The sequence below is a fragment of the Lutra lutra genome, chromosome 4 (assembly GCF_902655055.1).
Source record: "Lutra lutra chromosome 4, mLutLut1.2, whole genome shotgun sequence".
Classification (NCBI taxonomy): domain Eukaryota; kingdom Metazoa; phylum Chordata; class Mammalia; order Carnivora; family Mustelidae; genus Lutra; species Lutra lutra.
This window is the reverse complement of record NC_062281.1, coordinates 114,668,633-114,812,811: the sequence shown is the minus strand read 5'-3', so window position 1 is coordinate 114,812,811 and position 144,179 is coordinate 114,668,633. Positions and strand designations below refer to the sequence as shown.

General features: G+C 36.2%; 1 protein-coding gene and 1 long non-coding RNA gene across 3 annotated transcripts; both read right to left on the bottom strand.

The window, feature by feature from the left end:
* Positions 1 to 36,746: 36,746 nt before the first annotated feature.
* Positions 36,747 to 142,971, bottom strand: LOC125098726 (uncharacterized). Of its 2 annotated transcripts, none has more exons than XR_007126934.1 (3): positions 142,759 to 142,971; positions 59,448 to 59,518; positions 36,747 to 36,878 (listed from the first exon to the last, which is right to left on the bottom strand). It is a non-coding gene; the product is annotated as an uncharacterized LOC125098726 (long non-coding RNA). The 2 variants fall into 2 exon arrangements; XR_007126933.1 differs by lacking the exon at positions 142,759 to 142,971 and adding an exon at positions 85,609 to 85,693.
* On the bottom strand, positions 106,902 to 109,320 carry LOC125098725 (glutamine synthetase-like). The gene is given in 2 exon segments (XM_047727790.1): positions 106,902 to 108,948; positions 108,951 to 109,320. Coding segments are annotated over 2 exon segments (1,119 nt in total). The 5' UTR covers positions 109,198 to 109,320; the 3' UTR covers positions 106,902 to 108,076.
* Positions 142,972 to 144,179: the final 1,208 nt, after the last annotated feature.

The following is a 144,179-nucleotide window of genomic DNA, read 5'->3' as shown; positions in this document are numbered from 1 at the left end:
ATGAAGAAAGGAAGGTTTTGAAATGTGCACAGGAGCTGGATTGCTTTAGTTGCTGAGCTGGGGAGAGTTCACAATACTTCTGACGGAGGATAACCAGACACCAAATTTCTTCCTCCCCAGGGAATAGCAAGTTCTTCAGTCTCTTAGAGTGCACTGTGATTGATAACACAGCTCTTCCTTCCAAAGCACCAAGTCAGTGAACTGGTAATTTTGACATTGTAGAATATTTAAAATTTGGTATATTAAAAATTAACCCAGTCCTTGTCATATCTAAGTTGCTGAAGTGCTAGGTGAAAATACTGTCAGCATTGTTATCATTACCTCTATATGCCTCAGTCTTTTACAGTGAACTAGTGAACAGTGAGGTATTCTTATGACTTAGCTACTTGTTAATAGGCCTTACCTTGAATAGTTAGTTTTTTTTTTATGACTGTGGTAGAAAACCTGGTTTTTTGACATTAAGATTTATTTGGAAATGGGTTTCAAAGCATCTACTTAAGGAATGGATTCATATGTATTTATATCTAACGTTAGAAATGTAATTTAGCATTTGAAAGCCACTAAGAATACCTTGGCTTAACCAGGAAGGGTAACAAATCATTCTTTTCATTATGTTAGGCATATGTTTTGAGGCAGTTTAAGATTTAAAATTAGTCTAACCAAATTACAGTAAACTTAATTTGTTCCTGTAGTTCTGTTTGGATCACCATATAGTTTCTAGGCAAAGGACAAGTCACTTTTCTAAGCCTCAGTAACCTTCATCTATAAAATGGAGGCAATAAATTCTGCTCTGCCCACGTCACAGAATTATTGTGAAGCTCAAACAGGATAAATGCAGAAACGCCGTGTAAGAGAAAGTGTAACAATGCCAAAGTTCTAGGACTGCTAGATTAGCCTGTAGAAAACTTACAACGATAAATTATATCCTACTGTCTTTTTTGCTACAAGGAAGTATTTTTTAATGGCCTAAAATTATTTTTTAAGTGTCAGTCCGGTAAAGCAAAAAGATGGAGAATGCAAATATATAATGCATCCCAAAACCAAATGAAAGGAGACTAGATTTATTATTCTTAAATTTTCTGTTTGAACTATTTGATAGCCCGATAATTGAACATAGATATGTATTTAATTATAGGCTCTACTTATAAATAGGATATATATACACACACGTGTGTGTGTGTGTGTGTGTGTGTATATACACAAAAAAACTTCAAAGGTTCTGTGAAACTTGGACGTAATTCTAACACTTAAAGACTTTGAAGGCTATGAGAAGAAGAAAAGATATTCTTATGACTAGTTGGAACTAAGTTTCCTCACTGACATATTTTAAAACGAATCTGAGTTGTTCATTCAGGAAAAAAGGGTACAATATTTAGTGAACTTGAGCATACATAGTTTTCTTTTGTAGCTATATGTTTCTAGAAAAATATTTTAAGACACAGTATTAGAATTTGTGTACTTACCAAAAATCTTAATTTTATAGTTATTTTCTGTTCTAAATACACAGCGTTTAAGTTTTTTTTTTCACTTTAGGTTTTGCAAATGAAAGTATACATGTTGAAATATCAGATTATTCACATTAAGGACAAGAAGTGTTCAGATATGCAGAAGAATACAGAGAAAATCAAATGAACGCTATGCACTTAGCACTTGTTTCACACGTAACATTTTCCATACTTTATAATTTTAATACATAACTTAAATAAAACATTACAGATTGAACTGACATCCCTGTGTACTTCCTGATTTAGTCCCTACGCCATACCTCCCCAGAGGTAATCATAAACTTGAATTGTTTGTTTTTGTTTTTTGATTTTTTTTTTTAATTCAGCGGTTGCTCTTGTTTTATATTTGTTCTGTATTCTGTAGCCTAAATTTTTTAGTATTGAGATATTTGGACATCTATACTCCTCTCATTAAATCTCATGACATTTAACCACTTTTAAGGCTTTTAAATCATTTTTTAACAAATATTGAATAAGTTGTTGGAGTATCAAGTTTCTCCTAATGTAAAGATGTGAAAAGCAAGGAATTGCTGATAGTATCTTAAAAGCTGAAATTATGTGTAAGATTCTTAAAAATACATCCTTTCTTGATAGCCATTAAAGCCATCCTTCTTCCACCTTCTTCCCACCCTCCCCATTTCAATGGAAAGGTGCTTCACATCTTTGTTTTCATCCCTTTAATTGGTGTTAAATTGGTTTGTATTTAAATTGGTTGTATAGGATTTTTTAGTGAAGGCATGTTACTTTTTGTTATGAAACATTTCAAATATTTAAACGAAGACTATAACCCGTCATTCAGCTTCATTTACCAACTTGTTCCTCTATCCACTTCGCATCTCCCATATTAACACAAATTCCAAATATATTTCATCATCAGACTTTTTGGTATATTTTCCTTGCATTTCTGGTCATAGTCACTATTGTATAGTAATGTCTGGGATAGCCTCACTTGTCAGCATTACAATTTCTTCAGATCCTAGAAGCTTGCTACTAAAAATGCAGTCCCCACATCAGCAGCAATTAATATCACCTGGGAGCTTATTAGAAACTCAATCTCCGGCCCTGACTCTGACCTGCTGAATACATTTTGACAAGATTGGCAGGTCAGATCCACTTGGACATTAAAGTTTGAGAAGGACTCTAGTAGAATATACTTTTTTCCAGTTTCATGAAATTTTTTTCTGAGTGAAAATTTGTTAGTGATTTTAAGTTACTCAGTACTATTAATAACATTAAGGAATAACTAGAACTGAAAAGTACGCTATATGTGTTATTATTTCAAATCTCATTTTAAATACTTCTAGAAAAGTCAAAAGAATTGTTTCACAACCTATTTCTGTTGACTGACCTGTAATTAGAATACAGGTCCTTGGGTTCCCAGGCCCTTCCTCCAGTGTGTTTTACCAGTTAAAGGAAATACAGTCCTGCTATTTCTCAAAACTAATTTAGTTTTACAAGTCAAAAAGTAAACAGCAAATAGTAGAAGTCAGTATGGTTTTTTTATTTAGTCCTAAACCTCAAATTTAGCTTGACAAGGAAAGAAATTCCATGTGAATTGATTTTAAACAATTAGAAATTAACAATCTTATAAGTGCTGACTCAAAGTATGGTATAATAAAGTTATCCCCATGGGTCATTTTAGTAAATTTAATAAATTTAGTAAATAGGCAGCTTCTATTCTTTTCTATTTTATATTCACCAATGCCTCTTCAATCCATTTCCTGACTCCAACTGGATAGTAGTTTTGTAGGTGAAATACCTAAGCTTTGCTGAGTGATATACTCATAGTTAGAGCTGAGTACAGATTTAGCTTTGCCATAGCATGCCTTTAGGGACTCTTAATATACTCTTAGCGTAGTTCTTAATGATTTTGTGGCTAGCAGTTTCTTCCAGTGTCCTGTCCTGCTTGATTTTTTTCCTGCTTTCCACCATTATTGCTGTCCCTAAACCTTGCTGCTTTAGCTGTCATTTACACTGTTTCTTCATTTTTCATCCATTCTTTGCGATTAAGTTTCTTGCTCATGTGACTTTTTGTTTTTATAACCATAACTGATTACATTATCCCTTTTTACTTCTGGTTAATGAACTGACAAATGATACTGTGTTCTATATAATATTCAGATGTTTCCCTGTTTTTGTCTGGTTCAGCTTAAAATCCTTTTGCCTTTATTTTTCTTTTTAAATTTTGGGATTGTTACAATTCCAGATGGTTCAAATAACTAGAAGTCTTTTAAAAACCTGTAGCATTCATATATTTATCACTATGTTCAATTCTAGTGGAGGGGAATCTGTCAAAGAATTGTGGTTAAAAGAGCTCCTTGAAGGAAACTCGTAAACTTCTAAAAGATAATTCTAATTCATTTAGTCATGATTCCAAGAAAGTAAAGCATACATGATCAAAGCAGTAATATTTTCTAAAGATGTAAATTGAAAGAGCCCCAGAGGGAAATAATAACATTACAATAGGTCTCTCTTCCCTACCTTTGGAATTTTATAATGTGAGATACTGGGTGGTGGGTTTTTTTTTTTTTTTTGGATAAATCATAGACATGGATGCAAACTGTATTCAAGCCTCATTCTGCTACCTAGTATCTGTGAGACGTTTACAAGCCTTAACTTTCCCATCTGTAAAATGGAGATAACATGTGCCTCAAATATGCACTATGCAGATTTGTGTGAAATACAATGTGAAATCCCATTGATAGTTTTTTTTTACCCTTGTTTGGGGAAGATTTTTGCAGTCCATTTATGGAAGATTTTTTTTTTTCTTCTTTGTAAGTATTAGATCTCTTATTCAAAAGGCATTGGACACTTGCTACATGCATTGTAGGGAATTAAATAGAACCACAATATAGCTTTATAACATTTGGAAAAGGCAAACTTGTTCCAACATATTTGATAAAAGGGAATAATTTAAGCATTACATGAGTTTTACTCATCATGGGAAACATTGATAAAAGCAAAAAACTGCATCCAGCTAAAGCAGCTGTATAGAACTATCTAGAAATTTAATGTGCTCATGTATACTCCTCAGACATCTGTTGTCTACCTCAGTTCTCCACAGGTGCCACAGTTAACACCAGATGTGATGTTAACTTTTGGTCTAGTTTCAGGTAACTTAACCACTTTACAGTAATAACTAATAAGCTCTAACACCACTTCCCATTCTGTCTTCCACAAAAGCAACTTAAGACCTTTTTCAAGATGAAGTCCTATTTATAGCAGTATTTATATATTCTTTAACCACTTAACATGTATAAAACTGCTGCCATTTTTTACTGTTTACTTTTATGTTCCTGGTAAAGTTTTTGAATTGTGCCCCAACCCCATTTTTTTTTTCATGTGTGATTTTGCATAATGGGGAAGTTTCTGGAAATGTTTATGCTATGTTTTAGTAGAACTGTCTACTTTCAAGGAGCTTCTAGTCTAATTCACATGACAAGACAATAAATATATGGCAAAATACTGGACATGAGACATCAGGAAACAGGATTTGATGTTGGACATCACCATTTACTAATCATGGTAACTAGAGCAAGGCCAGCTAGTTTTCTGAGCCCCTTTTTTCATCCATATCCTTTCTATTATTTTTTAGTTTCTGTTATTTTTAGTTTCAGCCAAGATAATTTCTGCAAGCACTGTATAAAATATCAACACCTATAGAAATGATAGCTTTGGGAATGTCTATAGTATATAAAAATTGCCTCTTGGGCCAATTTTAAGGGGGGCAATTATAAAAATTTTTGAGCTAATGGAGGTATTTTTTAATCTCAAAGCTTTACTTAATACCACGGTATATATAAGTTACTTGTGGTTAATTTATTCCCTTACCACTTTTTTTTAAAAAATAGTTGAATTTATCTTTAAAATTAACTACAGGAGAGCACCTTAAAGAGGTAGATTCTAGCTTTAAAGATGTTCGGTATAAAAAATCCAAGTGTGCTTTCAAATGAAATATTAACCCCTAAAACTATGATTTCTACCAACTAGAGAGATACAAATCAATTTTAAAAGTATTTTATACTTTATCTGGTAACATCTTTTAGCCTCTTGAGAATTCATTCATTCTTTCATTCAACAAATACTACCTGTTAGCCATGTGCCACACCTAAAATGCTGTGAAATGGCACATAAAACACAGTTCCTTTTTATCATGGGGCTTTCAGTCTGCTCTAAGTTAAGTAAACAAGCACTTAGATAGATTGATATGTTTTATGGAGAAACTACTGGGTGCTATTATATCATACTTAACCTTTATCAGGTAAGGATTCTTATAAAGATTTTATTTATTTGACAGAGATTACAAACAGGCAGAGGGACAGGCAGAGAGAGGGGAGGGAAGCAGGCTCCTTGCTGAGCAGCGAGCCCAATGTGGGACTTGATCCCAGGACCCTGGGATCATGACCTGAGCCAAAGGCAGAGGCTTTAACCCACTGAGCCACCCAGGCACCCCTATCAGGTAAGGATTCTTGAAGGTAATTATACTTTAGAGCTGGGTTGGAGGGAGGAATGAGGAAGGGAACTGTTGAAGACCAAAATAGTGTGTTTAAAAAATGAAGAGATACCCAAATCAAGCTTATGGCACCCTAGAGAAACTAAAAGTTAACATGGCTAGGTTGTAGATTATGAAACAGAGAAGCAGTAGAGAAAATGTGACTTGATAGGAAAAGGTCAGATGATATGCCAAGCTAAAGAATTTGGACTCTTAAGAGCAATGTTTTTTTTTTTTTTTTTTTTTTTTTTTTTTTAGATTTTATTTATTGATTTGACAGAGATCACAAGCAGACAGAGAGGCAGGCAGAGAGAGAGAGAGGGAAGCAGGCTTCCTGCCGAGCAGAGAGCCCGATGCGGGACTCGATCCCAGGACCCTGAGATCATGACCTGAGCCGAAGGCAGCGGCTTAACCCACTGAGCCACCCAGGCGCCCCTGTTTTTTGTTTTTTAAAGAATTATTTTTTAAAGATTTTTTTAAAATTTATTTGACAGACCACAAGTAGGCAGAGAGGCAGGCAAAGAGAGACAGGAGGAGGAGGCAGGCTCCCTGCTGAATAGAGAGCCCGATGCGGGACCCAATCCCAGGACCCCGAGACCACGACCCGAGCCGAAGGCAGAGGCCTTAACCACTGAGCCACCCAGGCACCCAGATCAGTGGTTTTTAAACAATTACTGGTAACATGGATTTAAGAGAGGTAACATGGATGATATGACAACACTGGTAAATTTACCCTGCTTATTAAAAAATGTCCCTTCTAAATACGAAGTTTTTCTACTTCTAAGAAAACCACATAAAATTTATTTAAACTTACTCATCTAAGACTCAAAATTCAATATTAAATTATTTTAAAGAATACAAAGTTAAGACTTCCAGAATTTTTTTTGTCAAATGCCTTTAAAAGGAAGACATTTACTCTAATGCATTATCCTGACAATCTAAACCCCATGACCATGCTTCTCTAATTATGTAAGGATTAGACAAAGCCATGGAATGCCGTGTGTTTTTGAATTGTCTTCTTAATGGTAATTAAAACTATTTTCCTATTAAAACCAACATGGGTATATCATTGGAAGAATGCAAAACATAAAGCCTGTGAGTTACAACATAAGACTTAAAATGAAATTTCAAAGCCATTTTAGCCACCATGCTTTAAGGACCATTTTAGACTGTGATAACCCAGGAACACTGGTTCACATTCCTATGCTGTTCAGGCTGCTGTTTGGCTTTAGAATTCTGAGAATCCTTACTTAATACAGAAGTTTTTTTTAAATCTGAAATGTCAATTTTGTTGACTCAAAAGAGTTGGTGTATATAAGCAAATATCCCTTTAAAAAACATTTTAACCATTAAAAAGGAAGTCTCTTAAATGTTATTTGCTAATAAGATAGAAAAGAAAGACTATGTTAACCATAATTTATCTTTTAGTTCAAGTACAACTATATTTGCAACATATTGAGTTTAAAACCACACTCAAAACAAGTTTAATGATTGAATGAATTGGACTCTGCTCTCAGCAGGGAGGCTGCTTCCCCCCCCCCCCCCCCCCCCCCCCGCTCTCTGCCTTTCTTCCTACTTGTGATCTTTCTCTGTCAAATAAATAAAATCTTAAAAAAGAAAACTGCTGTTTCCCTGTGCTTAAAAACAGTATTTGGCACATAGTAAGTGTTTAATAATTACCTATTGGATCCACAAATTAAAACGTTTGGCTTTTTAAAGATTTTATTTATTTGAGGGAGTGAGGGGGAGAGAATCTCAAGCAGACTCTGTGCTGAGCACAGAGGTCAATGGGGGACTCAATCCCATGACCCTGAGATCACGACATGAGCCGAAATCAAGAGTCAGATGCTTAACCAACTGAGCCAACTGAGTTGGTTAAGCATCTGACTCTTGATTTCGGCTCATGTCGTGCCCCAGCAAACTACAACTTTAATTTCTTGATCCCAATATATGGGACTTTTGGAAACAGCCTGTGTCTCTTGATTCTTCCAGTTTTGATACCTCATCTGAACTACCTCACTACAATCTTCATTTCCCTTATAGTTGTCTATTTATGCCATACCTGCCCAGTAAATCTCAAGTTAGATTGATATCAAAATCTAAATCCTTTGTTCTATTTACTGGTGAAAGATTTAGGCAGAGGAATGGGAAGACATACTATTTTTAGCTCATATGATAGCACAGTATTGATGAAATGTAGTACAGGAGATGGGGAGTGGTGAAAGGTAAGTCTAGAAAAGTTGGTTAGTTTCCTCTTTTATACTGAGGATTTTAGTCTTCTTTATAGACAAAAATTACGAATATTTAAATTCGGGCTCTGTGGCCTCAGGAATCTCCACCATCAGCTGTCCTGCGAGGTTACTTTCTTCACAGAAAACCCTAGGAGACCTCCAGCCCATGCCTTCCCTAAACTTCAGCTGTACTGGTAAAACCCCCTCTGTATGGAGAGCAACAGGACCTGCCAGCTCATACTCAATTCAGCTTCAGCTGTCCTGTCAGTATGCCCCCTGCATGGAGAGCACAGGGACTATCCCAGCCTGTGCCTACTTCAGCTCCAGCCATTCCACCAGGGAGACCCCAACACAGAGTACTCTAGGACTCCCAGCCTATGCAGCTACATCTCCAGCTAGCCAGCCAAAGTCACCAGGCACACACAGTCTACTCAAGGGATGACAACACACAAGATCATTCAAGTTTAAGAGGTAGCTCTTCCACCTAACTTACAGAAACAAACACAAATGCAAGCAAAATGGGGAAACAAATATGCTCCAAATGAAAGAAAGGAAAGAACTCAGGGAAAAAAAAAAAAAATATGAAACTAAGACAAGCAATCTACATGATAATGAGTTCAAAGTAATGGTCATGAAGCTGCTCACCAGACTGGAAAGAAAAGTGGATGAACTCAATGAGAACTTCAACAAAAAGATAGAAAATAAAAAAACCAAAAACTATCAGAATTGAAGAATACAATAACCAGAATGAAAAATACACTAGAGGGAATTTACAATAGACGAGGGAATGTGGGAAAAATGGATTAATGATCTGGAAAACAAGGTAATGGAAAGCATCCAATCTGAACAGCAAAAAGAAAATTTTTAAAATGAGGATAGATAGGGGCGCCTGGGTGGCTCAGTGGGTTAAGCCGCTGCCTTCGGCTCAGGTCATCTCAGGTCCTGGTATCGAGTCCCACATCGGGCTCTCTGCTCAGCAAGAAGCCTGCTTCCCTCTCTCTCTCTCTCTGCCTGCCTCTCTGTCTACTTGTGATCTCTCTCTGTCAAATAAATAAAATCTTTAAAAAAAAAAATAAAATGAGGATAGATAAAATAAGGGATCTCTTGGACAACATCAAGCAAACATTCACATTATAGAGATCCCAGAAGGAGAAAAGAGAAAGGGGCAGAAAACTTAACTAGAAGAAATAACTAAAAACTTCTCTAATCTGTGGAAAGAAACAGATATCTAGGTTCAAGAATCACAGAGAGCTTCAAACATGAACCTAACAAGGTCCACACACCATGTAAAATTTAAAATATCAAAGATTAAAGAGAGAGTTTTTAAAGAAACAAGAGAGAAGCAACTAGTTATATAGAAGGGAAATCCTATTAGGCGATCAGCTGATCTTTCAACAGAAACTGCAGCCCAGCATCCCTAAAGTGCTGCAAGAAAAAAAAAAAAAGAAAAGAAAAGCAAAAATAGTCTACCCGGTAAAGTTATTCAGAATTAAAGATGAGTTAAAGAGTTTCCCAGATTAAAAAAAAAAGAAAGATTTTATCATTACTAAACCAACATTGTGAGAAATGCCTAAGGGACTTCTTTTTTTTTTTTATTAAAGATTTTATTTATTTATTTGAGAGAGAATAAATGAGAGAGAGCATGAGAGAGGAGAAGGTCAGAGGGAGAAGCAGACTCCCCAAGGAGCCGGGAGCCCGATGTGGGACTCGGTCCTGGAAGTCCGGGATCATGACCTGAGCCAAAGGCAGCTGCTCAACCGACTGAGCCACCCAGGTGCCCAGCTTAAGGGACTTCTTAAAGTGGAAAAGAAGTGCTATAATTACAAGCACGAAAATTAGGAAAGGAAAAAATGTCATGGGTAAAAGCAAACACACAGGAAAGGTAGTATAGCAATCACTTATAAAGCTATTATGCAGGTTAAAAAAAAGTAGTAAAATTAGTTTTATCTAAAAAATTAGTTAAGGGGACTCAAAAAATAAAAAGATGTAAAATATGACAATACATACATAAATTGTGGAGGGGAAGTTAAAAAAGAAATCTTTTTAGAATGTGTTTGAAATTCAGAGACCATCAACTTAATACAGACAGCTATGTACTTAGGATGTCATATATGAACCTAATGGTGACCACAATACAAAAATCTATAATAGATACACAAACAATAGAGAGAAAGGAATCCAAGTATAACACTAAAAAAGAAAGAAAGAAATGCCATTAAATGACATTTAATGAGAAGAGCACCAGAAAGAAAGGAATAGAAATATAAAACAACAACAATAAAAGCAGAAAATAATGACAAAAATGGAAGTAAGTACATACCTTTCAATAATTACTTTAAATGTATATGGTCTAAATGTTCCAATCAAAATATGTAGGGTGATAGACTGGATTAAAACAAAACAAAACAAAACAAAAACAAGACCCATTTATATGCTCCCTGTAAGAAAATTACTTCAGACCTAAAGATACATGCAGACTGATATGTCATTTGCCAATATCTTCTCTCATTCTGTCAGTTGTCTTTGGCTTTGTAGACTATTTCCTTTGCTGTGCAAAAGCTTTTATATTGATGGAGTCCCAATAGTGCATTTTTGCTTTTGTTTCCCTTGCCTTTGGAGACCTGTCTAGCAAGAGGTTGTTGCCTGTGTTCTCTAAGATTTTGATGGATTCCTGTCTCAACATTTAGGTCTTTTTTTTTTTTTTAAGATTTTATTTATTTATTTGACAGAGAGAGATCACAAGTAGACAGAAAGGCAGGCAGAGAGAGAGAGAGAGAGGGAAGCAGGCTCCCTGCTGAGCAGAGAGCCCGATGCGGGACTCGATCCCAGGACCCTGAGATCATGACCTGAGCCTGAAGGCAGCGGCTTAACCCACTGAGCCACCCAGGCGCCCCTCAACATTTAGGTCTTACATCCATTTTGAGTCTATCTTTGTGTATGATGTAAGGAAATGGTCCAGTTTCATTCTTCTGCATGTGGCTATCCAATTTTCCCAGCACCAGTTATTGAAGAGACTATCTTTTTCCATTGGACATTCTTTCCTGCCTTGTTGAAGATTAGTTGACCATAGAGTTGAGGGTCCATTTCTGGGTTCTCTATTCTGTTTCATTGAACTATGTGTCTGTTTTTATGCCAGTACCATACTGTCTTGATGATTACAGCTTTGTAATAGAGCTTGAAGTCTGGAACTGTGATGCCACCAGGTCAGATAATGGGCTAGTATCCAAAATATATAAGGAACTTATGAAACTCAACACCAAAAAACAACTAATCTAATCAAGAAATAGGAAGAAAACATAAACAGACATTTCTCCAAAGAAGACATACAAATGGCCAACAGACACATGAAAAAATGCTCTGCATCCCTTGGCCTCAGGGAAACATACAATGAGATACCATCTCACACCAGTCAGAATGGCTAAAATTAACAAGTCAGGAAATGACAGATGCTGGTGAGGATACAGAGAAAAGGGAACCCTCTCACTGTTGGTGGAAATACAAGCTGGTACAGCCACTCTGGAAATGGCATGGAAATTCCTCAAAAAGTTAGAAATAGAGTTACCCTATGACCCAGCATTTGCACTACAGGGTATTTACACCAAAGATATAAATGTAATATGAAGGGGCACCTATACCCCAGTGTTTATAGCAGCAATGTCCACAATAGCCACACTATGGATAGAGCCCAGATGTCCATCAACAGATGAATAGACAAAGAAGATGTGATATTCATATACAATAGAATACTAGCCATCAAAAAAAAAAAAAAATCTTGTCATTTGCAACGATATGATGGAACTAGAATGTATTATGCTAAGTGAAATAAGTCAGTCAGAAAAAGACAGAGTATTTCACTCATATGTGGAATTTAAGAAACAAAACAGAGGGCTATAGGGTAAGAGAGGGAAAAATAAAATCAGAGAGGTTGACAAACCAGAAAAGACTCTTAATCACAGGAAAAAAACTGAAGGTTGCTGGAGGGAGGTAGGGGATTGGGATAACTGGGTAATGGGTACATGATATAATAACACTGTGCATTATATAAGACTGATGAATCACTGACCTCCATCTCTGAAAACAATAATACATTATATGTTAATTGAATTTGAAAAAAAAGACATGTACAGACTGAAACTGAAGAGACAGAAAAAGATAGTCTATGTAAATAGAAACAAAAAAAAGCCAGAGTTACTTGTGTCAACCAAATACTTGTGTCAGACAAAATAGACTTTAAAACAAAGACTGTAAAAAGAGACAAAGAATGGCACTACAAAATGATAAAGGGATCACTGCAACAAGATAAAAGAACTATATGTATGTTTGCACCCAACACTGAAGCACCTAAATACGTAAAGCAAATTTAACAGATAAGTGGAGAAGTGGAGAATAGTATTAATAGTATTAACACCCCACTTATATCAATGGATAAGTCATCCAGGCGAAAAATCAATAAGGAAATAGTATCTTTGAATGATGCACTGGACAAGTGGATCTAAGAGAAATATACAGAACATTCCATCCAAAAACAACAGAATACATGTTATTATCAAGTGTAAAGGGAACATTCTCCAGGATAGATCACATGTTAAGCCACACTGCAAACACAATCTCAACAAATTTAAGATAGAAACCATTTCAAATATCTTTTTGACCACAATGATACAAACCTAGAAATCAATTATAAGGAAAAAAAAAAAACTGGAAAAAACACACAGCATGCTAAACAATATGCTGCTAAACAACCAATGGATCAAGCAATACATCAAAGAAAAAATTTTAAAAAAGTACATGGGAGACAAATGAAAATGAAGCACAAAGGTCCAAAATCTTGGGACCCAGCAAAATTAGTTCTAAGAGGGAAATTTATAGCAATACGTCCTATCTCAAGAAACAAGAAAAATCTTGATAAAAGAAACTAATATTACTCTTAAAGAAACTGGAAAAAGAAAACAAAGACAACCCAAAGTTAATATAAAGAAGGAAATAGTGAATATTAAGGCAGAAATAAATGATGTAGAGAATAAAAAAATAGAAAAGATTAATGAAGCTGAGATCTGGTTCTCTGGGGAGAAGTGCAGGGGGAAGGTTGCTAAAACTTTAGCCAGACATATCATAGCCAGAAAAAAAAAAAAAAAAACAAAAAAAAACAAAATCAGAAAGGAAAGAGGAGAAGTAAAAATCAACACCACAGAAATACAAAGGTGTATAAGACATTACTATGAAAAATTATATGCTAACTAATTGGACAACCTAGAAGAAATGGATAAATTTCTAGGAACATCAAGTCTCCAAAACTGAGTCAAGAAGAAATAGAAAATCAACCAGAATGATTACTAGTAACAGAATTGAGTCAGTAATAAAATAATCCACAAAAAAACAAAATTCTAGGACCAGGTGGCTTCACAAGTGAATTCTAACAAATATTTAAAGAAGAGTTAAGACTTCCTCTCATCAAAGTATTCAAACAATGAAAACAAAACAAAACAAAAAGTCAAAAAACTGAAGAGGAAGGAAAATTTCCATATATATATATTCTACAAGGACAGAATTACCCTATTACCAAACCCAGAGGAAGATACTACAAAAAAAGAAAATTACAGGCCACTATCCCTGATAAACAGATTCTGAGATCAGCAACAAAATATAAACAAACCAAATTCAACAATACATTAAAAAGATCATTCAGCACAACCAAGTGGGATTATTCTGAAGATGCAAGGACAGTTCAGTAGTTGCACTTCAATCAACAGAACACATTAAATAAAATGAAGTATTAAAAATGAGATGATCATCTCAGTAGATGCAGAAAAAGCATTTCATCAGGAACAAGACCAGGATGTCCACTCTCACCACTTTTATTCTACATAGTACTTGAAGTCCTAGCCACAACAGTCAGAAAATAAAAATAAGTATCATTAAACTTGACAAGGAAAAAGTAAAACTGTCACTATATGCAGATGACATGATAATATACATAGAAAGCCCCAAAGACTGCATCGAAAAACTTGATAGAATAATTAAATTCAGTACATTTGCCAGATATTAAGTTAATATTCAGAAATGTTTTTCTATACACTAACAACAAAGTAACATAAGGAAAAACTCAGAAAACAATCTCATTTACAATTGCATCGAGAAGAATAAAATATCTAGGAATAAACTTAACCAAGAAGGTTAGAGACCTGTATTCTGAAAACTATAAAACACTGATGAAAAAAATTGAAAAAACTAACAAATGGAAGGATATACCATGCTCTTGGAAGTATTCATATTATTAAAAATGTACACATCACCCAAAGCAATCTATAGATTCAATGCAATCCCATTCAAAATACCAAGAGCATTTTTTTAAAAAGATTACTTATTTATTTATTTGACAAAGAGACATACACACACAGTGAGTGAAGGAACTCAAGCAGGGGAGTAGGAGAGGGAGAAGCAGGCCTCCCACTGAGCAGGGAGCCCAATATGCCCAATCTCATGACCTGAGCTGAAGGCAGTTGCCTAACCAACTGAGCCACTCAGGTGCCCCCCCAACAGCATTTTTTTAAAGAGATTGAGAGCATGTGCATAGGAGGGAGGGGCAGAGGGAGGGAGAAGGAATCCCAAGCAGGCTTCATGCCCTCGTGGAGCCCAATGTCCTGAGATCATGACCTGAGCTAAAATCATGAGTTGGCCACCCAAGTGACTGAGCCATCCAGGTACCACCCCAATGGCATCTTTGCACAAAACCAGAAAAATTAACCCTAAAATTTGTATGGAACTACAAAAGACTTCAAATAGCCAAAGTAATCTTGAAAAGAACAAAGCTGGTGTCACAATTTCAGAATTCAAGATATGCTACAAAGCTATAGGAATCAAAACAGTGTGATACACAAAAACAGACACATAGATCAATAGAAAAGAATGGAGAGCTCAAAAAACTAATGCATATATTGTTAGTTACAACAAATAAGCAAGAATATACAATGGGTAAAAGACAGTCTTTTGAAGAAATAGTGCTGGAAAAACTGGACAGCAACATGAAAAGAATGAAACTGGACCACTTACTCCATCACAAAAATAAACTCAAAATGGATTAAAGATTAAATGTGAAAACTGAAACCATAAAATTCCTAAGGGAAAATAACAGATAATAATCTCTTTGACATCAGCCTTAGCAACATTTTTCTAGATGTCTTCCTTAGGCAATGGAAATAAAAACTAAAACTATTAAGACTATGTCAAAATAAAAAGTTTTGATTACTAAAGGAAACCATCAACAAAATGAAAAGGCCACCTGCTGAATGCAGAAGATATCTGTAAATGATATATGTGATAAGCGATTAATATCCAAAATGTATAAAGAACTCCTACAACTCAAACTAAAAAACAAACAAACAAAAAAACAATTCAATTGAGGAAAAAGGCAGAGACATGAATAGACATTTTTCTTCAGAAGACATACATACAGTTGGCCAACAGACACATAAAAAGATGTCGACATCACTAATCATCAGGGAAATGCAAATCAAAACCACAATGAGATATCATCTTATACCTGTCAGAATGGCTAGTATCAAAAAGACAAGAAATAACAAGTGTTGGTGAAGAACTGGAGAGAAAAGAATCCTCATGCATTGCTGGTGGGAATGAAAACCGGTGCAGGCACTATGGAAAACAGTATGGAGGTGTCCCCAAAAAATAAACATAGAAAAATATGATCCAGTAATTCTGCTACTGGATATTTAATCAAAGGATATACAAACACTTGTATGAGAAGATATATGCACCCCTATGTTTAGTGCAGCATTATTTATACTATAATAATATTGAAGGAACACAAGTATCCACAGAGACATGAATGAATAAAAAAGATAAACACACACACACTGGAATATTTCTCAGACATAAAAAAAAGAATGAGATCTTGCCATTTGCGTCAACATGGGTGGACCTAGAGGGTATTATGCTAAGTGAAATGAGACATACACAGAAAGACAAATACCATATGATTTTACTTTTATATGGAATCTAACAACAAAAGAATAAAAAATTTTTTTAGAAAAATTTTAAGAAACAGATAAATACAGAGAACTGATGGTGCCAGAGGAGAAGGGGATGGGCAAAACAGGTGACAGAAGTGGGAAATACTGGGTTCTAGTAATGGAATGAGGAAGTCATGGAGATATAAATACAGCCTAGGGAATATAGTAAATAGTATTGTAATAGCGTCATATGGTGACAAACAGTACCTATACTTGTGGTGAGACTACCATAACATACAGAGCTGTAGAATCACTGTGTTGTACATTTAAAACTGATACAACATTATGTGTCAACTATATTTCAATAAATTATTTTTTAAATTAAAAATAATTTCCAAGGGGCGCCTGGGTGGCTCTATGTGGTTAGATTTGTATTAGATACTGGTAGGAAGGATGGGGACAGATTGCAGTGAAGAGAGCCTGGAGTAATTGAGATCAGTTGGGAAAACTCTTGGAACAGTATAGGCCAAAGATCACGCTGTGAACTTAGGCAGTGGAAATGGAAAGAATTTGGAACAATTTTCAGAGATGGGTTGGGGAACCAATTAAATGAAAGGATGTGAAGGAAAAGGAAGAGTTAATAATCAGAGTGTTATGCTATTATTTATATTAACAAAGTAGGAAAAGAATTAGCTCTTGTAGTGTGATTTTATACCATCAGTTAAAAGAACTGTCAAAATACCCATTTATGTTGTAAAAGCATATATGAAGCACAGAAAAGAGGTAGGAGTTGAGATAATATCCCGGAAGTCTTTTGGCCATACACTTTATATAACAGTTTAAGCAATAAGAGTGGATAAGATCATCTATAGAGAGTTGGAAGAGATTTTTATTTTTATCTGTTCTATTGGTCCTCTGTCCAAATAAATCATGTCCCATTAAGAGCTGAAATTGAGTCAAATTTCATAGGCTTCTAAGAGCCCTGCAGAAGAAAATAGTATGAGTATTCGCTCAAGAACTTTTCCCCTCTCTTTGCTCTCTTTCCTTGAAGGATTTTTCTTTCTTTGCTTATGCAATCTTCAATTTAGCACAGAGAGTAATTTGGAAAGTAATTTCTGGCAAGGTGTATAATGTAATGAAATTCCACCACAGGGAAAAATTTGAATGCTCCGTGGAACTTACTATATAATGTCAGACACAGTTTCACCTTAGAGGCTTTTCAAGAATGTAGAAAAGTTACTATTTTGGCGGGGGGGCGGGGGGAGTAATGTTAATGCTGCTTTGTTACTTCTATTGTTTGGCTTTGAAACTTAAATAAATCCGCATCAGAAAGGCCACAAAATACAAACAGGTCTATGTACTATGTGGATTGTACCAAGTATATGAAAAAGGGCTTAGACTACCAGTGTTTACTCTGTAGTGATATAAATTACTTACAGATATATTATCATAGAGAAATTATACAATTCTATACCTACATCTACATTCTAGGGAGATAGGCTGAATCTATATTTGTTGATACTTAAAATTCTATTCATTAAGATTTGGCCTTTTTTTCTTTGTATTTTCCTTTTATTTGGTTTAGTGGGGTTTTTGCCTTCTTTCATTTTTTTCTTCACACTCTCCTTGTTCCCTTAAAATCTCAGAGTTAAATAAGCAATTTTCTAAGATGTCCTTGTCAGGAGACATTATGGAAATTATTTGAATATCATTGCTAAGCCAGGTGAGCCATTTAAAAATGTAAATAATTTGCAATACCATGAATCTAGCTGATGAAGAGCAAGCTTAATGCTGATTGATTTATTAGAATCTTTTCCTGATTAGTAATTACTTCAAAATGTCTTTTCTATGGTTCAGTTTATCATTTTTGTGCCAGTTCTTAATACATATCTGTGTAACTGTCAAGTTTGTAATAAGCATTTCACAACATTAGTTACTCCATAGTTTTCAAACCAGTAAGAAGGACCAGTAACTGTTTATTTCTTACAGTTATTGACAAATTGCAGTACTTAGTTGATATTACTAGTGATCTGATTTATAAAATGTTTGGAAACTTTGGAGTTGTCCTACTCAGCATTTTGTTTTTCCCAGGGTATTATATTTTAAAATATATATTATGGCATCAAAACAGCATTCAGATTACAGACTCTTAGGCTTTCATTCAATCTTTAAAACTACTTTAAAGGAAAAGATATAGTCACGACCTTGAGGCATTTTCAACATGAGCTTTATCTGAAATTCACAAACATGACTATAATTTCAAGAAGTGCTGTCTTAAAGTTGTCTTATTGCTAAAATGAAGCTGCTAGAAAAGTTTATTCTCAAGTTAAATCTCAGGAAATCTATTTTATCATAGGAAATCATTCAGTGCTAAAATCCTACTTTAACTCTGGGGTTCAGATTTATTCATATAACTCTTGGGGAATGCCTATCAGTCAATCACAGAAGTTTTATTGTCTATTATATTTATGTCTTAATATAAATTTCATTTTAACATTCTCTGAGGGTAAGTACTTGGAGTATTGCTACTTTTATCATATGTGTATCTTCATTTACTTAACTGTGGATACATCAGGAAGTTTGCTATATCCTACATATCACACATTTTAGTTGTGTAGTGATCATAAAAAAGATTTGAACACAATACATATTAACTCAAAGATCTTTGATTATGGATGATTTTCAGCCATTTATTTAACAACGGTGAGAGATAATATTAGGTTCAGTATAAAAATGTTTTCCAGTTTGGAATTAACTTGATTGTGAAGTTATTTTGGCAGTTGTGATTATTATAACAACCATGATTTACTGATGCCAAGTCTAATACTTGATATATCCATGAAAATGTTAGGAGAAATCACTTATTAAAATAAGAACAAATGCATATCTCTTTTAAAACTGTTCACCAGTAGCTCAAAATCTTATATACTGTTTTGTCTCCAAAAAAATATCCTTCTGTGAACACAGTCTCTTTATTTCTATTAATTTCTCAAATGGAAACTACTTTAAAAAAGCATAATTTAATAAACAATTTGTGTGCTGGTACCTATTACTTTTAAAGTACTTTTTCTTAAACAGTGGAATCTAATGTTTCAAAAGTCAGAAGATGTACACCAAAACATTGAAAATAAAATAGGATTTCTGTTTGTTCATCTAAATTTTTTTTTAAGATTTTTTTTTTTAAAGATTTTATTTATTTATTTGAGAGAGAGACAGTGAGAGAGAGCATGAGCTAGGAGAAGGTCAGAGAGAGAAGCAGACTCCCCGTGGAGCTGGGAGCCCGATGCGGGACTCGATCCCAGGACTCCAGGATCATGACCTGAGCCGAAGGCAGTCATCCAACCAACTGAGCCACCCAGGCGTCCCTAAATTTTTTTTTTTTTAACCTAGAGGCACATGCCAGTTCTTTTGTCAAATTCTAAACCTTTTCTTTTGAAGTATAGCTTAGTTCCATTACATTTATATTTGATGTAGTAAAAATCTGTGAGGCCTAAAAAGACTACTGAAATAACAGAATTTAAAATAAACATATAATTTCTAAGATCAGTGGGGAAGAAAGGACAAACTGGAAGGATTTTTTTTTTTAAGATTTTTTTATTTATTTGACAGAGAGAGACACAGCGAGAGAGGGAACACAAGCAAGGGGAGTGGGAGAAGGAAAAGCAGACTTCCCACAGAGCAATGAGCCTAATGTGGGGCTCGATCCCAGGACTCTGGGATCATGACCTGAGTCGAAGGCAGACGCCTAATGACTGAGCCACCCAGGTGCCCTCAAACTGGAAGGATTTTTAACTAAAAATGCCCTTGTAGATAATTGTATTAAATGAAAATCTCTTTTTCCTTTCAGCTGATTAAATAAGATATAGTTCAAAAATGATTAATTGAACTTAAAAGTAAATACTTACAAATGAAAAATTTATTTATTTAGACTTATAATTTTATACTGAAGTTATTTATATAAACTAAAGACTTTGTGGTCTCTATTTTACCACATTTATTTAATTCAATATTTTTTCCATCTAGAAAATGTTTATTGTATCATAAAAAAATTCTTATATTTTTTTAAAAGGAGTTTATTTATATATTTGAGAAAGAGAGAGAGAGAGCACAAGCAGAGGGAGGGCAGGGGGAGGGCAGAGGGAGAGGGAGAAGCAGACTCTCCACTGAGCAAGAAGCCCCACACAGGGCTCAATCTCAGGACCCAGGAACATGACCTGAACCAAAGTCAGATGCTTAAACTACTGAGCCACACAGGTGCCCTGAAAAATTCTTAGATTTAAAACTGAAACTTAATATGTAAAAACACAAACATTTAAAGATCCTCAAGAGTGATCCAATATTGCCACTGATTTAAGTCTGGCTTTGAATAAATCAGTTAACCATTCAGGAGATAAAATTTCTTATGAATATAATTACTATAATTAATGCAGTTGCCAAGAAACTAAAATATCATTCTATCTTGGAAACATAGGAAATGCTGCATAGTTTTAAAAACATTCTGACAACAAATAATGCTTGTAATTATTCGGAGATTTAATCTCTAGGAAAAAAAGCACTAAAAAGATTCAGTGAATAGAAGCAAACAAGTACTGATTTATATTGGAAGAATTGAATTCCTAAAACAGATGCTACACTTAACTACCTTAAGGACTCTCAGTGCTGATGCTTTTATCTTGAAAATCACAATTGGCCTAAAAAATGTCTATAGGAATTTTAAGTTCTAAATTCTATGACTTAATTCATCAGAGGTATAGAATAATACAAAATGATGAAACACTACTATCATTGCTTTAGAGAGATGGGATGCTTTAAAGAGTAGACAGAATCTAAATGGCAAGTCTCTCCAAACCTTACTGGAAAGATCAGTTGTTTAGTAGTATGTGTTTTCCTACAGTGTTAATAAAGTCTCATTAATCAGATTTCTCTACTCACCTAGTGGGGCCAAGGATCTAAAACTGAAGACAGGCTCACACCTATTAGATTGAGGCCTTCACAAATTTGGGCTTTCTAGACTCACTTGGTCCTCAATGCTCCCTATCAGTCATTTCAATTGACCTTGATGAACTCCTGCTCCCCTTGTCCTCAACACATGTTACTCAAGCCCCCACTCCCACTTAATAAATGTATGCATACACAGCCTTAATACATATATACATGAGCTAGTTGACTCAATATGTGATTCTGTGATATCCTACTCATCCTACTCATCCATACTATCCAACTTTATAGTCAGAATGAAAATCATCAACTGAAAACTCTCAATTCCCTGAATACATAATCATCATATATGTCCTTCTCCACAGCCTCAAAGAAGTCCATCTTACTCAAGGATAATTCCTCTCCATGCTTTTTTCCCCCCTGCTCTTTTAGAAACTTATTTATGAAATCTTTTCTTTCCTATCTCTTAATTTTCCATTTGGATTTCAAACTCTTAGGAAAAATACAAGATGAGGAATACTTCCAAGCTTATTTTATGAGGCCAGCATTACCTAATACCAAAACCTGACAGGACACTACAAGAAAAGAAAATTACAGGCCCTGACAAATATGTATGCAAAAATCTTCAACAAAATATTAGCAAATTATATTCATTAAAAGAATCATACACCATGATCAAGTGGGATTTATCCCAAGATGGAAGAATGATTCAACATTTGCAAACCAATATGACACACATTAACAAAATGAAGGATACAAATGATAAAATTTCAATAGAGGCAGGAAAAGCATTTGACAATATCAATATCCAACTATGATATATACTCTCAATAAATTGGGTATAGAGGGAATACACTTCAATATGGAAAGGCCATATATGACAAACACACAGCTAATACTTGACAGTATTGACTATTGCTCAATACTAATCTTCTAAGATTAGGAACTAGATAAGGATGCCCACTCTCACCAATTTTATTCAACATCATATTGGAAGTCCTAGCTAAAGCAATTAGGCAAGAAAAAGAAACAGAAGTCATTCAAATTGGAAAGAAAGAAGTAAATGATCTATATTTGCAGATGGCATGATAGTATATAAATAGAAACCCAAAGACTCCCTCTCCCCAAAATTGTTAGAAATAATATATATGTAATATATATATTACATATATATAATACATATATAATATATGTATAATAATATGTTTTATCAATGTATAAAAATCAGTTATGTCTCTATAGGATAACAATGAACTATGAGAAAGAGAAATTTAAATAGCACTTACAATTTCATCAAAAAGGATAAAGTACATGGAGTACCTGGCTGGCTCAGTTAGTAGAGCATAAGTACAACTCTCAATCTTGGAGTAGTTAAGTTCAAGCCCCACACTGGGTGTAGAGATTACCTAAAAATAAAACCTTCAAAAAGAAAAAAATAATTTTAACCAATGAGGTAAGAAAATTGTACACTGAAAAGTATAAGACATTAATGAAAAAATTAAAAATAACACAAATAAATGGAGAGCTATCATGCTTATGGATTGAAAGAATTAGTATTATTAAAATATCCATAGTATCCAAAGCAGTCTATAGATCCAATGCAATCCCTATCAAAATTCCTATGGCATTTTTTTATAGAAACAGAAAAAAACAATTCTGAAATTTGTGTGGTACCACAAAGAACCCTGAATAACCAAAGCAATCTTTTTTTTTTTTTTTTAAGATTTTATTTATTTATTTGTCAGAGAGAGAGAGAGAGAGCAAGCACAGGCAGACAGAATGGCAGGCAGAGGCAGAGGGAGAAGCAGGCTCCCTGATGAGCAAGGAGCCCGATGTGGGACTCGATCCCAGGACGCTGGGATCATGACCTGAGCAGAAGGCAGCTGCTTAACCAACTGAGCCACCCAGGCGTCCCTAACCAAAGCAATCTTGAGAAAGAACAAAGCTGGAAGAATCACACATCCTAATTTCATACTATGTTACAAAGCTGTAGTAATCAACACTGTGGTAGTGGCATAAAAACCAGAAACACAGATCAATGGATCAGAATAAAAAGCCTAGAAATAAACTCATATGAATATAGCTAATTAATTGATGACAATGGAGCCAAGAATATACAGTGGGGAAAGATAGTTTCTTCAATAAATGGTGCTGGAAAAACTTAACAGCCACAGGCCAAAGAATGAAACTACATCCCTGTCTTAACATCATGTACAAAATCAATTAAAGAGTTAATTTTAAGAACTGAAAACATAATTTGCTGGATTTGATTCCAGCAAAGACAATAAAAGCAAAAATCAACAAGTACAACTACATCAAAATTAAAAGTTTATGAACAGAAAGGAAACCATCAACAAAATGAAGAGGCAACATACAAAATGGGAGGAAATATTTGCTAATCATATATCTGGTAAGAGGTTAATATCCAAAATGTATAAAGAACTGGTACAAGTCAAGAACAAAAACCGAAACAATCCAATTAAAAATTGGGCAGAGCTGAATAGGCATTTTCCTAAAGAAGACATACAAATGTCCAACAGGTATGTGGAAATGTGCTAAACATCTCTACTCATCAGGGAAATACAAATCAAAACCATACTGAAATACCACCTCACTTTTCTGAGGTATTATAAAAAAGACAAGAGATAACAAATGTTGATGAGAATGTGGGGAAAAAGGGAAAACTAGTGCATTGTTGATGGAAATGTAAATTCGTGCAACAACTATGGAAAACAGTATGGAGGTCCTCAAATTATTAAAAATAGAAATTCCACATGATCAGCAATTTCACTTTGGTGTATATATCCAAAGAAAATAAAAATAAGATATTGAAGAGATAACTGCACTCTCATGTTCAACATTACTCACAATAGCCAAGGTGCAAAAACAACCTAAGTATCTTGTCATTCTACTTATGCATACATACAAGTGTGTGTATGGTAAAATGATACAAAATTTCAGCTGCAAGATGAATAAGGTCTGAGGATCTAATGTAGAACATGGTTAATTGAGAATACTGTATTGTATAATGAAATTTGCAAAGAAAATAGAACTTAAATGTTCTCACCAGAAGGAGTAAGAGAAGAAGGTGGGGGAGGAGGAGGCAGGGCAGGAAAGGAGAAGGAGAGAAGGAGGAGACAGGGAGGATGAGGAAAAAAAGAAAAAGAAAACAGTGAGGTGATGGATGTATTAACTAGGTGGGGACAATTCTGTCACAATGTGTAAATATATCAAATCACCACAAGGTACATTTTAAATATCTTACAATTTTAAAATTATACTTTAATAAAGCTTAAATTAAAAATATTTTTAAATAAAAATGCTTATTGAATTAGAGGGAAAAATGATCCTGTGTACCCCACCCCCTTCCCAATACAATTTTATAATCAAAGTGCTAGTTGTCAAGTGAAAAAACTCAACCTCCCCCCTGACAACATAACAATCACATATACCCTTCTCCTCAGTCTCAGAGCATGAGTCTATCCTAATCAAGAATAATCCCTCTCAATATCCTTCTTCCTGCCCTTGTAGAAATTCCTCTATGAATTACTCTTTTCTCTATCTTTATTTTATTTTTAAAGATTTTATTTATTTATTTGACAGAGATCACAAGTAGGCAGAGAGGCAGGCAGAGAGAGAGAAGAGGAAGCAGGCTCCCTGCCAAGCAGAGAGCCTGATGCAGACCTCGATCCCAGGACCCTGAGATCATGATCTGAGCCGAAGGCAGAAGCTTAACCCACTGAGCCACCTAGGTGCCCCTCTTTTCTCTATCTTTAAATTGTGACTTTGGATTCTGTATCAACCTATAAACACATGCAAATTGTATAAATAATCACTAGTACACACACATGCACACACCTTCTATCTGATGTTTTCTTCTGATCTAATCTCCTCTTTACATTCACACTGCAGGCAGATGCAGTCTATATCCACTATTTCACATGACCTATTCTTTTTTAGTCAAAAAGTCTGACTTCTGCCACCAAGATTCCATAGAAACTTCTCTTACTAAAACACTAATGGTCATTAATGACCTTCTAACTGCCAGATTTATTTTATATATATCATTGCATTTAATCTGCTAACATCCTACTAAATGTATATTCTTAGTCCAGTTTTGCAGACAAGGAATTTCACTTCCTGGTAATTCCTCAAGTGTCAGAAGTTAGCCTGATAAAATCAGTTTGTGTCACTTGCCAATTCATGAGCTAATCATTATGACCAGAGTATAGAATCCCTTTGACTGGGCTAATTGAGGTGGTGTGCCTTCCTCTGAAATAATCACAGTAGATGGGAATTTGATGCTTTGATTGGCCAAGATTTAATCAGTTCCTCTATCCCTGGAGTCCTCAGCATATAAACAAAGCATAGTGAAAGGTGCTTTCCCAAAGGAAATTCTACCACCTTTATATGTTATGATTTTTTTTTAATGCTGTAGACTTTTTTCTACCAAATGTTATTTTATGCCCCTTTTTACAGTAGGAGATTTTCTGTAAAAATAATCTTCCTTAATTCTGAAAACTTTATGAAACTTGTGCTATGTCTTAGGCTTTACACTAAATCCTAGAGGTATAGCATAGAAATAAGAGATACATAGCCCTTATTATAAAAGATCTTAATGTATTTAACTGTAGTTCATTATTTTTTGCTCATGTACTTCCAAAAACAATTTTGAAAAAACACGAATGCCTGAGTATAATTTAAATTGACATCAAGACTTTTTGTTGTAAGTTTGAATAATTACATGATTTAATTCTAGAATATTATCAGTGGTGTTTTAAGGAAAAAACCTGTATAACTTTTAAATAAAACTAATGGAATTTATTTTATTTTATTTTTAAATTTCAAGCTTCTTTTTTTTCTTTTTAAGATTTCATTTATTTATTTATTTATTTATTTGACAGATCACAAGTAGGCAGAGAGGCAGGCAGAGAGAGAGAGGAGGAAGCAGGCTCCCCGCTGAGCAGAGAGCCCAATGTGGGGCTCGATCCCAGGACCCCGGGATCATGACCAGAGCCAAATGCAGAGGTTTTAACCCACTGAGCCACCCAGGTGCCCCCAAAACTAATGGAATTTAAATCATTAATTGTTTGATATACACCATCTTCATTCTAAAACCTATTTGTAAAACTTTTTCTTTGACATTCAAAATTTTATGTATTTCCTTTTAGTCCCTCACTTTGTATTTTCTTTTTTTTCCCCAAAACATTTGTATTCTTTTTATTGATTACACTTACATCATCTTATGTAACCAAAATCTTTATAAAAATTAAAATATCAACTGTATTCATTTTCTATTTTATACAAAATTTCCACAAGCAAGGAGGAAAGAAGATGGCAGAGAATAGGATACGGAGTTCACCCTGTCCCACAGACACAGTGAGATAACAGCTACATCTATACCACTAACTCTGAAAATAACCTAAAGACTGGCAGAATAGACCTTTCACAGTTAATCATAGAGAGAAGCCCACATTTAACCAAAAAACAAAACAAAACAACAACAAAAATAAACAAACAAAAACAACAAAGTATGAAGGCAGAGTTGTGGCTGGGAACTAAACTCCTGGCAGGAATAACCACAAAAGGGAGGAACACCACATGCATGAGGAATAAGAGGATCAGACCCCAATCAGGCACCCCAGCACTGAGGACTTACACAGAGATGAGAAGTTCTCATATCTTACCTGAAGTTCTCATATCACTTTGAAACCAGTGGGGTTTACATTTGAGAACCCTAAAAATCAACAGACCTAACACTAGGAGAGCCAGAGGGTGATATGAAACTGAATTCCCACCCTTAAAGACCCAGTATCATAATTCAGCCTAAGACACAACACTGAAGCACCGGTTTGAAAAGCATCTGGGATATAAATGAAGGAGATTTACTGGCTAACCGTAGACTACATGCTGGTGGGGCAAAGATCTTTAGATTTCTCTGGGAACAAAAGTGATGGTGGATGCCATTTCTCTTCCACTCCCTCAGCCTAGATAGCCAGATATTTATGGGAGCCAGCACTAACACTTTTACCTAGCTTACTATTACCATGTATCCCACCTCAGAGTTCCCCTAAGAACCCAGCCCATACAACACCTGCCTCAGCAAGTGTTCCTCCAAAGCAACTCCTGCCCTGCTATACCCTGCAGGCAGCTGCTGAAGGGACCAGCCCCACTCCAAGGTGACTCCTGCTCTAGGGTGGGTGTATGTAACCACATACACCATTGCACCTGCAGTTCCAGAAGCCCAGTATTTTAGCTGGCTGTGCAAGAACCAATACCTGCCTTTTGGTGTGCCTGAAGCTGTGGCAGAGAGGCTAATTGCAGACACCAAGGCTGACTACTGATCACGTCCACCAATAAACCTACTATGGTCTTAGGCCTCTCAACAGCATGAAGACAAAACCATGTCCATTGCACCCATAGCAGGTAAAGCAGGTACTGCATTCAGCTGGACTGAAGACAACATGGCTCAACTACACAGTAGGAACTTCAGCTCATACAGGAGATGCTCCTGGAGATCCTGATCCTAAAGACCAGAGAAGATTGTGCTACAGAACACCACGGGACCTCTTCTACACAAAACCATTACTTTTAAGACCAGAAGACATGTGGACCTACCTGATATATAGAAAGAAATACAGACAGCTAGACAAAATGAAGAGGCAGGAAAATGTGTCCCAAATAAAATATCAAAATCACAGTAAAAGAGTTAAATGAAATGGAGATAAGCAAAGTACTTGATGAAGAATTCAAAGTAATACTCATAAAAATACTCACTGGACTAGAGAAGAGTGAATGATCTCAGTGAGATCTTTAACAAAGAGATAGAAAATATTAAAAAGAACTATTTACAGTTGAAGAATTCAATAACAAATGAAAAATATACTAGAGGACTCAACAACAGATTAGAGAATGCAAAAGAATGGTTTAGTGATATGGATAAGATTATGGATAATGGAAAGCAACCAAGCTGAAAGGAGAAAAAAGAATACAAAATTAAAATATGTTAAGGGATCTCTGATATTCTCAAGTGTAATATATTCACATTATAAGGGGCCCAGAAGAAGTGAGAGAGAAAAGGGGAGAACATTTATTTGAAGAAATAGTAGCTAAAAACTTCCCTAAATTGGGGAATAAAGCTGACATCTCAATCCATGAAGCACAGAGCTCCCCTAACAAAATGATTGAAAGGAGGTCCACAATATGACACATGATAATTAAAGTGGTAAAAATAATAAGGAAATAATTTTAAAAGCAGCAGGAGAAAAGAAAACAGCTATGTACAAGAGGAACTCCATAAGGCTATCAAGTAATTTTTCAGCAGAAACTTTGTGGGCCAAACAGGAGTGGCATGATACAGTCAAAGTGATGAAAGAAAAAGACCCAGCACCAATATTACTCTACCCAGAAAGATTGTCATTGAGAATAGATGTAGTGATAAAATTTCTGAGACAAAAATTAAAGGAGTTCATCCCCACTAAACCATTCTACAAGAAATGTAAAGGGAATTTTCTAAGTTCAAAGGCCATAGCTAGAAGTAAGAAAATTATGAAAAAAAATCTGTTACTAGAAGAGCTACATTAAAAGCAGTAGATTAATTACTTGGAAAGCCAGAATGGAGGGTTAAAACCCCTAAGTAAAATCATTTGTAATCATTTATAACCTATAAAAATTAGTCAAAGAACATACAAAATAAAAAAGTGTAAAATATATCATATGCATAAAATGTGGAAGAGTGAGTAAAAATTTACTGCTTTTAAAATGCCTTTGAACATAAGTGACCATAAATTTAATACAGACTTCTATACACATCAGATGTTGTATGTGAACACAATGGTAACCCCAAACAAAAACTTCTGATACACAAAAAATAAAGAGAAAGGAATATAAGCATGACACTAAAAACAGCCATCAAATGACAAGAACACAAGAGAAGAAAGAATAGAGAAGAACTACAAAAACAAGCAGAAAACAATTAACAAAGTGGCAATAGAGACATGCCTATCAATATTTACTTTAAATATAAATGAACTAAATGCTCCAATCAAAAGAATATGGTGATTGAATGGACTGAAAAGCAAGACCCATCTATATGCTGCTTACAAGAGACTCACTTTAGACCTAAAGATGCATATAGACTGAAAGTGAAGGAATGGAAAACGTACCATGTAAATGGAAACAAAACAAACAAAACAAACAAACAAAACAAAACAAAAACAAACAAAGAATGAAAGAAAGAAAGGAGAAGAAAAAGTCAGTGTAGCAATATTTATATTGGACAAAACAGACTTTAAAACAAAGATTATAACAATAGACAAAGAAGGGCATTACATAATGATAAAGGCTCAATCCAACAAGAGGATATAGCAATTATAAATATCTATACCCCCAACTTTGGACCGTCTGAATATATAAAGTAAATATTAGCAGACATAAAGAAGGAAATGGACAGTAATATAATAATAATAATAGGGGACTTTAACACCCCACTTACATCAATGGATAGATCATTCAGACAGAAAATCAAGAAACAGTGGCTTTGAATGATGCACTAGACCAGATCCACCTAACAGATATATACAGAACATTCCATCCAAAAAGAGCAGAATACAAATTCAAGTGCATATGGAATATTCTCCTGGATAAACCATATATTAGGACACAAAATAAGTGTTAATACATTTAAGAAGACTGAAATGATCTTAAGCATTTTTTTCTTACCACAGTGGTATAAAGCGAGAAATCAGTTACAAGGAAAAATCTGGAAAGAACACAAGCACCATCCTACGAAACTACCAATGGGTCAATCAAGAAATCATAAGGAAGTGGGACACCTGGATGGCTTGTTGGTTAAATGTCTGCCTTTGGCTCAGGTCATGATCCCAGCATCCTGGGACTGAGTCACACATTGGGTTCCTTGCTCAGCGGGGATCCTGCTCCTCCCTTGGCCTGCCACTCCCATGCTTGTGCTCTCTCTCTCTCTCTCTGAAAATAAATAAAACCTTAAAGAAAAAAAAAAAGAAATCAAGAGAAAAAAAACAAAAAAACCCCACCCAAAACCAAAAAACATGGAGACAAATGAAAATAAAAAGGCCATGGTCCAAATCTTTAGGATGCAACAAAAGAAGTTCTAAGAGGGAAGTTTCTAGAAATATAGTCCTATCTCAAAAAAACAAGAAAAATCTCAAATAAAAAACCTAACCTTACATATAAAGGTGTTGAAAACAAACAAAAAAAAAAAGAAAAAGAAAGAAAAGAAAAAAGAAACAAACAATGCCCAAAGCTAGAAGAAAATAAGTAACAAAAATTAGAGCACAAATAAATAAAATGGAGACTAAAACACAATAGAAAAGATCAATGAAAACATGAGATACTTGTTTGAAAAGATAAAAAAAATTGACAAAGCCTTTAGCCAGACTCATCAAGAAAACAAGAAGGACTCAAGTACAATAAGAAATGACAAAGGAGAATAATGACTGACACCACAGAAATGTAAAAGATTATAAGAGAATATTATGAAAAAGTATATGGCAACAAACTGGACAACAGAGAAGTGGATAAATTCTTAGAAACATACAATTTCCCAAAACTGAATATATAGAAATATACAATTTCTATATATAGAATTATATAGAATATAGAATATATAATTCCTATATATATGTAAATAGAATATATAGAAATATACAATTTCCCAAAACTGAATATATAGAAATAAATAGAATATTGGAACAGACCTATTACTAGTAATGCAATTTAATCAGTAAAACAAAAAACAAACAAATAAAAAAAACCCTTACAGATGTGGCTGGGTGGCTCTGTCAGTTAAGAGTCTGAGTCTCAGTTTCTGCTTGGAACATGATCTCAGGGTCATGGGATTAAAATGTGTCAGTCTCTGTGCTCAGCAGTCTGCTTGTCTCTCTCCCTCTGCTCCTCCCCTTTCTCTCTATTAAATTAATAAAATATTGGGGCACCTCGGTGGCTCAGTGAGTTAAGCCTCTGCCTTCGGGTCAGGTCATGATCCCAGGGTGCTGGGAGCAAACCCCACATCGGGCTCTCAGCTCAGCAGGGCGCCTGCTTCCTCCTCTCTCTCTCTCTACCTGCCTCTCTGCCTGCTTGTGATCTCTCTCTGTCAAATAAATAAATAAAATCTTTAAAAAAAAATATTTAAAAAATTAAAGAAAACTTCCAACAAACAAAAGTCCAGGACTAGATGGCTTCACATGTGCACTCTAACAAATATTTAAGGAAGAATTAATACCTATTCTCTTGAAACCATTGAAAAAAATAGAATGGAAGGAAAACTTCCAAATACCTTCTGTGAGCATTACTCTAATACTAAACCACAAGAATGTTCTACAGAAAAGGAAAACTATAGGCCAATATTTCTAATGGATATAAAAAATCCTCAATAAAATATTAACAAACCAAATTAATAATAAATTAAAAATATCATTTGCTGGGGACTTCCAGGGAAAATGGCAGAGTAGGTGGGTCTTATCTCTTCCTTTGAATACACCTAGATAACACCCATATCAGTGTAAATAACCCAGAAAATGACCCCAAACTGGCAGAACAGACTTACCACAGCTTAATGTAGGGAAGAAGCCATATCAAAGAGGATAGGAAGAGTAGATATATGTTTGGGAGCTAAACAGCCTCATGGGACTGTCCACAGGAGAAAGGAATATACTCACAGAGAAGAGAGAGAAATAGACCCTCAAACTAAGCATCCCAGGAATGAGGAACTCCCACAGGGAAGACAAATACCCATAACATGTGGGTTTGAATACCAAAGGGGCCTAATTTGTAGAGTTCTTATAATTAGTAGAACCTAACACCTGGAACTTTAAAAATTAGCAGGATCAGTGTTAGGAATGCTGGAGAGTGAGAGGAAACTGAGTCCCTACCCTTAAACAGACACTACAACAGACAGTCCCACATAGATACAGAATAGAAATATCCGTTTGAAAAATGCCTGGGGTTATAGAGGAAGATTTATTTACTAATCTCAGAGCATATGCTAGGTAAGTAGAAATCCTTTGGAGATTTCACCAGGAACAAAGGAGCTGGCAGGCGCCATTTCCCAACCTTGTTCCCCAGCTCACACACACACTGACATTGCAAGAACCAGAACAGTGCCAACACTCTCCACCTAACTTGCTAACAGTGCACCCTTCCCTCACATTCTCTTGTGGACATGCCCCTTCCAGCCAAGCCTCAGCTCCAGGTGTCCTCCCACAGCAGACCTCTGCAAACTTTGCTAACACATGCCCCCACCCTCACATTATTCTGTGGATTTGCCCTCTCCAGGCTTGCTGCAGTTTCTAAAACAACTCCAGTTCTCTTCCCAAAATAGACCTTGCAAAACCTTGCAACACACATGCCTCATCCCAACATTCTCCTATAGACATCTCTTTCCAATATGCCCTGGCAGGAACCCAAGTGGAGTCATAAGCCTGTCAGTGTGCAAGCAGCCATAACAAGGACCTATACCACTTCTGGGGAGAGGGGAAATAATAACACATACCAGTCCAACTGTGGCCCCAGGAGGGGCTGGAGCAGATACCTAATCTGACTGCAGGTCCTGTATGCCAATGAAAGCTTCTCAGGGGACAACATAGGGAAAGTGCCCAGAAGTTTGGTAGTAGTCTCTCTCTGACAAATGCCTTATCTGACTCAACTGAGGTCCAAGGTGGCCTCAGACTGGCCCACTAACAACACAGGAAAATCCTGCCCACAATAGGCAAAGAGAGCCATTACAGATGACTGGACTAAAAGTAAACACAGCTCAGCTGCAACAGTAAGGTGAACACAATACACAGAAAAGACATCCCTGACACACCATGAAACACACAGAAAAAGACACGGAGAGGTAGACTAAATGAGGAGACAAAGGAACATGTCCCAAAGGAACAACTAGAATAAAATCATAGAAAGAGAGCTAAACAAAACAGGGATAAGTAATATAACTGGGAGAATATTTAAAGTAATGATGGTCAGGACCTCCATGAGAGCAAGGTTATCATGGACAATAGGAAAAATAAAGAGTTTCCCAGACAAACAAAAGTTAAAGGAATTAATGACCACTAAACCAGCCTTAAAAGAAATGTTAATGGGGACTTTTTAAGTAGGTTCCACACCCAGTGTGGAGTCCATTGTGGGGCCTGAACTCATGATACTGAGAAAAAGCCCTGAGCTGAGCTGACGTCAAGAGTCAGGCACTTAACTGACTGAGCCACCCAGGTGCTCCTAAAGGGGACTTTTTGGGTGGAAATGAAAAATGATAAGTAAGAAGCACAAAAGAAGTAAAATTAAATATATCTATAAACATCAGTTAAGGGATTCACAAAATGATGTAAAGTATGACACCTTATAACTAAAAGGTGAGTGGAGGGGAGTAAAGAATGGGTTCAAACTTAAGAGAAAATCAACTTAATATAGATTTCTCTATGTATTAGATGATGTATATAAACCTAATGGTAATCATGAATCAAAAGACAGTAACAAATATGTAAAAAATAAAAAGAAATCCAAGTATATCTCTAACCAGTGAACCATGAGAAAAGAGAGCAAGAGAACAGAGAACTACAAAAACAAGTGCAAAACAAGTAACAAAATGTCAGTAAGTACATACCTATCAATAAATAATTTGAAAGTAAATCAAAAGACAGGGCAACAGAATAGATTAAAAAAAAAAAAAAAAAGGAAACCCATCTATAAGCTACTTAAAAGAGACTCATTGCAGACCTAAGGACAGATGCAGATTGAAAGTGAAGGGATAGAAAAGCATTTATCATGCAAATGGAAATGAAAAGAAAGCAAGGGTACCAATTCTTATATTGAACCAAATAAACTTTAAAACAAAGACCATAACAAAAGACAAAGAAGGAACTTCTTTGTATAAATATTTATTCACCCAACACGGGAACACCCCAGTATATAAAGCAATTAAAAACACACATAAAGGAAGTAATCAGTAAAGAAAGTAATCAATAGTAATATAACAATGGTAGGTGACTTTAGCACCCCACTTACATCAATGGATAAATTATCCAAACAAAAATCAACAAGGAAACCATAGCTTTGAATGACACATTGGGCCAGAGGAACCTAACAGATACATTCAGAACCTCCACCCAAAACCAACAGAATACACATTCTTTTCAAGTGCACATGGAGCATTCTCCAGAAGCAATCACATATTAGGCCACAAAAAAAGCCTCTACAAAAAGACTAAAGTCATTCATCTTTTCTGATCACAATGCTATGAAACTAGAAATCAACCACCAAAAAAAAGGAGGCGGGGAGAACAATACATAGAGGTAAAATAACATGCTACTAAACAATGAATATGTTGACCAAGAAATCAAAGAGGAAATAAAAAGATACAGGGAGACAAATGAAAATGAAAACACAAGGTCAAAAATCTTCGGGATGTAGGAAAAACTGTTCTTAGAGGGAAGTTTACAGTAATACAGGTCTACCTCAAGAAACAAGAAAAATCTCAAACAACATAACCTTACACCCAGAGCCTAGAGGAGGTTAAAAAAAAAATAGAATAAACCCAAAACCAGTAGAAGGAAGGAAATAATAAAGATCAGAGCAAAAATAAATGAAATAGAAACTAAAAAGATACCATAGAACAGATCAATGAAACCAGGAGCCAGTTCTTTGAAAAGATTAACAAACTGGACAAACCTTTAGCCAAATGCATCAGAAAGAGAGAGACAGGATTCAAATCAATAAAATCATAAATGAAAGAAGAGAAATAATTGACACCACAGAAATACAAAGAAGTAGAAGAGAATATTATAAGAAATTATATGCCGGGGAGCCTAGGTGGCTCAATTGATTAAGTGTCTGACTCTTGATTCTGGCTCAGGTCATGGTCTCAGGGTTGTGGGATTGAGCCCTGAGTTGGCCTTTGCCTTCAGTGTGGAGTCTGCTTGAGATTGTCTCCCTCACCATCTCCCACCCCCACTGCCTCTCCCCCTGTCGTTCTATTCTAAAATAAATAAATAAAATCTTTTAGAGCTCATACCTGGTCCTTTTTCCAGATACCACCCCTCAGAAAGAGTCAAATTTCTCTTCTGGTCTAAAGCTCACACCTAAAGGCTTTCTTTAGTTTGAATGGCAGGAAACATTTCTGTTGGTTCCAACCAGATTGAGGTAGTGAGAAAAAGGCCTGCCACATCATGGCTCACTTTCATCCCATGTGAAGCAGAGTCCCTAGTGGACCTTCAGTGCTGTCACAGTGCATCCCCCCCACTGTCCCACTGATGCACTGCCCGAGTTCTCATCCCTTTTTCTTCTACTCTTCTCCCCAGGAATCATGTTATGATAAAATGCCAATGATATTTTGAAATATTAGTTGATATTTCCTCCTGGAATATGCTATTGTTATGCTTTTATACTCTCCCAGTATACTCTCTTCTTCCTGAAGGGCAATAGATAAGAGGGTCAAATACTTGACATTTCTTAAAGCTGAGGTACAAAGATAAAATAATAGATTTGGAAGAGAAAGTCATCTGTCAAAGCCAGGATTCTCTTGTCCCCAAGACTTGGGACAAAGAAATGATTAAAGGAAAAGTAAAGAGATTAGAAAGTTAGAAGGGCACAGTAAGAGTTTTATATCCTGCCCCTAAAAGTAAATTGAGATTTGGGGGTAGGAGAGCAAACCTCTATAGATTTGTGGATTTAAGAATAGAGAAGTTCTGTCTTTTAATCCCTAGGAAAACAAAAGGCAGAGTCTGCAGACTGCCCCACAAGCCAGTTGTCTGTTTTATAAATATATACCCATTCATTTATATATTACCTATTGTTGCTTTTATGTTAAAATGGCAGAGTTGAATAGTTGCAACAGAGACCTTATAGCTTACATATAGCTTGCATAGCCTAAAATATTTACTACATAGCTGTTCACAGAAAACCTTTGCCAACCCTTGGCCCAGGGCATTGGCAGATTCCAGTTACCAAGTAGAAGTGCAAAGTATTTTATGGGAATAGAATAAATGGTTAGTGCACTTAGTTGAATGGGCTTAAAACAGCTAGCATGGTACATAACAGTCAAAAGATTTACCATGACTAATATCATTACAGGTGTCAGTCTGGACTGAGAAGTTGTACCACAGACCAGATGCCACTTCATAAACTTCCTTTAACAAATTGCAGGGACAGGAGGGTGGAGGCCTACATCCAACAAAATAATGTTGATTTTCCCCAAAATATCACCAGGCATCCTGTTAGTAAAGCAGAGATAAGTTTGTTAGAACTTACTGCAGTAAGGGAGCAAACTAACTTGATGGAGTTTTTAAGAGTGTCTCAATAAAGAGAAGTCAAACTAAAAAGGTATTAAGACTTTGGGGTCTGAACTCGAGTAGTTTAAGTAGGCCTTTCAAAGTGGTGAATGGAATGGAATTTAACAGAGATTGTGTTACAATCTTTCAGGATTGCCTATCACAGAGAAGTCCAGTCTTAAAGCAAGTCTTGCTAAGTAAGCCATCATTGATGAGTAAACTGTTTGTCCAGGTGAGCAGGCCATTGTCTTTGATAAATTGTTCTGAGGGAATTTTCTGAAGTAAACCTTAAAGTTATTTATTGGCTTATAGCCTTGGCTTTTCTGGGCAAAGTTTTTCAGTAAAAAAACAACTAAGTCATGCTGACATATATGGTCTACTGTCATCTAAGTTGTACTGCCACAGGTGGTCTTGATTCTCAACACAATCTTCATGAGGCTTCAATTCTAGTGGGGGAAGATAAAAAAAAGTTATATAGAGGTATATCAAGTAGTACTAATGCAATGGAGAAAAAAATAAAGCAGAACAACATAGAAGGAGATTGGAATAGGGTTGAGGCTGATATTTTATATAGTGTGATTAGGAAAGGCTTCATCGATAAGGCAGCATTTGGGAAATCCCTGCAGTGTGTGTGTGAGAAAGCCACAAAGACTGGAATAGGAACTACTTGAGGGTATCTCTACCACTTTTAAACTAGGGACTTAATAGTTCAGTGAGAGAAAATACAGTTGCGTTTCTTTTTCACCTGAGTTGGTGGTGAAATTTTTACCAATAAAAGAGGTAACCTGCTATTTCTTTTTCCTTCCCTTCCTATGTCACATTCCCCATCCTGCCTCAACTGTTGATCTTTTTCTGAGTATATCACAACCCTCCCAGGTCTACTGCTGGAAAAGCAACTCTGGCATTGCAGATTCCCATGTTTGTCTTCTACATTTCACCATGTTTCACTCTCTTCTTCCACTTCTTGAACTTCTTGCAGGCATTCTGTACAGATAACACTCCTATTCCCTTGGGAACAAGTAGCCTCCTTGCCTATACAGATCACTGGATGAGGCAGCTAAAGCCATGATACTATTGAAAGAAGAGGAGACTGAAGCATAGATTGGTGAAAGAACTTTCCTATCACACAATATTAGAGCTGAATAAGCAGATGGGCTTTCCTGATATCTAGCTCCCACCTTCTGAAAGAAGACGACTCTTCCAAGCCATGTGTGGAGTGTGGTACCTCTCTCTGAGAGCTACTTATTATGGTTCTACATAGTCTGGGATATCTCAGACTCTCAGATCTGGACTTTTTATTAAAAGTAATTATAACTTACATTCATGTAGTTCTTTGCAGTTTGGAATGAATTTCTATACTCATTTGTGCTTTACACAAAACTCTCAGGGATAGTCTGGAAGATAATGATAAATATCTGAAAGATATTTGGTTAGATAAAGCTAACCTTTGATGGACCACTAACTATAGACCCCCATCAGTTCTAAGTGATTTATATATATAATCACTTCATCCCCACAGCATTCCCTATGATTATTACATTCCTGCTCTATTGGCTAGAAAATAGAAGTCACTCATGCCAGTTATATTAGCTGTATGTGATTCAGCCAGGAATCATAGAAGGTTTCATCTGAAGCCTGCAAATTCTTGATTCTATTGTAGGCCTCTATAGTGTCCCTGTTTCACAGTTTGGAAACAGATTCCACCATGCTTTTCAATGATGTAGATAGAAATATAATCCTAGTTTTGTACTCTTTCGACTTCCTTCAACTTCCTGTTTAAAACCTAGTTTGGGGGGGGGGTTAAGTTCAGAATGGAAGCCCTAGGAAACTGCTTTGTTTAACCTGCAAGAGCAGATACATGTGAACTTAGAATAAATGTAGTTTTTCACTATTATAGACAGTGGAAGGAACTGTAAAACTTCACTATCTAGTGCCTTTCATCTTCCCATAGCTTTTGGTAATGAGTCTTTGCTCATGTAAACTACTGCATTTTATGAGCTTGGTGTAAGGGCTGAAATCCCCTGAAGGAGGACCAATATCCCTGAGGTAAAGTCAAGATACTTAAAAACACTGGGGAAGGGAGGGTCCAAGATAGTGACATAGGAAGTTACTGAATTCATCTCCTCCATGGAGGAGATCTACCCCTACTTATAAAGCAAATCCTCCTGAAGAACTCAGGGCTGACCGAACAGTTTCTGCACAACAACAGATAGAAAGACCACATAAAGAATGCTAAGAGAGATAGAGACATGGTTTAAAAAAAAAAGGGAACCCTGCCCTGGGGGGCCCACTCCTGGCTCATAGCTCTTTGGCTCCAGATGACTTGTCAGGAACCCTAGATGCACAGTGCCCCTGACATCCTGACCTGAGCCTACCTAGGTTCTTGTAGCCCCATCAACATGCCCACTGTGCAAAGTGTCTAAGATACTCAGAGTTGCATCCACTTCAGCTACAGCTGTCTTACCAGGGTACCTTTTTCTGGAAAGCCCAGTACTCCCAGAGTTGCACCTAGTTCAGATTCAACTGTCCTGCCAGGGTGCCCTCTGTGCTAAGAGCCACAGGAACACCCTGACCCACTTATAATTTAGCTCTGGCCCAGCACTGGATGCCCTGCGACTCTCAGCCAGCCAGCCAGCCAAAGTCACCAGGTACTCACAGTCTACATGGGGGATGAGCATACACAAAACCATTCCTTTAAGTTTAGGAGAAGTAGGTGTTCAGCCTCATTCATAGAAACAAACCCAGAAAGTCAAGCAAAATGAGACAGGAATATTCTGAAAATGAAAGAATAAGACAAAATGAGAAAAAGGACTAAATGGAACAGCAATCTACCAGATAAAGAGTTCAAAGTAATGGCTATAAAGATGCTCATCAGACTGGATAGAAAAATGAATGAGTTCAGTGAGAACTTCAGAGATATAGAATATATAATATATTTTTGAAAAAAGCAACCAGAGTTGAAGAATATAATAACTGAAATGAAAAATACACTGGAGGGAATAAACAATAGATTAGAGGATGCAGACAAATGGATCAGTGATCTAGAAAACAGAATAATGGAAAGTGCATAGCTGAATATAAAATAGAAAAAAATTAATTAAAAAAGAGGATAAGTTAAGAGATTTTTTGGACAATATCAAGCAAACAAACATTCACGTTATAGGAATCCCAGAAGAGAAAAGAGAGAAAGGGGCAGAAAATTAACTTGAAAAAATAATAGCTGAAAAATTCCCCATTATTGGGAAAATAATAGATATCCAGTCTCAGGAAGCACAGAGAACTCCAAACAAGATGAACCTAGGGAGATCTACACCATGAAATATAATAATTAAAATGTCAAAGATAAAAAGAATTTTAAATACAGCAAGAGAAAAGAAAACAGCTATATATATACAAGGGAAATCCCCTAAGGCTTTCAGCCAACTTTTCAGCAGAAACTTTGTGGGCCAGAAGGGAGTGGCCACATTATATATAATATTCCACCCAAAAGCAATATCCTTTTTCAAGTGCACATGGAATATTCTCCAGGATAGATCACATGTTAGGAGACAAAAGAAATCCCAGTAAATTTAAGTAGACTGAAATAATATCAAGCATCCTTTCTAATCACAAACGGTATAAAACAGGAAACCAATTATAAGATAAGAACAGGAAAAAACACAAACATGTGGAGGTTAATCAAATGCTACTAAACCGCCAATAGGTCAACTAAGAAATCAAAGGGGAAATAAAATAAAATACATGGAGACAAATAAAAAGGAAAACACAATGGTCTAAAATCTTTGGGATACAACAAAAGAGAGAAATTTATAACAATATAGGCCTAGCTCAAGAAACAAGAAAAACATCAAATACAAAAATCTAATCTGACACCTAAAGGAACTAGAAAAAGAGAATAAACAAAGCCCAAAGTTAATAGATAGAAGGAAACAATAAAGATTAGCATGAAAATGAATGAAATAGAGACAAAAGCACAATACAAAAGATCAAAGAAATCAAAAGTTGGTTCTTTGAAAAGATTAATAAAATTGATAAACTTTAGCCAGACCCATCCAAAGGAGAGAGGACTCAAATAAACCAAGTCAGGAGTGAAAGAGGAGAAGTAATCACCACCACCACAGAAATACAAAGGTTTATATGAGACCACAATGACAAATCATATGCCAACAACCTAGAAGAAATGGATAAATTCCTAGAAACATACAATCTTCCAAAACTTAACCTGGAGGAGGTAGAACATCTGAACAGATCAATTACTAGTAATGAAATTGAAGCAGTAATAAAAAATTCCCAAGAAGCAGAAGCCCAGGACCAGATGAATTCACAGATGAAGTCTCCCAAACATTTAAAGAATAGTTCATATCTGTTCTCCTCAAACTATTAAAAAGAAGAAGAAGAAGAAGAAGAGGAGGAGGAGGAAGGAAAGCTGCCAGATACATTTTATGAGGCCAGCATTATCCCGACAGCAAAAGCAGACAAAAATATTATAAAAAACAAATTAAAAAAAAAAAACAACACCTACAAATCAATATCCCTAATGAACAGAGAACCAAAAATCCTCAACAAAGTAAGCAAACTGCATTCAAAAACACATTAAAGGATCATTTACCATTATCAAGTGGGATTTATTCCAGGGATAAAAGGGTGGTTCAATATCCACAATTTAATCAAGGTGCTATACTGCATAAACAAAATGAAGAATAATCATACGATCATCTCAATAGATGCAGAAAAAGTATTTGACAAAATTCAACATCTATTTAACAAAGTGGGTTTAGAGGAAACATACCTCAACATATTAGTCCCAGAATGACAATCCCACAGCCAATGCCATATTCAATGGTGAGAAACAGTTTTTCCTCAAAGATCAAGAACATGACAAGGATGTCTGCATCAGTCATTTTCATTCATCTTGGTATTAGAAGTCCTAGACATAGCAATCAGACAAGAAAAAGAAACAGAAAGCATCCAAATTGATAAGGAAGAAGTAAAACTGTCAGTATTTGTAGATTATATGAAGTAGCAGAAAGGGAAATTAAGAAAACAATCTCATTTATAATTCCACCAAAAAGAATAAATTACCTAGGAATAAACTTAACCAAGTTGGTAAAAGATCTGTACTCTGCAAACTATAAAATAGTTAATGAAAGAAATTGAAGATAGCCCTAATAATAGAAAGACATAACATGCTTATACTACCCAAAGTAATCAGCAGATCCAATCCAATGCATACCAATAGCACCTTTCACAGGAGAAGAATTAGTCCTAAAATTCACACGCAACCACAGAAGACTTTGAATAGCCAAGACAATCCTAAGAAAGAACAAAGCAGAGGTATCACATCCCAGATTTCAAACTATACTATAAAGCTATAATAATCAAAACACATATAGCACAAAAACAGACACATAGATCAATGGAACAGGATAGAAAGCCCAGAAGTAAACCCATGCACATATGGTCAATTAATCTATGACAAAAAGAGGCAAATATATATAATGAGGAAACTAAAGTCTCCTCAATAAATGGTGCCAGGAAAACTGGACAGCTTCGTGCACAAGAATGAAACTGTGCCACTTCCTCCAGCCATATGCAAAAATAAAACCAAAATGGATTAAACACTAAATGTGAGTCCTGAAACCATAAAACCCCTAGAAGAAAACATAGGCAGTAATCTTTTTAGCATTGGCTTTAGCAACATTTTTCTAGGTATGTCTCCTCAGGCAAGGGAGACAAAAGCAAAAACAAACTATTGTTAACTATACCAAAATCAAAAGCTTTTGCATAGCAAAGGAAATCATCAATAAAATGCAAAGGTAACCTAATGAATGGGAGAAGATATTTGCAAATGATACATTTGTTAAAGGGCCAATATCCAAAATACACAAACACCTTATCCAACTCAATGCCAAAGAAAAACAATCCAATTAAAAAATGGACCCGAATAGACACTTTTCCAAAGAAGACATGTACGTGGCCAAGAGACACATGAAAAGATGCTCAACATCACTCATCATGAGGAAAATGCAAATCAAACCACAATGAGACAGTTTACACCTACCTGTCAGAATTGGTAGTATCAAAATAACAGTGAAATAACAAGTGTTGGTGAGGATGTGAGAAAAAGGAAGCCTTGAGTACTCTTGGTAGGAATACAAATTGGTACAGTCATTGTGAAAACCAGTTTGGATGTTCCTCAAAAAATTAAAAATAGAAATACTGCATGGTCCAATATTACCAGTACTTGGTATTTACCCAAAGAAAACAAAAACACTAACTCAAAAAGACTTACGCACTCTTATATTTTATTGCAGCATTATTAATGATAGTCAAGACATTGAAACAACTAAGTGTCTGTTGTTAGATGAATAGATAAAACAGATGGGGTATACACACACACACACACAATGAGATATTACTCAGCCATAAAAAAGAATGTGCTCTTGCCATTTGTTACAACATGGATGGATCTAGAGGGTATTATACTAAGTGAAATTCAGTCCAACATGCAATTTCACTTATATCTGGGATTTTTAAAAAACGGCAAAGATAAAAAGCAGAAACAGACTCACAATACAGAGAACATACTGGTACTTGCTAGAGAGGAGGAGGTTAGGGTGGGGATAAGCAAAATGGGTGAAGGGGAGGCAGGAACAATCTTACAGTTATGAATAAGTCACATATAGGGAATATAGTCAATGGTATTGTATGGTGACAAATGGTATGTACAGTTGTGGTGAGCATAGTACAAAAGAGTTGTCAAATCACTATGTTATACACCTGAAACTAATGTAACAATGTGTGTCAATTCTTCAATAAAAAGAAAAAAGAAAAATCAACAATGAAAATATAAAATATTTGCCTAGTTGAAAGAAGAGGCAATGGTTGACTAATATAAATTTTCTGGTTTTGTCATTGTACTCTATCAAAGATTAAAAAAGTAAATACTCTGTTCTCATAGACTGAACATGAACCATGCTCCTCCCTGAGGACTGCTTACTCTATCACTATTGGAATTCTAATGTCTGTCATTTGTGTTTTCTTGCCATATGAATAGTTTGAATTTAGAAGTTAAAGCAAAAAGGTTGGGAGATAGATATATGGAATAAATTTATCTGGGCATTAGCTTCAGTTTGAAATAAATAGCTTGTCAGTGTAAGTCAGAGTAAGCGGCTTTATTATCTTGAGTTTTCTTTTGCTCTCCTGGTCTATGAATGCATGTACTTCAGACATAGCACCCTGAGCTGCTAGAATGGAATGAACACTGTCTTTACGTAATTCCACTTGTTCATGTTCTCCCTCTGTGCAGTCCTTTTGCTCACAGGTGGAAGTGTTGCATTGCCCATTTTTGTCTTCAAATAACTTTTCTGGATAGTTAATGACTAATCCTTAAAACCCTTAGAACTCTTTTAATTCTCTCTCTTTCATGGGTAAAGAAACGGAAGTAGATAAGTTAGGAAATTAAGACATTTGCCAAAAGCTAAAGAGGGTGTTTTAATGAGAGTTGAGATTAAGATGAGGCCAGATCTTGGTCTCAAGTTCTGTGGTTATAGTTCTCCTGCTCCATGAAAAATACATGCCATTTAAATATTTACATTTTGCTAACAGTAGCAGAAATAATGCCAACAAATGTTAATTAAGCAGCCACAAGATGATTAAAACACTGGTACTGGCCTCCCCAGTGAGAGGAAATCTATTAGCATTTTCTTATTGACTTTCAGAAGCCTCACTGTGATCTGTCTCCATGAGCTGAAACAAAACAAAATTTCTGATCAAAGAGATTGGTCTCAAGGGGGATCAACTTTGCCAGAAGATACTGATCGGGAGACTGGTAGGGAGTGGATGTTTATCTGATGGCAGTCAGAAATAGCAGCATGACTCTTAGAAGGATTTGTAGTCAAGAACAGCAACCCTCTGGGGGTCAGGCGACAGCTAGGGCCCCCCCAGCTTCTGCCATTATTTATTTCTACTGTTTTTCAAAAAGGGGCGATTTTTGTTTCTTGCTTTCATAGATGAAAATACAAATACAAGTAGTCTTATGTTCCTTACCTGGGGCCACAAGATACCAGGTGAGGACTATGCACGTGTGTGTGTGTGTGTGTGTGTGTGTGTTGGGGTGGGGGTCAGCTTTATCTCTCTTCCTTTGTCCAGTTCTTTATCTAGTCCCCAGCCAAGTTGGAGACTGGCTTCATTGCCCCCACTAAACATAGAGGCTAACTGCCTGCATTCTGTTTCCTGTCCAGAGATTTTCCCCAGACCTTTTTCTTTGCATTCCCACATGTTAATACTGCATCTTTGCTTTCCTGCTCCCTCCTGCCCACACTGGCAAAGACACCATGGGGAGTCTTTGTTTCCTCTTTAAGGCAACCCTGTGAACATTGTCGGATGAAGACCCCCTTTATGGCCTGGAGTCTCTTTGCAGTCTTACACTGAGAATTCAGGGGTGTGCTTGGTAGATAGGCAGCCCCTGGTTTGCATGCCAGGAGTTCATTCACAGGCTGGCATTCTAGCATTGCCTAAGGTCACAGACTCTTGTTATTAAAGGAAAGGGAGCTTTTCTAACAGAAAAGATTTCAGTTACAAGCAAGAATCTATAGGAAGAAGAATCTTAAAACAAGAAACACCTCATTTATTCAGTCTGAAAGTATTCTCACAGATGTTGGGACTAAAAATGCCACAATGCCTACACTAAACAAACTCATAAGAGACATAGGTAACCCATGCTCACAGTGCAGACGGTGGGTGTCCTGACAGATGGATCCATAAAGGGCACCAAAATAAAACTATTGGGTTAGGGAAGCCTGCCTGGAGGAAGTGATGCTCCAAATGAGTTTTGAAAGATGAAGGGTAACTATAGATAAGATTGTACTTAGGAGGTCTTTACACTTATCAGGTGAAACAATAATCTAAGTGGGCTGATTGTAGTTATAAAAAACCTGTATCTTATGGCTCACTGCCTTGGAGAGGAAGTGGGGTCGGTAGTGAGAGAGATGGGGACATTAGGAATGGCTGTTGGATTTTCTCTTTTGAGTATCTTGCTGGTGAAGGTACCAGTCATTGAGGTGACAATGCAGGAAGGGTACTGAGCTAGTCAGAAGGAAAGGAATTTGGCTTTGGATGTGTTTTCTTTGAGGCACTTGATGGTCATCAAGAGAAGACATTCTACTCACCTGTGTGTTTCACAGACCCAGGTGCAGACTCAAAGTAAGGGACATATTGCCAGCTCCTAGCAAGGAAGCTTCCCATTAGCAGGAAGTCTTAGCATTTCTCGAGCAGTAGAAAAGTTTTCAAGTTCTTATGGATGTGTAGACTTTCAGAAATGGAAATATCCTTAGAGAACAACATCTAGCCTCATTTTGTAGATTTGTCTAACCTTAGCTGCCAACTTTGGGGCAACATTAGAAGAAAGAATGACTGCTCTAGGAAGGATGAAAAAGATCAAACAAATATTTCTGCTGCCCATAACACAGAATGCTAGGGATTAGGAGGTCTTTCTGTGCACCAATTCTGAGCTTTTTATTCATACATGAATAAGAATCCAGAAAACACATATTTACTAAAACCTGTCATGAATAAATGACTTTGAGGAAAAGAGACCATTCTTTGTCTCAGTGCTCTGAGTTAGAAATCCTCAGTAGCTTAGGATAACCTTTAGGCTCCTGGACAAGGTCGTGGAGAAATTAGAATCAGAATCTGAATAACTGGGACTATCACCCAGATATTTTCCCCTCACACTTAACTGTATAAAATATAGCAATTCAACACTGAGAATCTCTTCTGCACTGGTCATTGTGCTAAGTCCATGACTCAGAGACAGGAAGGAAAATTACAGAGTATCATCTTGACCTTCAAGTTGCTTATGGTCTAGAAAAAGATGTATTTAAAGAAAACATTATGACATTAATATTTGACTTGTTCTATCAACAGTTTTATTTATCAAAAGGTTAAGAAAGCAATGAGAAGAACCAATGCTTTGGGTCTACCTGTGAGAGACATACAAAAAAGAATCATTAAACTAATTTTAGCCTCTTTTTATTATTTTATTTTATTCTCCACTCAAAGAAAATGAACCTTACCAGAAAATATTAAATTCAACATATGCAAGAGGGAATTAGGACTGAGGGAGAGAAAAGTTCAAGGGTTCCAATGTGGAGGAACTTCAGCCCAGATTACTCACAGAATTTACAGATATAACCCTCCAATGCTACTCAGTGATTTTTTGAGGAAATGAGAAGTCCTAGAGAGATACCCAAAGCTGAAGGCAATAGTCTTGGATTAAAAAAAGGAAGTGGGGGAGAAGGGTAGGTTTTCAAACTATAAGCATTGAGCTTAATGGTTGATGTAGGAAACAAAGGCAGAAGAATAATTATTAAATTTCCTTACTACGTACAGCCCATTGACAAGCCCTTGAAACAGGTGGAGTGACATTCCTTTAGGGACTCAACTGCCTCAATGTTAATATTTTGCTAAGGGCAAAAGACAATCCTAGCCTGACACCCCTCCTCCTTTCCTCTCACCCCCAGTCACCAGGATCCTGTAAGTCTACTTTAATGTACAAAAGTTCCTTTGGAAGTTTCTTTTATCTCTAAAGCCCCCCAAGGTATGTGTTGGCAATCATCCCCCAAGCATATGGCCCACTGAGATACATCTGAAGGGTCTCATGACTAAGGTTTTTTTTTTTTTTTTTTTAAGATTTTATTTAGTTATTTGACATAGACACAGAGAGAGAATGAATACGAGCTTCCTGCTGATCAGGGAGCCTGATGCAGAGCTCAGTTGCAGGACCCTGGGATGGTGACCTGAGCTGCAACAGATGCTTATTAACAATGGAGCCACCCAGGTGCCCCTCATGACTAAGGTTTTATTAGACAGTAATAAACGACCTCTTCCCAACAATAGCTAGCTCGCTCAAAGTCCTAGAAACCTTGCTTCAAAATTCCCGAGACTTATGCTCTCCCTAACCGCCTCCCAACATGAAACTATGTAATGGGCCACTCCTCAAGACCCCCTTGCTGCTTTCTGCCCCTGAGTTCTGTCCTGGTGATTTAATAAAATCACCTCTTTGCACCAAAGACGTCTCAAGAATTCTTTCTTGGCCATCGGCTTTGAACCCTAACATCGTCTTTCCTACATCAATAGCAGTTGTTCTAGACTGATTTGATTTTTAAAAAATGTTTTCAGATCTCAGAAAAGAAAGCACAATTAAAGTGAATCAACTCTGCTAATTAAGAGTAAATAATGCCAAACTCATTCCACTTTCTTTTTTGATATGGCTATTGTGCTGACACATCATGAAAACACAGTAGACATTGTGTATCCAATTTATTTGGGAACACCACATGTGGTTTTAGAGCCATATTGCAAGAACATTAAAAATTCTCAGAACATAGCCTTTTAGAGCCCTTCCTTTAGGTGTAATTAAATTCCCATGTATTTGCAATGTCCTAGTACCCAATCCACTGAGAGCCATCGTACAGCCCAGGAGGCTATTAGAGAGAGCCCAGCAGTTACATTTTAGTTATTTATTCACTTTATCTCATGCTTCCCTCTCTCAACTCTTCAACCTTTCCATTAATCTGTTAGCCTGTCCTCAGACTCTGTTTGCTTTAAGTTGCTTTTTTCAGACCCTGGAACTTGATTAAGGAAAATATCTATGCAATTCATCAAAGCCGGAGGAAAAGCCAGGCAGTCTTTCAAGTCTTAAGTATAATGTCACCTTTTGCTTTTCCTCCACATTTATTAACTAGGTCAAGTGGTGGACATGGGCCTCTGAGGGTCTCTGTTTGACCTTGCTTTGGGCCTGGCTGCCTTGAGAAAAACAATCTGGACTCTGAGGATAGACTGCTTTTGATTTTGGTGACACGAGATCACTGGCTTTCCAATTTTTTTTTGCTTCAACTCATATTGTAAATAGCCTTTATATGGACCACCCTCTAATGGTTGTACCCTGATCATAGGGTGTCAAGGCAAGAGTCAGACTGGGAGCAGTCCAGTTCTGGGCACCCTAGTTCTAGGTCTCCTTTATTTTTTTTCTCCTTTCAAGAGGACATATTGAGTTATGAGTGAAAATCATGTTATTATGGTGATATAATCTTGATTCTGGTTTAATGTTTATTAAAAATCCAATTGTCCTTATACCTTGGTACTTATTAAAGGTGACAAATTACAGCATCTCTTAACTGAACCAAGGGAGTTGTGATACTAGGCCAGAGAACTGGGCTAAATACAGTGTTGCAGCCAATGGTTTAAATCTGCAACGTAAATTCCCTATTTTATTACAGGGGCAGGGAAGGAATATAGTTCCCTTTGTGCTTCGAATGGTTGAGCACGTCCCAACACACTGGTGAAAAAGATGTCTTTATCTACCTAATTATTTTTGAGATTGAAGCAAATGAACAACAAACACGCTTACCTTTGGACTTTCTATTAACTAAACTACCCCATGCCTCTACTCCCTTTTCTTCCTCCTATCAATCTGCCCTCATCAAAAGATCTGACATCACTCATAAACACTGTAGTACACATTTAAGTGTACTTTGTTTTTCCAGAAAATTTCATATCATTTGCATTTTTTCCTCGTTTCAACAGTAGAGGTAAAAGTATTCCTATCCAAAAGTTGTAATTTTGTGTACCTGGCCTAAAATCAGACTGTTTGAAGCTTCAATCTGGAGGCAAGAGGAGTTACCCTTTTTTGAACTCATACAAAACAGGCAGCTGCCAAGGAAGGCACCCTGAGTCACAAACTCCTCCGCTAGTGGCTGTCAGAGTTTGCTGTCCTAGATCAGTTAGTTACTCCTTTCCCACTGCTGCAGTAACCCCTCAATAAAACATCCAGTTCACTGAAATGTAAAAATCACCCCTCTTTCTAGGAAGAACACTTTGATTCTGCCCATTTTCCCAGACTAACTCTTTCAGATAAGAGTATTATAAGTTGAATAATGAAAGCAAATCTCAAAGAGAAAGAAATAAAAAAAAAAAAGAAAAGAAAAGAAAATTGAGGCTTATATCAACTCCAACCCATACAGGGACATAGGATCCCTCCTCAGTAATCCTTTTATAATTCTATCTACAATTTTTCTGAATTAAATACATGTGGTAAGCAACTAATCATGGCTTTGTTTTTTAATTAAAAATTAGGGCTGGACACGAGAGAAATCTCCCATTGACTAAGCACTTAGACACTCAAATTCAGTTTAAAACAAAACATACTCTGATTAGATATTTGATTCATTTTAATTTCTTTAACTTGAGAAGTCAAATTGGAGATAATAACCACCATTTAAATTAAGAGTCTAAAATATTCCACAGACATTTCTGAAGAAGGTAAATACAACACAGAATTTAAAGGAGTAAGTACCAAAGTTTCCCTCTGGTGTGCCACTCTCAAGCCTGCATGCCTGTGTTACGTTTGAGGAATCCAGTTAGCATATATAACAGGACTGTTTCTGGCAGTGTTTCTAATCTGTGAAACTCTGTTTTGTTCAGTATAGCTGTGCACCCCCTGTTCTGTGCATCAGTACTAGGATCATGGGAAACCCAGAAGAGGTTGAGGCCTGGTGGCTGTTCTCCTGGTGCCAGGACAATCTTCCTAAAACGCAAATTCATTCATCAGCTCAGGCTACCATAACAAAGTTCTTCAAACTGAATGACTTAAACAGATGTGGTGGCTGTAAGTCTAAGATTGGCAGCCAGCGTGGTCAGGTTCATGTGAGCGCTCTCTTCCTGGCTTGCAGGTAGCTACATCCTTATTGTGCCCTCACTAGTGTCTCTTCTTCTTCCAAGGGTGCTAATCCCATCATGGGACTCCACTCTCAGGATCTCATCCAAATCATATCCCCTCCCAACTGCCCGGCAGACCCTAATACTATTACAGTAGGGCTTAGGGCTTCAAGGTAAGAACTTTGGAGGGAGGCGTGTCACAGACATTCAGTCCATAATAACCCCCTCTCTTAAAAGCCCTTGAAAGTATCTCTCACCTTGAATTAGGAATCTTCTCAACTGCTCCCTGACTCTCCCCTGCTTTCCAGCCCATCTTTCATCCCTTATCTTACAGGTAACTTTTATCTATTCTAAACCATCTGCAATGTGTTTTCTGGTGATCTTTTTCTAAAGATTTATTTATTTATTCTGAGAGAGAGAGAGAGAGAGAGAGAGAGAATGCACGCACATGAGTGGGGGAAGGGACTGATAGAACCTCAAGCAGACTCTCCTGCTGAGCTGGGAGTCTGATGCAGGGCTCTATCTCACGACCTTGAAATCATGATCTGAGCCAAAATTAAGAGCTACTGCTCAACGGACTGAGACACCCACGTGCCCCTCAATGATCTTTTATACGTTATGTTCCATCAGCCTGGGATCCCTTCCTTGTCTACCTGAATAATTCTTACTCTTAAAATATTGAATATAGCCTCTCTCTTCTCCTATTTTACTCTGTGACTTTTCGTTATTCAGTCAGCTGGGCCATTTTTCTCAAGAATAAGTTATCTCAGGCATTACTGTCTCAGGAAAAGCAGAAAATAAAAGACAAAGAAGTCCATTCTTGCCTTTGGTTTTTAAAAGCCTTAGCCCTTAAGGGGAAGAGAAGCCATGGATTTGAGAAAATAATAAAGCACAAAAGCAGTTTTTCCCCTATCACAGATGAAGCCACCAGAGATGAATTCTCTTCTATTTGGGAAGGACGGAGTGGAGCAGACATGAAGAGAGAGTAAGCAGTGGGAGAGGGTCCCAGGAAAAGGAAAGGTGGATGGGGGAAGCAGATCTCTTAGAAAGGTGTATGTGTGTGTGCCTGAGAGCCTAGGAGGCTGTGTCTCATCCTGCAGGGAGCAGCTGTGTGGTCCATCTCAGCCCTAGAGCCCACAGGAGCCTCCAGTCCAAGGAGCTGTGGTATCTCAGAATGGTCACATGAAGGAAAGTGCCATAGGATTTTAGGACGCATAGTTTCCCATAGTGCAGCAGCAGCAGCAGCAGCAGCAGCAGCAGCAGCAGCAGGAAGGCCATTGCCAGAGGAAGTTGCTAGATTGGATGTGGCCTTTTACTGGATGTGAAGGATGACCTACCTGGGTGTGACCTGCATGTACTCAACCTTTGGAGCAGGTATGAAGATGAATGTCCCCGTGGATACCAGCTACCCTCTCCACCTCTCTAACGTCTAGACACTAAGAACATTCCCAGAAGGTGACTTCATTCCTGAACTGATAGAGATGAAGTTTCCGTCATCTGGCAGAATGGGCACGCAAGTTAGAAATTAAGTTGAATTCCTAGAAAAATCAAATGTTACTGCACAACAGAGTTTGTAGACAGAGATTCCAAAGCATACAAGTCTTTAAGACTCAGCTTTGACAATATTCTTAGTGAATCATCTTCTGGTAACTCTCCTTGAGAAAGTGAGGGGTCCTTTCATTTAAAAAAAGAAGAAATCCTTCTTCAAAAGGTTATTATAAGGTATAATGATAGCATGTTTATAAAAGACATAGTATAGTGCCTGATTTTTTGATAGCCCTCAGTAATTGGTGGACTGTATTCCAGTGTTTCTGGCTCACCTTTGCATAGTGCCTGGCACAAAGCCGACACTCATATGCTCACCGAATCAAATCAGTCTAATGCTCTAATTCATAGAGAAGTTGGCAAATGTTAAAAAAAATCTATTATCTATCTATCTATCTATCATCTGTCTATCTTCTAAGGTGCTACTCTCTATATATTTGTAGAGTGGTATATAACCTTTATGCAGTAATAGTACACAATAGAAGGAGAGATTAGTTTTGTTAATCACCAGTTTTCTAAAATCTGAACTGCAGGGAAGAAGAAAGTTTGCTTGGTGAAGAAATCAGATACCCTTATTGAGAAAATGAAATCAATGATCTCCCATTTCCTGGACCAAAGAAAACTTTGGCTCTGATCCCAGCTTAAGAATGTACAATAACTTTTAGTGATACTTTGCTCACACATGGATCTAGACACCCATCAAAATTCTTTCTGGCGTTTAGTTAAATTTGAAAATAATATTTAGAGAAGGCTGTGAGAAATCCAAGGCTATATCACAGTGGGAGATGTCAGTGGCTGTTAAAAGATGACAGGAAGCAAAAGTCTTATGTCTACAGGAGAAAGGGAAGGAAAGGCTGTAGATCCCAGGAAGAGGGAGCAGGAGAACAGCACCTTCCCTAATGCTACTACCCACCACTCCTGGCTCTGAACCACAGGTTGCCCCCCTCCCCCTTCTGGGGTACCTGCTGGGACATGAGACCATAGTGCAGGATGCTAAACTCCTTGGAGAGTACTGGCTGTGATTGTTTGGCAGCATCAAGGAAAGTGACACCAGTACCACTAATCAGATACCTGGTGTCTTTATCTGCATGAGGTAGAAAATTAATTGGAGAACAGACCCACAGTGAAGGTGTGAGAAAACCAGGTGTGTGACTTGATGTATGCTGCACTTGGTTAGAAAAAAAAATCTGTAAATTAATTGCTGGATAGGAATGAAATGAAATGCTCTATCTGATCCATCAGGACTTCCCTTCCCTCTCCTCCTCATTCTTCTCCTCCTCCCTCTTTTCTCACCAACCAGCCCCCTCTACCCCTTATTTGGTAGAAAGGGGAAAGAAATGATTTTTGTAAAAGGCTCTAGATCTACAGAAATGGAAATTAAGAGACTCTTAATGAGTTTTTAGTGCTAAGAAAGGGTTGTGACTATGTGGAGTGGTGGCATCTATTTTTTCCACAGGGAGTAGGAATGGGGTTAATAGGCAATTACAGTGGGGTGGAGTGGAAGATTAGGAAAAATACTGTGAGTTTAGTGGGAGACACTGAGAACTATAGCACTGAGATAGTAGATTTAGTTCAATTGTCTTACTGGGTGTTTTTTGTTTATTTGTTTTTAGTAGAGTAATGTTGCAAAGACATTAGACCAAGGTTTCTCATTGCTGACATTTTGGGATATAGGGCTATCCTGTGTATTATAGGATGTTTAGCAGCATCTCTGGTCTCTACCTACTAGATGCCAGTAGCACTCTCCCAAGCGCTGCATTAGAGTATAGGCTAGCTGGACAAACACTGAGGTTTTTAGCCTGTGATTTCTATAGTCTAAAGTGGAGCAGAAAACTTCATCATAGTAAACGGGCACTGATTCCAGGTTGTTTCAAGTTCCACAGTAGAGTGAATTGAAATTTTATACCATTTGTTGAGAAATTCCTCAACTTCTCTAGATATAACAGGTACACTGATAAAAATGCATCTCAAATGAAGGCTGTCAAAAACAATTATTTAAAAAGTCTAAGGAAAAGGGTGTGGAAATGCCGGAGATGTGGATTTTCTTTTTTTTTTTAATTTTTATTTTTTCAGCATAACAATATTCATTATTTTTGCACCACACCCAGTGCTCTATGCAATCCGTGCCCTCTACAATACCCACCACCTGGTGCCCCCAACCTCCCACCCCCCACCCCTTCAAAATTCTCAGATCGTTTTTCAGAGTCCATAGTCTCTCATGGTTCACCTCCCCTTCCAATTTCCCTCAACTCCCTTCTCCTCTCCATCTCCCCTTGTCCTCCATGCTATTTGTTATGCTCCACAAATAAGTGAAACCATATGATAATTGACTCCTCTCTCTGCTTGACTTATTTCACTCAGCATAATCTCTTCCAGTCCCGTCCATGTTGCTACAAAACTTGGGTATTCATCCTTTTTTTTTTTCTTTTTTTTTTTTTTACAGCTTTATAAACATATATTTTTATCCCCAGGGGTACAGGTCTGCGAATCGCCAGGTTTACACACTTCACAACACTCACCATAGCACATACCCTCCCCAATATCCATAACCCCACCCCCTCTCCCAACCCCCTCCCCCCATCAACCCTCAGTTTGTTTTGTGAGATTAAGAGTCACTTATGGTTTGTCTCCCTCCCAATCCCATCTTGTTTCATTTACTCTTCTCCTACCCCCTCAACCCCCCATGTTGCATCTCCTCTCCCTCATATCAGGGAGATCATATGATAGTTGTCTTTCTCCGATTGACTTATTTCGCTAAGCATGATACCTTCTAGTTCCATCCACGTCGTTGCAAATGGCAAGATTTCATTTCTTTTGATGGCTGCATAGTATTCCATTGTGTATATATACCACATCTTCTTTATCCATTCGTCTGTAGATGGACATCTAGGTTCTTTCCATAGTTTGGCTATTGTAGACATTGCTGCTATAAACATTCGGGTGCACGTGCCCCTTCGGATCACTACGTTTGTATCTTTAGGGTAAATACCCAGCAGTGCAATTGCAGGGTCATAGGGTAGTTCTATTTTCAACATTTTGAGGAACCTCCATGCTGTTTTCCAGAGTGGTTGCACCAGCTTGCATTCCCACCAACAGTGTAGGAGGGTTCCCCTTTCTCCGCATCCTCGCCAGCATCTGTCATTTCCTGACTTGTTAATTTTAGCCATTCTGACTGGTGTGAGATGATATCTCATGGTGGTTTTGATTTGTATTTCCCTGATGCCGAGTGATATGGAGCACTTTTTCATGTGTCTGTTGGCCATCTGGATGTCTTCTTTGCAGAAATGTCTGTTCATGTCCTCTGCCCATTTCTTGTGGATTTTCAATAGAGAATAAAGATTGAAATAAGAGCCATTTCATTTCTTATGTCAAAATTTATAGATTAGCAATGTTAATATCCATAGAAATTAAAAAAGCTACAAAATACTAAAAATACTATAAAATCACTACTCAATATAAAAAAAATTCAATTTTAAAAAAGCCAAAGTATCTGAATAGACATTTGTCCAAAGAAGATATTCAAATGGCCAACTAGTATGTGTAAAGGTGCTCTACGTTACTAATCAGCAGGTAAATGCAAATCAAAACCACAATGAGATACCGCTTCACATCTGTTAAAATGGCCATTATCAAAAACACAAGAGATTAACAAATGTTGGTGACAATGTGGGAAAAATGGAATCCATGTGCACTATTGGGAGGAATGTAAATTGTACGGCCATTAGGGAAAATAGTATGGAAATGCCTCAAAAATTAAAAATAGAAATAGCATACAATCCAGTAATTCCTCTATCAAGAAAATATCTGAAGGAAACAAAAACACTATGTTGAAGAGATATCTGCATTCTCACATTTATAAATGTTATTATTTACAGTAGCCACAACATGGAAACAAGTTAAGTGTCCATCAACAGATGAATGGATCAAGAAGATGTGATACACACACACACAACATGCACATGCAGAGGAATATTAACAGATTATAAAAGAGAGGGAAATCCTACCATTTGTGGAAACATGTATGGACCTTGAGGATATTATGCTAAGTAAAATAAGAAAGACAAATACTGTATGATATCACTTATGTGTGGAATATCAGTTATGTATCTCCTCCCCCAAACCCCAAACTCATAGAAAAAGAAATCAGATTTGTGGTTACCAGAAATGGGGGATGGGAGTTTGGGGGAATTGGAGGAAGGTGGTCAAAAGGTACAAACTTCCGGTTATAAGATAAATAAATCCTGGAGATTAATGTACAATATGATGACTATAGCTAAAACTTCCATATAGTATATTGGAAAACTGCTAAGGGAGTAAATCCCAAAAGTTCTTATCATAAGGAAAAATACTTTGTTTTTCTTTTTTACATTTTTGTATCTATAGGAGTTGCTGGATGTTAACTAAACTGTGATAATCATTTCACAATATATGTAAGTCAAGTCACTCATTATCCTGTATACCTTAAATTTATATAGTACTGTATGTCAATTAATCTGAATAAAACAAGGACAAAAATAAAATACAATTCAAAAAAATTACTACAAAATTCACCTTCATGGCAAAAAACACTCAATGTCCCCATGACAGGGGAGAAGAATGAAGATGGTGAATGGAACGGAGGCCACAGCAATACCTAATCACAGCCCGTTGTCTTTAACCCCTCCAGCCACTGAGGACAGACTAGAGCTCTGCTTCTCAATCAAGGAATTCCAGGTTGCATGCAGTGCTACCATCTTCAGAGTCCAAATACACAGGGAAAGAAAGAGCATTTGAATTGGATTTGGAAATTGGAATATACCTGAGATAAAGTGGTAAACACAGCAGATCAACACATCTGAGGAGTAACACAAGCATTCAGCTTCAAGTTAATCCCATGATGGCCTCTAAGAGAAGAAAGTACAGATCCTGAATTTTAAAAGCCGAAGAGTAGAGTTAAAGCAACCAACACATGAAATGGCCTTAACAATGACCTAAATGGTGTTCATTCTTATAATACCTGTATTGAGAGGTTAAAAACAGTTTGGACATTGTATTCCACTTTGTCCATTTCACTTTGGTTCTTGTAATAGTTTTGATGCTTTTCTACTTTTCCCAGGGCATTTGACCCCTGATCACGCACAACTCACTGAGAGATTAGAGAAGTATTGTCCGGAGAACAATAAGAGTTGGTGGATAATCTGGGAAGGTTTACAAAGAGGATATAAAGAGTGGTTATCATAAGGGTAGCACATGAGTGGGATGTGGGTCCTGCGTGCTCCATCAGGGTACGAGCCTGAGCCCACTATTGCCATCCAGTCCTTTTTACAGTTGACCTTGAATAGAAGGTCAGTGTGATATTGACCAAATTTGCAAGTAGCACAAAGCTTGCAGGTAGGAGAGATAAAAACGATGACATATTCTAACCCAGCAGGATATAGATAATTCAGAACACTGGTTGAACAAAAGTGAGATGAGGTTTAATATAAAAACATGCAAGATAATATATGCACCCGAGAGAAAATAACTCTCAGCACAGATTCAAATTACCGGGGTATTACTCAGGAAGCTGTCATGCTGAGTGAGATTTGGGGAGGATGGTGGATAACAAATTGAATAGGAGTTCACAGTGCAATGCCACAGCAAAAAAAGGGCAGTGCTATTTTGAGATGTTTAGACAATATAAAATGATCTTTGAAAATACAAGAGGGGACAGAGAATTGCTTTTTACACCAGTAAAATCTCACCTTGAACTCCCTGGTCCCCTGACTTTAACAAAGACAGCAATGAGAAGGGAGATTAAGCAAAGACAGTTCTTTGAATGCTATTCAAAATGATGCACAGGTCTCCCTAGGAGAAGCCGAATTGTCTTCTTATGCCAGGCAAACACGCATTTATAAAAAGTTTTCTCATGTCAATTCCTTCTGCTACTCTATTTCCTTTAATGCCTTGTTGACTTTCAGAAAGGAAAAAAAAAAAACAACCAAAAATTCCTGTAGGGAGCATAAAATTTAGGATCTTTCATATGGTTAGTAATATGTATTGGGTGTAAATTCTTGCCTGCTAAAATCTTTGACTCTAATAGGAAGAGAGATGACAAAATTATGCATACAAGGACAAATCAGTCCTTATATTAGACAATATTAAACTAATCTTAGAACAATAAAGTTCAAAGGGAAGTCAATTAGGGAAGATTTCAAAGTGATCTCCCCTCCCCATTCATACTACTGAAAGATGAGTAGCAGCGGGAGGGGACAGATGATTCAATGGAGAGAAACTGGAGCCTGGAAGGCGCGTGAGAGGGAAATGCTTGGCACCTGAGCTTACCACTGGAGGTGTCAGGAATGGAAAAAAACAGGAGTAGGGAATGTGTGAAGGAAAAAATTGGTAATACTACAGAAGATAAGGTGCTGGCATCAGAATAACTGGATTTTTAATCGAGACTCTAGTACTCTGTAGATACACACGTACCATTTATTTAATCTCATTAAATAAATTACAAAAACTACTTTGGAAGGCTATTTTGAGAACTAAAAATAATATATATGTGAATCACTTAGAGGTCAAAACATGGATTAGGTCCTTGATAAATGTTTACAATTTTAGTGACTGATTAGTTGTTGAAGCAATAGAGGAAAAAGAATAAAAGAGTCTGAGGTTTTATTCCTGGATGGATTTTTATACAATTTTTAGAAATACAGCAGATAGGAGGGGAATTTATTAGTTTGGCAAGGCAGTAGAATACTGAGTTTCACCCATGTTGAGTTTGAAGAGATGATAGAATGCACTGGATTTTTAATTTTGCCAGAGTTTGCCTTTTGAGGTGTTTTATGCACTACCAAATGTGGGGAGAGTAAAATCACTAAAATAGTACAGTTGCGTAAAAATTCTGAACCCGGTTTTCAATACTTGGAGGAGTAGTGATGTGTTAGCATTTCTTTTGAACAGATTTTGAATGTTTTGATGAGCCTAGGTCAATCTGAAATAGAACTCAGGGCTAAAAATTCTCAGCTCATTGGACCACACATATGATTTTTTTAAAAATATAAGTATCTAGCTAAAGTTATAGAAATTACTCATGCTCCGTTTCTAATTCACATTTAATTCCACACATATAATGGCAATGTTCTTATGTAAGCAAAGAGTATGTATAGTGGGAAAATTTCCATATGACTGTATCCAGATAAATAAACAAAACTATAAATTAACAATAATCCAAATGGAGGATGTAGTGAGCATATATCTACCTTGCATTACGATTTATCTTGTCTTAACTTTTATGTCTAGGAATACTATTGGTTGTCATTGAATGGTCTATAGCCACAGGAACAAGATAGAAATACCTGCTTAAAATAGTCACAGTATGATGCTTCTTTGCACACGCATTTACTTCATTTTGTCATCATTCAAAAGACATTTTCTGTCATTCAAACAATAATCACCTCTAAAACTTAAAATGTTTTTCTTTTTTTAAGATTTTATTTATTTATTTGAGAGAGAGACAGTGAGAGAGAGCATGAGCGAGGAGAAGGTCAGAGAGAGAAGCGGACTCCCCGCAGAGCCAGGAGCCAATGCGGGACTCGATCCCAGGACTCCAGAATCATGACCTGAGCCGAAGGCAGTCGTCCAACCAACTGAGCCACCCAGGCGTCCCAAAACTTAAAATGTTTTATTAAAATATTAAATATAACAAACACCATGTTGGCTGAAGTGTACCTAATTTTACTGATAACAGCTTACTAATAAAAAAGAGAAAGGTTAACATTAATACTTACAATTATCTTCCCAGTTGCCCAAACTTATTCTCACACCTTGATATTCTAGAGCAGAGATCAGCAAACTTTTTCTGTAAAGGAGCAGATAGTAAATATTTTATTTTGTGAGCCAAGAGGTAAAATATAGGATATTATATAGGCACTTACATAGAGAAAATAGATGTCCACAAATTTTTAAAATAATAATTATTAATCAATATAACTCAGTTGGTATATAATCATAATTAAATGCAATTTTTGTAATATAGGCCTTTTAATGAGAAAAATGAAATTTTGGAGTGAGGTGACAGTTTGCTTAATTGGGGTTCAGTTAGTATACCCTGTCATCCTGGTAAGAATGAGACTTCTTCCTTCTACAAAGCCTTCCCTGACCTCTTTGAACACAGAGATCGTTTTTTTCAAGGAATGCTCCAGGATATGTCGCCAGTACCTCTCTTTCGGCACTTTTTTACTACTCTCATAGTGTTGGACCCTTTTCAATGCAGGGAGGCAGATTTAGAGCACAAGCTCTGGGCTAAGACTCGCTGAATGTGAATTCTAGCAGAATTGAAATTTTTTAGTTTTATGATCTTTGACTACTTCATTTTGCTTATCTATAAAATGGATATTAGTGCCTACTTTACAGAATTGCCATGAAGATTAAATGAATTAATAAAAGCAAAGATTTAGAAGAATACATGGTATATTATAAAGCTCTTGATATATTATCCTTTTAAATTTTAGTTTTTAAAAATTTTTAAATTTTATTTTAAATTCCAGTAACAAATATCTCTTCTTTTGCTATTTTTCATTTATGATTGAAGTATAATTAAAATACAAGGTTGTATTAGTTTCAGGTATACAACATATTAACTTGACAATTGTGTACAGTACTCAATGCTCACCAAGATAAGTATAGTCACCATTGCTCACCATACAAGATTATCACAATGTTGACCATATTATCTATGCTGTACTTTTCATCTCCGTGACTTTTCTATTACTGGAAGTTTGTACCCCTTAATAGCCTTCATATATTTTGCGCACTGCCTACCCAATTCCCCTCTGGTAACAACCAGTTTTTTTCCTCTGTATTTAAGAGTCTTTTTGGTTTTTGTTTGTTCATTGTTTTAAGATTCCACATATAAGTAAAATCATATGGTATTTGTTTTTCTTGGACTTATTTCACTCAGCATAATACCCTCTAGGTCCATCAGTGTTATGGCAAATGGCAAGGTCTTGTTCTTTTTTATGGCTGAGTAATAATCTATCCATATATACAAACCACATCTTCTTTATTCATTCATCTATCAATAGACATTTGGGTTGTTTCTATATGTTAGCTGTTGCAAATAATGTTGCAATAAATAGAGTGCATGTATTTTTTCAAATTAAATTTTTAAAAAATTATTTATTTGAGAGACAGAGAGGGAATGAGTGCATGCATGAGTAGGGGGAAAGGCAGAGGGAAAGGGAGAAACAGGCTCCCTGCTGAGCAGAGAGTCTGATGCAGGGCTCTATCCCAGGACCCTGGGATCATGACCTGAGCCAAAGACAGACACTCAATGGACTGAGCCGCTCAGGTACCTCTCAAATTACTGTTTTTTTGTTTGTTTGTTTGTTTGGATAAATATCCAGTAGTGGAATTACCTGATCACATAGTATTTCCATTATTAATTTTTTGAGGAACTTGCACACTATTTTCCACAGTGGTTGCACCAATAGCCATTTCCAGAAACAGTACAGAATGGTTTCTTTTTCTCCACATCCTTGACAGTATTTATTATCTTATTGTTTTGACACTAGCCATTCTTACAGGTGTGAGATGATATCTCATTGTAGTTTTAATTTGTATTTTCCTGATGGCCAGTGATGCTAATCATCATCTCATGTGTCTGTTGACCATCTCTATGTCTTCTTTGGAAAATGTCTATTTAGGTCCTCTGCCCATTTTTAATTGGATTTTTTATTGGGGTTGAGTTGAGTTGCATTAGTTTATGTACATAAACTAATGCATATATATATATATATATATATATATATATATATTTAACCCCTTATAAGATATATTATTTACAAATATCTTTTCCCATTTGGTAGGTTGCTTTTTCATTTTGTTAACAATTTTCTTTGCTGAGCAAAAACCTTTTATTTTAGTGTAATTCCAATATTAATTTTTGCTTTTATTTCTCTTGCCTGAGGGACACATTCATAAATACTTTGCTAAGGCTGATGTCCAAGATCATTGCTTGGGTTTTCTTCTAAGAGTGTTGTGGTTTCAGGTCTCACATTTAGGTCTTTAATCCATTTTGAGTTTATTTTTGTGCATGGTGTAAGAAATTCTCAGTTTCATTCTTTTGCATGTAGCTGTACGATTTTCCCCAAACCATTTATTAAATAGACTGTCTTTTCCCTATATTCTTCTCTTCTTTGCCATAGATTAATTGGCTATATATGCATGGATTTCTGGGCACTCTATCCTGTTCCACTGATCTATGGGTCTATTTTTGTGCCAGTACCACACTGTTGTGATTACTATAGATTTGTAGTATAGTTTTAAATCTGGAGTTGTGATATTTCCAAATTTATTATTTTTCAAGATTGTTGTAGCTATTTGAGATCTTTTGTGGTTCAATACAAATTTTAGGAATTTTCATTCTAGTTCTGTAAAAAAAAATGCTGCTGGTATTTTGATAGGGATTGTACTGAATCTTTAGATTGCTTTGGGTAAAATGGATATTTTAATGACATTAAATCTTCCAATCTATGGGCATGGTTTATCATTCCATTTGCTTGCAACATCTTCAATTGCTTTCTTCAGGTCTTATAGTTTTCCAAGTATAGATCTTTCACACCCTTGGTTAACTTTATTTCTAGGTAATTTGTTATTTTTGGTACAATTGAAAATGGGATTGTTTTCTTATTTTCTCTTTCTGATATTTTTATTAGGGTATAGAAATGTAAGAAATTTCTGTATATGAATTTTGTATCCTGCAACTTCACTGTATTCATGTGTTAGTTCTAATCGTTTTGTTTGTTTGTTTTTGTGGAGTCTTTAGTTTTCTACATACAGTATTATGCCATCTGCACATAGTAACAATTTTACTTCTTCCTTATTATTTGGTATGTCTTTTATTTCTTTTTCTTATCTGATTGTTGCAGCTAAGACTTCTAGTACTATGTTAATAAAAGTAGTGAGAGTGGACATCCTTGTCTTGTTCCTTGATCTTAGAAGAAAAGCTCTCAGTTTTTCACCTTTGAGTATGAAGCTAGCTGTGAGTTTTCCATATATCACATTTATTATTGAGGTATGTTTCCTCTAAACCCACTTCGTTGAAAGTTTTTGTCATGAACACGTACTTTGTCAAATGATTTCACTGAATCTACTGAGATATTATTCTGATTTTTATCCTTCCTCTTGTTAATGTGATTTATCATATTGATTGATTTGTGAATGTTGAGCCACCCTTGCATCTCTGGCATAAATCCAACTTGATTGTTGTGAGTGATCTTTCATTGTATCAGTAAATTTAGTTTGCTAATATTTTGTTGAGGATTTTTGCATCTAAGTTCACCAGAAATATTGGTATGAAGTTTTTTTTGTAGTGTCTAACTGGTTTTGGCACTATGCCTTCAGAATGTATTTTAAGTTTTCCTTTTCTATTTTTGAAATAGGTTGAGAAGGATAGGTATTAATTCTTCCTTAATTGTTTGATAGAATTCACCCACGAAGCCATCTGATCCTGAACTTATGTTTGTTGGAAGTTTTTATTACTGATTCAATTTTTGTTACTAGTAACAAAGTATGTTTAAATTTTCTATTTCTTTCTGATTTAGTTTTGGGAGATTGTATGTTTCTAGGAACTTATCCATATCTTCTAGATTGCTGAATTTGTTGGCATATAATTTTTCATAATACCCTCGTAATTCTTTGGATTTCTGTGGTGTCAATTGTTATTTCCCCTCTATTTTTGAGTTCTTTCTTTAATACTCTTGCTAAAGGCTTAACACTTTTATCTTTTCAAAGAACTAGCCTTTAGTGTCAGTGATCTGTTCGACTGTTTTGTTTTTGTTTGGTCTGTATTTATTTCTACTCTAATCTTTATTATTTTCTTCCTACTTCCTTTTGGCTTTGTTCTTCTTACTCAGTTCCTTTTGTAGTATGATTAGATTGTTTGAGATTTTTCTCATTTCTTGGGGGCATGCCCATATTGCTATAAACTTCCCTCTTAGAACTGCTCTTAATGCTCAAAATACAAAGATCTTGGACTGTTTGCCTTTTTATCTCCATGTATCTTTTCATTTCCTCTTTGCTTTCTTCACTGACCAATGTTGATTAGCCTCCATCTGTTTGTGGTTTTTTTTCCCCCCTCAGTTTTTCCTTATAATTGATTTCTAGTAACATACCATTGTGCTTGATATTATTTCAATCTTCTTAAATTTTTGAGACTTGTTTTATGGCTTATTATTGGTCTATCCTGGAGAATATTCCATGTGTACTTGAAAAAGAATTTGTATTCTTCTGTTTTTAGATGAAATGTTCTGTATATATTAAGTCCATCTAGTCTAATGTGTCATTAAAAGCCACTGTTTTCTTATTGATTTTTCTGTCTGGATGATCATCCCTTGATGTGAGTGGGGTGTTAAACCCCCTACTATTATTGTATTACTGTTCATTTCTCTCTTTATATTTGTTAATGTTTGCCTTATATATTTAGATGCTTCTATGTTGGGTGCATAAATACTTATAATTGTTATCTACTTTTGTTGGATTGATCCCTCTTTCATTATGTAGAGCCATTTTTTGTCTCCTGCTACAGTCTTTATTTTAAAATCTATTTCGTTTGATATAAGCATTGTTACCCTGGCTTGGTTTTGCTTCCATTTCCGAAGTGTATGTTTTTCCATCCCCTCACTTTCAGTCTATATGTATCTTTTAGTCTTGAGTGATCTATAGGTAGCATATGTTTGGGGTTCATTTATCTATTCAGTCACCATACCTCTTTTGATTGGCACATTTTGTCTATATACATTTAAAGTAATTATTTACAAGTATGTACATTGCCATTTTGTTCATTTTTTCCTGGTTGTTTCTGTAGTTTTCTCTTCCTTTCTTCTTCTCTTGCTCTTTTCCCTTGTGATTTGATAGCTTTCTTTAAGTGTTATGCTTGGATTCCTATCTCTTTATTTGTGTATCTATTAGAGGCTTTCGATTTGTGGTTACCATTGAGTTTGTATATAACATACTATGTGTATAGCAGTCTATATTAAGTTGATGGTTGTTTAAATACATATAAAGTACTAAATTTTATATCCCCTCCATGTTTTATACATTTGACATTACATTTTACATCTTTTAATTTTGTGTTCCCCTTGACTAATATATGTAGTTATAAATGATTTTACTACTTTTGTGTTTTAATCTCCAAAAGGGCTTTGTAAATGGTTAAGCTTCTACCTTTACTGTATGTTTGCTTTTACCTACCAAAAAGTTTCCCTTCCCAACTTTCTTACTTCTATTTATGACCTTTCCTTTCCACTTAAAGAAAGAAGTCCCTTTAGCACTTCTTGTAGGCTGGCTTAGCAGTGACAAACTCCTTTACCTTTTGTCTGGGAAACTCTACCCTTCAATTCAGAATGATAACCTTGCTGGGTAGAGCATCCTTGGTTGTAGGCTTTCCCCCCTCTCTTTTTTCTCCTCCCCTCCCCCCCTTTCAGCATTTTGAATATATCATGCCACTCCCTTTTGGCCTGAAAATTTTATGATAAAAGATCATCTGATAGTTTTATGGGATTTCCCCTGTAACTATTTTCTTTTCTCTGTTTTTAAAATTCTCCTTATTATTACACTTTGTCATTTTAATCATTATGTATCTTGGTGGACCTCCTTGAGTTCACCTTGTTCAGGACTTTCTGTGCTTCCTGGATCTGGATGTCAGTTTCCTCTCCCAGATTAGAGAAGTTTTCAGCCATTATTTCTTTGGATAACTTTTTACCCCCTTCTCTCTCTTCTTCTTCTAAAACCCCTGTAATGTGAATGTTATGTTTAATGATGTCACAGAGTTCCCTTAACCTAATCTCAGTTTTTATTATTCTTTTTTCTTTTCACTATTCACCTTGGTAGCTTTCCATTACCCGGTCTTCCAGATCACTGGTCTATCTTTTGCATTCTCTTATCTGCTTTTTCTTTCTTTCTTTCTTTCTTTTTTTAAAGATTCTATTTATTTGACAGAGAGAGAGATCACAAGTAGAGAGACAGAGAGAGAGAGAGAGGAGGAGGCAGGCTCCCTGCCTGATGTGGGACTTGATCCCAGAACCCTGAGATCAGGACCTGAGCTGAAGGCAGAGGCTTAACCCACTGAGCCACCAAGGCAGCCCTGCTTTTTATTTCTTATAGTGTATTTTTTTCACTTCAGTTATTGTATTTTCAGCTCTGACTAGTTCTCTTTTATATTTTCTTTGTGCAATTCTCCAAGTTCTTTCACTCTTTCCTCAAGTTCCATGAGTATCTTTATGACCATTACTCTGAAATTTTTTAAAATATATATTTTTTAACTTATTTGACAGAGATCACAAGTAGGCGGTGGGGATGGGGGGGAAACAGTCTCCCCATGGAGCAGAGAGACCGATGCGAGGCGTGATTCTAGGACCCTGAGATCATGATCTGAGCTGAAGGCAGAGGCCTAAGCCACTGAGCCACCCAGATACCCCTTGAAATTATTTTTTAAGAGAGAGAAAGAACATATGAGTGGGGGGTGGGGGCAGAGGGAGAGTGAAAGAGTAAATCTTAAGCAGTCTCCATGACCAGCTCAGAGCCTGACACAGGGCTTGATCTCACAATCCGGAGATCATGACCAGAGCCAAAATTGAGAGTCAGATGCTAAACCAACTGAGCCACCCAGGTGTCCTGCTTTGAAAACTTTATCACATATATTACTTATCCTTGTTGCATCTAGCTCTTTTTCTGTGGTTTTATCTGTCTCCTCATTTTTGTCTAGCTCACTGTATTTGTTTATATACATTAGGTATGCTATCTTCTGGCCTTGCAATAGTGGCCTTCTGTAGAAGAGGTTCTGTGTGCCTCAAAACACTATTCCCCATGGTCACCAGAAACAGGTTCTATGGGGTATGTCCCATGTGGGCTGGGTGGGCTTTCTGCTGTGACTAAGTTTTGATTGCTTTCAGTCCAGCTGGTTGTAATGACTTGCTTTATCTACTCTGGACATAGGGAATGGGGTTTGTTCCCCACACTTTTGAGACATTTGTCTGTGGCGGTCACAGGTTCATTTGTAGGTGGACCAGCACTCATCCTGGCTGTCTATAATTCCCTCTCTGCCATTGCTATAAGCACACTAAAGGACAGGACTTATTTTCTGCATAGCTAGCTAAGAGGCCTGGGTATAGCAACTGTGAGTGTGCTAGGGTGTAGGATTATAGTCCCCTTTCCACAGGAAAGGAGTAATTTTGGAGTGGCACTGGTCCAGTGAGACCTGTCTGGTAGAGATGGCAGGGCAGGAATTGCTTTTGAGGTATACATGCTGAGGTGGGTAGTTGGATGGTGTGAGTCTACAGGTGAATGAAGGGCCCACTGTGCTAGCAAGGTAGATGGAGAGTGTTAGTGCTGGCCCCTGTGAGCATCTAGCTAACTAGGCTGGGGAAGGGAAAGAGAAATGGTACCTGCCAGCACTTTTTCTGAAAAAGCTTCTGCACATCCCTGCTCTTCTAATATACATCCTAAGATTAGTCAATAAATCTGCATCACTATACATCACTTTCAAACTGCTGCTTCTGTGCTATGTCTTGGGCCAGGTTATTTTGTATGCTTGCTCTTTAACAATAGGCACTAATTTTCCTATTTCCCGTTGGCTCTCCTGGAGTTAAATCAGCTGATTTTTAAAGTTTCCAGAGTTAAGTCCCTCTGGTTTTCAATACGACTTTATGGAAACTCATCTTCTCAGTGTGGGACCCCAGTGCTGGACGCGCCTCATGTGGGTTCTAATCCTCTTGCTTTTCTGTGCTTGTGACGATCTTCCTGTTTGTAATTAGTCATGCTGGGGGTTTGATTCCCAACCACATCTCTGTCCCTCTTATCCTTTTTGGCTTTCTATGATTAACTGTGAAAAGTTTGTTCTGCCAATCTTCAGGTCATTCTCAGCATTAGTTATATAGATATAGTGGCTGCCTGGGGTTTCTGTAGACTAGAGGAGCTCAGGATCCTCCTACTTCACCATCTTCTCTCCTTTCTTTTGATTTTTAAATGCCATTTAAAAATGTAGAACTATTCTTAGCTCATGAGTTGTATAAAAAGAGGCAGTGGCTAGATTTGGATCATGGACCATATTTTGCCAGATTTTTTTTCTTTCCCTTAAACCATCATTATCTGTGTATTAGCACTGAAGTATAAGAGCCAGAATGTATCTTAAGCTGTTGTCAAAGTTATTTACTCATTGTATAGATAAAGAAACTGAGACCCAATAGTAAACCAACATGCTCTTACAAACTCAGGGTTATAGGTCCCATAGTGGAAACTACATCCCAGAGACTTCCTACAATTGCAAGTCAAAGATGGCAGCCTGAGTTGGGTGGTGAGAACACCAAGGCAGAAGCTGACTAGAGTCTGAACTGGTTAGTTCAACATTTAAGTCTTGCTTAGCTTCAAAAAGGAGATCCAATGTGCTAGACTCCTGCCTGAGTCAAAGCAAATGTGAGGACTTTGGAATTACTACTTCAGACTACAAGAATCTTTTTTTTTTTTTTTTTAGATTTTTTATTTATTCATTTGACAGACAGAGATCACAAGTAGGCAGAGAGGCAGGCAGAGAGAGAAGGGGGAAGCAGGCTCCCCGTGGAGCAGAGAGCCCGATGCGGGGCTCGATCCCAGGACTCTGGGATCATGACCTGAGCCGAAGGCAGAGGCTTTAACCCACTGAGCCACCCAGGTGCCCCCAGACTACAAGAATCTAAGGAGAAGTCAAGATTTACAATATACAACTCTTTCTGCTTTAGGATGCAAACTTCCAGAGTGTTAGTGTGCTAGGGATGCCATAACAAAATACCATAGATCAGGTGTTTTAAGCAACAGAAAATTTAGTCACAGTTCTGGAGGCTAGAAGTTTGAGATCAAGTTTTTGGTGGGGTTGGTTTCTTGGCTGAACTCTCTTCTTGGCTTGTAGATGTTTTTATCTTCTCCCTGCTTTACATCTTCTCTCTGTAAAGTCTGTTTCCTAATCTCCTCTTCTTATAAGGATACCAGTCATATTGGGTTAGAGCCCACCCTAATGACCTCATTAAAAAAAAATGAGGTTAATATTAAATTACCTCTTTAAAGGCCCTGTCTCCAGATAGTCACATTCTGAAGGACTAAGAGTTAGGATGTCAACATTGAATTTTAGGGAGTCACATTTCAGCCCATAATAGGATCTGAACTCTGATACTTTAGAAAGGTATTTTTTGTACCTATGTAGTTCTGTAACACTTGAATCAAGCATAGGATGGTAGATTGATTTAAAAAAAATGAATGTGAATAACTTTAAAAAAAAGGGAGAAGATTTTATAAAGATTTTATTTATTTATTTGACAGAGAGAGAGAGAGGGAGAGATCACAAGTAGGCAGAGAGGCAGCAGAGAGAGGAGGAAGCAGGCTTCACTGCTGAGCAGAGAGCCCGATGTGGGGCTCGATCCCAGGACCCTGAGATCATGACCTGAGCCGAAGGCAGAGGCTTAACCCACTGAGCCACCCAGGTGCCCCAAAATCTTCTCCCTTTCAATGTTAGAAGTAAGAAGGACTGTCATGAATGAGTCTCTCAAATACTCCATTGGTCTTGGTTTTCTCATCCATAAAACAAAACCTGACCTGACTTATAGAACCAGAGCAGAGGTGAATAAATGTTTGCCAAGTACCTTGAGGTCCTAGAGGAAAGTAATTCCATCTGCCCAAGCATTCAGGTTATGTATTACAGTTTCAGAATTATATTTTTAACCAAGTAATATTTCACAGGGATAACATAATCACCTAATGAATGCCCCTTGAATGTTAATTACACAGCAGTATTGAAATGCACCAGCATGATTTATTTTGTCTGAAATATCCTTTACTTTTTCATACTATGCAATTTAGAGAACATTGTGACTACAGCATTCTACTCAAAGTCACCTTGCACCTTCACAAAATCCTGTCCTGCTAGAAATATACTTAAATTAGTGCATGGTGTTTAGATTTTCACCTGACAGAAGTTTCTGTGCCTTTCGGACTGAATTATGAGTAGAGATAAGCATTTCTAGGGAAAGCATCAAATGGCAAAATTTGTCAACATTGCTCTGTACTTCTTTAGTAAGAATCCCTTATTTTTGGCTAAACATACTTATCTTCATTTGAAATAGGGTAGATATCTTACAGATGAGGAAACTGACATTCAGAGATATTTAGTAGCTTGCTGAAGACCACAGAGTTTGTAAGTGTTGGAGTCAAAACTAGCATATAAGTTTGTCTGACTCTAATACTTTTATTATAGCACTGCTTTCTCTTTCAGAAGCCCTCCCTTTTACCATAAAAACCTAGTAATAACCTGAAATATAAATAATTTTGTATAAGTACTTTGGATTTTTGTTAGTATACTTTTGTCTGCAAGTAATAAAAACTTAGCTCAAATTGATTTAGCTCCTTCCCAGCATGGCAGCTGGATGGCTGCCAGTAACAATGGAACTAAATTGGACAAAAGAAAGGGATGGCTGTTTTAGAGTAAAGGAAAACTACCTCTTACTATTCTAGCAAACCTTTCAATTTGTCTTATTGGTTGGAATTAGCTCACATGCTCTGAATCAATCAAGTGATGGGATTAAACTCAAACCACTTAGGTTCAGCCTTCATGCTCAGATTAATTCCCTAATCTATATAGATTCTGCTCTGTAGAGAACCTGTCAAGACTGGGGAGTAACTTGCAGTTCTGCTCCTTTCCAAGAGTCCTGGTGTTAACCAGGCTCTTAATCTTTTAAGATTCTCTTTCTGCATATTTGAATTTATCATGACTACAACCCATGTACATTCTCAGCATTCTGTAGTCTCCCCTGCTTATCATTCCTTCAGTGGAAAAAGAGGGACCAGGGTGGGCATTCAGCTCCCTCAGCACTGTCAGTCATTCTTGGGAACCTCCACTCTGGTCTGGCCCCACAGAGATTGCATGGCAAATAGCAATCTGATTATGGAGGAGAAATGGAGGACTTGCAGCAGCCAGGATTTGGATCTTGGCAGAACATCTTCCTACCTGCACACACAAGTAGCAGTCCCAACCAGCAATTTCGTTCATCTACAGAGCCAAGATGGTGGCACAAGCTGATTAGGGAAATTGGTAGTCTACAGATTTGGCTGATTCAGATCCTCAAAAAAAAGAGCATTGTTGTCCCTGCAACTTGACTTGTCCTCTGCACTCACCAGAGGAGCTGAGTGATAGTCCAGCCTATTACTGACTGTAGTTCACAGCTCCACCTCCCCAAAATGGTTGGGCTGAACAGTTGGAAATTGTGTAGCCCAATAGTACTTGAGTTGAGAGTATGGCAAACAAGGCTGATCATCTGTAGAGCAAAGCCAGTGACCTTGTTTGGTTAGGGACCTAGCTTGATTTAAGATCATAGACAATAAGTTTTGCTGGCCTTGTAGCCAGTTCTCATGCTTTGCTGGGGCTCATGCTTTGACCAGAAAACCTAGCCAGAATACATGAGGAGCTATGTAGTCTATCTAATGGCCTTGCTTATAGTGGCACTTGAACACAGAACACAGCCTGTGGCTTTCCCCATTTACAGATCAAAACTAGTGGCCCCATATGGCCTGGAAATTCAGTGCAGAGTTTTGCCAATTCAGGTTTCAAAACAATGACCTGTGCAGGCCTGGGGCCCATCCTGATATCCCTCTGACATGCCCAGGGCAGAGAATCTAATTCATAACATCATCTGCTACTGAGTATAGTACATAGTCCTGGCCATCTAGCATGTCTGACGAGAGGACACAGGCCACCACAGAGCACATCCTGCAGCCTTGTTTGGGGAAGAAACCAAGACATCTGTCCTATCCAACTGTTCTCAGCCCAGAGCAAGCCACCTAAGCTCAGATTTCTGGCAGTGGTCTTGGAAAACAAAGCAAAACAAACAAACAAAACCCCACTGTTATCAAGACATACCTACCCAGGGCATTACTGCAGATATGTCCAAAAAAAAACCGAAACAACTGACTGGTAAAGAACTTTTCCTACCAAATAAACCTGTAAAGTCTGGAAGAGAAAATTGCTTACACAAATGCATAGATACAAATTTAAGAAATCAAGGATTTTGAAAAATTAGGTAAACATGACACCACCAAAGAACATTAATAAAGCCCCACTAACTGATCCTAAAGAAATGGAGGTCTAGGGGCACCTGGGTGGCTCAGTCATTAAGCGTCTTCCTTTGGCTTGTGATCCCAGGGTCCCAGGATTGGGCCCTACATCTGGCTCCCCGCTTAGCGGGAAGACTTCTCCTCCCTCTCCCCCATCCCGCTTGTGTTCCTTCTCTTGCTGTCTCTCTCTCTCTCTCCTGTCAAACAAATAAAATCTTAAAAAAAAAAAAGAAAGGAATGGAGATCTATGAATTGTTACACAAATATTTCAGAATACTCCTCTTAAAGTAGTTCAGTGAACTACAAGAACACACAGACTACTAAACAAAATGGAGAAAACAATTCATGAACAAAATGAGAAGCTCAATAAAACATTAATTAACATCATAAAGTCACAAGAAAGTAGAATAAAATTCACTGACAATGCTAAATATCTAGTCAAAGTTAGGGTCTGTAATATGGTAATGGAGGCACATAATTAACTTACAAATGAAGTTTAGAGGTAAAAAAAAAAAAGGTAGTAAAAATAACCATAGCTAGAATAATCTGTTATTGATTACACAATATAAAAAATATGAAAGCTCTGCCATCAATAACTCAAATTGTGAAGGGAAACACAAAAGTGTTTGGGAATGCTATTGAAGAAAGGTTGTTAACAGCTGAAAATAGGTTGTTATAATTTTAAGATACTTTTTGTATGCCTCATGGTAACTACAAGGAAAAAGCCTGTAGTAATCACACAAAAGAATATGATAAATAAACCAAAGCCTACTGATCAAAAGTCATCAAAACATAAAACATAGCAGAACAAGAAACATGGAACAAGTAAACTATAAAACATCCAGGAAACAATTAACAAGATGGTAATAATAAATCCTTTCCTAACAATAATTACCTTAAACATAAATGGATTAAATTTTCCAGTTAAAGACATAGGATGGCTAAAGGGGTAAAAGAACAAGATCCCACAATATGCTGCCTATATGAGATTCACTTTAACCTGAATTGGCTGAAATGAAGAGATGGGAAAATGTATTTCAAGCCAATGTCAACCAAAACAAAGCAGAAGTAGATTTACTTATGGCAGACAAAATAGATTTTAAACTAAAATGGTAAAAAAGACAAAGAAAGTCATTGTATAATGAAAAATAGATCAATCCTTTAAGAACATATGACAATTGTAAATACTTATGCACCCAACATTGGAGCACCTAAGGGTATAAAGCAAAAAGTAACAGAGATTAAAAGAGAAATAAATGGTAAAACAATGACGGGAGCTTAATGTTCCACTCTCAACAATGAACAGGTTATGCAGACAGAGAATCAATAGGAAAGAGCAGTTTGAATAACACTATAAACCAAATGGACCTAGTAGCCATATACAGAATATTCTATCCAACAACAGCAGAATACATTCTTCCCAAGTGCATATGGAACAATTCATAGGATAGACCTTATGTTAGGCCACAAAACAAGTCTTAGGAAATTCAAGAAGATTGAAATCATACTAAGTATCTTCTCTGACCACAATGGTATGAAACTAAAAATCAACAAGAGAAAAACTGGAAATTATGTGAATACATGGAACTTAAACAACATTCTCCCTAAAAGACAATGGATCAAAGATTAAATTAAAGGGTAAATAAAAAAAAATATTTGAAGACAAAAAATGGAAACACAACATAACAAAACTTATGGAATGCAGCAATAGCAGTTATCAGAGGGAAGTTTATAGCAAAAAATACCCACATTAAGAAAAAAGAAAGATATCAAATAAGCAACCTAACTCTATACCTTAAGGAACTAGAAAGAAGAACTGAGCCCAAAATTAGCAGAAGGAAAGAAAAATAAAGATTAGAGCAGAAATAAATGAAATAGAGATTCCAGTTCAAAATGGTTACATCAGAAGACTGAACTCACTTCCTCCATAAGACACACCAAATTACACTACTAACAAAAAAATTCCTCCTGAAGAACGGATGGCTGACTGAACAGATACTGAACACCAAAGAGAGAGTATGACAAAAGAATGGCAAGAGAGGCAGACATGATAACAAAGGGAAGCCCCACCCCCAAAACTGTGAACAGCAATGGGCAGGAATCGTACTGAGGAAGAGGAAACAGATCCTTCTGTCCTTGGGCACCGAAAAAAAGCCACAGTTTAAAGGAAACTCATATATTTAAAAAAGGTGATACTAGAACTCTGCCAAGTGGTGGAAGAGCTATGGGAAAACTGTCCTGGTCAGAGGGACTAGAAAATGAAATGGTTTATATTCCTACCCCACCTTAAAAGCCTAGACTGTAGCAGGGTATGGAAACCATAATGGATGTGTCCAGTCCTTTCATGAGCTTTCAACTTAATTGAGTCTAGGGTCCACAAGCCCATATCAGCCCTAATTGCACTGGAACACAGGAGAAGAAGCCACAGCTTAAAAGGGCAGAAGAGCTATGGAAACACTCTCTACCCCCTCCACCTTAAAAGCCCAAACTGGGTCAGGGTCTATGCCGTAATTAATGGTTCCTGATATAACTGGCAGCTCAGATTGGCATAGAGAGTTTGCCACCTCATCAAATCCAGGATCCATAAACCCATACCTGCCTTAGCTACACTAAAACAAGAAATAAAGCTGCAGTTTAAAAGGGCTGAGGAACTGCAAGCATATTCTCTCCCCCTCCGTCTTAAAAGGCCAGACCACAGGGGGCTTGCAACCTCACAGTGAGCCCAGGGTTCTCAGCCCACACCAGCAACCCTGTGGTGCTGGGCACAGAAAACATGCTATGATTGTGCGCGTGTGTGCGTGCGCGCGCGTGTGTGTGTATTTTACATTTTTATTTATTTATTTTGTAGGATTTGGGTTTTGTTTTGTTCTCTATTTTTTTTAATTTTAAATTAATTAATTATTTTTTATTTTAAAGAAACTCTATGCCACACATGGAGCTTGAACTCATGACCCTGTGATCAAGAGTCTCATGTTGTATTGACTGAGCCAGGTAAGAGCGCTTTTCCTTCTTGTTCTTTTTCTTCTCTTCTTCTTTTTACTTCCCTTTTTTTCTTCCTTTTTTTCTCTTTTTTCTTCTTCTATTATTTTTTTTCTTTTATTCTTTTTCCCTTATTCTTTGTATTAAAAAAAAACACAGTTTAAAAGAGTAACTAGCATATATAGACACAGCTCCAGCTAGCCAGCAAACACATATAATCCACATAGTTGACACCATACACAAGAACATTCCTTCAAGTTTAGAAGTAGCCATTCTGCCTAATCCATAGAAACAAACAGAAAATCATGCAAAATGGGTAGACAGAGAAATATGCTCTGAAAAGAAGATCAAGAAAAAAAAACCTCAAAAAAAACTAGATGAAACAGAGATAAGCAACATGCCTGATAAAGAAGTTAAAGTAATGATCATAAAAATACTCACTGGACTGTAGGAAAGAATGGAAGAACTCAGTGAGACCTTCAATAAAGGGATCAGAAATATTAAAAAGAACCAATCAGAGCTGAGGAATACAATAAATGAATTGAAAAACACACTAGTTGAAATCACTAGTAGATTAGAAGATGCAGAAGAATGTATTAGTAATCTGAGAGACAGGATAATGGAAAGCATATACACTGAAGAGCAAAAGAGAAAAGAATTTTTTTATGAGGGTAAATTAGAAGAGCTCTTGGACAACATAAATTGAACAAACATTTGTATTATAGGGTCTTAGAAGAAGAGAGACAGTAAAGTAGTAAACTTATTTGAAGAAATTAGTAAACTTATTTGAAGAAATAACTGAAAACTTCCCTAAAGAAGGAAATAAATATCTGAGTTCAAGAAGTACAGAGAGTTCCAAACAAGATGAACCCAAAGAGATTCATACCTTGACATATAATAATTAAAATGTCAAAGTTTAAATGTAAAGAGAGAATCTTCAAAACCACAAATGATTAAAAAAAAATTACCTACAAGTGAAAACCTATAAGACTACTAGCTGATTGGGTGCCTTGGTGGCACAGTTTGTTGAGCAACTGCCTTCAGCTCAGGTCATGATCTTGGGGTTCCAGGATCAAGACCCACATGGGCTCCCTGCTCAGTGGGGAGTCTGCTTCTCCCTCTGACCTTCTACCCTCTCATGCTCTCTCTCTCCCTCATTCTCTCACATATATAAATAAAATCATTAAAAAAAAAAAGACTATTAACTGATTTCCCAGCAGAAACTCTGGAAGCCAGAAGAAAGTGGCATGATTTATTCATGGTGTTGAAAGGAAAAAAAAAAATCTATAATCAAGAATACTCTATCTGGTGAGGTTATCATTTTAATTTGAGGAAGAGATAAAAAGTTTCCCAGACAAAGTAAAGATAAAGCAGTTCACTGCCACCATATAAGTCATAAAATATATATATATATATATATATATATAGACAATAAACCAGCCTTGTTAAAGACATGTTAAAGGGACTTCTTTAAGAGGAAAAGAAACAACCACAATTAGACATAAGAAAAATGTAAACAAAAATATGTAAAATATGACAACATATACATAAAATGTGGAGAAGAGAATAAAAAGGGAAGAAAAGAGGAAAAAATAAAAAAGAAGATTTTTCTTTTCCTGTTTTTTGTTTTTTTTTTAGGAATGTGTTTGAACTTAAATGACATCAAATTAATATGGACCACTATTTACTTAGGATGTTATATATAACTTTATGGTAACCACAAACCCAAAACCTATGATGGATACACAAAACATAAAAAGAAAGAAAACCCCCAATACCCACTATAGATTCTTACTGATCACAAAGATAACAAAAGAAGGGATGAAGAACTAAAAAAAAAAAAACCCAGAAAATAAATGTAAAAAAGGGAAATACACAGCTACCAATAATTACTTAGTTATAAATGACCTATACACTTTAATTAAATAACATACAATGGTGGAATGGATTAAAAAAAATAAAAGACCCCTCTATGTACTTCCTACAAAAGATATACCGTAGACCTCAAGACATACACAGACTGAAAGTGAAGGGATGGAAAAATATTCACTTTAGAAATGGAAGTGAAGAAAAAACCTGGGTAGCTATACTTATATGAGACAAAATAGACTTTAAAATAGATTGTAACAAAAGACAAAGGGCATTACATAATGATAATAGGATCAATACATCAAGAGAATATAACAATTGTTTATATCTATGCACCCAACACTGGACCACCAAAATTCATAAGGCAGATATTAAAAGACATAAAAAGAGAGAAGTGGGCAATAATATAGTAATATTAAGGGACATTAATACTCTACTTCGAGCAATGGACAGATCATACAAACAATGTCTTTGAATGACACCTTGGACTAGATGACCATAAAAGATATATACAAACATTCCTTCCAAAACCAACAGAATACACATTCTTTTCTATAAAGATTTTACTTATTTATTTTATTTGGAGGCACAAAGGGGGAAGGAGAGCAGACATAGCAGACACAGAGAGCCTGATGTGGGACTCAATCTCATGACCCTGAGATCATGATCTGAGGTGAAACCAAGAGACAGATGCTTAACCAAATGAGCCTCCCAGGCACCCCCAAAACACACATTCTTTTCAAGTCTCCAGGAGAGATCACATATTAGGTTATGAAACAAGTCTCAATAAATTTAAGAAGATTGAAATCATACCATGCATCATTTTTACCAAAACAGTATGCAAGTAGAAATAAATCACAAGAAAAAAAAAAAAGAAGGAATTGGAAAAAAACATAAATATATGGAGGCTAAACAACAGGATACAAAACAGTGAATGGGTCAATGATACAAGAAAATAAGAAATTAAAAAATAGAGACTAATGAAAATGAAAATACAACAGTCCAAAATCTATGGGACCCAGCAAAAGCAGTTTTAAGAAGGAAATATATAGCAATACAGACTTACCTCAAGAAACAAGAAAAAACTTAAACAATCTAGCCTTATGCTTAAAGGAACCAGAATAGAAGAACAAAACAACATCCAAAGTGAGAAGAAAGGAAATAATAAAGATCAGAATATAAATAAATGATGCAGATGGTAAAAAACAAACAAAAAAAATCGATGAAATCAAGATCTGGTTCTTTGAAATGATAAATGAAATTGACTAACACTAAGCCAGACTCATTAAGAAAAAAAGAGAAAGGACTTAAACAGATAAAATCAGAAATGAAGAGTAGAAATAACAACTGATACCACAGAAATACAAAGTATTATAAGAGAATGCTTTGAAAAATTATATGTCAAGAAACTAGAAAACCTTGAAGAAATGGATAAATTACTAGGAATATATAATCTCCCAAAACTGAACCAGGAAGAAGTAGAAAATCTGAACAGAACAATTATAAGTAACAAAATTGAATCAGTAAATAAAAGACTACTAAAAAAAAAAAAGTCCAGGGCTAGATACATCCACAAATGAATTCTACCATACATTTAAAAAAGAATTAATACCTCTTTTCTTCAAAATATTCCAAAAAATAGAAAAGAAAGGAAAGCTTCCAAATACATTCTATGAGGCCAGTATTGTTCTGATACTAAAATAAGAAAAAGACACCACAAAAAAAATAAAACTACAGGCCAATATTCTTGATGAACATACAAGCAAAAATCCTCAATAAAATGTTTCCAAACTGCATAAGATACAGTAAAATGATCATTCACCATGATCAAGTGGGATTTATTCCAGGGATGGAAGGATGATTCAATATTTGTGAGTCAATCAACATCATATGCCACACCATTAAAATGAAAGATAAAAATTGAAGGACATCTGAAGATGCAGAAAAAGCATTTGACAAGATTCAACATCCATTCATGATAAAAACCCTCAACAAAATGGGGCTGAGGAAAGATAACTCAATGTGATAAAAGTTATATATGAAAACTCTACAGCTAACCTCATACTCAGGTGAAAAACTCATAGCTTTCCCTCCAAGGTTAGGAAGAAGACAAAGATGTTCATTCTCACCACACAGTACTAGAAGCACTAATCACAGAAACCAGACACACAAAAAAGAAGTAAAAGGCATCCAAATTAATAACGAGGAAGTAAAACTGTCAGTATTTGCTGATGACATGATCTATAGAAAATCCCAAAGATTCCACCAAAAAAACTATTAGAATTGATAAATTAATTCAATAAAACACAAAATACAAAATCTATATACAGAAGCACATTGTATTTCTATTTTATTTATTTATTTGTATTTAATTTTATTTTAAATTAATTTTTAAATAGTAGCCTCCATCCTGGGCTTGAACTTACTACCCTGAGATCAAGAGTCAGACCCTTAACCAAATGAGCCACTGAGATACTCAACAAGTTGCATTTTTTCACAGAGCTATAACAAACAATCCTAACGTGTATGGAACCACAAAAGACCCTGAATAGCCAAATCAACCTTGAAAAAGAAAAGCAAAACTAGAGGCATCAAAATTCTGGACTTCAAGCTATATTACAAAGCTATAGTGATCAAAACAGTATGGTACTGGTACAAAAATGGACACGTAGATCAATAGAACAGAAAAGAAGACTCAGAAATGAATCCACAGCTACATTAATTAATCTTAATTAATGAAGTAAATTAATGAAGTAGATTAATCTCCAACAAAGCAGGAAAGACTATCCAATGTGAAAAAGACAGTCTTTTCAACAAATGGTGTTGGGGACACTGGACAACAACATACAAAAGAATGAAGCTGCACAATTTTCTTACACCAAACACAAAAATAAATTCAAAATAGATTAAAGACCTAATTGTGAGGCCTGAAACCATAAGATCCTAAAGGAGAACATAGGCAGTAACCTCTTTGACATCAGCTGTATCAACTTCTTTCTAGATATGTTTCCTGGGACAAGAGAAACAAAAGCAGAAATAAACTACTGGGACTATATAAAAATAAAAAGCTTCTGCACAGTGAAGGAAACAGTCAACAAAACTCAAAGGCAGCCTGTCAAATGGGAGAAGATATTTGCAAATGACACATCTGATAAAGGATTAGTATCCTAAATATATGAAGAACTCATCAAACTCAACATCCCCAAACCAAATAATCCAATTTAAAAATGGGCAGAAAACATGAGTAGACATTTTTCCAAAGAAGACAAACAGATGGCCAACAGACACATGAATAGATACTCAACATCACTCATCATTAGGGAAATACAAATCAAAACTACACTGAGATATCACCTCATAAGAAACAACAAGTGTTAGTGAGGATGTGGAGAAAAGGAAACACTATTGTACTGTTGGTGGAGATGCAAACTGGCACAGGCACTCTGGAAAACAGTATGGAAGTTCCTCAAAAAGTTAAAAATAGAACTACCCTATCAACCAGCAACTGCACTACTAGATACATACCCAAAGAATACACACACACACACACACACACACACACACACACACACATTTTCCTTACGTATTTATCAGTTAATGAACACTTGGCCTGCTTCCAAAATTTGGCAGTTGTAGATAATGCTGCTATAAGCCTTGGGGTGCATATGTACCTGTGAATTAGTATTTTTTCTATTCTGAGATGGGTTAAATAGATGATAGGCATTAAGGAGTGCACTTGTGATGAGCACCAGGAATTGTATGAAAGTGCTGAGTCACTATATTGTATACCTGAAACTAATATTACACTGTGTAAACTACCTGGAATTTAAAAATAAAACATTAAAAAAATAGACTCCCATTTATAATAGCATCAAAAACAAACGAAGAAAAAAAGTTAGGTATAAATTTAACCAGAACGTGAAAGATCTCTACTTTGGAAAGTTCAAGACATTGATGAAAAAATTGAAAATACAAATAAATAGGATGGTATCCTACATTCATGGTTTGGAAGAATTAATATTTTTAAAATGTCAATATTACCAAAAGCCATATATGGATTCAATGCAATTTCTGTAAGATTCCAATGGTAGTTTTTACAGAGGTAGAAAGAGCAGATACTAACATTTATATGGAACCACAAGAGACCCCAAATAGTCAAAGTAATCTTGAGAAAGAACAAAGCAAGAGGCATCACACTTCCTGACTTCAAGTTATTCTATAATGTTATAGTAAGCAAAACATGGAAGTGGAATAAAAATAGACACATAGATCAATATAGAATCAAGACTCCAGAAATAAACTCAAGAATATACCACCAACTGGTATTTGGCAAAGAAGCTAATATTCAGTGGAGAAAAGACATTCTCCTCAAAAAATGGCGCTGGAAAAACTAGATAACCACATGTAAAAGAATGAAACTACACCTTTATCTTACTCCATTCATAAAAATTAACTCAAAAATCTCTAAAGACTTATGGGCGCCTGGGTCACTCAGTGGGTTAAGCCTCTGCATTCGGCTCAGGTCATGATCTCAGGGTCCTGGGATGGAGCCCCACATCAGGCTCTCTGCTCAGCAGGGATCCTTCTTCCTCCTCTCTCTGCCTGCCTCTCTGCCTACTTATGATCTCTGTCAAATAAATAAATAAAATCTTTAAAAAAAATCCATAAAGACTTAAATATAAGTCTGGAAATCATAAAATCCCCAGAAGAAAACAGGAAATAAGCACCTTGACATGTGTCTTGGTAATCATTTTTTGGACATGATACTTAAAGCACAAACAACAAAATAAAAAATAAGGGGGACTACACCAAACCAAAAAGATTCTGCAGAGCAAAAGAATCAATCAACATAATGAAAGACAACCTATGGAATGTGAAAGAATATTTGCATATCATATATCCAATAAAGGGTTGATATCCAAAATATATAGGGAAGTCATATACCTCAACAGCAAAAAACAATCCAATTTAAAAATGGACAAAGTATCTGAACAGACAGTTGTCCAAAGAAGATATAAAAATGCCTAATATATACATAAAAAAATCCTTGACATTACTAAGCAATAGACAAATGCAAGTCAAACCACAGGAGATATGACTTCACACCTGTTAGAGTGTCAACATCAAAAGACAAGAGATTTAAAATGCTGACAAGAATGTGAAGAAAATGAAACTCTTGTATATGTTTGGTGGGAGTGTAAATTGGTACAGCCACTATCAAGAACAGTATAAAGATTCCTCAAAAAATTACAAGTTAGCTATCCACATGATTAGCAATATTACTTCTGGGAATATACCCAAAGGAAATGAAATGACTGTGATGAAGAAACATTTGTACCTCATGTTCATAGCAGCATTATTTACAAGAGTAAAGTATGAAAACAACCTAAGTGTCCATTAATAGATAAATGATTAAAGAAGAAGTCATGGCATATACATACAATGGAATATTATTCAGTCATAGAAAAATAAGGAAATCCTGCCATTTTTTTCAACATGTATGGACCCTGAGTGCATTATACTAAGTGAGATAAGTCAGGCAGAGAAAGACAAATATTTTATGATCTCCTATGTAGTTTATGATCTCCTATGTATCTTAAAAACAAACAGACAAACAAACAAACAAAAAGTCACAGGAAAAGAGATCAGGTTTGTGGTTATCAGAGGCTGGTCTTGATAAGAATTGGATGAAGTTAGTAAAAAGGTACAAATTTACATTTATAAAATAAATACATGTTGGGGATATAATATTCAACATGATGACTGTAGTTAACACTGCTGTATGATATATATGAAAGTAGTTAAGAGAGAAAATTCTATGAATTCTCATCACAAGGAAAAAAATTTTTTATATCTATATGAGATGATAGATGTTAATTACACTTGTTGTGGTAATCATTTCATGATATATGTAAGTTGAGTCATCATGATATTCACCTTAAACTTCTACAGGGCTGTCAATTATATCTCAATAAATCTGGGAAAAAATAAAGGAAAAAAATTTCTTATTCATAATTCTTCCCCAAAGAGGAAGTAGAGACAAGACTGTACTCAAAATCTTTTTTCTATGATGCGATAATGCTTTTTTAGAGGAGGAAATTTGTCTTTTGGGCTGTCATGGTTGAAAGGTATGGAGTGGAGCAAATGTCACAGAGACACAAAAGCAAAGAATGGTATAATTAAAGGTTGCTCATATAGTCCTGTGGTTATTACACTCTTCTGTTGAGAGCCCTACTGCTTTTAGGCACCCTCACTGGCAGTGGGAGAGGATGAGTTGGGAATCCTGCAAGATTTCCCATCAGTTGGGGAAGGTCTACTCTCATCTCTTACACATGGAACTTTCATAAAATATTCTTTTAGATATAGTATGCTCCAGCTTAAAAAACCACTGCCAAAACAAATAAGCAAAAGAAAAATAGAATGAAAAAAAATTCCTGTTCTATTCCAAACTTCAGACAAGGTAAATAATTTGCCCCAAATCACATAGCTCATAGAAGCATAGAAGCAGCAAGGCCATAACCCAGTTCTCCCAAGTCCCATCCCAGGGCTCTTTCTACTACCATGATAAATGCTACCTTTCTGAAGAAAAAAGTCATTTAAAAGCCCATTACAGAAATGACAAACTGGGAACCAGAAACAAAAATCTTAAGGAAAAAAGTAGGCCAAGTGCTGTATTGAGGTCTAGGAAGGCCATTTTAGCCTACTCAGGCACTGATTCAATTTTTCATTTTGGCATGATTTGAGCTTTCTTCTTTTTCATGTCCAGGTACAACTCTTTTTCAGGAAACTCACTATGGACAATTATCTACTTGGGGAAATAAATGAGACCCTTTTAAGTAGTGCTTCTTGCCCTGCAATGCAGAAAGATAAATCAGAATTTGTCCCCAAAACAATTTAATGAAGACATGAAAAATATATTTTACTATTCACACACAGCTGGGTAAATGAAAAATAAAACATACACATGATATACACAGGAAATATAAATGATCAAATGTTAGTAACAAATATAATGTAATAAAACACTTATTTTACCAGATTACTCAGGTAATGGAATATGTACATGAATGTAATTTTCTAGTGAACTCAAAGAATCAAAAATTGATTATTTTAGCCCTAACAAATTTTTATGAAATTTTACTCTCTCAAAAAGTAGCTATAATATTCTTAATGAAGGTTATTTGATAATTTAGAATATTGCAGTGGTTCTGGATCATCATTCTGAATATGAATTTTCATTAAGTTCTATAAGGTAAAGAAAATTGGATTTAAGTAGGTTAACTCCCAAAGCCTTATTTTAAAAATTCCTAAAATTTTTTCCTTAAAAATTTCAATTACTTCTATGTCTGGCCACAACAAAGTAATTACTACTTGAGATTCTTGTCCTCAGTAAAGAACTAGAAAACTGGATAAAATGTGTTGAAAAATGGTTTTCAGACACTGGGTGATAGGCAGATCAGGTCTGTGGCCATTAAGGAATAGAAACCAGAGGTGAGGAAAAGAAAACAGATGAGATTATCTCTACAACTGCCCTAGATTTGCTGAAGTGGTGGCAGCATACAGGGAAGTAGAGAGCTTTCTAAAGTAAGAAGCTCCAGAAATCAGCATGGGAATCCACTGTGTCTTTGCTGGACTACTAAACTACATGTACAAATGATAAAATTCTACTAGAAGAAGCAAAAAACTACAGACTATCTGAGACAAATAGTTCTCAGACCTCAAACAGGGCTGCAAAATATTCAAGCTCTGACTAGGTTTAGTAGACACATCTCTTTGAACACCTAAAACATTCAGTGGGGAACCAGAAAGATCAGTACTTAACAGCAGGGCTAAACCAGGATATAGTATAAGCCATTTATACCCGCCCTAACAAAATAAAAAAAGTTTCAAAATGATCAAGCTGATCTATGTAACAGAATTGTCTACTAAACACTCTTATTTCCAGCTCTTAGAAAAGGGGAAAAACATGTAACGAAATAATATGTCCAATGTCTAGATTCTAATCAAAACTTACCTACTATATAAAGAAACAGACAAAAAATACGACCCATGGCCAGAATAAAAATGAGTGAAATAAAACAGATCCAGAAGTGGCAGAGACAATGCAGTTAGCAAACTAGGACTTTAAATTGGGTCTTCTTAACGTGCTCATAGATTGAGGGAGAAATATGAACATAACAAGAGAAATAGGAGATTTTTAAAAAGGAATTCAAGAGATTAAAAATAAATCTGTCTTGGATTTCAGGGAAGATGGTAGAGCAAGAGGATGATCCCACAAACACACCAAAATAACAAATATACAACTAACTCTGAAAATAGCTTGCAGACTGACAAAACAGATATTTCACAGCTAATCATAGAGAGAAGGACATGTTGAAAAGGGTAGGAGAGATGGGGACACAATTGGGAACCAAACCCCCAGTAAGACTAACCACAAATGATAGGGACATTACAAGCATGGAGAAGCAAGAGGATCAGACACCACACTAGGCATTCCTAACACATGGGACCCATATTGGGAACAGGAGTCCCCATTACATCTGGCTTTGGAAACCAGAGGGACTTACTTTTAGCTCTTAAAATCAGAAGGGCATAACTCAGGACACTTTAAAAATCAGTGAGCTTAACTCCAGGAAAACAAGAGGTCAATAGGCAACTGAGTCCCTGCCCTTAAAGAGAGTAATAAATACCTTGATGCAACACTCAACACAGAAGCAACAGTTTGAAAAACACCTGGGGTGTGCATGAAGATTGACTGACTAATCTCAGAACATAGGCTTGAGGGGTAGGGATCTTTAGATTTCTCTAGGAACAAAAGTGCTGGTGGGTTTTCTTTTTTCTTTCCTTTTTCTTTCCTTTCACCAAATCTAGATGGCCAGAGGCTTGTGGGAGACACTGCTAACACTCTCCATCTACTTTGCTAGCACCATGTACCCTCACTTGCATGCTTTTCATATCCAACCTGCCCACCTTGGCTGACATTGTAACAATATAGCTTCTGCTCTGTCGCACCCTGCAGGATGCCCCAGCAGGGACTGGACCACTCCAAAGTGACTCTTGTACTGAGTAAGCGGGGGAGAAATAACCACACACATTAGTGCATTCACAGGTCCTGCAGCCAGAACACTTAGCAGGCTCTTCAAGGAGCAAGGACTACCTTTGGTGTGCCTCCTGCTGTTGCAGAAAGAGAATTGTAGTTAGCAATGCTGTGTGCTAGACCAACCCACCAAAAAGCCCATGGAAACCACAGCCAAACCTCTTAATAGCACAGGGAGCAAACCCTCCCCAGGGCACCCACAGGAGGCAAATTTGGTCACAACAAACAGGTGGGCTTAAAAAAATTGCAACTTAGCCAAAACAGGAGTGCACACCTAGCACATAGGAGACATCTCTGGAGTGCCTAGGTTTGGTGACAAGGTGGGTTGTGCAAGAGGGCACACAGAAACTCTTCTATACAGGGCCACTGTTTTCAAGACCAGAAGGTGTAGGAGAATAACTGAAATAAAAAACAAACAACCAACATTAGGGGGAATCAACAATAGCTTAGAGGATGCAGGAGAACAAATCATCAATATGGAACACAGGGTAATAGAAAGCAACCAAGCTGAACAGAAAAACAAAAAAACTATGCAATTAGGTTTAGAGAACTGAGCAACATCATCAAGCATAATATTTGCTTTATAGGGTATGCACAAGAAAAAGGGACAGGAAAATTATCTAAAGAAATAGTAGTGGAGAACTTCCCTATACTGGGGAAGAAAACTGACATCCACGTCTAGGAAGCACAGAAAAACCTTAATGGAATGAACCCTAGGAAGTCCACATCAAGACACATAATATCTAAAATGGCAAACAAAATGATAAAGAGAATTTTAAAAGCAGCAAGAGAAAAGAAAACAGCTAATTCAAGGGAAAACCCATAAGGATATCTGCAAATTTTTTAGTGGCAACTTTGCAGGCTACAAGGGAATGGCATGATATAGTCAAAGGCTAAAAAACCAAACCACACCAAACCTACAACCCTACAACCAAGAATACTTTACCTAGCAAGGAGAATTAGTTTCCCAGCCAACAAATCCCAACATGGGATTTATCACCATGAAACCAGCATTACAAGAAATTAACTAAAGGGAGTTCTTTAAATGGAAAGAAAAAAAGGAAGAAAATTATGAAAGAAAAAATTCCACAGATAAAAGCAAATGTATAGTTAAAGTAGTAGATTAATCATTTATAAATCCAGTATGGAAGTTAAAATTCAAAAATAATAAATCAATTATATCTATAAAAATTAGGCTGGATAAAAAGATATAAAATATGGCAACATATACATAAAATGTGTGTTTGGGGCATATTTAATACTTTTAGACTGTGTTCAAACTTAAGCAACCATCAGCTCACTATAGATTGATATACACATAAAATGTTATGTATGAACCAAATTTAACCAGAAATCAAAAACCTATAATACATACACAAAAACTAAAGAGAAAGGAATCTAAGCATAAAACAAAAGAAAGTTGGCAAGCCACGGGGGAAGAGAATAAGAAAAGAAAGGAACAGAGAAGAATTACAACAATCAAAAAACAACCAACAAAATGGCAATAAGTTCAAGTATATCAATAATTTCTTTAAATGCAAATGCACTAAGTGCTCCAATCAAAACATAGAGTAACTAAATGGATATAAAAACAAGGTCCATATATATATTCTGCCAACAAGAGACTTGCTTCAGAACTAAAGATATACAGACTGAAAGTGAAGGGATAGGCAAATGTGTACTATGCAAACAGAAGTGAAAAAGAAAAGGCAAGTATCAATGCTTATGTCAAACAAAATTGACTATAAAACAAAGACTGTAGCAATGCTTTATAGAGTAAATAGATGTTAAAACAAGAACTTTAACAAGATAGAAAGAAGGCCACTTCATAATGATAAAGGGATCAATCCACTAAGAGGATTAACAATTATAAATGTCTATACAAGCAACATAAGAGCACCTATATACATAAAGCAAATGTTAGCAGACATAAAAGGAGAAATGGAGAGTAATATGGTAAGCAAAGAGGACTTTAACACCATACTTACATCACTGAATTGATCATCCAGAGAGAAAATAAAAAAAAAAAAACAGTGACTTTGAATGACGCATTAGATCAAATAGACCAAACAGATATATATAGAACATTTCATCCAAAAACAGGAAAACACATTATTTTCAAGTGCACATGAAATATTTTCTAAGATAGATCACATATTAGGCCACAAAACAAGTGCCAAAAAACATAAGAATTGAAATCATTAAAGGGAAGTTCATAGTGATATATATTAAGAAACAAGAAAAATATCAATCTAATCTTACCTCTAAAGCTAGAAAATGAAGAACAATCAAAGCCTATAGCTAGTAGAAGAAAGGAAATAGGGTTAGATCAGAAATAAATGAAATAGAGACTAAAAGAAGACACTAGAAAACTAGCCAATGAGGAAAAGTCAGTGCCTGGCTTCCAAGTTTCAAAGGACTGGCTGACTCTTGTTAGGGGCTAACACAGCTGGTGACTTCAGTTGAAGCCAGTGCTTATTTACCACTCTGAACACCCTAGGGCCCTTAGAATTATGCTAAATCTACTCTGTCATGCTTTCTAAATGGAACAACAAAGACTGGATGACAGCACATTTGTTTACAACTGGTTTACTGAATAGTTTAAGGCCACTGTTGAGACCTCCTGCTTAGAAAAAAAATATTTCTTTCACAATATTACTGCTCATTGACAATGCACCTGGTCACCCAAGAGCTCTGATGGAGAAGTGTAACCAGAGTCATGTTTTCATGCTAACACAATATCCATTTTACAGTCCATGGATCGAGCAGTAACTTTGATTTTCAAGTCTTCTTATTTAAGAAATACACTTTGTAAGGCTACAGCTTCTATGGATAGTGATACCCTCTGACGGATCTGGGCAAAGCAAATTTAAAACCTTCTGAAAAAGATTTGCCATTCTAGATGCTATTAACATTTGTGATTCATGGAAACAGATCAAAATGTCAACATGGACAGGGGTTTGAAAGAAGTTAATTCTAACCCTCATAGATGACTTTGAGGGGTTTGAGACTTCAGTGGAGGGAGTAACTGTAGATGTGGTAGAAAGAGCAAGAGAACTAGAAGTAGAAATGTGGGCTAAAGACGTGATTCAGTTGCTGAGATCTAATGATAAAACATAAATGGATGCAAAGTTGTTTTTAACAGATGAGCAAAGAAAATGACTTCTTGAGATGGAATCTTCTCCTGGTGAAGATTCTGTGAAGATGATTGAAACACTAATGAAGGATTTATACTGTTACATAAAATTAGTTGAAAAAGCAGCAACAAGGTTTGAGAGAATTGACTTTAATTTTTAAAGTTCTATGGTGTGTAGAATGCTATCCAACAGCATCACATGTTACAGATAAATTTCCTTGTGAAAGAAAGAGTCAAAAGATGCAGCAAACTTTATCACTGCCTAGTTTTAAGAAATTGACAAGCCACCCAATATTAGGTAACCATCACCCTGGTCAGTCAGCAGGCAACAACACTGAGGCAAGACCCCTTACCAGTAAAACATCACACCTCACTGAAATCTCAGATGATAGCTTTTTTTTTTTTTTTTTGCAATAAAGTGTTTTTAAGTTTTTAAAATAAAGCTGTGTACATTTTTGTAGACATGAAGCTATTACACACTTAATAAACTACAGTATAGACATTTTATCTGACCTGGAAAATCAAAAAATTCATTTGACTCACTTTATTGGGATATTCATTTTATTGTGGTGATCTAAAACCCAATCTTCAGTATCTCTGAGGTATGACTGTGTTAAGCCACTGCCAACACCTCCTTTAATCTTAGAATTTGGTCTCATTAGAATTTTGTCTCATGAAGTCTTTTGGGTTTTCCATATATAGTATCATATCATCTGCAAAGAGTGATAGTTTGACTTCTTCTTTGCCGATCTGGATGCCTATAATTTCTTTTTGTTGTCTGATTGCTGAGGCTAGGACTTCTAGTACTATGTTGAATAGCAGTGGTGATAATGGACATCCCTGCCACGTTCCTGACCTTAGCGGAAAAGCTTTCAGTTTTTCTCCATTGAGAATGATATTTGCAGTGGGTTTTCATAGGTGGCTTTGATGATATTGAGGTATGTGCCCTCTATCCCTACACTTTGAAGAGTTTTGATCAGGAAGGGATGCTGTACTTTGTCAAATGCTTTTTCAGTATCTATTGAGTATCATATGGTTCTTGTTCTTTCTTTTATTAATGCATTGTATCACATCGATTGACTTATGGATGTTGAACCAACCTTGAAGCCCAGGAATAAATCCCACTTGGTCATGCTGAATAATCCTTTTAATGTACTGTTGGATCCTATTGGCTAGTATTTTGGTGAGAATTTTCACATCTGTGTTCATCAAGGATATTGGTCTGTAGTTCTCTTTTTTGATGGGATCCTTGTCTGGTTTTGGGATCAAGGTGATGCTGGCCTCATAAAATGAGTTTGGAAGTTTTCCTTCCATTTCTATTTTTTGGAACAGTTTCAGGAGAATAGGAATTAATTCTTCTTTAAATGTTTGGTAGAATTCCCCCGGGAAGCCATCTGGCCCAGGGCTTTTGTTTGTTTGCAGATTTTTGATGACCGTTTCAGTTTCCTTACTGGTTATGGGTCTGTTCAGGTTTTCTATTTCTTCCTGGTTCAGTTGTGGTAGTTTATATGTCTCTAGGAATGTATCCATTTCTTCCAGATTGTCAAATTTGTTGGCGTAGAGTTGCTCATAGTATGTTCTTATAATTGTCTGTATTTCTTTGGTGTTGGTTGTGACCTCTTTCATTCATGATTTTATTTATTTGGGTCCTTTCTCTTTTCTTTTTGATAAGTCTGGCCAGGGGCTTATCAATCTTATTAATTCTTTCAAAGAACCAGCTCCTAGTTTCATTGATATGTTCTATTAATTTTTTGATTTCTATTTCATTGATTTCTGCTCTGATCTTTATGATTTCTCTTCTCCTGCTGGGTTTAGGCTTTCTTTGTTGTTCTTTCTCCAGCTCCTTTAGGTGTAGGGTTAGGTTGTGTATTTGAGACCTTTCCTGTTTCTTGAGAAAAGCTTGTATCACTACATATTTTCCTCTCAGGACTGCCTTTGCTGTGTCCCACAGATTTTGAACCATTGTGTTTTCATTATCATTTGTTTCCATGAATTTTTTCAATTCTTCTTTAATATCCTGGTTGACCCATTCATTCTTTAGAAAGGATGCGGTTTAGTCTCCATGTATTTGGGTTCTTTCCAAATTTCCTCTTGTGATTGAGTTCTAGCTTCAGAGCATTGTGGTATGAAAATATGCAGGGAATGATCCCAATCTTTTGATACCTGTTGAGACCTGATTTATGACCCAGGATGTTATCTATTTTGGAGAATGTTCCATGTGCATGTGAAAAGAATGTGTATTCTGTTGCTTTGGGATGGAATGGTCTGAATATATCTGTGATGTCCATCTGGTCCAGTGTGTCATTTAAGGCCTTTATTTCCTTGTTGATCTTTTGCTTGGATGATCTGTCCATTTCAGTGAGGGAGTGTTAAAGTCCCCTACTATTATTGTATTATCGTTGATGTGTTTCTTTGATTTTGTTATTAATTTGTTTATATAGTTGGCTGCTCCCATGTTAGGGGCATAGATATTTAAAATTGTTAGATCTTCTTATTGGATAGACCCTTTGAGTATGATATATTGTCCTTCCTCATCTCTTATTGTAGTCTTTGGCTTAAAATCTAATTGATCTGATATAAGGATTGCCACTCCAGCTTTCTTTTGATGTCCATTAGCATGGTAAATTGTTTTCCACCCTCTCACTTTAAATCTGGAGGTGTCTTCGGGTCTCCAAAACTGCTAGAACTTGTACAGGAATTAAGTAAAGTGTCAGGATATAAAACCAAAGCACAGAAATCAGTTACATTTCTTTACACCAACAAGACAGAAGAAAGAGAAATTAAGGAGCCAATCCCATTTACAATTGCACCCAAAACCATAAGATACCTAGGAATAAACCTAACCAAAGAGGCAAAGAATCTATACTCAGAAAACTATAAAGTACTCATGAAAGAAAGTGAGGAAGACACAAAGAAATGGAAAAATGTTCCATGCTCATGGATTGTAAGAACAAATTTTGTGAAAATGTCTATGCTACCTAAAGCAATCTACACATTTAATGCAATCCCTATCAAAATCCCATCCATTTATTTCAAAGAAATGGAACAAATAATCCTAAAACTTATATGGAACCAGAAAAGACCTCGAATAGCCAAAGGAATATTGAAAAAGAAAGCCAGAGTTGGTGGCATCACAATTCCAGACTTCAAGCTCTATTACAAAACTGTCATCATGAAGACAGTATGGTACTGGCACAAAAACAGACACATAAATCAATGGAACAGAATAGAGAGCCCAGAAATAGACCCTCAACTCTATGGTCAACTAATCTTGGACAAAGCAGGAAAGAATGTTTAATGGAAAAAAGACAGCCTCTTCAACAAATGGTGTTGGGAAAATTGGACAGCCACATGCAGAAAAATGAAATTAGACCATTTCCTTACACCACACATGAAAATAGACTCAAAATGGATGAAGGACCTCAATGTGAGAAAGGAATCCATCAAAATCCTTGAGGAGAACACAGACAGCACTTCTTCTACCTCAGCCGCAGCAACTTCTTCCTAGAAACATTGCCAAAGGCAAGGGAAGTAAGGGCAAAAATGAACTATTGGGACTTCATCAAGATCAAAAGCTTTTGCACAACAAAGGAAACAGTCAACAAAACCAGAAGACAACTGACAGAATGGGAGAAGATATTTGCAAACGACATATCAGATAAAGGGCTAGTATCCAAAATCTGTAAAGAGTTTAGCAAACTCAACACCCAAAGAACAAATAATCCAATCAAGAAATGGGCAGAGGACATGAACAGACATTTCTGCAAAGAAGATATCCAGATGGCCAACAGACACATGAAAAAATTCTCCACATCACTTGGCATCAGGGAAATACAAATCAAAACCACAATGAGATACCACCCCACACCAGTCAGAATGGCTAAAATTAACAAGTCAGGAAATGACAAATGCTGGCGACGATGCGGAGAAAGGGGAACCTTCCTACATTGTTGGTGGGAATGCAAGCTGGTGCAACCACTCTGGAAAACAGCATGGAGGTTCCTCAAAAAGTTGAAAATAGAGCTACTCTATGACCCAGCAATTGCACTATTGGGTATTTATCCTAAAGATACAAATGTAGTGATCTGAAGGGGCACGTGCACCCGAATGTTTATAGCAGCAATGTCCACAATAGCCAAACTATGGAAGGAACCTAGATGTCCATCAGCAGATGAATGGATAAAGAAGAAGTGGTATATATATACAATGAAATACTATGCAGCCATCAAAAGAAATGAAATCCTGCCATTCGTGATGATGTGGATGGAACTAGAGGGTATTATGCTTAGTGAAATAAGTCAATTGGAGAAAGACAACTATCATATGATTTCCCTGATATGAGGAAGTGGAGATGCAACGTGTGGGGTTTTGGGGGTAGGAAAAGAATAAATGAAACAAGATGGGATCGGGAGGGGGACAAAGCATAAGAGACTCTTAATCTCACAAAACAAACTGAGGGTTGCTGGGGGTAGGGGGGTAGGGAGAGGGTGGTGGGATTATGGACATTGAGGGGGGTATGTGCTATGGTGGGTGCTGTGAAGTGTGTAGACCTGGTGATTCACAGAACTGTACCCCTGGGACTAATAATATATTATATGTTTATTAAACAATTTTTAAAAATTAAAAGAATTTTGTCTCATGAGAAAAAGTGTTAACTTAAGATTGTTACAGAACATACTATAAAGAAACATGGTGTCAGATTCTAATGTTCTGTAAAGTGAACTATAAAGTAAGCTCCTTGAGGGCAGAATTTAAATCCTATGGATTATTATATTTTCAGTCTGGCACAGTATCTAATGTATGACTGACAATATAATTTATTGAATAAATGAGTTAAATGAAATACATTACTCCAACACAACTGACCAAGGCTGCTGATTTATCAATTAACATTAGAATTTCAACTTCTCTAGTTCAATAAAAAACTTTTTTTGCCATTTTCCCTTAAACATACATATATGTCTCTGCATTTACCTCGTAAGAATAGAATAGACTCTTATTCCATAAATAAATTTTAGTGATCACATTCAGGAAATTAAACTCTGATATAGCACTATTATCTAATACACACTCTGTATTTAGATTTTATCTTTTGTTTAAAAATTCTAGGATTGAGTGAAGAGAGGGAAGATCACAGAGTAGGAGACTCCAGAGCTCACATCTTCCCACAGACGCACTTAAAACAACTACACACATTGCAACTCACTCTGCAAACAATCTGAAGATTTGAACAGTCTGCCACAGCTAGTTGTAGAGAGAAGGCCACATTGAAAATAATAGGAGGGACAGAGATGTGATCAGGAAACAAACCCCCAGTCTAATTACCCAAGAGAGGGAGGGACAAGCTTGAGGAGTGAGGGCATCAGACCTCAAACTGGGCACCCCCTGATTCTGGTGACTCACACTGAGAAAGTGAGTCCTCATAATGTGTGGCTTTGAAAACCAATGTGTTTAATTCCAGGAGAGCAAGAAGGCTATAAGAAACCAAATCTCCACATTTAAAGAGTCAGTGTGCTAAATAAGTTGACCTGAGACACAGCACAAAAGGCAGTTTGAAAAGCACCAGGGATATATGTGAAGATGTAGTGGTTAACTTTAGGATATGTGCTGGAAGGACAGAGATCTCCAAGAGCTTTCTTCAAGAACAAAAGTGTTGGTAATACTATTTTCCTTCCCATTTCTCAGTCTATATAACCTGAGGCTTTGGGGAGATAGTTCTGAAACTCATCATGTAACTTCATAGTATTAGGTACCCTGCCCTAGCATTCCCCTGTGGACCCACTTCATTCAAAGTGCCCATCCAAGCAGGAATCCCTCAAAAGTAGCTCCACACTGCCATACCTAACAGGCAGCCCAACATGAGACCAGCACCCCTCAAAAGTGACTTCTTCTCAGGGGAGGAGGGATAGAAACTCTGCACACCAGCATTCCCACAGCAGTCACAGCACCTCATTGTAGACAACTAGACTGAGTGCTAGTCCTTTTAGGCCTGAGACTGAGGTAGCGGGGAAGAAATTGCCTACAAGCACACCCCCATTAACTGCAATTGGGCCTCAAAGCCAGCCACACATGGTATAAGCCCTGCCACCAGTGCACCCATAGTGTTAGTCTCAGCCACAACAACATACCCCACAACAATGCAGGAGTAGCCCTGGAGCACTTGTTTCTGATAACCAGGGGGTTCTGCCCTACAGAGCATAGGTCTACACAAGACCCTTGGAAAATATAGCTGTCCTACAGAAACATAAAATTAGACAGTCAGACAAAATTAGACAGAGAAATCTGATTCAAATGAAAGAACAAGACAAAAACTAGAGTAGGATTAAATGAAACTGACAGAAGCAATCTGCCACATAAAGAGTTCAAAGTAAGTCATAAAGATATTCTTCAGACTTGAGGCAAGAGTGGATGAACTCAGTAAGGACTTCAACAAAGAGACAGAAAATATAAAAAAGAACAAGTCATAGCTGAAGAATATAGTAACTGAAATGAAAAATACATTAGAGAGAATCAAAAGCAATTAGAGGATGCAGAAGAATGGATCAGGGATCTAGAAGACAAGGCAAGGAAAGTAACCAAGCTGAACAAAAATAAAAATAAAAAATGAGGATGAGTTAAGGGACTTCTGTGACATTATTAAGCATAAGAACATCTGATTTATGTAGGTCCCAGAAGTAGAAGAGAAAACAAGGGGAGAGAAAAATTATTTGAAGAAATATTATTTGTAAACTTCTCAAAAATAGGAAAGAAAACCTATATCTAGATCCAGGAATCAAAGAGAGCCCCAAACAAGATGAACCAAAGGAGATATACACCAAGACACATAATAATTAAATGGCAAATTTTAAAGATAAAGAGCATATCTTAAAAGTAAGAGAAAAGTATATAGTTACAAACAAGGGAAAACCCATAGGATATCAGCTGACTTTTCAGCAAAAATTTTGCAGACCAGAGTGGCATATATATATATTCATTCCAAGTACTAGGGGCAATAAAATCCTACAACTAAGAATACTCTCCCCCAAAAAGATAATCATTCAGAATTGAAGGAGAGATAAAGCTTTCCCCAGACAAACAAAATTTAAAGGAGTTTATCACCACTAAATCAGTCTTAAAAAAATGTTAAAGGGATATTTTAAGTTGAACAAAAAGGCCATAACTAGAAGTAATTATGAAAGGAAAATATTTTACTTGTGAACGTTAAAATATATTAAATATAGCCAATCAATCATTTATAAAGCTAGGAAGTTAAAACACAAAAATAATAAAATCAATACTAACCACAAAAATTAGTCATGGTATTCACAAAAGAAAAAGATGTAAGATGTGATATTATATACATAAAACAGGGAAAGCAAAATTTAGTGCTTTTGTGTTAAAATTTAAGTAACCATCAACTCATTATACACTGCTATATACATAGGATAATACTTATGATCCTCATGATAACCACAAATAAAAAAAAATGTATAATAGATTCATACACACACAAAAGAAAATTATCCAAGTATAACACTAAAGAAAGCCATCAAACCACAAAAGAAGAGAGCAAGAGAAGAAACAGAACTACAAAACTACCAAAATACAATTTAAAAATGGTAATAAGTACATACTTAACAATAATTACTTTAAATATAAATGGATTAAAAGCTCTAATAGAAAAACACAAGGTGGGCGCCTGGCTCAGTGGGTTAAGCCTCTGCCTTTGGCTCAGGTCATGATCTCAGGGTCCTGGGATCGGGTCCCACATTGGGCTCTGTGCTCTGCGGGGAGCCTGCTTCCTCCTCTCTCTCTCTCTCTCTCTGCCTGCCTCTCTGCCTACTTGTGATCTCTCTGTCAAATAAATAAATAAAAATCTGTAAAAAAAAAAAAAAAAGAAAAACACAAGGTAACTAAATGAATACAAAGACATGATCCATCTGTATGCTGCTTATTAGAGATTCACCTTGGACCTGAAGACATACAGACTGAAAGTGAAGGAATGGAAAGAGATATTTCATGCAAATGGAAGTGAAAAAAACTGTGTAGCAATACTCTTATCAGATAAAAGACTTTAAAGCATAGACTCTAACAAAAGAAAAAAAAAGTCATTATATAACAATAGGGATCAATCCAAGAAAAGGATATAATATTGTAAATGTCTATGCATGCAACATAGAAGCATCTAAATATATAAAGCAAATATTAACAGTCATAAAAGGAGAAATGGACAGTAATACAATAATAGTAGGGGAATTTAACACCCCACTTAAATTAATGGATAGATCATCTAGGCAGAAAATCAATAAGGAAGTAGTGGCTTTGAATGACACATTAGACAAGTGGATTTAGATATATACAGAACACTCCAGCTAAAAGCAGCAGAATACATATTTTTTTCCAATTTTTTTTGCAATATTCTCTAGGATAGGTCATATGATAGACCACAAAATAAATTTCAAAATTGAAGAGCTTGAAATCACACTAATTGTCTTTTCCAATCACAATGCCATGAAACTAGAAATCAATAAAAAAAAAAAAAAAAAAAAACCTGAAAGAAACACAAACACATGGAGGCTAAATAACATGTTACTAAACAACCAATGGGTCAATGAAGAAATCAAAAAAGACATAAAGAATACCTGGAGACAACTTAAAATGGAAACACTACAATTCAAAATTCCTGGGGTTCAGTAAAAGCAGTTTCAAGGTGTAAGTGATACTATCAACATAGTGACAAAGTTCTGCTTCAAGAATAAGGAAAATGTCAAGCAATCTATTCTTACACTTACAGGAACTAAAAAAGAACAAATAGCCCAAAGTTAGTAGAAGGAAGAAAATAACAAAGATCAGAATGGAAATAAAAACAGTATGGAGATTCCTCAAAAAGTTAAAAAAAAAAAAAAGAGTGCTATTGCTGAGTCATAAGCATATGACTACTAGGTATTTATCCAAAGGATACACTATTACTAGGTATTTATCCAAAGGATACAAACATAGTGATCTGAAATGGTACATGCAGTTCAATGTTTATAGCAGCAATGCCCACAATAACCAAAATATGGAAAGATCCCATTAACAGATGCATCTATAAAGATGTGGTATATACAGTGGAATATTACTCAGCCATCAAAAAGAATGAAGCCTTGCCATTTGTGATGGCATGGATGGAACTACAGGGTATTATGCTAAGCGAAATAAGTCAGAGAAGGACAAATACCATATGATTTCACTCATATGTGGAATTTAGGAAACAAAACAGATGAACATAGGAGAAGAGAAGGAAAAATAAGACAAAAACAGAGAAGGAGCAAACCATAAATGAATCTTAACTATAGGAAACACTGAGGGTTTCTGGAGAGGAGGTAGGTGGGAGGAGGAGTAACTGGGTGATGGGAATTAAGGAGGGCACTTGGTGGAATGAGTACTGGGAGTTGTATGCCAGGTGATGAGTCACTAAATTCTACCTCTGAAATTATTAATACAGTATATGTTAATTATATTGAATTTAAATTTTAAAGAATGCAAATAAATAAAATGAGGATGAAAAACCACAAAAAGATCAAAGAGACTAATAGCTGATTCCTTGAAAATATAAATAAAATTCATAAAACTTTATCCCAACTAATCAAGAAAAAAAAAAAGAGGACTCAAGTAAATAAAATTAGATGAAAAGGAGATTACAACTGACCACAGAAATATAAAAATTATGAGATTACTACAAAAATTATAAGCCAAAATATTGAACAACTTAGAAGAAATGAATAAATTCTTAGAAACAAATACAACTTCCTAAGATGGAATCAGGAAGAAATAAAAAATCTGAACAGACCAATTACTAGTAACAAATTTGAACTAGTAATTAAAAAGCTTTCAACAAACAAAAGTTCAGGACTGATGGCTTCACAGGTGAATTCTACCACACATTTAAAAGATACCTATCCTTCTCAAACTATTTGGAAAAAAAAAAAAATAGAGAAGGAACAAATGCTTTCAAAGTCATAATATAAAGTCAGCATTACCCTAATACCAAATCAGATATAGAATATATGCTGCAAGAAAATTACAGACCTTTATCCTGAATGAACACAGATTCAATAATCCTTAGCTAAATATTAGCAAACTGAATTCGGAAATGCATTAAAAGACTCATTCCTTTTTAAAAAAGCAAGTGGAATTTATTCCAGGGATGTAAGGATGGTTCAATATATGCAAAACAGTCAATGCAGTACACCAAATTAACAAAATGAAGGATAAAAATCATATGATCATCTCATTAGATACAGAAAAAGCATTTGACAAAATTCAACACCATGTAAAATAAAAACTCTCAACAAAGTAAGTATGGAAAGATCATATGTCAACATAATAAAGGCCATATATGACAAACCCACAGCTAACATTATATTCAGTAATAAATAATTGAAAGCTTTGGTCTAAGATCAAGAACAAGTCAAGGTTAACCACTTAACCACTTTTATTCAATAATACTGGAAGTCCTAGCTATAGCAATCAGATAAGAAAAAGTAATAGAAGGTATCCATGTTGGTAAGGAAGAAGTAAAACTATTTCCAGATGACAGGATACTACATGTATAAAACTGCAAAGACTCCACAAAAAAATTACAATTAATACATGAATTCAGTAAATTTGCAGAATACAAAATGAATATATAGAAATCCTGTTGTGTTTCTATATGCTAGTGATATACTGGAAAGGAAAATTTTTAAAACAATCTGATTTACATTACATCAAATAAAAAATACCTAAAAATAAATTTAATGAAAGAGGATAAAAGACTTATACTCTGAAAACTATAAGAAATGACTGAGGGCAATCAAAGACTCAATGGAAGGATATACATGCTCATGGACTGAAAGAATTCAGATTAAAGTGTGATTCTGTATATGAATACAGATACAATTCAATTATTATCAAAATACCAATAGGATTTTTCATAGAACTAGAACCAAAAAAAAAAAAAAAAAAAAAGAAAGAAACAAAAAACCCTAAAATTTGTATGGAAGCACAAAAAACACCCCAAAGATCCAAGGCACTCTTGAGAAAGAACAAAGCTGGAGGTATAACAATCTCAGATTTCAAGATATACTACAAAGCTATAATAATCAAAACAGTATGATACTGGCACAAAAATAGGTACATAGATCTATAGAAATGAATAGAGAGCCCAGAAATAAACCCACACCTATATTGTCAATTAATCTATGACAAAGGAGGCAATAATACACAATGGGGAAAAGACAGTCTTTTCAATAAATGGTTCTGGGAAAGCTGGACAGCTACATGCAAAAGAATGAAACTGGGCCACTTTTTTATACAATACACAAATATAAACTCAAAATGGATCAAAGATGTAAATGTAAGACATGAAATCATAATCTGCTAAATGAAAACATAGACCGTAATCTCTTGGACATAACCTTAGCAGTATTTTTCTGGATATGTCTCCTCAGGCAAGGAAAACAAAAGCAAAAATAAACAATTGGGATTACATCAAACATAAAAGCTTTTGCACAGCAAAGAAAATCAGCAACAAAATAAAAGGCAACCTACTGAACATGAGAAGGTATTTGCATATGATATATCCCATAATGCCCTAATATTCAAAGGATATAAAGAACTCCTCTAACTCAACACAAAAATAAAACAAAATAATCCAATTACAAATTGGCAGGGGATATGAATGACATTTTCCCAAAGAAGACATACAGATGGCCAAAAGATACATGAAAAGATGCTTGATATTAATGAGCATGAAAATGGAAACGAAAACCAGAATAAGATGTCACCTTTAAGCAGTTGGAATGGCTCATATCAAAAAGACCAGAAATAACAAGTGTTGGCAAGGATGTGAAGAAAAGGGTACCTTCACGCACTGTTGATAAGAATGTATATTGGTACAGCCATTACAAAAAAACAATAAGGAGTTTCCTTGAAAAACTAAAAATAGAAGTATCTAATACAATAATTGCACTTCTGGGTAAAAAAAACAAACACACACTAATTTGAAAAGATATTTGTACCCTTATGGTTTTGGTTTTTGTTTTTTTGCACCTTTATGTTTATTGCAATACTATTTACCATAGACAAGATATGGAAAAAACTTAAGTGTCCATCAGTAGATGAATGAATAAAGATGTGATATACATGCACACAATAACATATTACTCAGCAATAAAAGAGAATGTGATCTTGCCACTGTGACAACATAGATGGACAGAGAGGGAATATGCTAAGTGAAATAAGTAAGATAATGAAAGACAAATACCATGTAATTTCACTTATATGTGGAACCTAAAAAACCAAGCATATGATAAAACAAATAACAACAAAAGAAACTGACTTATCAAGATAGAGAACAAATGAGTGGTTGACAAATAATTGGGATGGGAGTGTAAGTGAAGTAGGTGATTGGGATTATGAGGTACAAACTTCTGGTTATAAAATAAACAACTCACAGAAAGGAAAAATACAACATAGGATATATAGTCAATAATATTGTAATAATTTTGTATGATGACAGATGTTAAATAAAATAAAATGATTCTACAAAATTATCTAGGATATACTTAAGGATCACATAACTAGTTTTCATTTCTCTGGATTTTTTTTTAAATCTAAATTGCCTAGTCATTATTTATTTGTATATCTATATGTTTATTTTCATCTTTCATAATACTGGCATTTTTCTTGAATCCTGGTGAGTTGTCTTGCAAAATGTCCTTCAATTTGCATTACTAGTCTGACTCTATAAATGAGAGTCAAATTTTATGTACATTTTGGTTAGGAATACTATGTAGGTGATGGGGTATCTTCAGAGCATGACGTCAAGAGGTACCAGACTTAAATTTTATGTACATTTTGGTTAGGAGTACTATGTGGGTGATGCTTATATCTTCAGAGCATGGCATCAAGGGGTACCCAAGGTCCCCTTATTGGTGATGTTACGTTTGAACATTTATTTAATTCGCCATTAGTACCTTAATTTTGAGTTGGCATTCTGTTACTATATTCCATTGTACTGAATGTCTCCTACTGCATGGATACTTTGCATGTACAAAGGTATAAGTTTTTAACTACTTCCAGCAATATTGGGAAGTAAAGAAAATTTTCCTTTTCATCTATTTTCCCAGGAGGTTATCACCCAGTAATTACAGTAATATAGCATTATAAATGCAATAGATAAGAGACTGAGTAAAGCAAAAAATATTATGAGGTCTGCGTATAAAGCTCTGGGCAATGCCATGAAAATCATTGTAAATGACTAAGTAGAGGTGAGCCTTCTTGGCAGCTTGTTTCTTGATTTTGGATTCTGCTGCTTGCCTCAATATTTAACCTGAAATGGTAAGCTGCACTGAATTTATAGACCCCGGCCAAGACATAGCGAAGGTCTGTAGCACTTTCCACTCATGTAAATTTTCACTAGGTACTCTGATCACCTTAATCCAGAACTAAATTGTGATTACCCTTTCTTTCTCTCTCCCTTTCTTTCTTTTTCCCTTTCTTTCTTTCCTTCTTTTTTTCTTTCTTTCTTTGAAAATCCTTGGGGAAAATAGAAGTTCTCTTAAATAAAGGGAAAAAGTCATTCATTCAGTTTAGCCATCAAGCACATAGGTTGGTGAACTAGAGATATTTGTGGACAATAATTCTACCACAACAGGAAATTTCACTGTGAAGAGAAGGATAGAAATTGTTCCATTTCACAGAACCTGTAGTCAGATTCCCCTGGTTGTGTTTGCAGAATACCTTTGTTTAAGAACAGGTTGTGGGACCAGTAGCTACATAGCGATTTCTGGCTCTCCATCTTCTAATTATGAGCCTGAACTTCCTCATCTGTAAAATGGAGATAATATATACTTTCCTCACAGACTATGAGGATTAATTAGACAATGTCCCTAAAGTATGAAGAGCACTTCTAACTATACTCGGTGTCAGGCATGTGGATACCAAGAGTAAAGATTTTTACAGTGATTACCTTCAATTTAGGTTATATTTCACAAGAATGTGAATGGGGCATATCCAAACTCTGACAACTCAAGTTTCTCTTATATTACTAGCGATATTGTGCAAGAGAAAAGCCCATGATCTTAGGGGAACAGAACGTGGCTGTTCAGGGGAAAGAGAATGGGTTTTGAATCTGACAATTTTAGGTATAATCTTTACCAAAATGTGTTTGGGTACATTATTTAACTCTCAGTCTCAGTTTCCCAATCTATGTAATGTGCATCATTGCTCTAAAGATTCAAACTACTGCATTGGGAAGTAGAGAGCAAAGACAGCTTCTGAGGATCTGGGCTTTCTTCTTCTTCACAGATCAATAGGACTTTGGACCCCCAAGTCTTGAAGCCATTCCTGACCCCTCAGACCCTCAAGTTCCTTGACAGTGAGAGTGGATAATATAGGGCTGCTCACCACTTTTCTCTCATACCCAATCCTGTGCTGGCTTTAAAAAGAAAAAGAAAATGGCTTCATTATGATAGCACCCAATATTATTTTTGTGTTCCACCTAATTTTCTATGAAATTATTGTTTTCACTCATAAACTTTCAATGGTGGAATAAAGTCTGCTAAAAGATATTGTCTCTTTTAATAAAGATTAATTCAAGTAGTACTTATAGGAAGTTATCAAGAGGAAAATAAGACTTAAAGTTTGCTTCTCTGATTTTCTGGACTGTGGTCAGCTCTTAGTGGTTCAGTGATCTGAGATATATATATATATATATGTATATATATATATATATACATACATATACACACACACATATACATACACATACATACACACACACATATACATACATATGTACACATATATCTATCAGGTATAAATATCATATATGTACACACACCAGTTCTACTAGTTATTAGTTTTGTGAAAGTTAATTACATTATACATGTGAACATTTTTAACAATATTCTTAGAAGAAAACATAGGCGGTATCTTTTTTACATCAGCTATACCAACATTTTTCTAGATAGATCTCCTAGGCAAGGGAAACAAATACAAAAACATACTATTGGGACTACATCAAAATAAAAACTCTTGTACAGTGAAGGGAATCATCAACAAAGCAAAAAGGCAACCTACTGAATGGAAGAAGATATTTGCAAATGACACATCTGATAAAGGTTTAGTATCCAAATATATAGAGAACTTCTACAACTTAACACACACACACACACACACACAAATCTGACTTAAAATATTCTGACTTAAAAATGGGCAGCAAACATGAACAGACATTCTCCCAAAGAAGACATACAGAAGGTCAACAGAAAAATGAGAAGATGCTTGACATCACTAATCATTAGGGAAATGCAAATCAAAAGCACAGTAATATATCACTTCATACCTGTCAGAATGGCTGGAATCAAAAAGATAAACGAGAAATAAAAAGTGTTGGCAGGGATGTAGAGAAAAAGGAACCCTTGTGCACTGTTGGTGGGAAAGTAAATTGGTACAGCCATTGTGGAAAACGGTATGGAATATTCTAAAAAAATTAAAAATAGAAATTTGATGATACAGTAATTCTGATACTGAATATTCACCCAAATAAATGAAAACACTAATTCAGAAAGATCCATGCACCCCTGTTTATTGCAGCATTATTTACAACATCTGAGCTATGAAAGCAACCTAAGTGTCCATTGTCAAATAAAGAAGATGTATACATATACAATGAGATATCACTCAGCCATAAAAAAGAGGAGATCTTGCCTCTTGTGACAACATAGATAGTTCTAGAGGGTACTATACTAACTGAAATATGTCAGAAAGACAAATACCATGTTTTTTCACTTATATATGGAATCTAAAAAACAAATGAATAAACAAAAAAAAAAGCAGAATGAGACCTTAAATACAGAGAACAAGCTGATGGTTGCCAGAGTGGAAGTAGTTGGGAGATTAGCAAAGTAGATGAAAAAGAATGAGAGGTACAGGCTTATACCTATGAAATGAATAAGTCATGGGAAATGTGGAGTATGGGAAATATAGTCAATGGTTTTATGTAGCATTGCATCATGACAGATGTTATAGAAGTGTTGAATAAGGTATAGAGGTGTTGAATCACTTTTGTATACCTGAAACTAATGTAACATTGTATATCAACTACACTCAAATGAAATAGAAAGAAAGAAGAAAAGGAGGAAGGAAGGAAGGAATAATGGATGGATGGATTTAGGGAGGAAAAAGTAAGGAAACTGCAGATCTATCCATATATACTGATCATATTCTGCATTTCTGAATAGAATAATAACAATATATTATGGAAGCAGCGACAGCTATGAGAAATAATTTGTTGGATCCTTCTCTTGGCATTAGAACCATTAGAGCATATTTCTTAGCCAGGAAATCTGACTCCCTGCCCCAAACTGGCTAGGTAGATTTCTCTAGTTCAGTATTCCTTATAGGTCCCTTATTATCACCAGGAAAAAAAAATTTCTAAGTGTATATGTGTGCCTACATTCTCATAGCAGTTGTTTTGGTAGCAGATCTTCACTGCACTTTGTTCTGATTTTTGCCTGGGTGATACTCCTAGTGGGCTTGAATCAAACAAGCCACTATGCTCTAAGCTTAGGTTTTTTTCTGATGATTCAATCCACTTGAAACCTCTCCATTCACTTTAGAAACTCCATTTAATTTGTTAAGAGCCAATTTAGGGATATCTGCCTCTTAAGCCATCCTTCCCAAACTCTGTTTACCAAGTTAATTTGTTTATTTTGAGGATCAAGCCCACTTGCGTTGGATTAATCTCAGCTATTTGGGACCTGCTCATCCACACTGCATGTTGTTCTGTGCTTAATGGCCCTTGTCTCAGGGCAGGAATGAAGAAAAATGGATTGGGAAGAAGCAGATGGGGCTTTTTCTTTCCTGATTTGCCTTTGTTATATCACCCATTATTGCATTGGAAATTCCAAATCTAGAGATAGAATAAGGTAATAGAAGATTATTGCTTATCCTCCATTCTCTCTTTCCTGCAGGTGGGGCACATCAGGTAGAAGGATAAAATATGTTTAATTTGGATGTTTTGAATTTGAGCTTGTAACCAAATTTCCAAGGGGAAGTGTTTTGAAAATAGTTGAAAGAAAAAGTTAGAATAGACATAGGAGATCTGCACTGGATAGGTAGTTTTGCAATCTAATCTCAACAGTTTAATGGATGAAATCCTAAAAACATTTAAGCTCTGTAAGGAAGTAAGGGGGAAAAAGAGCATTTAAAGGTCAAGTAAGGCAAATAAATAACCATATATTATATATACTTACTAAAATTCTATAAAATATTCATTTTAATTTTTATGATCATGATCAATATTTCTATTAAAAAGAGGAGGAAGACACAGAGATGGGTTATTTATAGCGTTGGTGGAAGATAATGAAATTAAAATACCAAGGAAGAGGAATGTTTCCAGTAGAGTCTCAAATATGTATCAAAGAGGTGTGTCAAATATTTACCACATAGAGTATTACATATGGTTCAGAAAGAACAATGATACTGATGGACAGAAATTTTCACGGGACTTGGCAAACAGAAGAGGTCATTGGCAATGATGGTTATCGATTGGCAGTAGGCACAATCAGATCTTGAGAAATTATAATGAAAATAAGTCAGGAAGTGGGGACATTTGTTTACATTGTTGGCATAAAAAGAAAGGGTGCCAAAGAAAAAAAAAAGAAAGAAAGAAAGAAAGGGTGCTATTGATTGCTAAGTAGAAAGAGCACTTAAAAGAAGTGGAAAAGAATTACTAACCAAGGGAAATGAAATATTTTGGAGTTGGGGTGGGAGGGAATGGATGGACTAGAGCTTGTATTGAGAAAAAAAAAATTGAACTGTTGGAGGGTGGTAAGGGTGGGCGGTAAACATAAGAAAAAAGGAGGGGGTATAAGAGTTTTCTCAAGGTTTGTTCTTTGTGCGAACTCAGTCTAAAAGGGTGTGGAGCCTTCAATATCATACAAGAACTCGCCCATTTTCACCTCTTAATAGCTCTTACTAGACATTGTTTATGTCTCCATTTCAAAGGTTCTATCTTCTTTTTTTTTTTTTTTGCTTTTTAAAAAATTTTAATATATCAAAAGGCCTGCTTTAGTGACATGCTAGTCCCACCAGAAAATAATCCCAATCACCCCTTATCAGTAACATGCTCAAGTTGACCAGCCAACTCTTATTTCTAAATCCATGTGGGCATGTGTGTCTTTTAAACCAAAGCTGTGGGGCTCAGGTGAGCGCTCCTTCCACAACGTGCCTGCACCTGTCAACCTGACCAGGTGTCCACCCCCACCTCCGGAAGAGTAGGCAGAGGACAGAGGACCCTACAGTGACAGTAAGGGAACAGCAAAGGGCCCCAGAGAGCCAGCTTTGCAAGCACTGCCTCCCTCACCCCCACTCAAGAAGAGATCCCTTATTTCCAACCAGACTATTTGTCTCCAGTTTGGCTCCCCGGTGACCAGAATGTTCTTCCTCCTTTAGAAAAAAAACACACATATCTGCACACCCATATATATAATTTTTTTTGTTTTTACATTTAAATATAAAAATACTACTCTGCTTTGTGTTATAAATGAAGGACCAAGCAGTTAAGAACTTCTTCTTCTAAGGTAGGTCAATCCATTCTTATGCTGAGCTTGTCTTCAAGGGAGGGCCATTTCGACCTGGGTGAGGGAAGCCCTGTACCAGGAGGACGGGGGTGCATTTTTCTGCCTGGCTCTCTCCTAAGTCTCACTTTTAACAGAAAGTTGGTTATAACCTGACACCAAGAGGAACTCCCCACCAAGAGGGGGAAATCCTAACCTAACCCCAGAGTAAGTAAGTAACCCCCCCTCCCCCAACACTCAGCTACCTGGAAGAAAGAGCCCTCCCCCTCCCTTCACAAACACTATGCTCTGTCCGGATTGCTACACCTACTGGACAAACACACCTGATTAACTGGAAACAGTGGTTATGCCTCCCCACCCCCTCCCCACTAATGTACTAGACAGCTTCAGTGACAGGGAAAAAAAGATGGGGGACCGGGGTGTAAAAAGATTAAGAACCTGACCCCTCTATCCTGGCCAAAGGAAGCAAAGAGATATTAACTGGGCATGAGGAATAAAAAAAGACCTTGATATTCCGCTCTTTGAGTTACAGCTATTAGGACGGTCGAGAGAGGGGCAAACATGGAGGCAGGATGGAGAATGAGGAGGGGTTTGACGGCTGAAAGTCTAGTCCACTTAGTTTTTGTACTGGAAGGGTTCGTCGCCAGTTTCATTGAGAAGACATGTGCGGATGAGGGCTTCTGTCACGGAAAAAGGGTCACAGTTGGCAGAGGGGCGACGGTCTTCAAAGTAACCCTTCTTCTCCTGGCCGACAGTCCGGGGAATGCGGATGCTAGCCCCACGGTTGGCCACGCCGGCGGAGAAGTCATTGATGTTGGACGTTTCATGGAATCCAGTCAGGCGCCGGGCGTTATCCAGGCCCCCCTTGGGGTCGTAGGCTCGGATGTGGTAGTGGTGCCGCTTGCTCAGTTTCTCGATGGACTCCTCAATGTACTTCAGACCATTCTCCTCGCGCATGGCCTTGGTGCTAAAGTTGGTGTGGCAGCCCGCACCGTTCCAGTTCCCAGGAATGGGCTTAGGATCAAAGGTTGCTATCACTCCAAAGTCTTCACATACACGATGCAAGATGAAACGGGCCACCCAGAGATGATCTCCCATGTCGATTCCTTCGCAGGGTCCTATCTGGAATTCCCACTGGGCAGGCATGACCTCAGCATTTGTCCCAGCAATCTTGATGCCAGCGTACAAGCAGGCTCGGTAGTGAGCCTCCACGATATCTCTCCCATAGGCTTTGTCTGCTCCCACGCCACAGTAGTATGGACCTTGGGGCCCAGGGAAGCCGTTGGAAGGCCAACCAAAAGAGTGCCCATCTGTGCCCATGAGAGTATACTCCTGCTCCATTCCAAACCAAGGATGCTGATTGCTCACCATGTCCATTATCCGTTTACAGGTATGCCTCAAATTGGTCTCTGCAGGTTTCCGGTTGTACTTGAAGACTTCACAGAACACCAGCTTGTTGGGGTCCTTGCGGAAAGGGTCCCGAAACAGGCAACGGGGATGAGATACATGTCCCTGTTGGAGCCTTCAGACTGAAAGGTACTAGAGCCATCAAAATTCCACTCAGGCAACTCTTCTATACACTTGGGCTCACTGTCCAAGGTCCGGGTCTTGCAACGCAATCCTTCTCCCGTCCCGTCAATCCAAATATACATAGCTTGCACTTTCTCGCCCTGAGGCAGGGACATGTACAACTGCTTGATGCCTTTGTTCAGGTGGGAGCTCGCGGAGGTGGCCATGGTGGACGTTTTTCTGGGCGGCGAGCAGGCGGCGGGACGGGCAGGCCTCGAGAGCGAGGTGAGGTGAGGAGAGGAGGCCGGCGTGCTGCTTAGAAGCTCCACTCTTCTCCCATTCTCGGCTCTGCCTCAAAGGTTCTATCTTCTTTCAAACATCAGTTGAAACTTTCCATTTTTCTTTGGCCCCCTATTTATATTTTATTTTCCTATATATCTCACAATGTGGTTTACTATCACATATAATTGTGTCACAAGAATAAGGTCAAGCATAATGAGCCTCATGACCAGTAAAGCTCATGCTGCAGGAATGAAATGATCACTCTTATTCAATGCTTAAATATAAATAAGGAAAATTCTTTTCAAAGCTGTCCATAAAATCTTTATGATGATGAATTATACCAGAAATATAAGTTGGATAAAAAGAAAAATAATATTTTATTTTGTTAAAGGTGAGGGTTTGAAAAATAAGATTATTTTTCTGAATTGATTTATCAGGTAAAGGGTTTTTGGGTTTTTGATTTTTTATTTTTGGCTCAAATTCAATAGACTGCATTAAATCAAATTCAATTTTTGTCACCTCTCCCCACCTCCCTCCCCCTACAAGTGTTAAAAGATGTGACTAAGACTGAGATTTTGTTATAAAAACACAGAAAGTGTGAATAAAGCATCTACAGAGATTACTAGAGGAGAGTCTTATTGTTAATAACCCTCTCTGATTTTTGTGCAGATGTAGTGGACATGGGATTTTGACTCAATGTAAGTACCTTCCCAGTTATAGTTAGAATTGAACAAAAACAGTGATCAATAGTTCACCCCCCTCTCATTGGGGATATGAGAAGTCTGCAATAGGAATTATATTTTGGGATAAGAGTGCAAGGAAGTTATTTGGAAAAAAAGATTTAATCATAGCCATTATGATAATTTGATCTGGGTGAAAGATGGTCTTTTAAATAAGCTTTTTATTTAATCCACCTGAATTCAGCTCATGTATGTTTGTGTGTGTTGTGTGTGTGTGTGTGTGTGTAATCCCCACAGCAATGTTTGGTGTGATTTATGTTATTTTCTTGTGTTTCTAATTTTGTGACTTTGTGATATTTACGTCAGTACCAATAACCAGAGAGAAACATTTGTTCACTCTATTCTTTCTCACACTATGGACTGATTCATACAAATTGAGGCAGGATATAGAAAATGTTTCATTAATTTCAGACAGGTCATGAGATTGAAGAAACATATATGGTGTTATTTGAAAATATCTGGTTGTATGCTGTCTCCTTCTTAATTTCCCAGGCTAAAACCTTGCTGACTTTTTCTCTATTGTCACGTAATGCATGTCTCATGTTTTTTTGTTTTTTGTTTTTTTAATTAGCTTTGGGTTCCTGAGGAGTTGAAACATTATATTGAAACTTGCCTTAAGCCAAATTATTATAAAGCATTTGACAGTGTGAATGTTTCATTTCTCTGCCACATCTTTTATCTAGTTTATTTAGGTTGAAAAGATTAATTCAAGTTCACCTGGATTTTAGATATTCTGCATGAAATAGCTAACAGAAAGTCATAGCCTGTTTCTCAAATTTCTTGTGTAATTTCATAATGAAAAATATCTATGATTCTCAATTTTAAGAGCTATGTCATATAATCCTCAATGTCATATACTTCTCATATATAAGATTGGGAAAAATAACACTATTTGACAAAGTGACAGGCTGTTATGCTCATGGAACTTAGATCTGATAAATCATCCTAAAGAGATGAGTGTGTATACAGCAACTTTCAAGATACCCATATAAGGGACTATAAATATGAGTCTTTAAAAAATTGTTTTATTTTATGTATTTGTATTTGATGGACTTTTTGTGGGACTATATTTCACAGAAAGTAGAAATTTTGGTAAACTTTGTGATTAAACTATAAATGTATATAATAATCATTATGTTTACTCATTTTTCATCTTCTGTATGTAAATAACTGAAACTGCTACATATGTAACACAAATTGGATTGAATGAAATGCTAGAGAATTTGGAAGCTGGGACTAGTGAAATGCCTTTAGTTTGCATTCTAGCTTGTGGAACTCCAGTCATTTTAACCAGAGAAGTGACTAGTTCTTAGAAGCCTGATCAAATCCTGTAATTCTAAAGGATCATTCATCTTATGGATGTGGACTTCCAGAAACAATACCCTACTATCATCTCCTCTGTCAGTACAAGTAAACAGAGAAGTCCCCTTTCTTTGTTTTTTCCCCCTTATCTACCTACTTGTCTCTTTGTTAGCATACGTAGAAACATTTCAAGTTTCTCACTTCCCCTTTATCTTCTACTTTAGACCTAAAATCACTTCTGGAACTTTCTGCAGGGGAAAAGGGGTCACAAAAGTGGCCTGTTTCCTACTTATGCAATTTGCCTTCTCAAAGATTACTCATATGGCTATATAACACTTTACTAATTTACTTTTTAATTTACTAATTTACTCAAAGATTACTCATATGGCTATATAACACTTTACTAATTTACTTTTAAAATGCACACAATTTTATGGTTTAATAACTAAAATAATATGTGCTCATGGCAAAAAAGGGCACAAATTTTTAAAATTAAATTTGTAAAATAAAAAAATTTATATTTGAATTTAAGCTATTATCACCTTAAAATAAAGTGTTATAGATAGGAGATATTTTATATAAACTTGCAGTGACCACAAAGAAAATGTCTATAGAAGATCCTGAGCTTACCTCCTCCCATGGGACACACCAAGGCAATAACTATATATGTATTGCAACTCACTCCGAATATGATCTGACACTGACAGAGCAGATCTTCCGCAGCTAAAGTCATGAAGAATCCTGCATCAAAAAGGGTAGGTATGGAGGAGACACAGCTGGGAACCAAAACCCTTGCACTGAAAGCAAGCAGGAGAATCACAAGAATGAATGAGGGGATCAAGTTCCACAATGGGGTCTCTGGCCCTGGGGTACAGAACTAGGAAGACAAGTCCTCATAATGTCTACCTTTGAAAATCATGGGTACTTAACTCTCGGAGTTTTAAAAATCAATGGGGCTTAATTTTCTGAGAGCTAGAGGGCCACAGGAAACCAGGGATTTGCTCTTAAAGGGCCAGCACACTTTTTCCACTAGGCCTGAGACACAGCACAGAAGTAGTAGTTTGAAAAGCAGCTGGGTAATACATGAAGATTTATTGATTTAGGGTATGTGCCAGAGGGGCAGGTATCTGCAGGTATTAGGTATCTCTTTTTATAGAAACAGACGTGTTGCCAAGAACCATTTTTCTTGCATTTTATTTTTCAGTCTAGCTAGACAGATGCTTGCAAGATCCCATTTTGAAACTCCATCTACCTTGCTAGCATCACTTGCCCTGCCCTACCATTTTCCCTCAGACCCATTCCACTCAACCCACCCACCCCAGCAAGGGCCATTTCAAAATATTTCTTACCAATCACATATGGTGATAGTCTTGGTCAGGACCAGCATCCCCACAAAACATCTATCACCCCATGACACCTGATGGGCAGCCCCAGCTGTGATAGCTGTCCCTCCAAAGTGACTCGAGGTGGGGGGGAGGGGTGCTAAATCTACACAGGTGCATGCATGGAGCAAGGTCATTGCAGGTAACTGACCTTGGGGTCAGGGGAGAAGACTGGACATACCCACCAGCAAAACAACAGGGGCTAGATCAGAGCTCAACCAGTTATACAAAGGACAAGCCCTCCCCACAAGTGCCACCACAGCAGATGAGGTGGGTCACTGTAGCCATCTGGGCTGAGGGCCACCACCCACCAATAGCATGTCCACAGCAGTTCCCACTCAACCACAACAGGACACATGCATCCCATGCAGGTGAAAACCCTGGTGCATCTGATTCTGGTGATCAAGGGGAATTGAACTATAGGGCTCCACAAAATTCCTTTTTCATAAGGTCACTACTTTCAAGACCAGGAGAAATAGCTGCCCTACCAAGTATGTATAAAACAAACACAGAGAGTAAGACAAAATGAGTAGACAGAAGAATGTGTTCCAAAAGAAAGACCAAGACAAAACCACAGCAAAAAAGCTAAATAAAATGCAGTCTGCATTTATAAAGATAGTTCAGAGTAATGGTCATAAAGATACCAGGCTTGAGAAGATAGTGGATGAACTTGGTGAGAACTTCAACAAAGAGATAGGAAATATTGAAAAGGAGCAGTCAGAGCTAAGGAATAAATTGATAGGAAAAATACACTTGAGGGAAACAACAGTAGAACAGAGGATGCAGAGGAATGGATTAAGGCTCTAGAAGACAGCATAATAGGAAGCAATGAAGTTGGACATCAAAAAGAAAAAAAGAATTTAGAAAATGAGAATAGTTTAAGTGACCTTTGTGATAATAACAAAAAAACAACATTTGCAATATGTGTTCCAGAAGGAGATGAGAGAGAGAGAAGGGGGCAGAAAACTTACCTGAGGAAATAATAGCTGAGAACTTCCCTAATCTAAAGAAGAAAACAGACATCCAGGTCCAGGAAACACAGAAGTACCAAAACAATATGAACTAAAGTGGTCTATACTACAACACAGTAGTTAAAATAAGAAAATTAAAAAGAAGGGGTACCTGGGTGGCTAAGTGGGTTAAGCCTCTGCCTTTGGCTCAGGTCATGATCTCAGGGTCCTGGGATTGAGCCCCAGGTCAGGTTCTCAGCCCAGCAGGGCGCCTGCTTCCCCCTCTCTCTCTCTCTGCCTGCCTCTTGCCTACTTGTGATCTCTGTCAAATAAATAAATAAAATATTAAAAAAAGAAGAAAGAAGAAAGAAAAAGGCAATCTTAAAAGCAACAAGAGAAAAGCAAACCATTACATACAAGGGAAATTCCATTAGGCTATCAGCTGATTTTTCAATGAAACTTTGCAAGACAAAAGACAGTGGCATGATAAATTCAAAGTACTGAAAGAAAAAAATCCTTCAACCAAGAATACTCTACCCAACATGATTATCATTCAGAACTGAAAGAGAAATTGAGTTTCCCAGACAAACAAAGGAGCTCATTACCATGAAACTGGCCTTATAAGAAATGTTAAAGGGACTTCTTTGAGTGAAAAGGCCATAACTAGACATAAGAAATTACGAGAGGAAAAAAATTTCACTGGTAAAAAGAAACATACAGTAAAAGTAGTAGATCATTTATAAAGCTGGTTTGAAGATTAAAACAAAAAAGGAGTGAAATTAATTGTATCTATAAAATTAGAAAAAGAATACATAAAACACAAAGGTATAAAATATGGCTTTAGAATGTGTTCAAACTTAAGTGACCATTAAATTAATATGGATTGCTATATATTTAGGATGTTAGATATAAACTCCATTGTAACCACAAACCCAAAATCAATAGTTCACAAAAGAAGAGGAAGATAGCCACACATAAAACTGTAAGTCATCAAACATAAAGAAAGAGAACAAGAGAAGAAAGGAAAAGGACTAAAAGAAAGAAATAAAAAACCAACCAACCAACCAAAAAACAGCCACAAAACAAGTAACAAAATGGCAATACATACAATACCATCTTGAATGATAGCCTTTTTGGATAAAGTATTCTTGGCTGCAGATTTTTCCCTTTCAGCATTTTGAATACAACATGCCACCCTTTTCTGGTCTGCAAAGTTTAGGCAGAAAAAATTGCTGATAGCCCTGTGGGGTTTCCCTTATAGGTAGCTATCTCTTTTGCTGCTTAAAAAAAAATTTTTTTTCACTACTTTCTGCCATTTTAATTACTATGTGTCTTGGCATTGACTTCCATGGGGTGAATATTTGGGGGATCTCTTTGCCTCCAGGATCTGGATATCTGTTTCCTTCCCCTTATCTCTCTCCTTAAATCCCTGTAATGTGGAAGTTATTATGCTTGACAGAATCACTGAATTACCTAAGACTATTCCCAGTTTGCACAATTTTCTTTTCTCCCCTTTGCTTAACTTGGTTATATTCCATTACTCTGCTTTCCAGGCCATTAACTCATTCCTCTGCTTCATATAGCCTTCTACTTATTATATTTAGTGTATTTTTAATTTTACTTATTGTGTTATTGATCTCATTATATCTAGTGTATTTTTAATTTCACTTATTGTGTTATTGATTTTTAAATCTCTGTTAAGGGTCTCACTGGTGTCCTCCACTCTTTTCCCCAGTCCCGTGAGTATGTTTATGATCATTACTTTAAATTTTCTTGTTTTTAAAAGATTTTATTTGTTTTATTTGTCAGAGAGAGAGAGAGCGAGAGCACAACAGGGGGAGTAGCAGGCAGAAGAAGAAACAGGCTCCCTGCTGAGCAGGGAATCCGATGTGGGACTCAATCCCAGGACTCTGGGATAATGACCTGAGCCAAAGGCAGATGCTTAACTGACTGAGCCACTCAGGTGTCCCTACTTTAAATTTTCTATCAAGCAATCACTATTAATTTTGTTTTGATCACTTGCAGTTGTTTGGTCATTTCATTTAGGAGATGTTTCTCTCTTTCCTTTTGACTGACTTTCTGTGTCCATTTTTATGTGTTAGGAGTCTAGAGATAAAGGAGTCTAGAGATAAAGGGTTTCTCAGATAAAGAAAAACTAGAGGAGTTCTTGACTGTTAAGCCAGTCTCACAAGAAATATCAAAGGGGAATCTGAGTGGAAAAGAAGAACATAAGTGAGAGAATGAAAAATAAACATAGAAGCAATAAAAATGAACATTTTTGTAAAAGCCAAGGTATTCATAAAACTAAAGGATGTAAAATATGACACCATATACCTAAAACATGGGAGAGAGAGGAAAAAGAATGGGACAAAACTTAAGCTACCATCAACATAATATAGACTGCTATAATGCAGAAGATATTGTATATAAACCTAATGGTAACCACAAATCAAAACCATTGATAAATAAAAAAATAAAATAAAAAATGAAAAAAAAATTAAAAACCCACTAATGCAAAGAATACAGAGAAAGGAATCCAAGTATATCACTAAAGATAGCCAATAAACCATGAAAGAGAGAAAGAGGAGAAAGGATCAGAGAAAACCTATAGAAACCACTAAAAACAAAACAAGTTTACAAAATGGCAATATATACATATCTGTCAATAATTACTTTAATGTAAATGGACTAAATGCTCCAAAAACAAGACATAGGGTGACAGAGTGGGGGGTGGGGAAGACCTATCTATATGCTGCTTAGAAGAGAAATATTTCAGATCTAAAGATACCTGCAGATTGAAAGTGAGGGGATGAATAAACATTTATCATGCAAATGAGTGTCAAAAGAAAGTTGGGATAGCAATACTCACATTGGATGAAATAGACTTTAAAACAAAGACTGCAAAAACCTCCCCAAAAAACCAGAGTCCAGGGCCAGATGGCTTCCTAAGGGAATGATACCAAACATTTAAAGAAAAACTAATACCTATTCTTCTGAAAGGTATTTCAAAGATAGAAATAGAAGGAAAACTTCCAAATTCATTCTACGAGGCCAGCATTACCTTAACCCCCAAACCAGGCAAAGAGTCCATCAAAAAGAATTACAGACCAATACCCTTGATAAACACGGATGCCAAAATACTCACCAAGATACTAGCCAATGGGATCCAACAGTACATTAGAAGATTATTCACCCCAACCAAGTGGGGTTTATTCCTGGGACAGAAGGGTGATTCAATATTCACAAATCAATCAATGTGATAGATCACATTAATAAAAGAAAAGACAATAACCATATGATCTTCTCAATTGATGCAGAGAAAGCATTTGACAAAATACAGCATCCTTTCTTGATTAAAACTCTTAAAAATGTAGGGATAGAGGGGATGTATTTCAATATCATAAAAGCTATCTATTAAAAGCTCACAGTGAATATCATTCTCAATGGAGGAAAAACTGAGACCTTTTCCCATAAGCTCAGGAACATGACAGAGATGTCCACTTTCACCATTATTGTTCAACACATAGAAGTCCTAGCCTCAGCAATCAGACAACAAAACGAAATAAAAGGCACTCAATTGGTATGTATGTGGTAAGATTCATGCTAAAGTCCATTGGGGGTTTGTTTTATAGCCCTGCCTGGGAACACTTGAAAATAAATTAACCTTTTACCAAAAAAAAAAAAAAAAAAAAAAAAAAAAAGCACTCAAATTGGAAAAGTCAAACTTGCTCTTCACAGATGACATGATACTGCAGAGGATCATAGAGGAAGGGAGGGATTCACCAAGTAAAGGATGTAAAATATGACACCATATACCTAAAATGTGAGGGGAGAAGGGTAAGGATTGGATACAAATATAAGTGACCATCAATTTAATATAGACTGTTATATGCATAAGATGTTATATTCAAACCTACTAGTAACCAAGAATCAAAAACCAGTCATTGATATGCAAAAAATAGAAAGAATCTGAATATATCACTAAAGAAAGCCAGCAAAACATGAGAGAGCAAGAAAAGAAAGTAACAGAGAACTGCAAAAATAACAATAAACAAGGAATAAAATGACAATAAATCTTATCAATAATTACTTTAATAAATAATAATAATAAAAAGACAATCCAACATGAGGATATAACAAATGTAAATATTTTGCACCCAACATGGGAGCATCCAAATACATAAAACAGTTAATAACATACATAAAGGAAGTAATCAGTAGTAATACAATAATAGTAGGAAACTTTAACACCACACTTACATCAATGAATAGATCGCCCAAACAAAACAAACAAATAAACAAACATCAAAATCTTTGAGAGGCAGGAAAAATTGCTGTATCAGGGAAGTTTATAATAATAAAGGCCTATCTCAAGAAGCAAGAAAAATCTCAAACAAAATAAACATATACATAAAGGAGCTAGAAAAAAAAACAAACAAAATTCCAAAGTAGTAGTTGGAAGGAAATAATGAAAATAAGAATGGAAAAATAAGAATGGAAATAATATTTACATTGGATAAAACAGACTTTAAAACAAAGACTGTAAAAAGAGACAAGGAAGGACACTATATAATAATAAAGGAGAAAAATCCAACAAGAGGATATAACAGTTTTAAATAATTATGCACCCAACATGGAAGCACCCAAATATGTAAGACAGCTAATAACAAACATAAAGAAGATAATCAATCATAACATAATAATAGTAGGGGACTTTAACACCCCCACTTACACCAATGGACAAATCATCCAAACAGAAAATCAACAAGGAACTAGTGGCTTTGAATGACACATTGGATCAGATGGATTTAACAGATATATCAAAACTTTCCATCTTAAAAACAGCAGAATACACATTCTTTTCAAGAGATCATGGAGCATTCTTCAGAATAGGTCACCTATTAGGCCACAAAATAAACCTCAGCAAATGCAGAAATAGCAAAGTGATATCATGCTTCTTTTCTCACCACAACACCATGAAACTATAAATCAACCACAAGAAAAAAAATATATGGAAAGAGAATAAATATATGGAGGTTAAATAACTACTACTAAACAATAACTTGGCCAACCAAGAAATCAAACAAGAAATCTAAAATTATATGGAAACAATTGAAAATGAAAACACAATGGTCCAAACCTTTTGGATGCAGCAATAGTGGTTCTAAGAGCCAACTTTATAGCAATACAAGCCTACACCAAAAGCAGGAAAAATCTCAAATAAACAATCTAACCCTACACTCTAAAGGAGCTAGAAAAAGAACAATCAAAATCCCAACCAGAAGAAGAAAGGAAATAATAAATATTAGGACAGAAATAAATAAATGATATAGAAATTAAGGAAAAAAAAACAATAAAACAGGTCAATGCAACCAGGAGTTGGTTCTTTGAAAAGATCAATGAAATTGACAAACCTCTAGCCATATTCATCAGAGAAAGAGAATGAGAAAGGATTCAAGCAAAATCATAAATGAAAGAGAAATTAACAACCACCACCACAGAAATACAATTGTATGAGAATAATATGAAAACTGTATGTCAACAAATTACACAACCTAATAGAAATGGATAAATTCTTAGAAACACATTTACCAGCAAGGAGATTGAATCAGTAGTCCAAAAAAATCTCAACAAACAGAAGTCCAGAGCCAGACAGCTTCACAGCCAAATTGTATCAAACATGTAAAGAAGCATTAATACCTATTGTTCTTAAGCTACTCCAAAAAATATGAGAAGGGAAAAATTGCAAATTCACTCTATGAGGCCAGTGTTACCCTGATACCAAAACCAGGTAAAGACATCACAAAAATAGAGAACAACAGGCCAATATCTCTGATGAACATAGATGTAAAAATCCTCAATAACATTTAGCAAGCATTAAAAATAATCATTCATTATGACTAAGTGGGGTTTATTCCTCGATGCAAGGCTGGTTTAATTCTCACAAATCAACATGACACATCACATCAACAAGAGAAAGGACAAAAACCATATGATCATTTCAATAGATGTAGAAAAAGCATTTGATAAAGTATATCTTTACACGATAAAAACTCTCAACAAGGTAGGTTTAGAGGGAACACACCTCAGCTTAATAAAGGCCATATATGAATTTCCCCTAAGATCAGGAAAAGAAAAGGATGTCCATCACTTTTATTCAACATAATACTAGGAGTCCTAGCCATAGCAATCAGAGAAGAAATAAAATGCATCCAAATTGGTAAGGAAAAATTAAAACTGTCATTATTTGCAGATGACAGGATATAGAAAACCTAAAGACACCACCAGAAAACTACTAGACCTGATAAATGAGTTCAGTATTATAGCAGGATACAAAATCAATATACAGAAATCTGTTGCATTTGTATACACTAATAATCAAGTGGCAGAAAGAGGAAAACTGAATGGGAAGAAATCAGAGAGGCAGACAAACCATGACAGACTCTTGACTCTGGAAAACAAATTGAGGGTGTGGAAGGAAAGGTGGGTGGGAGGATGTGGTAACTAGGTAATGGACATTAAAGAGGGCATGTGATGTAGTGAGCACTGGGTGTTATACACAACTGATGAATCACTGAACACTATGCCAAAAACTAATGATGTACTGTATGTTGCTAATTGAATTTAAATTTAAAAAAAAAGTAAGAAAAATTTTCATTTATAATTGTATCAAAAAAGTAAAAAATACTTAAAAATAGCAAAGTTGGTTTAAGACATTTACTCTAAAAACTATAAAAAGTTTATAGTCTAAAAACTAAATAAAAGAAATTTAAAAAAATTAAGATGACACGCATAGAAGGATATTCCATGGTCATGGTTTGGAAGAACCAATGCTAATCCATACTACCCAAAGTAATCAACAGATTTATGCAATCCCCATCAAAATACCAACAGCATTTTTCACTGACCTGGAAGAAACAATCCTAAAATTTATGTGGAACCACAAAAGACCTCAAATAGCCAAAGGAATCTTGGAAAAGGTAAATACAACCAGAGGTATCACAATCCAGATTTCAAGATATACTACAAAGTTGCATTAACTAAGATAATATGGTACAAGCACAAAAACAGACCCGTAGACCAATGGACAGAATGAAAACCCTAAAATAAACTCACAATTATATGGTTAAATAATCTTTAATGAAGGAGGAATGTATATGCCATAGGAAAAGGACTTTCTCTTCAATAAATGGTGTTGAGAAAAACTAGACATCTACATGCAAAAGAATGAAATTAGACCACTGTTTTACACCATACACAAAATGGATTAAGGTCCTATGTGAGACACTTAAAACATCAAAATCCTAGAAAAGAACACAAGCAGCTGTCTCTGACATAGACTAAAACAAAATTTTTCTGGATGTGTCTCCAGAAGCAATGGAAGCAAAAGCAAAAATAAACTATTGGGACTAAATCAAAATAAAAAGTTTCTGTGCAGCAAAGGAAACAATCTACAAAACTAAAAGAGAGTCTACTGAATGAGAGAATATATTTGTAAATGACATATCTGATAGTTAGTATCCAAAATATATCAAGAATTTCTATAACTCAACATACACACAAAAATGAATCTAATTTAAAAATAGACAGAAGGGGCACCTGGGTGGCTCAGTGGGTTAAAACCTCCACCTTCAGCTCAGGTCATGATCCCAGGGTCCTGGGATTGAACCCCGAATCGGGCTTTCTGCTCAGTGGGGAGCCTGCTTCCCTTCCTCTCTCTCTGCCTGCCTCTCTGCCTGCTTGTGATCTCTGTCAAATAAATAAATAACATTTTAAAAAATAAAAAATAAAAAATAAAAATAATAATAAAAATAAAAATAGGCAGAAGACACGAACATACATTTCTCCAAAGAAGACATATGTATTGCCAAGAGGCACATGAAAATATGCTAAACATCACTGATCACCAGGGAAATGCAAATCAAAATCATATTGAGATACCTCCTCCTACCTGTCAGAATATCTAAAATCAAAAATACAAGAAAACAAGTGTTGGGGAGAATGTGGCAAAAATCCTCTTTCACTATTGGTGGGAATGCAAACTGGTACAGCCTTTAGCAATAAGAGTATGGAGATTTTTCAGAAAATTAAAAATTGAACTATGATAGGATCCAGTAATTCCACTGCTAGGTATTTACATAAAGAATACAAAAACACTAATTCAAAAAGATATACATACTCCTATGTTTATTACAATACTAAATACAATAACAAAGATATGGAAGCAACCCAGGTGCTCATCAATAGATGAATAGATAAAGAAGATGTGGTATATACACACAATGGAAAATTACTTGGCATAAAAAAAAAACAAAACGAAATCTTGCCATTTGTAACCACATGGTTGGATTTAGAGGATATAACACTAAGTGAAGTCAGTCATTCAGAAAAAGGCAAATACTATGTGATTTCATTCATATGTGTAATTGAAGAAACAAAATCAGTAAACAAAAGAAAAAGGAGTTAAACCAAAAAAGTCTCTTAAGTATAGAGAACAAATTGATGGTTATTAGGGGGATTATGGATTGAGAGATGGGTGAAATAGGTGAAGGAGATTAAGGGTACACTTACCATGATGAGTACTAAGTAATGTGTAGAATTGTTCTACCAGTATATTGTACACATGAAACTAACAATGCACTGTATGTTAACCATACTGAAATTAAAATTAAAAACAAACACTTTAAACTCTTTAAAAATGGATTAAAGACCTATATGTGAGACCTGAAGCCATAAAACTCTTTAAAGAAAATGTAGGTAGTGATCACTTAGACATCAACCTTAATATTTTTCTGGCTATGTTTTGTCAGTCACAGGAAACAGAAGCAAAAATAAACAATTGAGACTACATCAAACTAATCAGCTTTTTTGCAACAAAGGAAATCATCAAGAAAATGAAAAAGAAACTCACTGAATGATAAAAGATATTTGAAAATCTTATATACCATAAGGGCTTAATAGCCAATATGTATAAAGAATTTATACAATTCAATGCCCCCCAAAAATCCTAATCTGATTGAAAAATGGGTAGACCTGAACAGACAATTTACCAAAGAAGAAATACAGATAGCCAACAGACACATGAAAAGATATTCAACGTCACTAATTATCAGGGAAGTGCAAATCAAAACCACAATGAGATATTACTTCATGCCAGTCAGAATGGTTAGTATCAAAAACAACAAGAAATAGGAAATGTGAGCATGTGCAGAAAAAACAATCTTTGTGCTCTTTTGCTGGGAATGAAAATTGTTGCAAACACTGGAAAATAGTATGGAGGTTTCTCAAAAAATAAGAATAGAAATATCATGTATTAGGGAAATACAAATCAAAACCATAGTGAGATACCACTTCACATTACTCAGAAGGGCTAAAATTAAGTCAGGAAACAACATGTATTGGCAAGGATATGGAGAAAGGGGAACCCTCCTACCCTGTTAATGGGAAAGGAAGCTTGTACAGCCACACTGGAAAACAGTAAGGAGGGTCCTCAAAAAGTTGAAAATAGAGCTACCCTACGACCAATTGCTTTACTGGGTATTTATCCTAAAGATAAAAATGTAGTGAGGGGCATGTGCACCCCAATTTTTATAGCAGCAATGTCCACAATAACCAAACTAGGAAAGAGCCTAGATGTCCATCAACAGATGACTGTTTGAAAAAGACATGATATACATATATATCACATCTTCTTACATCATATATATATACACACACATATATGATATATGATATACATATATATGTGTATATATATGTATATCACATATTCTTCATCCATATATATATGTACACACATGTGCACACACACACACACTGGAATACTATGCAGCCATCAAAAACCTGAAATCGGGACACCTGGGTGGCTCAGTTGGTTAAGCAGCTGCCTTCGGCTCAGGTCATGATCCCAGCGTCCTGGGATCGAGTCCCACATCGGGCTCCTTGCTTGGCGGGGAGCCTGCTTCTCCCTCTGCCTCTGCCTGCCATTCTGTCTGCCTGTGCTTGCTCTCTCTCCCTCTCTCTCTGACAAATAAATAAAAAATCTTAAAAAAAAAAAAACCTGAAATCTTGCTATTTGCAACATGGATGGAACTAGAAGGTACTATTCTAAGCGAAATAAGTTAATCAGAGAAAGACAATTATCATATGATCTCACTGATATGACAAATTTGAGAACAGACGGAGGATCACAGGGGAAGGGAGGAAAAATAAAACAAGATGAAACCAGAGAGGGAGATAACCATAAGAGACTCTTAATCTCAGGAAACAAACAGAGGTTTGCTGGAGAGAAGGGGGTGGGAAGGATAGGTGGATGGGTGATGGACACTGGGGTTGGGGGTAAATGCTATGGTGAGTGCTGTGAATTTGTAAGACTGATGAATCACAGACCTGTACCCCTGAAACAAATAATACATTATGTTAATAAAAAAAAATATGAATCCCAGCAGTTCCAGTACTGCATATTTACCCATTAAAAAAGGAAAATTAATTAAAAAGAAGCTATGCACCCCAAATTACAGCATTACTTACATAGCCAAGAGATGGAAGCAACCCAATTGTACATTGAGGGATGAATGGAAAGAAGATCTGGTGTATTACTCAGCCACTAGAGAAATGGGATCTTGCCCTTTGTAACAACATGGGTGGACCTTGAGGGTATTATGTTAAATGAAATAAGCCCGCAGAGAAGGATGAATGCCTATGATTTCATTCTATATGGAATCTAAAAACCAATGAGCAAACAAAAAATATTTTAAAGCTCATAAATATAGAGAACAAACTAGTGGTTGCTAGAGGGGATGGATGTAGAGGTTAAGTAAAGTAGTTGAAGTGGATTAAAAGGCACAAACTTCCAGTTATAAAATAAATAAATCATGTGATTCAAAGTACAGCATAGGGAATGAGTCAATAATGTGCTAATAACTTTTTGTTGTTTATTGTTTTTGTTTTTCGATGAATGGCAACTATACTTATCATAGTGAGCATTTTGAAATGTATATAATTCTGGAACCCCTGAAACTGACCTACTATTATAAGAAGAAAAAAAAAAAAGAGAGAGAGAGAAGGATGTTCACTTTTACCACTTATATTCAACATTGTACTAGAAGTCCTAGATGGAGTGTTTAAGCCAGAAAAAGAAATACAAGGCATCCAAATCAGAAACTAAGAAGTAAAATTATATCTGTTCATGAATGACATGATTTATATGTAGAAAACCCTGAAGATTCCACAAAGAAGCCTGCTAAAACAAATTTAAAGTTTCCAGCAAAATTGCATCATATAAAATCAATATACCAATATCAGTTGCATTTCTATACACTAAAAATAAATAATACAAAGAGAAAATATAGAAGATAATCCCAATTTACAGTGGCATCAAAAAGAGTAAAATTCTTGGGGCGCCTGGGTGGCTCAGTGGGTTAGGCCGCTGCCTTCGGCTCGGGTCGTGGTCTCAGGGTCCTGGGATCGAGCCCCACATCGGGCTCTCTGCTCAGCAGTGAGCCTGCTTCCCCCTCTCTCTGCCTGCCTCTCTGCGTACTTGTGATGTCTTTCTCTCTCTGTCAAATAAATAAATAAAATCTTAAAAAAAAAAAAAAAAGAGTAAAATTCCTAATGAACTTAACAACAGTTGAAAGACAGGTATATTGAAAACTAAGATATTGCTGAAAGTAGTTAGACACAAACAATGGAGACATCCTGTGTCATTGATTGTGAAAGACTTATTAATACGTGAAATTATGAAAATGATCATGCTATACAAAGCAAATCTAAGATATGGTAGAATATCAAATCGCAATGGCATCTTTTTTCCAGATATAGAAAATAAATCCTAAATTCACACAGAATCACAAAAGACCTGAATAGCCAAAAACAAAACAACCCCCCCAAAAAACCTTGAGAAAGAATAATATTGGAGGCCTCACATTTCTTCACTCCAAAATATGTATAAAACTATGAGAATCAAAATATTATGATACCCTAAAGACAGACATATAGAACCAGGAACCAAAAAGGAATCCCAGAAATAAAACCATCCATCTACAGTCACATGATATTTGACAAGGCTGCCAAGACTACACAATGGAGAAATAATATGCTCTTCAACAAATAGTGGTAGGAAACTTGATATCCACATGCAAAGGAATGAAATTATCTCACACTACCACCAGAAATCACCCAAATGGATTAAATGCTTAAATATAAGACCTGAAAACTCTAAAACTTGGAGAAAAACACCGTGGGAAAGCTTCTTGTACACTGAACTTGCCAAAGATTTCTAGCTATAATACCAAAGCACAAGAAGCAAAAACAAAAAACAGCTAAGTGGGACTACATCAAATTGGAAAGCTCCTGCATAGCAAAAAAGAAAAAAGTGAAAAGCAGTATGTAGAATGGGAATATATTTGCAAAACCATATATATATATATGATAAGAGGTTAATGTTCTAAAGTATATAAGGAACTCCTCCAATTGAAAAGTAATTAAAAAAAAAAAAACTTAAAAGTAACCCAGTTTAAAAAGGGCAAAGCACTTGCATAGTCCTCTATCCAAGGAAAACATACAAATAGTCAGCAGGGACGTGAATAGATGCTCACATCCCTCCTCAACAGGAAAATGCAAATAAAAATCACAATTTAGTTATCATATCACACTTTTCAGAATAGGTAATCATCAAAGAGACAAAAGTGCCAAATATAGGTGAGGAGTAGGGAAAAGGGAAACCCTTGTGCCCTGGTGGTGGAAATGTAAATTGTGCAAACATGATGAAAAACAGAATGGACGTTCCTTTAAAAATTAAAAATAGGGACTACCATATAATTCAGCAATTTCACTTTGGGGTATTTATCCAAAAAAATTAAAAACAGGACTTCAAAAGGATACTTGCACTTCCACATTGATTGAGCCTTATTCAAAATAGCCAAGAAATAGAAACAACCTGAATGGGTCATTGATGAATAAATAAAGAAAATGTAATATAAACATACAATTCATCGTTTTTTTTAAATTATTTCATGTATTGTTCGTCAGCCTTAAAAAAAGAAGGAAATTCCCTCATATGCCAGCACTGACTGAATATTGAGGGCACTATTTTAAGCAAAATAACTCAGTTACAGAAGGACAATACTGCCTGATTCCATTTATAATATCACGTGATCTAGAATAGTCAATTTATAAAACAATAGCATAGTGGTTTGCCAGATACTGGTGGGAAGGGGAATGGGGAGATGCTATGCAATTGTCATAGGGTTTAAGTTTTAGCAGGATGAGAAAGTTCTAGAGATGTGCTGTACAATGCACATACAGTGAATACTGTATTGCATACTTAACAAAAGTGTAAAAAGGCTAGATTTCATGTTATGTTTGGTAACACAATAAAAAAGACTGCTGTATTTGAATTCTGTTTGATTTTCTTTTGTAGTTTAAGTATGTAGTGTTCTATAGGAATATTCTATGAATTTTGAAAATTTGTATTTTTTAAAAAATCTTATTACTTAATAAATCCTGTTATATTATATGAACCATGTATGTCATAATTCTGGCAACCATATCGTCTACAGATTGACAAGGACTTGTGAAGTTCTACATTATATTTGTCATTTTCTCCTTAGATTGTCAAATAACCTTTCTTATATGTCTTTATATATCTATTCAAGTTATGTTTTGTTTTGGCTTTGTCTTATGTTTCATAGTTGTACTGTAATACCAGTTTCTTTCCTCCTCTTTCTCTCATGTTTTTGGCATTTTCTCAATATACCTTAATTTTTATTTTTAAATCTTTTTGTTAATAACATATATCCTGTTTCATTTAGTCATTTAATATTTTACTTTTCCAGCTTGTTTTGTGCTTTCTAGTTTCTATTTTTCAGTCTTTTGACTAAGAGATGTTTTTCTTTAATAACATGACAAGTACATATCTGTCTAACTTCCATCTCTTGTTACTTGTAGTTTATCAAATATATAATTCTTATTTCTTTACTAAAATCAAGAATTAAGCAGAGATGGTACTTCTTATGTACTGAGGAATTTGTCATCATTCTATTTCTCCTCCCAGTGAAATCTTAGGATGTAAAAGTATTGTGTGTGTCCTTATAAATATTTGAAGCATATTTGCAGATATGCTAATTGGTTTTAACACTAAAAACTTTCCCGTTCTTGATCTCTTTTGATTATCTCATAGCAAGCAAGAACATTAAGTAACTTTTTCTAGAGAGATTTGTTGTCATAATTTGAGAATGTTGTTCTGCTTCATGATCTTTAAGTGTTTAACATTGTAAGTAAAGTTGGAGGCTAAGATTATTGTTCTGAGTCAGAAGCTTTGATATTTGTAGGTTTTTTTTTTCATTATCTCATATTTAGCTTTACTAGTCTGTCTACAGGCCAGGTATGCACCTTTTATTAACCATAACTAGAACATAGTGAGCTCTTTCAATTTACACACCACAGGTTTTCTTTACACTTGGAGAAATTTCTTTAAACACATCTTTGCCTCTTGTGTTTAATGATGATGATGGTATTGATAACAGTTATATACTGAGTGTTTAAAATGCTGGTATTAAATAAATGGCATTCGTTATCTAATTAAAATCATACAATAGTTAGTATTATCCTCATCTCAAAGATAAGCAAATTGAGGCTCAGGATGTTAATCAACTTTCCCAAGCCCTAGTAAATAGGGCTTTAGTAACTCATATAAACTAATAAATAGGAAATTTGAACCCCAAATAGCTCACTCCAAATTCTAAGCCCTCAGCCAGTAATTTGCACTACCTCCTCAAGGGTTTTAAGTTTCAAATTCTTTTCTTTAGGTAATCTACATGTCAGATTGTATCTCAGTGCTTTATCCTATCTATTATCATAGTCTCTTTTTGTATTCCAGGAGAGTAATTTGAGTTGGAACCAGGTCATCAAAGATTTGATTTTATGCAATGTCAACTTGGCTTTTTATTGCCTAATTAAAAAAAGTTTATAATACATTTTAGGACTCATTAAAAACACTTTCTGCTTTTATCTAGTATCATTTTTGTCTTTTGCTTTAGCTCACTGTATTCTCATTATGCTTTTGGAACCAATGTCATGAGAATTTTGCCATCTTGCAACTATTTGAGAACACTAAATAGATGCTTTTCTAAAGTGGTCTGTTTTCTGCAGACATTTTTCTGAGTTTTCTAATACTCTTCCTTGGGCATTGCTTTTTGAGGTCTACTCTTTCTTGGATGGGAAGAAAACTCTAGGTCTCATGTTTGTAGACTTGGGAAACAGGTTTCTCACAACCCTCCGTGTCTTCTAGTCATTGGGAAATTTCTACTTTGGGATTTAGGTCCCAAAAGCAGAGTGATTTGTATAGTCCCTACATTCAGTTTCTAGCAACTTTGTCATCCAGGGTGGACCTGTTTGGCCAAGATGGATATTTTTCTGTAATCAGGCTCTCTGCCCATGCTTGTGAGATAGAGGAATCTGCAGTGATACTTTTTTTAAAAAAAGATTTTATTTATTTGACAGAAACATAGCGAGAGAGGGTACACAGCAGCGGGAGTGGAAGAGAGAGAAGCAGGCCTCCCACTGATCAGGGAGCCCAATGTGGGGCTCAAACCCAGGACCCTGGGATCATGATCCAAGCCAAAGGCAGACACCCAATGACTGAGCCACCCAGGTGCCTCTGCAGTGATTCTTAACACAAAGTTAGAATAGGGAAGACTGCTCGCTACCAGCATGCACTTCTCCCATCCCACTTCATGTCCCCTCACAGTAAATGATATGGGAAATAAGGGCAAAAGAAAAATTATTAAATTTCCCCACTACTTAAGAGCCCATCAACAAGTCCTTGAAACAGGCAGAGTGACATTTCTCTAGGAAATCAGCTGCTTCCATGTTGATACTTTGCTAAGGGCAAAAGGAAATCTTAGTCCAGTCCCCAGGACCTTGTGAATCTACTTTAATATATAAAAATTCCTTTGGAAATTCCCTTTATCACCACCACCCCCCCAACAAGGTATATGTTGGCAATCATCCTCAAGCATATGACCCACCAATATATATCTGAAGTGTCTCATAACTCAGGTTTTATTAGACAGTAATAAATGACCCTTTCCTGACAATAGCTAACCCCCTCAAGGTCCTGGCAACCTTGCTTCCAAAATTCATTTGAGACATTATCCCTAACCCCCTCCCAACTTGAAAGTATATAATGGACCACTTCTCATGACCCCATGCAGCTCTTACTGCCCACAGGACTTAATAAAATTACATTTTTGCACCAAAGACATCTCAAGAATTCTTTTGTGGCCATCAGCTTCAAACCTTAACATCTTTCCTACATCAGTAAATAACACTTTGTCAGGCACCTATCCATCTGAAGATGCTGTATACCAGTGAGTGTACTTCCTCTTTTTCTGGTGATATTTATTGCCTTTTGCAGTCTCTGAATATGCAGACAGAGACAAGTGTATGGAAGCAGGAAAGAAGCATTATTTTAGTCAGTTGATTTGGGGAAGAGCATATATCCCATAGCTGAGGACAAGGTTGTTTTCCTCAGCATAGTGTTTTTGGTCTTCTTTGTTATTCTTGGTTGGCCCACAGAATATAGTAATCTAATAAAATATGTTATAATACCTAAGTCTCAGTGATAGACTTTTTTGGAAAAAATCCCCGGACTCTAGTATGTGTTCTCTCAGAAGTTTTGATTTATTCTTCTGTTGCTAGTTTTTGACTCCTCTCCCCCCAGGTGATACTTTAATTGCAATTTGCAAGGATGTCATTTTCACTTGGTTCCCTAGAACATACAGCCTAGGACTTACATTAATTCAAAATGTAACTCCAGGGTGCAGAGTCTGAAGCAAGGAAGGAGAGAGAGCTATTCCTGATGATGTGGCACGGAGTTGTCTCCACTATGGGGGACGGGTTGATCAGTCCTGTCAGACATCTGAGAAAACCATGCAATGTGTCTCAGCACCTAACGTTAGTGGTATTATCCATTAGTTCCTATCTCTCCTTAGTCAAAGGTATCACACATGGGGATTAACCCATAAGTTGTACATGTATCAATACTAAAAAGTTTCCTACAATCAACCCCCAGGAACCCCAAAGCAGGAGGCCAGGGCATGCAGGCCTGAAGCCACATGCTATTGATCTGCTTCTCCTTGAAGCGGTCAGGGGTCCATACAGAGACAATTACTGAGCTGTGGGCAGAGAAATGTACAACTGAGGCTGAAAGGATATGGACTAGTGGGTAAGAGGTCCTACCAGGGACATAACAGGCTCTTAGTAAAGATTTGAAAAAGCTTCACATGTAATAATCTGGATAGAATATAATTTGTTTTTAATTAGATATAACATTACCCTAAATTCTAATAAAAATGAAATAGCTAACATTACTCAGAAGTTTACTGATGTTCTAAGATTTTTCATTTCCGGATATTGTGAGAAATAGAGACTTAGCACCAAGCACCACATCTATTAACTTCCCTCACATGAGCCCACATATGTCACAACTTGAGAAATGACAAGAAGCCCCATCTTATTTTCTATGTGAAATACATTCTGTCTTCGTGAAATCTATTAAATGGATAGAGATGACACAGACTCTATGTAAGGACATTTAAGTGTAACTTACGCAAAAGTCTGGTAGGTAAGAAGTAAGGACACTGGGCTCTTGAGAAAGAGGAGCAGAAAGACTGAAGATCTCTGGAGGCCCCCTTCTAATGTCCGTATCACCCTGCTGCCTGCCTTTTCACAACAATGAATTAATCCCAAAGATTAGAGAGCTGTTTTACATCTGGTGTTCAGAGCCATGTGAGGAGACAGATTCATTAGTGACAATGAAATATGAAAGATATTTGTATCTGTGCTGCTTTACCATCAACATTCAGCTATTTCTCATTGGCCCTGATACTTGAAAATGTCATTATGCCCCAGATATAATTTTATGGCTGTCATTATTGTGTGAGTAGCCGGAGGATTGGTAGGAATCTACCCCTTTGTAAATCCATACACATGTGTATAATAGTGATTCTTCTTTTTATATTGAATTCATTTTAGATTTATAAAAAACTTGTAGGGATAAGACAAGAGTACCCTGTATATCCCTCACCTCTCTTCGCTTAATGTTAACACCTCAAATAACCATTGTCCAGTTATCAAAGCCAGAAAATTGTCATGGTTTGATACTATTAACTCAACTCCTTACCATATTTTATACTACTTGCCATTTCTTAACTTCCCCCAATTCTCCCAATAATATTCTTATTCTGTTCTAGGATCCCAAATTGTAGTATGTTGTCCTGTTTCTTTAGTCCCCACCAGTCTGTGGCAGTTCCTCAGTCTTTGTCTTTCATGATTTTGATACTTTTGAAAAGTATTGATCAGTTATTTTGTAGACTGTTTCTCAGTATGTGTACATCTGATATTTCTCATGACTGGCTTAAAACTTATGCTTTTTAACATACCAAGGAATGATATTGTGTCTTTTTGATGCATAAGGTGATTGTAATCTTCTCTGTCTAGCTATAACTCATAAGTTGAGTTCTTATTTACAGGAAGTGCTCAAACTCTGAGTACACAACCAATGTTGTATGAAGGATTCTTGGCTTTGGATGTGAAAGTGAGGTATATGATGTCTAGACCCATATCTATTTATCAGACTCTATGATTCCACTTCATCTAGCTAGCTAGTAAATATTTATTGAGAGCTATTATTTTCCAGGCATTGGAACATAGATAAATACTTGTATTTAAAAAAGCACACTATTCCAAGCATATACATAATAGATACGTATATAGTAAAATAATTAAATAAATAAATAATTAATAAAGGAATGACTAAATTTCTTGGGAAGCTCAGAGGAGTATAGGGTTAAGAAAATAAGGATGGGAAATTATAATGTTTCTTTTCACACCACCAAATAATGCTCCTATACCATCCAGGTGTCCTACATTGATCTCAATTCTAATATTAGAATTATTACAGATAGTTGGGCACTGAGTTAGTGCCACAGGTTAGGGGCTCAGCCCTACTTCTTCCTTCAGAGGCCAATTGAAATTCCAGGTTGTTGTCGGTCTTCTGACCAACCAACCGGCTATACATAGGTTCCAGAGACCACCTTCTTTGTTTATTTGCTAGAGGAGCTCACAGCTAGAGAAGCTCACATTTATTTACACTACCAGCTTATTATAAAAAGATGTAACTCAGTAGCAGCCAGATGAAAGAGATGATTAAGACAAGGTATGTGGGAAGTGTTGTACTACTCTCCAAACCTCCACATGCGTGCCAACACAGAAAGCTCTCTGAACCCTCTCCTTTTGGGTTTTTAAATGAGGGTCCCCTTCTCATAGGCTAGACTGATTAAATCTTAGGCCATTAGTGATTTAACTGAATCCCCCAAGCTATGCCCTGCTCCCAGGAGGTTGGAGAGGACACTGAAATTCTAAGACCACCTAACTACATGATTGGTTCCTCTGCAATTCAGTTCCTATCCCTAGGTTACCTAAGGGCTTTCCAAAGGTCACCTAATGAATGTAAAAAAAAAAAGACACATTTACAGCTCTCATCCAGGATATTCCAAGGGTTTTAGGAGCTCTGTGCCAGGGAGGAGACAAAGAACAATAATATTTCTTATTATATATCACAGGAATAAAAGGGGAGATAATTCTTCTTTCCCTAATTTCCAGGTTTACCTATGCAGGAAGGAATGTTCTCTAAAACTTAAGGGCTCCTGAAGAAGTTGTGGAGAGGGAGTTTCTTCCCTCTTCTCTCCCTTAATGGAGTTAACTCATTGGTAAGATTGATAAGAGCCGGATATTCATTAGGTCTCACTTTTTATTAGGCATTAATCAAACATTTATTAAGCATTGTTGTTTTGTTCATGTATGATCCACACACCTGATTTCTACGACAGTTGCCTTTGGAAACAACAAGCTTTGTTTTTAGTTTCCATTAGGTCAGTCTCTCAATAGACAGAGCTCTGAGCAAGGATGAGGGAATTTACTCTTCTCTATTTTGGTAACTGGTGTGTGCTTAAGTGTGTTCGTATAGGGGGGTAATTCTAAGAGGCACCACTGAATTTTCCAAATCAGTTTTTACCACTAATAGCATGGATACTTTTGTCCTTATTTTGACTTGATGTGTCTAAGATCTATTGTTTTAATCCAAAGACAGAAAGGTAAGTAATTAGCTCTACTAATAAATCTAATACCTTTGACTGATAGGACAGGCTTTGCAGAGGTGGAAATATTTGAACTAGGTGTTGAAGGTAAGACAGAGAATGTAAAGGATGGAAGACAGGTACATGTTTTGGACACATAAGTGTTGGAGCATTTGGAAAAGTCGCCAATTGCTGCATCTCTGTTCTCTGCCTTGGGTTTGGTACAAATTGTCAAATAAGACAATGGAGTAGCAGATGGAGAATCAAATATCATTTTTATTACTGATATATGCCAAGTTGGAGAATACAGCTCAGTGTATACCTGCTGAGTATGAAATAATTTTAATCTAAAATGGAACTGGAGGATATGTAATGGATAATCTCACATGTGCACTGTCAGAAAAACAGAACTTAACTGAAAGACTGGTTTCTCATAAATGTCTGATTTACAGAAGGCTGAGACTTATCTCCTGACCGGTAAACACTTGCCAAGATCCTCCTGATCCTCAAGCCAATGAACCTACTGCTTAGACTCTGGCTAGATATTCCCCTTTGTACTGCTTGCCCATAAAAAATAGCCTATCCTATGGGGTGCCTGGGTGACTCAGTTGTTAAGCATCTGCCTTCAGCTCAGGTCATGATCCCAGGGTCCTGGGATCAAGCCCTGCATTGGGCTCCCTGCTGAGCAGGAAAGGCTGTTTCTCCCCTCTCCCACTCCCCCCTGCTTGTGTTCCCTCTCTTGCTGTGTCTCTCCTACTGAATAAATAAATCGTTTTAAAAAAATGGCCTACCCTAGCCTTATGGCTCACCTATAGATTACTATAGCATGGATTTCCCAAATTGCAATTCCTCTGCTATTAATGAATAAACTCTGGTAATTCAAGCTTGCCTTTTCATTAGGTTTATATGTGCAACCCCCAGAATTACCCTGATTTATCCCCATGGTTATGGGCAGTGAGGAACTGGGGGCAAGTATCCTGATGAGTATCCTGGCAAGTATCTGGAGTGTATGCATGTGAACAGTGGTGTGTGTGTACTGTGAAGTAATAAAACATATACTGGAGAAGGAAAATTGAATAAATTAGTACTTTTTTAGAGGGATGTAGCTTGTATCATATCAGATCATTCTAATTGCATTATGATGGATTTGTTTGCATGAGGGGAAGACAGAAGGCAGGCACCAAGTCAGTTCCCCCATTTTTGAACTAATCTAGGAAATAATTAGCATATGACCAAGACCATGGAAGTGAGGGGAGACTGCACAAGATAGATTCAAGACAAATCAGTACAGTAAATAGGCCACTTGTGAACAGTTAGATGTAAATAAGAGAGGAATATCTGAAAGTCACCAAGTCTCTAGCATGAGGGTCTGAATAGAGAATGTGGGCAGCAGCAGCAGATACTTATAGAGAAAGGACCACTGACACTTTTTGAGCTCCTCATGCGTGCCAGAATGTGTTGGGCACTTTCCATACTGTTGGGGTTTAGTGAGCCAAGAAATAACATTCTTATTTCTCTTTCAAACTTGCAAACCATTGAAAGATACAACACAGTAGTTAGTCACAAGGAAACCAAATTTCTGGCCAGGTGGGTTAGCCCATATTTTTCCACCTAAATCAAACAGATTTATCCACTGGGGCAACTAGACAATTATAAGCATAAACACAGGCCTGGGAACAAATCAAGAACTCTTTCTAAAAGGCAGACAGTTCTGAAAGACAAAGAACTTATAAGTTACTAACTTGAGCCTCCTTCAAGTCCTTCTGAATTCACCAGAGTGCTGCTTCTCCTGTTTTGGGAAGACATAAGTGAGGGTGGAGAGATGGAGGCAGTGGACCTCATTTTTCTTTTATTCTAGGAAGAGGCATTGGAATTTTACATCCACAGAAATAAGAGGAGTAGAACGGAAACCTTTGGCCCTAATACTTATAGGACTCATTTCACATTTTCAAATAATGGGAGATAGGTATTTTTATCAACATTTTATAGGCACAAACCTGAGGCACAGAGAAGTTAAATAATTTGCTAATTCCACAGCTACTGAGTGGTAGTGGTGAGATTTAAATCTAGGTTTTCTTGAATTGAAATATGACATCTTTGTTATTTTATATCATGTTGCTTCAGGGGCTGAGTTAGGAAATTTTGAATTTTGGATGCTGACAAAGACCTACCAGTTGGAGAGGTACGTGGGAAAATACATAGGTGGGGGTACAAAAGGATCTTGGGTTGGAGTTATAAATTTAGGAGGCAGAAAAAAATATATATGGAAGTTGAGGCTTTGATAAGATACAATTCCATCGAAAGAATTATTTAATAAGGAGGAATATGTGAAGGAGAGCATTATGGAAAAGAGAATGTTTAGAATAATCAACACTACTAGGGAGTTGGTTGCAATACACATGCACACAGAAATACATACACACTGAAGCTCTACTTGAATTTTTTTCTTGAAATCTATGACATATTTTCAAAGAACTTTCTTTTCATAATTCTATTTATCAGCCTTCTAGCATAGGAGCTAATAGCAGCATTGATTTTGATATTGGATTGACAAACACAGAAGACACCTTAGGCTTCCCTGAGCATTGTTTAGGCTTAGGAAAGCATACTGGATATAATAACAGCATGGATGATCAGGAGAATAAAGGTACCATGTCTCTCGGGAACAGCTTCTGAGGTCCTCCTCATTCTGACTTGGAATGTAGTGAAAATGAGTAGATATAGACAATTTCAGCTAAGGGAAGCCATCAGCTCAGAGTCTTTCTAAGCTTTATGACCCATCAAACTTATAATTCTAACTTTCATTCTCTAGGACTAAGCTGAGTCCCACCAAGAAAACTTGTTCATTATTTGACAAACAATCTTGACAATAAGGTATAGGTTCTTGGTTCAGTATATAGTCCTTGACTGAATTCTCATTTATCTTGGATCTGGTATAAGAATACTCCTAAAATTTTTTCCATTAGTGGTATAGGAGGACTTCAGGATCATGTCCCCAAGTGTCTCTGAGACTAGAGAAGAGGCCACAGAATAATTTCATTATAGCAATAAAGAGATAAAAATAAAAATCAAGGGAAATCTACAGTATTCTACCAACTATGTAACCTACTTATAAAATAATTGTTATCACATACAAATGATCAATGAACAATTACAAGTGAAAAAAAAAAAAAACCCCAAAACTTCAAGCTGATTTAAATAAAAAAAAAAAAGAAAGATTAAAAATCTAAAAGCAGGGCACCTGGGTGGCTCAGTGCTTAAGCCTCTGCTTCAGCTCAGGTCATGATCTCAGGGTCCTGGAATCGAGTCCCACGTCGGGCTCTCTGCTCTGCAGGGAGCCTGCTTCCTCCTCTCTCTCTCTCTCTCTCTGCCTGCCTCTCTGCCCACTTGTGATCTCTGTCAAATAAATAAAATCTTTAAAAAAAAGAAAAAAAAATCTAAAAGCAGGATATAGCTTCTAAAACAGGTTGAGCTCTTAGGATCTCAAATAAAACATTAGTGTTTATTCTCTCTCTCTCTCACCATTTTTCTGCTCTACTTTCTGATGTACTGCCTTCATAATTAGGCCTACCATGGCAGTCCCTCTAAACTCAATGCTCAGTTTCTCCGATGTTCATATCAAGTAAAGAACAGATTAAAAATTAAAAAAAAAAAAAGATACATTCTGCCTTATGAGCTCTGATTGGTATACAGTCTCATTATTGAACCAGTCGCTGTGGTTCACAGGAATTTGATGCTCTAGGTGGCCATGCTTGTAGTTGTAGTTGGAATCATGAAGCACCATGACTAAAAATTGGAAACAGGGTCTTTTCCCAGGGAAATTTGAGCTGGTGTTTTTTAAAAAAAAAAAAATGGTGAGTGGGTGCAGAGAAAGCTATCTATATTTAGGATTCTTTCTTTCTTTCAACTCATAGGAACCTAGCTTAAAATACCTTAAGGATAAAAGAACATTCATTGGCTCATATCCATGGGAAGTCCAGAGATGCAGCTGACTTCATTCAAGCCAATGATCAGGAACTAAAATGAGATTGGCATAACTCTTTCTCTTGTAATTTCTTCCTATTTGGCATTATTTTAGTAATTAGACCTTTGAACAAGGTGGGCAAAATGGCAATTGGAAATCTCATACTTGCTATGAAGCTGGAAACACGGACTATTTCAACATTTCTAGTGGATAACAGTTGTTGTTCTTGTTAGCTCCAGCCAGAACCTTTGGAAAAGACTTTCTGGCCCTCCTTGAGTCAACTTCCTATCCTTACTTTAATGACTAAACCCCAACGTGCACCATTAGTTTGGGAAGGTTTAGACACACTGTTGGCCAGGTAAGATCAGGACACTGGGATTAATAACCTCAAGTGGGATCAGAAGGTGAGCATTTGTAAAAGAAAGTGGTATATACCAGAAGGAAGCAGACAAAAGCATAGCCACTATAGTCTATTATGGCTAGTCGGTGGCCTCTAGGGGATTTTAATATTGTGTCCATATTAATATTGTTCATGTGCGGTGTGCACCCTTCTGAAAGCAAATCACCATGAAGAAATGTTTTAAAAATGAAAAAGAGAAAATAAACATAAAATCTCAAATCTACTCATTGGAAATTCATATTCTTGTAATCAGATTTGGAAGAAATTTGGGAGGGATCATGAGATTCCTGGGAATAGGTCAGGTATTTTCCTCTGCAGAACTACACTCATCAAATTGGAGGAAATAAAGGTATTGCAATGACTGAGTGGAGTTCAATGGGGAGTTTCTTAGTTGTTATTGCCAATGTTATTTCTTAACTATTAGAATAACAATAAATCTCTCTCCTTTGCACTTTAACAGTACCTTTGGCAAAATTCTTATTTAGTTGTAATTCTTTCACAGGTAAATCCTTTGGAGATTAGCATTCAGAAGGGGAGATCAATTAGTGAGTGCCTTCTAAATTGATTCAATTTTATGATTAGGTCGCAAAGTAGGGTGTCCTTAGTAAGGTAGATTAGAGATGACTCACTTTATTTGTTCACTATGTACCACACATTTCTCTATGTGTGAGCAAAGATTTCTTCACTTTCAACACTAGGAATGAGTCCACCCAAGCTGATTAACTCACACCAAGGGTTTTAAATGGAATGGAATAAAGATGGCTTATTTAAATCACACGCTTTTTGAGGATCATTAGAACTCTATGTCCTATGAATAAGGACGATTAAAATTCAACAGAGTTTTGTGTATTCTTAATATGCATTTAGTTTACACCACAACGTCTTCTTTAACATACCATTATGCTATATGCTGTGACTGTTATTCATAATGGCACACACTTGGTAATATGCATGATGATACAGAATAAGTTTAAGTGTCTTTACATTATTCTTAATAAAATAATGGTTCCTAGGGCTGCATGCAGCTGTGAGTGCATATTAACAGGGGTCGCCACTGTGAATTATGAATCTATACACAGAATTTTCAGAAAAAAGTACTTACTATGTATGTAAAATAGCTGCCTTTTAAAGCTTGAAACTGGGCTGGTTAAAATTGCTCCTAGTAATATTTTTAAAAGAAAATATTCTGGAGGTAATAAGTGAACTGAATGGATTTATGAGTGATTGCTGTAAAGTCTTTTAAGGTAATAACTCACAAAACTGCAAAAAAGAATAGAAAAGTATCTTTTTATGCATGTGTAATATGAAAATCAATTCAAATGAATTTCAGTGACAAATGTTCATTGATGTTTTGCCATCTTAATGGATCTCACTATTATCTTTTGTTCTTGTTGATTGAATGATACTGAGACACAAAAGATCCTATTTCTTTGTTAATTTGAACTACATGTCTATAAATGTAGACATTTCGAAAGATTTTTAAATTGCCCATTTTGACCTTATTTGGTAATATCTATACCCACAGCAGCTCCTCCCTAAAATCCCTATCATCTTTATGAATTAGCCTAAACACTAGCCTCAGACATGGAACTCTTTGTGGACTATCCACCACACTCTCTCCAGACTCATCTTCCATAACTCCCATTCCCTAGACTGTATAGTATTTTGCAAATATTCATTACTTCTTTGCTTTGAACACACTCTTGCTTCACCCTGGAATGTTTGACTTGCCCCTCTGGACACTTTTCAGTTTCAAAGCATAGATAAAACCTCATCTTCTCCGTAACATGGCCTTTGACCCTTGAGGTGTACCTGCTTGCCCAGCTCACATCAAGCATATACTTAGTTACTCCCTTTACAGGGCTATTGTTAAATTGTGTAGACTCACTTCCATTAGCACACTTACTGGGCAACATGATAAAATAGCCGAAATACTACTGATCCCATAGGACATAAGCCTCAAAATAAGCGTAACTCATAGCATTTAGTACACAGTCTGTAGGATATATATTAGCTACATTCTAATTGTTTAATCAACTGAATTTTAATTGTTTTTAATTATGAGTCTGTCTTACTAAATTATAAACTATGAGGGCAAAGACTATGTCTTATTTTCAGGACCAAGCAATGCTAAACATAAAAGAAGGTACTAATGAATGCATGTTGCAAAACAGATTTAAGGTTTCACTAAAGCACTTCATGAATTATACAATTATTTTACATGTGAATTATTGTTATCTATTACATTGATTCTCAGATTCACTTTTTTTGCACAATTTGCTCCTCTGATATTGGGAAGGGTTGTCATAGCTTGACTGGCAGCATTTATTCTTTCTTAGTCTCTCAAAAAAAAAAAAAGAGAGTGAGAGAGACAGCAGAAGCACAAGCCAAGGGGAGCACAGGGGGAGAGGGAGAGAGAATCTTAAGCAGGCTCAATTCTCAGTGTAGAGCCCAACACAGGGCTCAGTCTCATGACCCTGAGATCATGACCTGAGCCAAAATCAAGAGTCAGACTCTTAACCAACTGAGCCACTCAGGCTCCCCTTATTCTTTCTTAGTAGAAAAATATACTGATGTGTCATATATTCGATGATGTCTTACATTCAAAGAAATATAGCATTAGTACATCTAGCTAGAATTAGTAAGATCACTTAAGAAATATCTAAGTGTATGTATTGGTTAGAGTAGGCTGAGGGCTATAATAAATAACTACAATACTAGTGTCCTATCAAAGTTTAGTCTTCACTCATGGTACAGTCTAGTGTAAGTCAGAGAAGGAATGAAAGAAGCCTGCTATCTATAATCTTCAAGGGCCTATGCTTGTTCTATCTGGTGGCTTCCACACTCACTGGGGTAGTAGCATCCTTTGCTAACTTTCTAAATAGAGGGAAGACTGAGAGCACTGAGGACCCTGCTGAAGGCGTAGGAAGCAGTCCTAGAAGTGGTCCACACCCTTGTATTCAAAACTCAGTCACAATGTCCAATGTAACTGTAATGAAGACTAGACATATAGTTTAAATGTGTGCTATGAGGGAGCAGAAATGGAGTTTGATAAGCATATAAAATCCCTTGGCACTCATCTAATACTATACAAGGTCGTGCTGGAGAGCACACACAAAATTTCTAAAACTCATATCTAAAAGCAGGTTGCAATTCAATCTTTATTTAGCCAATATATATTATTGAATATCTACTATAAGCCATGTCATATGCTAATGGTGGTGAGGCATACCAGATAAATGAGATTTGGATCCTTATGTTGAGCATTTTATTATCTAAGAGAGGAGATAAAATAGACACATAAATATCTGTAATATGAAGTGAAAAGTACCACAAAATAGAAGACTGTATTTAGGAAGGTTTTGCAAGACAGAATAATCAAAGAAGGGTATTGCAAGAGAGATGTCTCTAGATACCTAGAGTAAAACAAGGAAGACTTTGGACAAGGATAGGAGCAGAAAGGATTCCAGGAAGAGGGACAGACAAACTCAAACTATAGAAGACAAAACAGGGTATAGGCTTGATCTGAGTGTTCTGGAAATTTGTCTGGAACACACATATGGTCTTAAAGTGCAGAATAAAATTCTAGTGAATAGAAGCAGCTTAGAAAGGGGTTTTAGCAATGTGTTGAGGCGCACAGGACATTTTGTTAGGTAAACCTTATGGAGGAGAGAGTGCAAAAGCAAAAGCACAGAGGCAGTTTCCATAATGCCTACTTTGGCCTTAATATTTCAGCAGCCAAATGAGCACATATTCCCTTTTGCCCCCCCTACCTTCCAAGCTAATTAAGATGTGGTAGGTCATGTTTCATGGGTGGGCCCCAAAGCACTCAATTTCCTTTCTACCTATCTAGATATATGTATAGCATATCCTCAGTGCAGAAAGGTTTGTTCCTAAAAATCCTGCCACCCTACCACAGAGGGTCCAGTAGCAAATAAATTTGATACCCAGTGTCACATCCTCACAACCACTTCTGACTTCAGTCACAGTAGGTTTGGGACAGTTCCACAGGAGTCCATCAGACTGTCCTTATGCTGGTAGCTTTCCTCCCTTCTCAATGGCACTCTGCAGAGCCTGTCAGTCTTGAAGTGGGGGAGTAATTAACAGTTTTAGGGGTGACCCTGAACCCAATGAGGGAGGGTATTTGGAGAATGCTTATATTTCTATTCAGATGTTTAAAAAAAATCTTCGATAAAATCAAAAGTTTTCCTTGTTGATTGCTAGGAAAGGGAAAGAGATATTGATAGTGTTCAGGAACTAAGGAAATATCCTGCAGGATCATGGGCTAAGAAACCTATTTTCATAGAGCTTGTACCCTTGTAGAGCTTTGGAAAGGTCACATATCTTCCAGGGAGTGTCACATTTGGTTTTTCATTAGGTTAGTATTCTTTACTTTAATAAATTCTGGCTCTGTAAGTCTCCTTTTTAAATATAAGAGATATCCCCTCTTTGTCTATTATAAAAGCTTATCAACACCTTAGTAACCTTTATAGGTTTATTTCTATTTAAATAACTTAATCTGATTTACCTTGCTCTTTTTAAGAGAAGCAATATTTTCTTACAATAGAAAACCTTTGAAATTGATATGGTTTAAATCATTCCACACAGACATCTCTGAGCAGTTACTTACTGCTTTCCTTAGTTGTCAACAGACTGAAGAGATACCAATAACAAAAGAAAATAGTCTTCCCTGGCTCTAAGTCATCTTAAAATCCCACAACTTCAAGTGGTTAAAATAAGAAAATATGATAGGGGACACCACCTAGTTTTTATGATAGAATTTAACTGCATTAAAAAATTACTTAGATGTGTACACTTCTATACTGACTTCTGCTTAGAGATGTCCTCATAGCTCTCATGCTGGTTGACAGAATTCAGTTCATAACAACTTCACAGTTCTAGAATTCTTCCAAATACCACATTTGATATGGATAACAGGAATGACAAGAATGTCAACAAGTGATAGTACACATTCAGTAGGCATCCTATGAATACCTTAAGGTATTACTATGAAGTATGACACACACTTTATATGCAATTCACTTATTCCTCAAATCACCCCAATGAGATAGGTAAGTATTATTCCAATTTTACAAATGAGAAATTAAAACTCTGAGAGGTTAAGAAATTTTCCTCAAAGTTACACACTATTAAATACATACTTATTCAAGGCAGACCTGTTTGATTTAGATCATATGATCTCACTTTGTTGAAATGACCAACTGGGTATTTCTTTCCCTCCTTATTTCTCCCTTCCTTCTGTCTACCAACTGTTACTATCTCACTTAATTTTGCAGACCCATATTGAATACCTTTTATGCACTAGATTCTGGCTTACAGGTTTTCATAGGCTCTTAAAATGCAGCCATTATATAAAGCCATGGAATTACAAAAAGCCTAAAACATTATCTAAGTAGTAGCCTTCCTCCAGATATAAGAGGGGGAGAAGCTACAACATTGCAAATAGTTTTAGTCCTATTCGAAAACTTTCTGGGATCAGGAATTTATGTTTTTGCAAAGCAACCCATTCCTCAAATCTCAGCTTTAATCTTATTAAAAAAAAAAAAAAGTGTCCATTGTAACTAGATTTTATCAACCCTGCTCTGCTAGAGCTGCCTCCAGGGGAGAGCCTTTTTCGTCCCCCACCCCTAGAGAAAAGAGTTGATTTGGCTCCTGGCCAAGTGGATAGACTGGGTTGGGAAAGGTCAATTCTCGTTGCCTTGATCAATTCAAAATAAAGATAGTTTGTGTCTCCTTTTTCAAACTGAGAACTGTTATTTAAAAATGCTGATCTTCCAGCAGATTTCCCAAATCAGCTGGGAGGCTGTATCTCCCATCCTCCCTCTTTCTTTTCCTTATCTCCTCATCCTTTTCTCTTTGTTATTGTCAGAAACCAACATAGACTTCCTATCCAGCTATTTGCCTCTCTATTTTATCCACAGTTCCTTTTTTTTTTTAATTGGAAAATTCTTTTGTCAGCTGCTGTTTGAGCCCATACTTCAGCACCACCTCCACTAAAGGGAAAGCTATGTATTCTTATTTATTCAAACC